Source organism: Osmerus mordax, chromosome 20 (assembly GCF_038355195.1).
Source record: "Osmerus mordax isolate fOsmMor3 chromosome 20, fOsmMor3.pri, whole genome shotgun sequence".
NCBI classification, from domain to species: Eukaryota; Metazoa; Chordata; class Actinopteri; order Osmeriformes; family Osmeridae; genus Osmerus; species Osmerus mordax.
The window spans coordinates 4,333,029-4,471,841 of record NC_090069.1 but is presented as its reverse complement, the minus strand read 5'-3'; the positions used below and the strand labels follow the sequence as shown (position 1 = coordinate 4,471,841).

The window sequence follows — 138,813 nt, the reverse complement described above, 5'->3', positions numbered from 1 at the left end:
CTACACGGGCCACATAACAATACACTCTACAGCAGCATCCAGGAACATGATCGGGCTGAATTCAAATGGAATTATGGTGGAATATGATGCAGGATGTGACCACTGAGAGATGATGCTATTTGTGGGTTTCATTTGAGCTGCTCTCCTATTGGTGTGTGTTGTGTTCCAGCCACTCAGCTGAAACCAGACGAGGGCACTCCTGATCTCCCAGCAGGCCGAGTGAGAGTCAGGCTGCAGACAGACGGAACGTTGCATGACGTCTCTGAGTATGATATCGAGAAGGTACTTCCTTCCCTGTACTTAATGACATTCTACACCAAACACTGGAGAGTGTTTTTTTTCACTTTCCGTCTTTCTCTGAGGATTTCGAACAGTCTCCCTCTCTCCATCTCTCTCACCCTCATCTCTCTCTCTCTCACCCTCGGCCCTGTCTCTCTCTCTTTCTCTGTGTCGCTCTCTCACCCTCATCCCTCTCTCTCTCTCTATCCTCTCTCTCTGTCTCTCTCTCTCTATCTCTCTCTCTCGCTCTCTCTCTCTGTGTCTCTCTGTCTCTCTCTCACCCCCAGTGTAACCCCGCTGAGCTGGATTTGTGTGAGGACCTCAGTGAGCTCCAGAGCGTGAACGAGTGCGGGCTGCTGCACGCCCTAACCAGCCGAGCCAAAGCCAGGCTGCCTCTCACCCACGCAGGGCCCAACCTGTTAAACCTGTGGCCGCCTCAGCACCCCAACAGCAAGGTCAACACACACACACACACACACACAGACTCGGACGTTGCTTGGGATAAGAGCGCTCGCCAAATGAACACACAAATACACACACCCAGGCACCCGTGTAAACAATACGGTTGTCAGCAAACCACGCCATAATGTACGCTTACTTGTAAACAGCTACCCCCTCACCCCCATCCCACCACCTACCCCCTCGTGCCACCCTCTGTCTCTCCCCCCCAGACCCCCAAGTCTCGGAGAGGGGAGTCGGTGTGGGAAGCCCCCCCGGCCCTCGCCGCTCTGGTCAAGCGTGTGTACGTCTCCATGGTGGGCAGGAGGAAGGACCAGAGTGTTTGCGCGGTGGGACGCAGCGGCACGGGCAAGACCACGGCGTGCCAGTCGTTCACACACGCCCTCCTCAAACAGGCTGGCACGGCCGGGACGAACATCAGCGGTCGGTATCAGTGTACCAGTAGGAGTGTGAGAAGGGAGGAGGATCTTATTTACATGACATGACGTTACGTTCTTATCTGTATTCTTAACCCTCCATGTGTGTGTGTGTGTGTGTCTGTGTGTGCGTGTGTCACAGTGGAGAGAGTGCAGGCCATGTTCACGGTGTTGAGGTCTTTCGGGTGCGTGAGCTCGCAGCACAGCGACGCGTCCTCTCGCTTCGCCATGGTGTTCTCCCTGGACTTCAACCACGCCGGGCTGGCTGCCGCGGGACACCTGCAGGTACACACACACACCAACACACACACTCACACGCATCCACCCGCACACGCACACTACTGCTGCACCTGCTACACGTGCTGTTCAAAAGAAGCATCTCTTTGTCCTCTTCCTCTGGGGGAGTCAGGTGGCTGAGCGGTGAGGGAATCGGGCTAGTAATCCGAAGGTTGCCAGTTCGATTCCCGGTCTTGCCAACTGACGTTGTGTCCTTGGGCAAGGCACTTCACCCTACTTGCCTCGGGGGAATGTCCCTGTACTGTGTCCTTGTAATGTAAGTCGCTCTGGATAAGAGCGTCTGCTAAATGACTAAATGACTAAAATGACTAAATGACTCTGCCTGCATCCTCTGCTCTCCTCCCCCTCTCTCTCCTCCAGACCATGATGTTGGAGAAATGGAGAGTGTGTCAGAAGCCAGAAGGAGAGAGCAACTTCCTGGTTTTCTCTCAGATGCTGGCTGGACTTAATACGGAGATGAGGTACTCTTCTGAACACGGGCAGCGCACGACACTAGAGCCGTGGAGAGACGGGCGGGAAGGCCGTGAACCGGAAGTGTGAGACTATCCTTGACATCATATCCTGTTTCCTCCTGACAGGACAGAGTTGCAGCTGCACCAGTTACCTGAGGTTAACTCCTTTGGGATCGTCACGCCAACCAAGGTAATCAGGACATGGAGACTATGCGGAGTTTCTCTGCTCTGATGTTCCATGTGTTGTTTTGGAGCTTTCCTATGAAAATAATATGTATTCTCTCCACCGCATTCCCCCCCTTCTCCCTTCTTTCCCCTCTCTTCTCTCCCTTCATCAGGTGGAGGAAAAACAGCGTGCCTCTGTGGCCTTCACCAAGCTGCTGGCTGCCATGGAAACGCTTGGCTTCACCGGGGACGAGCAGAGAGCGATTTGGCATGTTCTGGCTGGAATATATCACCTCGGGGTCGCGGGGGCGTGTAAAGGTGACACTTTGGTTCCTTCTTCTTCTGGTGCTTCTTGCTTTTTCCTCTCCCAACCGGTGGCTCCAAAGATTCTCCCTGCTCCCTCTATCTCTGTTGCTCTCTCTCTCTAGTTCTATCTTTCTCTGTTGCTCTGTCTTGCTCCCTCTCTCTCTCTCTCTCTCTCTCTCTGACGACTTACCCCCTCACCCTTTCCCCCCCCCCCGCCCTCCATCCCTTTCCCCAGTGGGCAGGAGGCAGTTTGTGAGCTTCGACAGCGCGCAGACAGCCAGCTGCGTGCTGGGCTGCGAGGGGGAGGAGCTCCAAACGGCTGTGTTCAAACACCACCTGAGGCAGCTGCTGCAGAGAGCCACGGGTGGGGGCCGCGAGAGGCACGCTCAGGCCGAGTCAGAGGACGGTGAGACGCACGCGCACACGCACCCACGCCTACACACAGACACACACACCAACACACATGTACACACACGTATATACATTTACATTTAGTGGCAACCTTCAGATTACTAGCCCGCTTCCCTAACCGCTCAGCCACCTGACCCACGTATATACCCACGTGAAGGTATAGGTTGAGGTTCACTCGAGTGAATGTTCCCCCTCGCAGGTCCTCGACTGAGTGCCTCTCAGTGTGTCGAGGGCATGGCCGCCGGGCTCTACGAGGAACTCTTCACTGCTGTCGTGTCGCTCCTCAACAGGTAAACGCCCCTGCTACGCACACACCCACACGCGCAGTCATTTCTACAGTCGAACAAAGACCTGAACCATTTCTGTGAACCGTCCCCAACTCACATACGCTCCCACAGACAGTACTTGCTCGATAACACACACAAACATACGCAGGCTCACACACACACAGTCTAACACGTGTGTGTGTGTGTGTGTTGCAGGGCTCTGAGTTCCCAGCACCTGACCCTGGCCTCCGTGATGGTGGTGGACACACCCGGCCTCCGCAACCCCCGCCACACCAGAGAGGAGCGGGCGGCCGGCTGGGCCGAACTCTGCCACAACTACCTTCAGGAGAGGCTGCTGGAGCACTACCACACACACACCTTCACACACACTCTGGAGCGATACACACAGGTAGGACACCACACACAGAGCACTATCACACACACCTTCACACACACTCTGGAGCGATACACACAGGTAGGACACCACACACAGAGCCCAGGCAGGGTCCGTAAATAAGATGAACTGAGTCACATTGAGGTTGAGGAGGCTATGTGATTGGTTGTCGGCTACTTGTGGTCTGACTAGTTGTGCGTGGTGTGTTGTGTGTGGTGGATGGTGTGTGTTGTGGTGTGTTGTGGTGTGTGATGTGATTCGTTCTTCAGGAGAGAGTACCTGTGGACTTTGAGTGTCCAGAAAGCAGCCCTGCCGAGGTGGTGTCCTCCATCGACCAACCTGCTCTACAGGTACACACACCTCTTCTCCCTCCCTCCCTCCCTCCCTCCCTCCCTCCCCACACCCCCTGGACTCCCCTTCTCTCCTCACACACCATTATCTGACATGCAAACAGACAGTTGGACACACTTTTCAATGTCATTATGTAGCTAACCAGAGTTTGAGACTGACGGGAGATACGTGTGCTATCTGTGTTGTTATCTGTGTGTGTGTATGTGTGGTGTGTATGTGTGTTTGTGGTGTGTACTTGTGTGCCCGTGTGTGTGTATACATATGTGTGTGTGTATGCATGTGCCTGTGTGTGTGTTAGGTGCGGGCAGCAGATGGAGACCCCAGAGGGTTGCTGTGGGTCCTGGATGAGGAGATGGTGACCCCAGGCTCCAGTGAGAACACCGTACTGGAGAGGGTCTGCCGGTACTACAGCGACACTGGTGAGAGAGTGGGTGACGGTAGTACGCGGGTGTGGATTACGGGATGTGTTTCACGCTTGATTTGTTAGTGTTTGTTTTGAAGTCTTTTTCAGTCGTGTGTTGTTAATGTTGAGTGTTATCTAGGTGAAGCTAGCTGAAGCGAATCCTAATTCTCCTCTTCTTCCTCCTCCTCCTCTCATTCACCTCCTATCCTGCTCCCCTCCTCCTCCTCCTCTCCCTACACTGGTTCTCTACCCCTCCTCCTTTTCTCTTCATCATCTCGTCCTCTCCTTCTCCTCCTCTCCTCTTCCTCCTTTCGTCTCCTCCTCCGCCCCTCCCCTCCTCCTCTCCTCCTCCTCAGTGCGGCAGTGTGAGCAGCCTCTCCAGTGCGAGGTGAGCCACTTGATGGGGTCTGACCCGGTCCGCTACGACCTCACAGGATGGTTCGGCCTGATCCAGAACAACCCGTCCGCCCTCAACGCCATCTCACTGCTGCAGAACTCCTCCGTGTACGTCCCGGCGCGTGTGTGTGCGGGCGCGTGTGTGTGAATGTCGCCAGTGCCTCTCTCTGACCCCGCGGCCCCTCTCTTTCCTGCCCCTCAGGACGGTGGTGAAGGCTCTGTTTGCCCCCAGGGCCTCTGTGCCCCCCCTGTGTCGGGGTCTGGGGGGCGTGGAGGGGGGGAGTCAGCGCTCCCTGCAGAGGAGCGGCACCATCAGGAAGACCTTCAGCGGAGGAATGGCCGCCATACGCAGACACTCCCACTGCATAGCAGTCAAGCTACAAGCCGTAAGTCTGTCCAAATACACACTCATGAATGTTTCCCTCTGAGACTGTGCGATAGGCAATAGGTAGTAAGTAAACACCCAAACACATTCGTGTATCTCTAAAACTCCACCAATTCCCTTACCCGCTCTCACACGCAACGTGCTGTGCGCACCTCTGTCGCCCGTGTACAGGACGCTCTGCTGAACCTGATCCGCAGAGCCAGCCCTGTCTTCCTGCAGTGTGTGCAAGCCAAGATGGAGGGCGGAGGTTTCGACGTCCCCGCTCTCAGGGTCCAGCTGCACTCCACGCAGATCCTGCCTGCCTTGCAGCTCTACCGCACAGGTGCTTTAGCGTTAGCCCTTAGCATTGGCATTAGCGCGCCGTCTCTGCACGGGCCACCACACGGGTTAGCGTTAGCTTAGCTTTTGACCTCGTCGGAAGAACTGTTTGTGACACAGGTTGGCTTTCTGCCACAGCCAGTCAAAGTGGTAGTGCAGTGGAAACATGTCCAGGGATATGAAAGAGAATTAGGCTACAGCTAGCGACTCTTCTCTCTTCCAGGCTACCCAGAACACATGACTCTGAGTGACTTCCGCTGCCGATTCCAGGCTCTGTCACCACCCGTCATGAAGCGTTACGGATCAGTGTTCATCACCCCGGACGAGAGGAAGGTAGGACACAGGAGAGCAGGTAGCTACCAGGTGGTCTGATTGTATTGTATTGTGTCTCTAATTGTTGTGTTCCTCCCAGGCTGTGGAGGAACTGCTGGTAGAGTTGGATGTAGACAAGAAGAGTCTAGTTCTGGGAGCCAGCAGGGTGAGGATTACTATATCCATACTATCTCTGCAATGTCTCCATACTATCTACGCACAATCTCCATACTATCTCTGCAATGTCTCCATACTATCTACGCACAATCTCCATACTATCTCTGCACGGTTACCATGGTACCTCCACCGCCCGCGGTCTTCACCCTCCCTCCCTCCGTCTCCCAGGTGTTTATGAAACGTGGCGTGCTTCGCTACCTGGAGCAGCTGAGGGACCAGCTGGTCAGCGGTTGGCTGATTCACCTGCAGGCTGCCTGCATGGGTCACCAGGCCAGACAGAGGTACCGCAAACTCAAGGTGAGCCACAGCCCCCTGACCTCCTGCCAGGGACTTGTGGATTTCCATAGGATATGTTATGCGGCGTGACTGTGTTTGCTTACAGGTGTGTGTGTCCCTGTCATCTCCAGGTGCAGCAGATGGCACTGCGTTGTGTGCAGAGGAACATCCGCGCCCTGAGAGGCGTGGCCAAGTGGAGCTGGTGGCGACTCTTCTGCAGAGTGCGCCCCCTACTGGATGTCAACATGGACGATGAGAGGCTCAGGGCCAAGGAGGTACACACACGCTCACACACATACACACTCACAGACACACACACACAAACACGCTCAAGCAAATGCACACAGGCGCACGCCTCCCATTAGCATCAGTAAAGGATATTAGATTAGGCATCGGTAGGAGATGATGTCACTGGGAGAAGGAGGATGGCAGGAGGAAGAGGATGTGTGGGGGAGGAGGATGACGTCAGAGGGAAGAGGAGGATGTCTGGGGGAGGAGGATGACCAGGGGAGGAGGATGATGTCAGGGTGAGGAGGATGACGTCAGAGGGAAGAGGAGGATGTCTGGGGGAGGAGGATGATGTCAGGGTGAGGAGGATGACGTCAGAGGGAAGAGGAGGATGTCCAGGGGAGGAGGAGGATGTCTGGGGGAGGAGGATGATGTCAGGGTAAGGAGGATGACGTCAGAGGGAGGAGGAGGATGTCCAGGGGAGGAGGAGGATGTCTGGGGGAGGAGGATGACGTCAGAGGGAAGAGGATGACGTCAGACGGATGATGTCACGACCCTGTCCTGTCTGTTTGTCCCCAGGATGAGATATCCGCTCTGAGACGGCGGCTGGAGAAGTCGGAGAAGGAGAGGAACGACCTGAGGCAGACGGCCGACGTCCTGGAGACCAAGGTGTGTGTGCGCCCCGCTAACCGCTATCACAGCTCCGACACGCAGCCAGCGACGGCCCCCCCGCTAAGCGTTTTCCGCGTGTGGCCGTTTAGGTGACGGCGGTGTCGTCGGAGCTGAGCGACGAGCGTTTCCGCGGCGAGGCCGCTTGCCAGGCGCTGGACGTGGAGAGGGCGGAGAGGCTGCGCCTCACCAGGGAGAACAAGGAGCTCCAGGTATCTGCCTCTGCCCTCTGCCTCGCCGAGCTCTCTCGGAGAGACCTGTCGGAAGGCCTCGCGACTCACGCGTTCTCCCGTCCCCTCCCCCTCCCCCACCCCCGCTCCTCAGGCTCGCCTGGACCAGTGTAAGGTCACCGTGGAGACGTTGGAGAAGCAGGTGGAGGAGGAGAAGCAGAAGGTCCAGAGCAGAGGGAGCCAGGCGGGGGCGGGGACAGGTGAAGCACCCCTCGTCCTTCCCCCGGACATAACAAGGGGCTCCGGCTCGTTTGTTTTTCTTCTTCTGGGCGTGTCGAAATCGCTTCCTTTTCATCTCTGTCCTCGTCCCCGTCCCCCTTGCCCCCTCTGTTCTCATCTCGGTCCCCTCCGTCCTCGTGGCCTCCGTCCTCCTCCCCGTCCCCCTCTGCAGGTGGCGAGATGGCCCTGCAGCTGGAGTGCTGCCAGACGGAGGTGGAGTTTGTGCGCCGGCGTCTGAAACAGACCGAGGAGAGGCTGGAGTCAGAGAGGCAGGCGCGCCAACAGCTCGACACCAAGGTCTCACGCGCACACACACACCAACGCACACACACACACACTCACTCAAAAAGACACACACACACACTCATTCACTCAAAAAGACATACACACATACACACAGACACATTTAAATGCACAGAAAGACACACAGACGCACAAAAGGACTATGACAGTGACTCATCTCTCTCCTTGTGTGTGTGTGTGTAGGTGGCCTCTCTGCAGGTCCAGCTGGAGCAGTCCAAGAAGAGCGTGACGGAGCTGAGGCGTCAGTGTCGGCGCGTGACCTCCGACCTCCAGGACGCCCGCGTTCTCACAGACAGCCTGCAGAGCCGCGCTCACGAGCTTGACCGCAAACAGAGGAGGTGTGTGTGTGTCGACGGCATGCACCTGACCCTGGAGAGAAATATGCTGATTGGCCAGAGGCGGTTGTCGGTTCATAATCATCTGTTCAAGGTTTCATTGGAAAAGCTTTTGTGTGTGTGTGTGTGTGTGTAGGTTTGACAGTGAACTGACGCAGGCTCTGGAAGAAGCAGACAATGAGAGAGGCCAGAAGGACAAAGCCATCCAGGAAAACACGGCTCTGGCAGCGCAGTTTTTCACCCTGCGCCGCGCTATCCAGGTACGGGCGTTGGTGCACGGGTGTGTGTCCAATTTCACTGGTGAACGTCCTACCTGTGTGTTTGTTTGCCATCGTGTGCGTGTTGTTTTTAACAAGTTAATTTCCCCCCTCTCTCTCTCTCTCTCTCTCTCTCTCTCTCTCTCTCTCTCTCTCTCTCTCTCTCTCTCTCTCTCTCTCTCTCTCTCTCTCTCTCTCTCTCTCTCTCTCTCTCTCTCTCTCTCTCTCTCTCTCTCTCTCTCTCTCTCTCTCCCCCTCTCTCTCTCTCTCTCTCTCTCCCCCTCTCTCTCTCTCTCTCTCTCTCTCTCTCCCTGTGTGTGTGTATGTGTGTGTGTGTGTGTGTGTGTGAGCAGGACAACCAGGCGGAGGTGGGCCGCCTCCAGCAGCAGAAGGAGGAGCTGTGCGCCCAGATCCGGGACCTCAGCCTGCCCGTCGACCTGGCCTCCGACTCGCTGCCCGACCTGAAGAAGCAGCTCCGCCTCCTGGAGGGCCAGACCACCCAGAGAGGGGAGGAGGTCGCCCAGCTCAACGCCAAGATCCAGCAGCAGCAGCAGGTCCACACACACACACACAGAGACCCACGGGGCTGTCGATATCTGCTCCCAGAACAGTCGTCGGACACGCGCACACACACCCTCCCTCTCTCTCCATCAACCCCTCCTTTCCTCTTCCTCCTAACTCTGCCCCTTCCCTCTCCGTCTATTCACCCCCTCCTCCCCCTCCTCCTCCTCCTCCCCCTCCTCCCCCCTCCTCCCCCTCCTCCCCCTCCTCCCCCTCCTCCTCCTCCCCCACACCCCCACCACACCTCCCCCCCCTCCCCCCCCCCCCCCACAGATGCACCTGCGCTTCGAGATGGAGATGGAGCGGATGAAGCAGATTCACCTGAAGGAGCTGGAGGACAAGGAGGAGGAGCTGGAGGACGTGCACAAGTCCTCCCAGAGAAGGGTGAGTGCCCCCCCGACCCCCTCCCCCTGACCACGCCCCCCCCCACCACCACCACCTCTCTCACCCGCCCCCTCCCTCCTCTCCCCCCCCCCCCCCCCCGCGCGTGCGACAGCTCAGGCAGCTGGAGATGCAGCTGGAGCAGGAGTACGAGGAGAAGCAGATGGTGGTCCACGAGAAGCACGACCTGGAGGGCCTCATCGCCACGCTCTGCGACCAAGTAGGCTGAGAGACACACACGCGCCCGCACGCACACACACGCAATCTGGACTGAGCCACGAGCAGACAGCTGGAACAAGCACACTCAATCTCATGGGGCTTAAAGTACTGTTGAAGCACAGTGGTGGAATTGACTTTCCCCTGGGCTGCCTGTGTGTGTGTGTGTGCGTGGGTGTGTGATTGCCTCCATCCAATGAGAAGGCCCGTATAGATTTTTTTCCGCTGTAATGCTCCAGGTGATGGAACGCGAGGCGTCGCTTCTACAAACAAGCGACAGAGCAGTCGTCCAATCGACTGCGGGGCTGTCACAGGCGCAACACAGCCTCGCTCCGCGCCCGCGCCAACAGATGTCCAATCTCTGTCGTGTCCCTTTTAACACGCAGCAAAACCGGCTGTGGCCGGACACAAGTATCCCGCCGTGACCCGCGACAAACACACGACAACCTAACGGGCCATGGAGATCAAAGCCACAGCTCATGTCAGAGCTATTTCATCTTGATCTGGATTCATGTCAAACAACAACAAATGAACATATTCCTAGACACCGGGAGGGGGGGGGGGGCGTGTTGTAAGTGTGGGTGAAGGGGTTTTTCCGGGTTTCTCCGTCACGGGGTGTTAATTCCTTTCGGTGTGTCCTGGAAGGTGGGTCACAGGGACTTTGACGTGGAGAAGAGGCTGAGGAGAGACCTGAAGAGGACCCACGCCCTGCTGGTGGACGCCCAGCTGCTGCTGTCCACCATGGACAGCCCCGGACACAGCCAGCCCGGAGGCAGCAAGGAGCAGGTCGAACGGCTGCACTGCCAGGTGCCCCGCGCGCGCAGACCTGCACACATGCAGACACACACACGCTCACACACAAACCTGCACACATGCAGACACACACACGCTCACACACAGACCTGCACACATGCAGACACACAGACCTGCACACATGCAGACACACGCACGCTCACACACAGACCTGCACACATGCAGACACACGCACGCTCACACACAGACCTGCACACATGCAGACACACGCACGCTCACACACAGACCTGCACACATGCAGACACACGCTCACACACAGACCTGCACACATGCAGACACACGCTCACACACAGACCTGCACACATGCAGACACACGCTCACACACAGACCTGCACACATGCAGACACACACACGCTCACACACAGACCTGCACACATGCAGACACACACACGCTCACAAAGACCTGCACACATGCAGACACACACACACACGCTCACACACAGACATGCACACATGCAGACACACACACACACGCTCACACACAGACATGCACACATGCAGACACACACACACACACAGACATATCCACACTCACGCACGCATGCAGACACACGCCAACCAGAACACACCAATCAAAACACCGGTGACTCTCTCACACATAGCAGTCATCTGGATGCTATGCGAGCGGAGCGACATGCAACCCACGCGGTGCTAACAGGGCGTGTGTCGTCTCTCTGTCTCCCGTCTGCTAGCTGGAGGAGAGCGAGGCGCGGCGAGCGGAGGCGGAGAGCCTCCAGAAGACCCTGTCCCAGGAACTGGAGAACGCTCAGATCGAACTCGAAAACATCTGCAAGCACAAGAGCCTGGTGAGTGTTCCACGCGTAGTCCCCTCCACTGGCCTTTCAACCCCTGTTCTGTCTCTTCCCTCTCTGCTTAACAACTGTCTGTGTGTGTGTGTGTGTGTGTGTGTGTTCAACCTCTCTCCTGGCTATGCAGGTGGACGAGCAGGTGGCCCAGCTCCTGCACGAGAAGACAGACCTGCTGAAGAGGCTGGAGGAGGACCAGGAAGACCTCAACGAGCTCATGAAGAAACACAAAGCTCTCATCGCGCAGGTGGGCTCGCTCGCACCTCCGCGCATCAACGCTGCGTTTCCTGGTTCCATGTGTGACCCATCATGCTCTCCCTCTCTCTCTCTCTCTCTCAGTCCTCCAGTGACATCTCTCAGATTCGGGAGTTGCAGGCCGAACTGGAAGACGTGAAGAAACAGAGACACACCATCCAGGAAGAGGTAAGAGGTTTCAGCTGACAGGAAGAGGTAAGAGCTGTCAGCTGACAGGAAGAGGTAAGAGCTGTCAGCTGAAAGGAGGGCAGCGCTGCCCCTCGGTGGTGGGAGTAGGAACAGCTCATCTGTCGGCAGTACACCTCTTCTCTTCTCTCTCCTCCCCTCTCCTCTCCCTCCATCCCTCCGACGTCCCTCCCCTCTCCAGCTGCAGCAGAACGTGGCGAGGCTGCAGTACCTGGAGTCGTCCACAGTGGGGCGCAGCATAGTCAGCAAACAGGAGGCGCGCGTCTGCGACCTGGAGAACAAGCTGGAGTTCCAGAGAGGACAGGTCAAGAGGTTTGAGGTGAGGACAGCGCGGACCGCGTGTCAGACTCGTTCCGCGTCAATCCTCCCGTCCGTTATCAAACACCGCAAAAAAATGTGTGTGTGTGTGTGTGTGTGTCCAGATGCTGGTGCTGCGTCTCAGGGACAGCGTGGTGCGTCTGGGGGAGGAGCTGGAGCAGAGCGCCACGACGGAGGCCAGGGAGAGGGACAACTCCCAGTATTACCAGCAGCGCCTGCAGGACATGAGGCTGGAGATGGAGGAGCTCTCTCTGAGGGAGCAGGACAGCAGCCGCAGGCGCATGGAGCTGGTAACACACACGCGTAGACACAGACACCCAGACACATGTACGCACACACACACCAAGTAGACATGGATCACCCAACCACATGTACACACACACACACGTATAGACACAAACACCTAGCCACATGTACACACACACACGTAGACACAGACACCCAGACACATGTACGCACACACACACCAAGTAGACATGGATCACCCAACCACATGTACACACACACACGTATAGACACAAACACCTAGCCACATGTACACACACACACACACGTGTAGACAGAGACCCCCAGCCACATGTACACACGTTGAGACGAGTCGCTAGCTCAGTCACCAAATACGTTCCCCGGGTGCAGGATAGCGAAAATGAGACGCTGAGACAGAAAATTGCCAGTAACGCTTCGGTTGTATTTTTGGTTCAGGGAAGATAGAAAACGAGTAGGCACACTGCCGTACCGGGATATCAAAAAGGTAAAATAAACACTGTTTACGTCAAAACTAAATTATAATGTCAATCGGAGAAACCGCAGGCGGGCCCTCAACCGCCGTCAGCACGAGTATTCTGGCTCCGCTCTCTGCTCTTCCCCCCCTCCTTCACTTAATCGGGACCTTTTAAAGAGAGCACAATCAAGTTCATGCATTTCAGCTGGGTACTCAATCATCTAATTGAGGTGTCCTTGGGCCTAGGTCCCAGGAGAGGGTGCCCACGGACCCAGTATTCCACCTGACCCCTCGCAACGTACATACATGGATCACCCAACCACATGTACACACACACACGTGTAGAAACAGACACCCAACCACATGTACACACACACACACGTATAGACACAGACAACCAACCACATGTACACACACACAAACGTATACACACAGACACCTAGCCACATGTACACACACCTATAGACACAGACAACCAACCACATGTACACACACACGAACGAACATACATACATGGATCACCCAACCACATGTACATACACCAGGGGCGTTGTTAGACATAAAGCTCTACTGGGGCACAGGCCCCTATTCATATCCCTTTTGTTTCTTCCAAGCGTGTTGCGCACAATGCACTACTCGGCTATAGAAACTCCCTTTGCTTAACCCACTATACAACAGTTCAGGGACGCAAGTCTGATATCAGCTTTGGCAGGGACATCAATAGTTAATGTGAGCGCGCACATTTATTTCGCATTCATTTGAGCGCAAATACTGTTTCTTGAGCTTCGTGTAATATTTTTGTAATGTTTTAGTCAAAATATGATGATCGGTAGGCCTATCATTTAGAAACTTTCTTTAGTTTTGTAATGTTTTCTGAGCCTACCTTAATTCTGACTTGTGTGCCGAGTCTGACACCTGGACTTCTGTGTGCGTGCTGCAGTGGCTATTTGGCAAGCTCAGAAGAGCGCGCTGACATGGAATTCTGCGTGCATCGGTTTGTTTTTCGGTTAAACTGCTTGAAGCGTTGATTGGGATACTGCGTTAATTCTTTCTGGGATTATCAATCTGAATTAATGCACTGACTAACAAAATAAATTGTTAAAACTCAAACTTTGGATTTTACTGGGGCACAGCAGATTTATAATAGGGCACGTGCCCCAGTAAAAAGGGTCTGACGACGCCCCTGACACACACACACACACATATAGACACGGATCACCCAAACACATGTACACACACACACACACACACACACGTACAGACACATACACATATACCCACCCACATGCTCATACACACTCTCACACACACATGGATACACACACAAACAGCTACAGGCACACACCTGCACATTTACACTCAGGAGGGAATCAGTCGTCGCTACGAGCATGACCTCTGAGATGAAGCGAAGAACACTCCGGAACATGAACATTAGACACAGTGTCACCGAATGCTCTCAGAATACACAAACAGGCCCAGCAGACAAAAACATGAAACACAGGAAACACGGACAGATGCCCTTTTCGCTGCAGCATAACAGCAAAGCTGATAAGCGGGGAAATCACAACCTTTCCATAAGCGACACGTGCACGCCCGCAGGCCCAACGTGCACGCCCGCAGGCCCAACGTGCACGCCCGCGCTCACACGTGGTCCCCTCTCCTCCGTTCATGCTTCTCTCGGTGTGACTTTGATTAATCCTCATTGTCTCTTCAAGGTTATAACACACACACACCATCCCACTTCCCTTGTCTCTATGACAACCACCCCTGCCCTCCCTTCTCCCCCTTTCCCCCCCCACTCCCTCCCTCCTCCCCCCTGCCCCCCCCCCCACCCCCCGACTCACAACCTCACAGCCAATAACTTGAGAAGCCCGGAAGGGTGTGCCAGCGTAGCTTGTCGGTGTGTTTGTTTGTGTGTGTATGATGGTGTTTGTATGATGGTGTGTGTGTGTGTGTGTGTGATTTCATGAAAGAGTCTGCTCATATGATAAAAGAGAGGAAGAGACAGAGAGGGAAAAGATGAATTAATAAATCTCTCCCCTGTCCGTGTCAGCGTAGATATAGAATCGTTTTCCTCCGGATCACCCTGGCCGACGCAAACAGTGCAGCAAGGCAAGGTCATGTGTATGCAGGGGTGTGACGGTGGCCGAGCGATACATGATTGATGAAGCAATATGGATCGGAATGAAGACGATTACTTGGAGGAAAAAGATACTCCTTTCGGTCGTTATGGATACGGGGGAATGATGGACTGTACATTTGGCCGCATGGTCGGGTTTCTCTTGCTGTCCTCCTCTCATTCTTTCGCTCTGTCTTTCCTTTTCCCTCCCTCTATGCCTGTGTCTCTCTTTCTTCCTCTCTCTTTCTTTCTTTCTCCCTATGTCTCTCTTTCTTTCTCATGTCTTGTTCCGTCTCTCTTGTTGTGCAGGAGATGCAGGTGGAGGAGTTGACTGCAGTCAGGCAGACATTACAAGCCGATCTGGAGACATCCATCCGTCGCATCGTGGATCTACAGGCCGCCCTGGAGGAGGTGGAGTCTAGTGACGAGAGCGACAGTGAGAGGTATGAGAGGGTTCAGGGTTCACGGAACTGCCTGGGGGGGTGGGGGGCAGCCTGACGTTGCAACTGACCTGACCTTTGACCTCTCCCCTTGAATCCAGTGTTCAAACCGCTGTGGAATCGCTGGGTAAAAAGAAAGATCTGTAAGGACTGCAACGTGTGTGTGTGTGTGTGTGTGTGGATGCGTCTCTGTGAGTGTGGACTGCTCCATTGCCTGTATTGGCTTGGTGTCTTTCACCTCAATCTGATGCAAAGACACAACAAAATACGAGCTCGTCGCTAGCTTAGCCAAGTCCTAGCGTATCTGAAAATGGATCCTGATTTGTTATGTTACTTCGACTGTCTTCAGGACACACTTTAGCCCCGATTGTTGCAGTGTGGTCTCAATGGATCTCGAGATCCTGTTTATGGTTCGGTGTTGGCTGTGTGCATGACTACTAACTCTGCATAGGCATCTAGGACAGGTTAGGCAGTTGGGTTAGAAACCAGGCTTCTGGGTTCCCTCCCCTATGTTTCATGGAGTCATCTAACACACACACACACACACACTCACATAGCCACTGATGCACGGATACACACACACACACACAGCCTCGCGTCAAAGACCAGAAGCTTTTCCCTGTTCCGGAGTCCTCTTTGAAAGTTCAGCGAGTGTGATATTCTAGCCCGCTGCATAATGCATGACATTTACAGCGCAGAAGTCATCCCTGTCTCTCCTCCGCTCGTCTCCCCCCCCGCCTCGCTCTCCCCCCCCCCCCCTCTTCTTAGTGTCAGCTCTTAATTTTTTAAACCTTTTATCTGTCATGTCCCATCCAGTTTCGGATCATTCATCTTCGTTTGGCACATTGTCATGTCATGAGCGAATGTACTGGATTCTTCAGCCGTGACCGATACTGTCGTGTGTGTGTTTGGCCCCCTCCCTGCAGTGACAGTGTGTCCAGCGTGGGCTCCCTGGGCACCGAGGATGTCGGGGAGGGCATCCGTCATTGGCTGGGCGTCCCGAGAGGGGCGGGAAGGGGGGGCTCCCCCTACGGCAGCAGTACCATTAGCAGCCAAGGGGGGCGCCAGTCTGTCACAGACACCATGAGCACCTACAGCTTCCGGTAAGGGGGTTTCCGTCATCGAAATCCCCCTCCGTGGTCCACGTCCGATCCACATTTTACGGTCGTCCCCATTCGTTCCGTTTAAAAAGCCATCTCTCGTGTCTCTCTCCTCCTCCTCCCATGTCTAGGTCCTGCGTGGACCCCGATGAGGACGGCTCCGATGCCGGGGAGGGTGGGGCCGGGGGCGCCTCGGGGCTGGGTCGTGCCTCGTCGTCCTCGGCTCTCTCCGAGCTGCTGGAGGGGCTCCGTAAGCGCCGGGCCGGGGCTGACGCGGGGGAGGGGGGCGGCAGCACCATCTCCCTGCCCATCTATCAGACCACCGGGGCCTCCACTCTCCGGCGCCGCGCCTCAGCTCTCTCTCTGGGTCCCGAGGACCTCCAGGAGCCCAGGCCAGGCCCCGGGATCCTCAAACCGCCCTCCCCGCTCCTGCCCCGCGCCGCCAGCATGCGCTCCCTAGGCGAGTCCCAGGCCTCTGCCGCGGCCTCCGGGGCCAAACCCTCCCGCTTCAGCTCCTCTGACTCCACCTCTTCCCTCCCCTGCCTCCCCCGCCTCTCCTCCCTCTCCTCCGCCCTGACCTCGCTCCAACGCCCCCCGAGCCTCGCCATCCCCGAGGAAGACATGGAAGACCCCGTCCGCTCCCTGACCACCGCGCCCGTCCAGCGCTCGCCCCAGCCGGCGAGACGTCGGATGCTGGGGAGCGCCGTCGGCGAGGGGGGCGACGAAGGCTCCTTGGGCTCCGAACCCTTGGTGTTCCAGAACCGCCGCCTGGCGGCCGATAGCAACCGCGACGACGCCGGGTTAGACATCCTGCCAGCTCTCCGGAGGGCCCAGTCCGCAAGCAGCCTGGCCGGCTCCCTCAGGGGGGGCAGAAGGGCTCTCAGCGTCCATTTCGGAGAGCTGCCCCCCTCCCGCAGCAGGAAAGGCTCCGACTCCAGCAGCTCGGGGGGGTCCGACGAGAGCTCCCAGGGAGGGGGGCCGAGGCGTGGGAACGGGAGGCCACAGGGGGAGAGGCTGGAGGCCGAGGGCAGCGAGGGGGACGTGGCCTCGGTCATGAAGAAATACCTGAGAAAGACCGAGACGGACTGAGGTCAGAGGTGAAGCGCGCCCGCATGCTCATACATACAAGTCGCTCTGGATAAGAGCATCTGCTAAATGACTAAATGTCATACGCGCAGCCTCACTCCGTTAACTTGACATGCTTTTCCTCTGATACAATCTCGCTTCCGTCGAATTTCCTCTAACGCCATTTCTCTCCCTCAGACTGTATTAACAGACCTGAGGATACAACTCAAGACCTAGGATCCACACGATGAGGAAATTCTTACGAGCCAACGAAGTGTACTAGCATCCACACACTGAGCCAAGCCACTGAAGATTGATCTGCTCGCGCACTAAATGCCTAATAGCTTAAGAGCACTGTTTGTATATGAATAAAACAATCATTTAAACCAGTGTGCGATTCGTACTTGGGATTCATTCATCCCCATTAACATTTTCCTGACAGTGCACGCAGCAGGACATAGAAGGGGGGGTCAAAGGTCAGGACAGAAACCCAGCCTGCAGCAAAGGCATCCTCCATGTCCTTTAGTCTCCCATCTGTTCACCGGCAGCACCCTGAACCAGAGCTCACCTGGCCCTGCAGCCCTCTACGGACAGCGGAGGACGAGCCAAAGTACACGAGACTAGGGAAGGAACACATCCTGTGTACCTTCCAGCATTATGTTTACCTGGTCTTGTGCCCAGTCTAGCCCATGTTTATTCTTTTTCCTTGAATAGAAAGGCGAATACGTTTAACAGGAGGCTATGGTACTGAGGCCGAACTTTGAGAACAGAGGGTTTAAGTCAAAGGGATATACATGAATTACAAATGTTTTTTATTTATTTATTGAAAGCACAAGTGGGATTAAGTCACAAAACCAGGTTAATAGCAGCTTGAACCGTCCCATGATTGAACAGACGGATCAGAGGGGCCTCGAGAAGGCAGGCGGGGAGCGATCGATGGCGGCTCAAGCCTTCTTCTTGCCTCGGCCCTTCCCCTGGAACAGAGCAGGACGTCAGAAAGAGGCAGCCATGACATGGTAGGCAAGAGTCACTTGAGAATTTAAAACTCGGGGAACTCATTTGAAAAAAAAAAAAGGTCAGTACCTTTTTGGGAGGGTTGTTCTCGCTATCTGACGCGGACCTAGGTGAGGGGGGAGAGGGGAGGGGTCACTGAGGCCATCAAGTTGATTCATGTCGACATACAACTCAAGGAGGTACGTTGTTAAACTCCCCAAGACTTCCAACAGGGAAGTAGAATGCATCGGGTTCAGCCCCTCTTCCCTCCTATACGTTTACTCACCCATCTGCTTCTTGCTTCTTTCTCTGGATGGGTGGGAGGGGGGAGGGGGCGGGACATCAATGTTAAATAACGATAAAGTAGGGTCCATCAATTCTCAGTCAAATCAAAACCCTACCCCCCCCCCCCCCCCCCCCTCCCCTGCTTCCAGGTGTAGTGAGGAAGGAGGCCTACCTTTCCAGCAGTGACGCCGTTCTTAGCCGCTGGTTTCTTAACTGGCTTCTCTGGTGATGACTCGATTTCTTCCTCCTCTTCCTCCAACTCTTCGGCCATGTCTTCATCGCTGTCTGAGATGTCCTCTTCCACTGCGTCAGAACACGGGCAACCGAGCAAGCGTTTTACTTTGGCTACAGAGTTGTTCTAAAAGCACGCACGAAACAACCATTTCATTGCAGCGTTCACAGGCTGTTTGACTCACGTGCCACGTGCTCTCCGCAAATGTAAACTGGTCCTGTGCCGCTTTTCAACCTGAACGTTACCGGTGGGTGCAGATCTAAACCGGACAGATTTACCTAGGACGGTAAAGTGGATCACATTTAAACTTCTGTAATAAATGCATCTTCATCTACTGGAATAGTTATACACATTTTTATCATTACCGTGGGCATGCCGTTGGCGTGTAAAGTTGCCATGGGAACACCTTTCCCGTTTTCTGGTTCACCCGTAATCACTTCAACGATGTTGAACTCCTCTTTAGCGCCTGCACCGAGGCACATCTAGGACAGAGGTTGGTTAATTGCTGCAAGTAGAAGCCGTGAGCCTCACTCAATGATGCACTATGCACTTCATACCTACTTACAGTTCTGAGTGCCAGTTGGTGTTGGTGGTTACTGTCATCCGTCTTGAACGTTCCAGCTTTATTTGAACTGCTTAGCTCGCAACCTACATCGTGTGATTAAAGCAAATGCAAATCATGGTGACACGCGGGAATTACGTTGAAGTGGGTTTTAGTGTAGCGAAACCTACCCCATAGTGTTGATACAGGTTTTTCTGTTTTATTCATGTCTTTATTTTTACAGCACCTGAAATAAAAGAATGAGCAGCCAGCCACCTATTTAGAATGATCCTAGTCCAGGTCGCTAAATGTTATATGAAAGTGAAGGAGGGAAAGTGCCTTCTAATGCAACACAAGTAGACAAGCAAGAACTATTAATTTAATTACATACCGAAGAGTGGGATTGTTCCAGTTAGCCCAGAACAGTCAAAGTGAAAAGGAATCATGCACAAGTGATTGACAGGTTTATGAGGCCGGTGCCCAGTTGGAAGCGGCTGTCTCCAATTAAACTGATTTAACTGACTCGGATTGGCTCACTCAAGTGGGCAGAGAAATCACTATCTTGAATGATTGTTGAAGTACATTTCTGACGGTGGTGTGCGTGGCGGATGGAAGACAAACATATTTTGTAGTGTGTAGCCTATCTGGGTGGTTGTGAGTGAAAGAGATAATCCGTCATATTATGAATATTTAGTAGTATATCAGTGATGGTAACACCCACAAGCTCTACCGGTGATGAATAGTGGGTATAATAAGAACTCAAGAAAAAAGGAAACACTGTTCCCTGAACCTTTCTTACCGGGAAAGGTAAGACATTTAAACTGCGCTAGTAATGATTGATAATCCCGCTGCCGCCCCCGCCCCCCTCCATTCCCTAACTCCATAGCAGCTGCACATTAGATATGCCAGAGGAGTACACAATTTACATCTCTGATTGCATTACTGGCACGTATTTTCACCTCAATATTCAGACAGTTATGAAATTACAAGTACGATTTTATGCAAGATTAAAATTTCCCAATAATTGAAAGATTATCAGATGATTGTGAATACGAAGGTTGTATATTTGACTACTGTAATTACACATGATAAGATGAGTGATATGACTGAATACAAATGATAGAAATGACGATTGAGATCGTGGATTCGTTTTCATGTTGGATGAATATTAATTATGTTCCAGTGAAATTATAAATCTCTATAATGATAGAGCGGAAGACAACAAATAAATTGTATAATTAATGGTCTAATATCCCAGGAAAGAGAGAGCTTGTACACGAAAAAGACATAACAGTAAGATGCAGCACGTGGACAAACACAGCCTGCAAGAAGTTAAACAACAATAGACGTGATATGGAGATCTACATCACATCCTGTTCTCAAGGCCTTAGGGTGACTCACTCTGCCTCCTCTCCAGAGTCAGGCACAGAGTGTGTGGGCTGGGACATTAGGTACAGAAATGGTAGAAGGCTGGGGAGCTACGAAAGGATGAAGAAAAACCAAGTGGAAGAAAGGGAAGCGCGGAGAAGAACATGAGGGGGGTAAATATGAGAGACTAAGGGTGTGTTTTGTGTTATTGTCCATATACAGTTTCCATTTCTCTCATTCTCCTAGCGCCCTGTAGACGAGGATAGTGCCAGGAGTTCAATGAATCAATAGGACTGCTGGAATGACCTACACAGTAAAACCCACTGTACATTAGTGTGTTTATGTATGTGTGTGTGTGTGTGTGTGTGTGTGTGTGTGTGTGTGTGTGTGTGTGTATGTGTGCACATGCAGCCAGTAGCTGATATGTAGTCATCTGCTGAGGGTGACCTCACCACCTATGAAACAATATAAGCGAGAGAAAGACAAGGAGGGAGGGGCTGTTGCTGAGCGGGCTCACTTATCCCTTCCACCTTGTGGCTCGTAAGCACATGCTCACATAAACACGGAGAGAGGGAAGAGGAGGAGATGAGATATAGATTGGTGGGAGAGACAGAACCAGACACAGAGAGACAGAAAGACAGACAGAGAGAGAGAGTGAGGGAGAGTGAGATAGAGAGAGAGCATGGGAAAGAGAGAGAGAGAGAGAAAGAGAGAGCATGGGAAAGAGAGAGAGAGCATGGGAAAGAGGGAGACAGACTGACAGAGGATGGGGCGGTGGAGGGGGAAAGCTGCGAATCTCAGATCCCCCAGAAAAGAATGATCCTTCCTGGTCTCCTCCAGCACTCTAATCTGTCTGTTCTCTGTTATCAGGGATGGAGGCAGAAGAGAGGCGGAGGGTGGAGCTCTCTGATCTCCCCTGCCGACTGCCCGAGGGGGGGCTCACAATAGTCGCTGATACCCAGCCTAAACCACGAGCACATACATCCCACACTAACCACCCATACTAGACAACCGGGTTCTGGGTAGAACTGAAGTGATCCTGGTCCCATTCTGCCTATCTGGGATGAAGAACATCCTCTTGTACCCGAAGCCATACTGGGCTTTGTGTGAGTCGGGGCGGGCTTGTAGGAACTCCGGGCTTGCTGCTGTTCTCCTTCCTGAGCCTGACTGAAAGGAGCCCAGCGGGACTTCCCGTTAGGAGTGATTCAGCACCACGGACAGCGCCCCCCTGCTGCGACGTGGCGGAAAAACCCTGTCCGTGCGCGTGGGCAAGCGTGCGCGAGCCACGGGCCGGCATTCATGAAAACCATGGAGCCAAACGGTCGTCACTAAAACGATCTTCTCGACTGTATCTCGTACGCACCCGGCGAATTCCTTTTTTTCTCTCTCTCTCTCTCTTCCTCTCCCCTCGATCTGCTTCTCTCCATCTCTGCAGGAGATGGTGGCAGTCTGCTGATTGAGGAGGACTGAGGCTGAGGGGAGCAGACAGCTGCCGGAGCTCCTAATGAGACGCCGTCTGTGTTGGTTTCCTCTGCAGTTGCATAAATCCGCCCTCAATCCCAAACACTGCCTGTCTGTCTTTCTGCCTGCCTGTCTGTCTGGCCGTGTGACTGCCTGTCTGTCCGTCTGATTGCCTGTGTTGGCCTGCTGGCGTCTGTTTGCCTGCCTGCCTGCCTGCTTTGTTTTTCCGTCTGTCCCTCTTTTCCAGGTTGTCCCTTTGTTTCCGTTCTAGAGGCAGACACTCAGTAACCATCACAACCTGGCACTGGTATGAGGTTGTGTGTGTGTGTCGGTGTGCGTGTGGGGGACATGCAGAAGACAAACTGCAATGCCATGGATTCAGGTAGTCTGTTTGCCAAGTGAATGCTATAGGTCATAATTGTGTTGAGTGTTGACACACACACACAGTGTCATCGTAGTCGGCTGGCTGCTGTTTTAATTACTGGCAAATGCTAGGACTGGAGTGTTTTGTTCTGACTAAAACGAGCTGAAAATTGATCGAATGAATTCAATGTTGATGGCGACCTGCTGTTACTGAGGAAAACATACCATAAAGTGTGTGCGCGTGTGTGTGTGTGTGTGCGTGTGTGTCTGCGTGCACACACTCTTGAGGGTTAGAAAGAGAGAAAAAACGTTTGTTGCTGAGGACTCCCATTTTGTCATCAAGGAAAGTGTTGAATGGAAAGCCCTGGATTAAGATTTAGATTGCATCAGTAGAATACTGCTACTTACATGGATTACCAAACTGTGATGAGATGGGTCTCAAAGTCTCCCCCATTCCTGGGCTCTTTCTCTTTGACTCCCTCACTTCCTCTTTCTTTCTCTCTGAAGACGTACTGGACCAAAGATATCGCATCATTGTGCAATAACTGCAGTTGGGTTTGCTGTGCGTCCAAATGTGCGTGTCTATGAGGAACGGTGTGTTGGTGTGTGAACTAGCGAGAGAGGGAGGGGGGCGCCGTGGCACAGATACACAGGATGTACAGAGAGAGAGAGGGAGACAGAGCAGCCTAGGAAGGGGTAGGAGACGCACATTGCGGAGTTCAACCGAGGGAAGGCATGACATGCGGGCCGTGGAGAGAATACACTGATCCTCGCCGCACGAGGAAAATTGGAAAAACAAGCACCACGCGTCATTTATCTTGACTGCAGCGTGAGCGAGTAGTCGCCCCCGTGCTGATTGTGGTAAAAAAAAAAAAACGTATCTTGGACCAACCTATTTTCCTTTACATTTTTCTTAAGAAGGTATTTGGACCGGTTGTGTCGCCATGCGACCGGCTGCTCGCTCGGGCGGGTACCCAATCCTGAACACTTTATCGGCAGTGCTCTTTGCCGGAGTGCTGTGGACATGCGTCTCGGTAGAAGGGAAAGGTAATGATGCGTAAACTTTTGATTGTGTTTATAAACGTTTGTCTGTATTCCGTATGAGGGTCTATTCAAACTGTTTTGTCTTTTTCCTGGATCTCATCCAGTCGGAACGATTGGAACTTCAATTAGATGTATTTTTGTGTTTCAGTGTAAATATGCCTATTGACTCTTTGTTAACGCGTGGGAGAGAGCTGCACAAAATTGACAGATAAAAGTCAGATTGGGATACAGAGAGCGGTCGTGTGCTTTCGAATGTCGGCTGTTTTTGAGAGCTTATCGGTATGCAGGGAGGTTGAACGATCGGATCGCATCAACAACATTCTACAAAGACGTGTGTGTGCGCGTGTAGGCCTAAACTAGAGGATAAATCAGAGGATATCACCCTACACAAAGCTGGGATTGAAATAACCGCCAGCGATGTCAGCCGAGGCCGTTTCTGTGTAGTTGATGGGTCCCATCTAATTAGTCCGTGTACGAAGAGTGCTGTGTTGGGGCAGTGATCTGTCACTCTTTCTTTTTATGTTTACCACCAAGTCACAGCGTCAGACTTAAATGTAAGAAAAATAATTTGTGTGAGAATTTATGTACACATTTTCTTTGTGAATTTGTACGTAGCTCGCATAGAATGTGGTCAAAGGGGTGTGTTTGTTCAATTATGGATGGATTTAAAAAAAATGTATTATGGTGATTTTACAGGCCTAAGCAAGTTTATGTCTCTGTAATTATATTTTTCTTTCTTTCTTTTCGAAACCATATTGGCTATATTTTTTTCCCAGATGCCCCCGCATCATTAGAACGGTGTGTTCCAGAGCCGATTCTTTGGATCAACACCACCCACTCACAAGACTATCGAACTGTCAAACAAGCAACAGTCTGCTATGCCTTTCTGTCATTCTCTTTCTCCACTCATTCACTCCCCCCTCTCTCTCTCTGACTCTCTCTCTCTCTGTCACACACACACATACACACTGTCAGCCCTCTTGTGCATGGAAATACAGACCCATTTTTTATTAGGAGACATGGTCTACACAAACACACATTCGCAAACAGTGCCAGGTAGTGAGGATATCGAAATACACTGTCGACTTGTATCTATTTCTTAGGGGGCTCCAGTGGTTAATGAGAACTCACAGCAGAGACCTGGTGTCATTATCATGGAGCCACGCTCTCTGACTGTGTGTGTGTGAGTGTTTGTGAGAGTGTGTGTGTGCGCGTGTGTACGTGCGTTTAGGCCACCGTGTCTTTGGACATAAGTTTGATAGATCTCATTACAGTCTGATTTCACAGTAACAGAGCGATACTCTGCGAGGACCCTCGCGTGTGTGTTTGTGCGTGTGTGTCTGTGTGCGTGTGTGTGTGGGTTTGTATATCCTTCATCTGATTTCTCTGGATGAGATAACCCTGTAGAAATGTAGCGTGACCATTTCAATTAGAGAGCTCCTTCTGTGATGACTATTTGCCGTCTCTCCAGTGGCTCAATGGCTTAGTGTTAACTATATACTGGGTTCATTTGAAATAGTCATAGCTGTTAAACAGTTTCTCCCCTCATCTCCATCCTCCTCTCTCCTCTCATGGCGGGTTGTCTGTTCCGTACTGTGTGAAACTCATTCAGCCGTCATTCAGCATTCCCCTCTCATCACATCACCTCTCCGCATTTCCTCAGATGTCATAGTGCTCTCTCTGTCTCTCTCTCTCTCTCTCTCAGACCTCCCCCTTTCTCTCTCTGTCTCTCTCTCTCTCTTTCTCTCATTTTGCCTGTGGCCATGCCTGGACATAGTAAACAGTGTTTGTGTGTGTGTGTGACAGAAAAAGAGAAAGTGAGGGCAAGAGAGAGAGAGAGCGGGTGCTTTATTTGACCAACAGTGGTTGATTTGACTGAATGTGAAGCACCTACAGGCACTTAAATCAAAAGGCAGAAAGATATGGAGAAACGGGAGGGGGGACACAAGAGGGGGGACTCAAAACATGACTTGAAATTGAAGTAGTTGAAGTGCTCACCTCAGACCGAGGCCTGGGCTTCGACGTCTCTCTTTATGAAAAGGCAAATCACGAAACGCAGAAGGCAGAGAGATATGAAAAGGTGGGAGAGTTTTAAGGTCATCGCAATCGGGGGGGGGGGCGGGGGTGTTAACTGGACTCCCAGCAGAACCGGTGGGCTTAAAGGGGGGATTTAACATTTCATTTCTGCTGCCTCTCGCCAACGTATGATATTCTGATTGGTCACAACTGACACGGGAGAGCAGGGTTAATGAAGTACACTCATCTGAGGAGGGTGCTGTTTGGGAAGGCTTCGGGTACACGCGCAGGCACACGAGCCGCGCTAAAGTCTGACGGTTTCCTTTGCTTTTGTTACCAGTCAGGAATGCCAGTCTGCTTTAGATGTATGTTACATGTATGTGCCATCAGACTTCTCTTTCTTTCACATACATACATACATACACACACACATATATGTGCAGCGAAGTGTGCGCAAAGGCTGTGAAATGATCTGCTCTCTGCCTCTTTCTGCCGAAAATCTCGTTGGAAACCCCCCGGCTGAAAGATATTTAAGGGAGACAGAAAGAGAGAGAGAGAGAGAGAGAGAGAGAGAACACAGACAGAGAGAGATTGTTTCTCTGCGTTTGCCCCCAGGGCTCTATGTTGGGTTTGCAGCCCTAGGGGGTGCTGGAAAAGAGGATGTCTGTCCGTCTGTCCGTCTGCCTGCCTGCCTGTCGACCTGCCTGTCTACCTGTCTGTCTACCTGTCTGTTTGTCTGTCTGTCTTTCCGTCTGTCTGCCTGCCCTCCGGTTGCCCAGCCTGCATGCGTGTCTACTGGTCATCCACTCAAACACATACTGTTTCAGCTTATCAGATCATAGAATTGTGTATACTTGTGTGTGTGTGTGTGTGTGTGTGTACATGTGTGTGTGTGTGCGTGTGTGTCTGTGTTTGCTGTTACTCCTTGCCCTCCGAGCACAGGATTATCTTCTGCGGATGAATGTGAGATTGAACGGTTGCGGCTGACACTTCTCTACAATAGAAGCAATTAACTGCAGCTTAACTTTGTGGCTGTCTGTTCTGAGCGCAGCCTAAATCTGTGGGTGTGTGTGTCTGTGTGTTTACGTGTGCTGTCAGGGTTTTAGTTGGTAGTCTCTTTTCTCGCTGGTGCAGAGCTTTTGAAGTGAGCCCGGCAGTTGGGTGTGTAGTGTTGGCATGGCGCAAGGTAGGCGAGCTACAATGGGACTTTGCATGGCCAACTGCACCCGGCTAGTCTGAAGGCCAGTGGACAGTGGACAGACCCGCTCGGTGGCTCTGGGGCCTGTGCTGGGACAGTGGACTTGTGTCACGGACCTGGTTAAGGAGTATGTGGAGGTGTTTCCTTCAGGGCGCAGGACGAACGCAGTCTTGAGCGTTGAAGGCTGGTGGGCCACTTGGTGGGCCACACACGCTCTTGCAGTCCTTCGCTAGCTGTAGTTGATGGGCAGGATCCGGACCGTTTCCAGTTCAATGTTAATATACACTGTTAATATTTCATTTCCCTTTTGCTTCAAAGTCTCAGCTAAGCCAAAGCTCCCACGTCCCTCATCAGGCTTTGATATGGCAATCCCATTGAAGTGTCTGTTGACTCTGGTACAAAAAACCCATGCCTGTAAGTGTGTGACGATGAGCACGTCTCTCAGAGCAGCGCCGATAGCGTTGTCTGCGGCGAAGTTGACTAAACGCATTTGTCTTCCTCACGCCTCGCGCGGGGTGTTTTTTTTCTTCATCCCGCGCGCTCGGGTAACGTCGTTCTCCGTCGGCGTAATCAAGGTAGCGTTCCCGTGTTTCAACCCCCTCAGCTTGAGCTGTTGTCTTCCACGTGTCGCGTGTCATCGTTTTAGGTCGGGAAGCGCCGTGATCATTGTATAACAGTCCAATCAATCATGATGGAATAATCCCTCTGGCTCTCTCAAGCTGGGCTCCATTTTTCAGCTATCGACTTCTCTGGCCTTTTGATGACTGAGTCAAACATGAACTGTCAGGGCTGTGAGGCGTTTAAAAAAAAGGAGAACAGCCCATTGATCTGTAGGGATGTAAGGTCTGTTTGATGTGGTAGACACAAACCTCTCTGTTTCCCGGACATTCATGCGCCACTGAGGACAAGCGGATGTTTTTAAACCCCATCAAAAGTGGCAGATCCATTGGGTCCTCTGCAAAGACCGGATTTGGGCCAAATATATTTCATTCTCAGATCCCTCAAGCCTAGACGCTTCTGCTATGCCATTTGGCATCTTCTTCATATACATTAATAAAGGTTCTCTCAACTGGGCTTCTGAACCAGAACAACTCGGGGAATATGGCTAAAAGCCTCCTCCCCTCTCACTCTTCTCTACATCCCTTCCTCAATTCACAATTGATGTGTCCAGTGAAGGGAAACGCATATCTGTTATTTTATTCATGGTATATCATCTTAAAAAGCCCATCTACCTGGGACAGGAAGAGGAAGAGAGGAGTGTGCATGAGAGAGATCCAAACTGTGGCCTTGGCTTGAAGAGCCGAAACCTTAAACCGTAAACCTGCCTCGAGGCATGGAGCAGTTCTTTACGTCAACAAACCGACACATGTTTGGCAAACAAACATAATCGATAAGATTGGAGGGCATCTGATTGAAATATCTCTGTTTTGTAGATGTAACGGAGAAACCGACAAGGATGTTTTGTCTCTGGGGAAGTAGAGCTGTTGGTTTCTCTTGCCAAACAGCCATCCATATCACCCCATGCTACCTCGATCACTCCCTCTGGTAACTGGAGGCATACTGGGGTGTGAGTTGAGTTTCAATGACCGTTGGCCTCACACACACACTCACGGATACACTCGCGCACACACACGCACACTTAATCGGCCCGGGGTTTTGTCTGCCAAGTACTCTATACACACACGTACGTACGTACACACACACACACACACACACACACACACTAGTCCCTCACACCCACTGGGATACTGTGCCAAAGAACTGGCTTCAGTGAATCCGAACTGTTTTTCTCTCGAGCACTCACTTTCCGCTCCTTCCTTCGTCAGCCTCGTCTCTTCCCGTGGTTCACTCCTCCGCTCTCACACCCCTCCTCTCCTCCCTCCCTCGCTCCCCCCCTCCCCCCCTCCCCCGCTCCCGGCCAAGACACAGGCCGAGGACGCAGCTCTATCGCCTCGTCTTCGACGTGCAAACATCGATGAGTCACGACGGGGATGAGTTTATTTAGAAAGGGCTCGTGCCGTCGTTTGATCTGCACTTCTTGTTATTGGCACTCAGTCATCCCCCGAGGGGCAATATCATCAACCTCTGTCATCCTTTATGAGTGTTTTCATCCCACGTCGTCCTCTCCTCAGCGGGCCCTTACAGCAGGCCAGAGCGGCCAGCCTATAAGCGATATCCAGTATCTTGACATACGTGTACGCGTATACATTTCAGTCTGCCTTAAGTAACAGTCACTGCTCAGGTACGCTTTGCATTTCAGTGTTTCTTTTGGATTTTCAACGGCCTTGCGTCCGACGCTCTAACGTTCTTGATTAAAGAGACGTTTCTATCCTAAAGCGAGATGCTTTCGCGTCTATGAATCATGTGTGGCCCTCAAGAGAGTCAGACATCTTAATAACGAATGACTAAGGGCCACCAAGGACCAGGGGTGAAAGGAGAATAGACGAAATGGAGAGACTACAGAGAAAGTAGAAATATAGGGACGGAGGGAGGGAAACGGCGAGAGAAAGAGAGAGAGAGAGAGAGGGGGTACATCTGCACCGACAGACTGCGCACACCTGTGTGAGTGAGAACTAGCAGGGGAAAGGCGGGAGCCGAGAGCGAGAGATGGAAGATGGAGGAAGGAGAGAGAGAGAGCACAGATGATGCCATCTGTTTCGACGGCGATGGTCATGCCTGGGTGGTACGGCACCTGCTTGACGCACGCATGCACACACACAAACACACACACACACTGTCCAGCTGGGACTCATTGCCTGGTACCCTGAGCAAGGGCTCATAGTTAGAGAGAAGATCTAGATTCATCTAGAATCTGACATAAGGCTGGAGCAGCACGTTATCGGAACATAGTCTAGTGGTCTAGTTGATGCACCAGAACCGTCCCCCTGAGACATGTAGGGGCATGTACGGTTGCCAGGGTTGTGAGAGTGTGTTAATGAGGTAGTGTGTGTCTGTGTGGAGCTTGCTCTGTCAGATGATCTGCTTTGAGGTCATTGCTGATTGGTGAATTCGATATTTCTGCTCCACTTTGAGCTTTGGATCATTCCACCAGCTGACCCACAGCTTGATTCAAGCGCTGATTCAAAGATAGCATCGACCAGCGTGTGCGTGTGCGTGCGTGTTTGTGTTGGCTCGCGCAGGAAATCGTTAAGTCAGCTGTGTGTTCTCCCTGAGGGTCTGAAACCTCTGCCAGAGACACCCCGACTATGAGCTCACAAATGCTTTAGCCTATCAGGTTTGAGCTAGCTCACCCTTTATCCAATCGGGTAGGAGCGCAGAGTATTTTCTGCCTCATGTAACAGAGGGACCCCCTGAACCTCACACCGTACAACCTCAATCTCCGATTTACTTTGTTAGATCAGAGTGTGTATTTGTGTGGTTTTGTCTGTTGTGTGTGTGAATAAATGTACATGTGTGTGTTTCTGTCTGTATTTTAAGAATAAATCCTCATCTCCAGTTCCAGTCTCAAGGCTGTGTATTGTGTGTGTGTGTGTGTGTGTGTGTGCATGTATGTACTGTGTGTGTGTTTGCATATGTCATTGCAGTGGTTGCAATGAAGGTGTCTCCATGGTGAGTCGTCATGGCAGCGTAGGAACGTTTTCATCGTTTCAGTCGGTGCCAGTCTGAGCTCTCCCAACAGAAGCAGCGAATCAGTGGTCTGCCCATGTATTCAACAGCCCAGCCAATCACATCCCACTCAAGCCCCAATTAAAATCCGACAAAGGTAGAAAAGCAGACGTCTTCCTCGTGCGTTCTGTCCTCGGCCCCATGCTGTTGTTTTCGCTGCTAACTCACACGTCACTCACAGTCACTGCCTGTTCAGGGTCTCCAGACATGCTGGATGACCTTGGACCGGATTGAGTTGCAATGGCAGTGAATGCCCTCGCTCTCCTGTCTCCCGTCTCCATTGAATTCTATTGAGTTCTCCCCCTCAACTTCCCCTCTGCTCCTTTTCACACACACACACGCACGCACACAAACTTGCGCGCACACGCGCACACGCGCACACACGCTCAGTTGCCCTTCCTCTTTTTTCCCCCGCCTGCAGTGAGATCTTTGGCGCCCTTAATGAGTCAGCACATCGTCACCCACAGCACAGTGCTAAACGCTGCTAATGGGGCAATGTGATGAACACTGCGTCAGAAACATGGTAATGGGGTGCTCAGCTCTGTAAGGGTGTGTGTGTGTGTGTTTCTGTTTTCCCTCCCTGATGCTTTTGCAGTTTCTCCTCCGAGAAATAGACGACAAAGAATTCAAAGTCGTTATTATGAGGCGCGCGCACACATGCCCCTGGGTGAAGTTGGCTCAGGGTTCAGTCGGGTCTTGTTGGTTTCATGCGACCCAATTGCCATAAATAAGTTCAACGGCACCAGTACAGGACTGAACAGATTCTGGTGCCGTGTGTGAGAACACACATTTTCTCTCTCTCTCACACACAGATACACACTTCTACAAGCTCTGAGCATGTAGCCTACAGCTTGTTTGATACACTTATGTTGGTGTTCTTTGCCTACGGTCTTTGCATTGTATTTGTTCATTCACCTCACGGGCCTGTGTGCTTGTATGCATATCACACAACAAAATATTTCCTGGAAACAGACTGCATACGTCTGTGTGTGTGTGTATGTGTGCGTGCGTCTCCGTTTGTGCGGGTGTGTGATTCATCTCCACCTGCGCGCTAACTTATTGTGAGGATATGAAAGCTCGAATGAGTTTTCTGGCTGATGACGGTTTGATAGATGGAGCAGACAGTCTCCGTTGACAGCTAGACGCTATTTCCTTTGCTCCTCTCCTCCTCCGCCGGTAGTTTGACTCTGAGGTGGTTGACGTGGATGTGTCTGGTCCCTCCCCTCTGCATGGTAAGATAAGAGCATTTACAGTCCGCGATGAGGCTACATTACGACATCCATTATTATTGTTATCGACATGTGGAGGATGGAGCAAAGTGGAGGGAATATTGGTTTCGTGCGTGTGTGTGTGCAGTCTATGTGAGTGTGTGTGTGTGTGTGTGTAGTCTGTGTGAGTGTGTGTGGTTGGCTTGCCGGTCGGTGCTTTTTAGTGCTGAGCTGTCGGAGATGGCATTTTAGCATGCGTGGGAGAGCATTTTGCCTGTCTGTACTTCTCCCCCCCCCCCCCCCCTTTCTCTCTCTATCTCTCTCACTCTCCCTCATGCGTGACTGCCCCTCTCTCTTCTCCCAGAGAGAGTCCGTGCTCAGCTTGTCTAAGTGTGTGTGTGTGCGTGTGTGTGTGTGTGTGATGTGGAGGGAGCAGGTGACCACCGCTGGCCTGAAGTCGGTCTTCCTAGTTCTCTGGCGTCTCTAAAAAGGTCCCCGTCGCACACTATCTGAAAGTACATTGTGGGCCTATCAGCCCTGTTCGGCCTTTTCCAAGAGAAGTCTCACTTTCTCCCTGTCCTTCCTGCCCCGCTAGGTGAAGTCGTCCCCACGCCTCCCACGTCCTCCGCCTCTCCCGCAGCGACAGAAGGGGACGGAGATGATGGCGGACCCCCGGGGAGAGGCGCCAACTGGGCGGCGGGAGGCCTGCTGGAGTCAGTGCTGGCTCAGAAGGATCGTCTCCTCTCCCAGACAGCGGGGGGGGCCCTCCCCTCCTCTCTGCCCCAGGACATGCTGCCTCTCCTGGGCAGAGGTCTAACGGTGGGCTCCCTCCCCGGAGGTCGTTCCCTGGAGGAACAAGGTGGGGGCCTGCTGAAGAAATTCAGAGCCCCGGCCCCAGTCCAAGCAAGCGATGCACCCCTGCTTCTCCCCACATACACCCTCTCTCCAACACCCAACCAGCCGGAGCCTCAGTCCGGCACGTACACGCAGCAGGCCTCAGACGAGGTCACCGCCGTGGCCAAGACGACCGTGGACCCAGATATAGAGGGGGAATTGGAGACAGAGACTCTGTCGCCGGGTGAGCAGCATGACAGTGCCTGGGTAGGGCACGTTGTCCTTGTCAGGAATCCGGCTTGTTTACCTCTTTCCCGTCAGCAGACACAGGCGTGCTGTTTTCCCCGCACCCTGGATTAAGCTATGCAGATAAACTGTACAATGGATCACGTCTCAGACAGATTTTCTCATTTTTTCTGCCCTCTCCTTTTCTCCTCTCCCTCTCTCCTCTTCTCCCTTCTCTTCTCTCCTCTCTTTTCCTACCTTCTCTCTTCTCTTCTCCCTCCCCTCCTCTCCTTTCCTACCTTCTCTCTTCTCTCTCCTCTCCTTTCCTACCTTCTCTCTTCTCCCTCCCCTCCTCTCCACAGCAGTGTCTGGGTGCATGGTAAACTTCTCGGATCCAGAGGGATACATAGACTCTTCGGATGACCCCCCACTTCCAGATGGAACCTTTCTGCATTGTACCTACACAGTCACTGTCTACACAGGCTATGGTGTGGAGCTGCAGGTATGCAGGCTCTCTCTCTCTCTCTCTCTCTCTCTCTCTCTCTCTCTCTCTCTCTCTCTCTCTCTCTCTCTCTCTTACGCTCTTGCTCCCTCACTCTCTCATCCACTGCAAACAAACACAGACAGAAACACACATACTGCAGCATTGCTGCCACTGTTAGCAACAGCATTGTATTACAGTAAATAAGTGTATTTTGGTTGGTACTGCGGGGTCTGTGGTGATCCCGGGGCCAGCTCTGACCCCTAGTGGCACACGGCAGTACAACATTCTCAACCTGCTGCACTTCTCTGACGCCTGAGGTGCTCTGTGTAATACACAGACACATACACTCTGTTTCTACCTCCACTTCTCTCTGACATGCACTCCCTGTCTCGCTCTCTCTCTCTCTGTCTCTCTCTCTCTCTCTCTCTCTCTCTGTCTCTCTCTCTCTCTCTCTCTCCTCTCTCTGCAGGTAAAGAGTGTCAACCTATCAGAGGGGGAGCAGCTGTCAATCAGAGGGGTGGATGAGAGCGGATCCTTGCTAGTCTTAGCCAATCAGACGCTGTTAGTTGAAGGTCAAGTGATCCGCAGTCCCACCAATACCATCTCGGTGTACTACCGTTCGTCGCCAGAGGGGGGCATGGGCATGTTCCAGCTGCACTATCAAAGTGAGTCCACACAAACACACACGCCACAAAGACATGTACTTCAGTTTTTTTTCAATCCAGGCCTTCATTAAGTCTTGAGGGGCTTTTGATTATCTGTGTATACCTGCTCTTGTTAATTGCATAATCACTTAATCTTGTCATTGAATCCATTAGCGCTGTGATTGAATCTGTCGTGTGAATTAGCTGATTAGAGCTCAGATTAATTGCTTCTCATCTTGTTACCATGCAGGATGTGTTTGGGAGTCGATGGGCGGTTGTTTGTATGTGTGTGTGTGTGTGTGCGTGTGTTTGTGTGTGAGAGTCACCCATAATGGTTTACTGTCTGTGCTAGCTTAGATGTGACAGGACTAGACAAGTTGAGGCATGGTGGCTGGAAGCCCACCTGGTCCATTGCTCCCACCTGTCCAGTCCTCTTACATCAGCCGGCTAAACAGAACAGAACGGGAAAGAACGGAACAGAACAGAAAACAACAGAACAGAATTGGATTGGATCCGACGAAATACCGTTTCCACTGTTGTTTTCCAGCGTTCACGTGATTGACGTGCGTTTGTTTTCCCGAGTAACCTTTCGTCACTTCTCCGCTGCTAGTTTTCCGGCTGAGCTGTGCCCTGCCCAGAAGGCCTCACTTTGGGGAAGTGTCCGTGCTGAACCTACTCCCTGGTGGCACGGCCCGCTTCCACTGCCACATGGGCCACCACCTACTAGGGGAGTCGGCCCTCACCTGCCTCAACGCCTCGCTGCCTGTGTGGAACGCCAAGGAGCCTAGCTGCAGGGGTGAGGAACCCCCCCCACACACACACACGCACGCACTCGAAAAAGAACACAAAAACAAGGTCCTTCCTGGATAAGGAGGGAATATCTGGCTGTGAGGGCCTGTGACGTCAGGTCTAGCTGGAGACTAGCTGTTGACCTCCTGCTCCTCGTGCGCCCCGTACAGCGCTGTGCGGAGGGTCCGTCAAGAACGTCACGGTGGGGAGGGTCCTGTCTCCTTCCCCCCACCCGGGCCCCAACGCCACCCAGGACCGCTCCTGTTCCTGGTCCCTGGAGGCTCCAAAAGACCAGAGGCTCCACCTGCACCTGGAGAGGCTGGCTCTGGGGCCCACAGACAGGTAGGGAGCGGGGGTTTGTGCGTTTTCTCTGTGTGGTTGTCGGGGGTGGGTCGACCAACCGTTCCTTCGTTTCCACCCCCAGGCTTGTGCTGTGGAGCGGTCTGGACGCGGGCTCCGTGGTGCTTTTTGATTCGGGGCGGGGCGGTCCAATTCCATTCGAGGGGGTGATCAGTGAGGGTCCAGCCGTCAGGGTGCAGTTCATCACTGACCAGCCCAACCACAATACAGGCTTCAACATCCGCTATGAGGGTGAAAGCTCACACGCTAACTGAAACCTCTTTTTGCACACGCGCACACACGCTCACACACACGTGCAGGAGTGTGTCGTCCCTTCCTTACAGTCATCCTTTACCATATCTCTCTCTCTTCTCACCCTGCAGCGTTTGAGCGAGGCCACTGTTATGAGCCGTACCTCCAGAACGGGAACTTCAGCACCACCGACCCGGCCTATGGCGTCGGCAGTGTGGTCCAGTTCAGCTGTGACGCGGGTCACTCCCTGGAACAGGGGCCGCCCGTCATCGAGTGCATCAACGCCCGGGACCCTTACTGGAACGACACAGAACCGCTCTGCAAGGGTAGGAACAGGGGCGGCGCCAGATACATTTTTTATGCAGGTGCTGGGGGGGTGCTAGATCATTGACAGGGGGAGCTGCACGACTATATATATTATATATAAATACTATTAATAAATGAGCAAAACTTGGCCAGTCGTGATGCTAATTTGAATGGAACAGCAGTTGGGCTAGCTACCGTCTCTGCATCCGCGGCAAACGCGTCAGCGGACTGCTCCGTGTCAAACTCTGTGCAATTAACATCCGATTCTCCGATCGGATTTTCCAGAAATTATATTTGGGGGTGCTATCAGGGTGCTTTGGTCTTTCTTGGGGGGGCTGAAGCACCTGCTAGCCCCTCCCTAGCGCCGCCCATGGGTAGCAACCCCATGTACTCCTTTAACAGAACAAGACATAGAACAAGACAGCAGAACGCCCCAGGCCATGCATGGAGGAGAACTTCTCATGTCTTCTTTATTAAACTGTGACTGCGTCTGGAGCTATTCATTCTCTCTCTCTCTCTCTCTCTCTCTCTCTCTCTCTCTCTCTCTCTCTCTCTCTCTCTCTCTCTCTCTCTCTCTCTCTCTCTCTCCCTCCCCCTCTCTCTCTCTCTCTCCCTCTCTCTCCCTCTCTCTCCCCCGCTCTCTCTCTCCCTCTCTCTCTCCCTCCCCTCCTCTCTCTCTCTCTCTCTCTCTCTCTCTCTCTCCCTCTCTCTTTCTCTCTCTCCCCCGCTCTCTCTCTCCCTCTCTCCCTCCCTCCCCCCCCCCTCTCTCTCTCTCCCTCTCTCTTTCTCTCTCTCCCCCGCTCTCTCTCTCCCTCCCTCTATCTCTCCCTCCAGCGCTGTGTGGTGGGGACCTGGCGGGCCCCGGGGGAGTGATCCTGTCCCCTAACTGGCCCGAGTGGTACGGCGAGGGGGAGGACTGCAGCTGGAGGATCCATGTGGGCGAGGACAAGCGCGTGCTGCTGGACGTGCAACTGTGAGAGAGAAACAGGGACCTCACACGACAGGCCTAGAAGATGCACCCAAGCAGAGATACTCCCACACACACACACACACGCACATACTTGACAGGCAGGCACATCCATAGATAAATACACACACATAAACAGGCGTACACAAAGACAGTATTTGTGCACTGAAATGTACACAGTGCTGTCTCACAGCGCTCTGTCAGACACACTGGGTCGCTGACTGCATTACTTAGAGCAGTGAGTCAGAGACCTTAAACATATCTCTGATATCATGGCACTAATGGATGCTGACTACATGTTTATCCTCCTCTCTCTCTCGCCCGCCCCCCCCCTCACTCACTCTCTGGCACTGTCTCTCTCTCTCTTCCTCTCTCCTTCTGTCTACCTCTCTCTCTCTCCCTTATTCCTCTCTCTTCTCCTCTCTCCTCAGGTTGAACATCAGTGACAGCGACATGCTGACCATTCTGGACGGCGACGAGGTCACCACTCGTATTCTGGGCCAGTATGTGGGAGGAGCCGGGCCCTTTAAGATGTCATCCACGACCCCTGACCTCACCGTGACCTTTCACTCGGACCCCGCAGGCCTGGTCTTTGGCAAGGGGGAAGGCTTCATCATCAACTACATGGGTAAAGATAGAGATGGAGGGAAGGAGGGCGTAAGTGAGTAAGAGGGATAGGAGGAGATGTAGAGACATGGAAAGAAAATGGAGATTCCTCTTTTTCGTTTGTACCCCCTCCCCTTTTTCACACTCCTGCGCCTTCTTTTTCCGACAACTTCATCTCCCCTTCCTCCCGCTCTCCTCGTCTTTTCCTCTGTCTCTCTCCGTCTCTCTCTCTATCTCTTTCTCATTTCTGTTACTTTGTTTCATTTGTCCTCTTCTCTGCCCCTGTTCCATCACATCTCATTTGGTTCACTATTCCGCAAAGGCCCTCACACACACACACACACACACACGCACATACACACACACGTGTGCACACAACCCCTAAGTAGTACATATCCTTCCTCTCGCCTTCTCATGCACGCAGACACACATGCCGTATGTTAATTGTGAATTCCCAGAGAGGGATTCAGACACCGGATGAACGACCTCACGCTGCAGCTTTCTCTTTCATCGTGTGTGTGTGTGTGTGTGTGTAGTGCGTGCGTGCGTGTGGAATAAATTACCTGCTTACATTCAAAACCTACTCGGCTTCTATGCAGGTAGAAAAGCCAATCAATAGAGGATGAATAATTGATAATTGATCCTAAAGCCTGACTTACAACCCCCTGTGGTCCTGTTACACTGCGGTGGCCTGGTGTACTGTGTGTGATCAATCACACACACGCACACGCACACCACACACACACTCCCGTCTCGATCCCAGTCTCCAAGTCCCAGCAGGAGGCAGAACATGGATTCATATATTGTCTTAGCTCGTGTAATTATCCTCGATATTGTATGATGGATTAGCTCCATTCATATGCAAGGCCGGTCTCCATCTGCCGCGCTGCAATCCCATTAATACAGAGAGTGGGCTTTAGAGGTCAGGCTGGGGGCGGTGTAGTAGCGTGTGTCGGGGGTGTATGTTTGGGGGGACGTGGGGGGGAGACGTGGGGGACAAGTTAGCACAGAAGGTTTTTTCCTTTTCTTTTAAAGGGGGTAAACTCAATGTAAAAAAAAACAACAAAAAAAACAACGAGAAGACGGGATCTAAAGATCCGATCCGCCCTCTCTCTCTCCATCGTCACGTGCAGAGGTGTCCCGCAACGACTCGTGCCCCGACCTGCCCGAGATCCAGAACGGCTGGAAGACCACGTCGCACGCTGCCCTGGTGCGCGGGGCTCGCATCACCTACCAGTGCGACCCCGGGTACGACCTGGTGGGCAGGGAGACGCTGGCGTGCCAGCTCGACCTCTCCTGGAGCACGCAGCCCCCGTTCTGCGAGAAAAGTGAGCTTATGCAATAGTGTACGGAGGTTAGGACTAAGGGGGGATTTGAGCTGAATCTGCGGTCGAAATACACGACCAGTGAGGCATAACCATACCATGACTATGTTTTGTGTGTGCATGCTTTTTCTGCTTCCTGTCTCTCTTCCTGTCTCTCTTCCTGTCTCTCTTCCTGTCTCTCTTCCTGTCTCTCTGCAGTAATGTACTGCTCGGACCCCGGCCACGTGGAGCACTCGACCCGCTCCCTGTCCGACCCCAAACTCCTGGTGGGAACCACCATTCAGTACAGCTGCGTTCCCGGCTACGTCCTGCAGGGCGGCGCCACCCTCACCTGCTACGGCAGGGAGCCGGGAACACCTGTGTGGACGTCCAAGCTGCCCCACTGTGCTTGTGAGTGTTCGCGTTCTGTCGTGTTTCTCTAACACCTGCGGGCGGGGGATCAAACCTGAGGCCGTCTTTGCTTGTACGACGGTTATATTGATCCTATTCCGGGGCGGCCTTGTTTTGATGGGAGGCTGTTGTTCAGAGGGGACTTGTTGTGGGACTGAATGGACTGTTGCGGCGCTCTCGTGGAGATGACAAGCAGGTTTTCTTCCTGTTTCACGCTGCTGTGTAGTCTGACTGAGATGAGAGGGCCAACTTGATGTATTTTGGCGAACAGGACTTAGCAGTGACTGACACTGTCTTTGTTCTTCTTACACCGCTCCCATTGTGTTTGTGTGTGTGTGTGAACGTGTGTGAATGTGTGTGTTCGTGAGTTTGCGAGGGTGCTCCTTCCTTTGCATCCTCATGGTTATGAATGTGTGTGTCTGTGCATCTGTATGCGCGTGCGAGCCCTCAAATGGTTATTAATGTCTCGGTGCAGCGTTTGACATGCTAATGATATGCAAATGCGGCATGCCAATCAGCCCTCGGCCACCTGGAAATGGGGGGCGGAGATTACCCATGAGTCACGGCACCTCAGCCTGAGCCTGTCAGGGCTGTCAGGGAGGCTCTGACTCAAACCTTATGATTCTCCTCCCTCCAGAAACACCGACAAACTCATCAACAACAGGCCCTCTCTGCAAATATCACACACACTGACACACGCATCAAAGTCACCTCTTCGTACTTCAAAGGAATCTCAGCCAATCAAAGACGCTTCACCCCCCCCCCCCCCCCCCCCATTCACACTTGCACAGAAACTACTTTTTTTTGGTTGAAGACAGATGCTTAATTCTGACTCTGTCTCTCTCTCTCTATCTCTCGGTCTCTCTCACCCCCCTCTCTCTCTCCCTCTCTCTGTTAATCTCTCCCTATGTCTCTCTCTCCAGCGGAGGACTCTGTCTCCTGTGAGAACCCCGGTCTCCCGGACAACGGGTACCAGATTCTGTCCAAGCGGCTGTACCTGCCCGGCGAGTCCCTCACCTTCGTCTGTTACAAAAGTTACGAGCTCATCGGCGAGGTCGCCATCAAATGCATCACGGGAAACCCCTCCTACTGGAGCGGCCCACTGCCTCTCTGCAGCGGTGAGGCCCGTGCTACAGTCTCCCCTCTCCCCTGCATGGAATGGAATAGTCCTTTTCTGGCCTCTTAAGTGATCCAGAATGTCCACACATGCATGCGACAAAATGGAGTCCTTTGTGACTGTTGTTAACTGTGACTCTGGTTTTATATTCTGCCTTTGAATGTGAGATGCACTGATTGACGTGGTGGTGTCTTGCAGCCACCCATGACTGCTTTGGCAACCATGCTCTGGAAGGTGAGTGTGCGTGAAAGCGCTGGCTGACAGCTAAACGGCCCAGTTCCCCCCCCCCCCCAGGCTAGGATGCATGATGCCTGCATGGTTGTCCGGGTGGCCTGTGGTCTGATCTGTGTTGTACTGTCGGTCCACCCTCTGGATTCTTGTGTGTCTGTGATCTGTCGTCGTATTCGCATGACTGTTGGTGTGGTCTCGATATCCTGTGTCGGTCGGATAGCGATTTGAGTGTCGGTGTCCTCGCTACCATGTTTGTGTGAGGTACTTCCATAGGACTGATGTCAGCATGACTAAGACTTTCATGTCCAACTGTTCCTCTTCTTCCCCCTGTCTACCATCTCTGCATCGCCCTCCGCCCTCCTCTCCCCTCTCCTCTCTCTCTCTCTCTCTCTCTCTCTCTCTCTCTCTCTCCTAGTTGCGGAGGTGGAGGCGGGCTCACGGCTGGATGGGGGAAACATGGCGCTGGCCATCTTCATCTTGGTGCTCCTGCTCTCCGTGCTTCTGGGAGGGGCCTACGTCTATGTCACAAGGTAGCCCAGATGAAACGGGAGACACTGACCCGCTCACCGATTCCCAGTCGCCTATGATTCGCTTCACGCTCAATTCAGTTTCTCCCGTACGAGATGCCTTATCCCCCCATCGCTTTCTTTCCTCCTTCCGTCCACTAGGTGTCGCTATCACTCCAACCTGAGGTTGCCGCTCATTTACCCCCACCCCTACAGTCAGATCACTGTGGAGACGGAGTTTGACAATCCTCTCTACGAGACAGGAGGGGTGAGCGGGAGAGATGCATGCACACACACGCATGCGCACTCACACATGCGCACACACACTGACACCCAGTGTACACACTCAAGGCACAGAATACTACCAGCCCGAGACAGATGCTACTAATGCCAAAATACACCATGGACTTACTATTACAAACGTTAGCTGCCAACGCTACCTCAAAGCTACACCACACTAGTGTACTCTGATTTGTAAAGTCGTGTAATACAATCTCCATCTCTGTCTGTCCCCTTCTCTGACCCCCCCCCCCTCCACACACACACACACACATCTCTCTGACACATACAGCAGGACACTCGGGAATACGAGGTGTCGATATGAGCGGCTCTCCCACGTCTACTGGCATCCTCAGACCCAGCCTGTCCCTGAACACGACTCCACTCTCCCCTCCTCGTCATCCCCTCCTCCATCCCGCCCGCACCAGGAGGAAGCGATGTAAATAGAGACTGACTGAAGCCCCGCCCCTTCGCCCGTGACACAGTGACCTTGTCCTGTCCTCTGACCGCCTGGAGAACGCCCCGGAACAGCTCGAGGAGGTGAAGAGACGGCGAGGACGTGGAGACGGAGGAGAAGAGAACATGGGTGGAGGAAAACTGTTGAATCGAAACGAGAGAGAAAGGGAAAGGGGATGTGATGAGTTGCTTTAGGATGTAGCTGCGGAGGAGGGAGAAAGGTCTAGAAAGGGTGGGTCAAGGAAATCCGGCCTGTGGGCTTTGGGAGAAAAAAAGACTTGTGACAGGTCGCGTCAAATTACCCATGTTTGTGCCATTTAGTGAACAAATACAGATGAATAAAGGTTAAGGTGAGGTCAGGAGAGGACAGGGATGGAGATGGGTGGATATAATCAAATGTAACTTCCACTGGGAGACGACTACTATCCGATTGTTGGTATGAATGGGCACTCCCAATGAGAAATTGCTCTAAGACACAGATCTGTCAAGTTCAAGTGTTTTTCCAGCCAAACGCAGCCCACGCTCTCCCAATCCCAAAACAGTAGAGATAGCAACTAACCTCGGAGCAAAAGCTATGCCTCAGTGACTTAATTCGACTCGGCGTACATCTGAAACGGAATGTGAGGAGTCTGGCTCGTCCTGTTTGTGCCCCTCATCCACCTGCCTGTAGGTTTTGTACTGGCCTTTTGTAGTGTTGGTTTTACTGTAGTTTTAAAGGGTACTCAAACCAATGGCTTGGCTTCTGCGCCCCTGGCCGCAGCACTTCCCGTTTCCCTGGATGGATTAGCGAATGAGGAATGTAAACAAGGTCGGAACCACACTCTGATTGGACGGGGGGAAATAGCTGCAGGGCTGCAGACCTTGCTATCCTGATTTGAATATGTAGCCGTAGTAACTGACCTTTCCAGTGCAAGCGTGACCAACCTACCATAAAAACAGAGGAGACCAGATGATGTATTTATTTTAATGTATACAGTATGTGATGTTTTATGCAGATTGATTAATGTACATTTTCATTTTGAGAAAATAAAAAAAATCTGTGTTACTGATTTCCCTAAATAAATGGTAAAAACTAAAATAAAAAAAAGTATAATAGACTTTTAAAAACAAAAAGGTTTGTGTCTGTCATGATTTGTCTTGCTGTAGAACACTAGCATAAGTAACTCAACAACTAACCCATAAAGGCACGGGTGAGGGACCTGTACGGTGACCCTGTTTAGAAACATGACGTGGTAGTCGGGGAGAACATTGTGCTGAAAATATGTTACATTGACATGCTAAACACCAGTACACATGTTTACACGGATCCCAACAACCATTTGTCTCGCGTTAGTCTCTTCTCCTTCAATAGAGACGAGTAGAAATAGAAATCTGGAGGCTCTTATCTTTGCTTCTTTGCTTGAGAAAGGAATGCCAGAGGTCAACAAGATGAGAAGGAAGGATACCGTTTAAGTAACTACGTTTTGGGTTTTGTAATAAGACCTTAATTGATGGGTCAGCAGGAACATGTGTCTGTGTTGTTGACTTGAGAGACAACATCACAGTATAAATTACCTGGAGATTTTCTTTTTAAACATCACATACAAGGAAGATTGTGGTGCGCTTGTGTGTGTCGTGTTCTTGTTTTCTAATTCTGTTCTGTACCCCAAAGCCTTTAGGATAATAGTATAATCCTCCACGCCCACTGCTCACCATGACTTCAAAACATAGTTCAGTACATTGTTCCAAAACAGAACTCCTTCTATGAGCGTCACGAGAGATCATGTGTGTCATTGTGTGTACACGTGTATGCCAAAAGACACACGGTAATAGACTTATCTGGACTTCACCCAACCTCTCGCCAACAGTGAAACAGGTGACTCATGTGAACTATTCTGATCAGGTGTGGTAGTCCCACATTGTCCTTTTACTAGAACATTCCATGTTTTTTTAGCTTCAGAGAACAGAGCAGGTTTGGGTGCATGCCCCAGGTCTGGGCTTATTTATTACACACACAACTGTTACAGGGTGTTTTGAAGGCTTAGGATCATTTGGCTAGAGCAGAAACACTTGTCTCCAAAATATTGGAACTGCCTGGGTTAATTCTATACATAACAAGGAAATATTTCATCCTACTGTCTGTATCACAAACATGATCTGATTCATATCATGACTCAGATTGTACTTCCCTTTTTGAACGCCCTCCTCTGTTTCCACACACTTCTCTTTGTACTGTTTCCCTGCCTCATTCAGTAGTTACCATTTCTACTTCCCCTTCCTGTTCTATAAGGTAGAGCAAACATATAACTCTTTGCGCATTAGAACTTATTTGTGTATATAATTGCATATATGTGTTAACTCATACATGTACTGATGTAGCAATGTTTCACTTTGTTCATTTCCATTAACCTTACGTCCTACCTCCTCTTTTCTCTGTCTATCTTCTTCCTCCACCTTGTCTTTTTGTCTTGCTGCAGGTTTTGCGTTCAGAAAACACTTTTTTTCTATTCCTGGCTGTATGTTCCGTCTTGTCTAAGCCTGATTAGAAGCTACAGTTCTGTTGTTAAAATGTTAAAATGTAAGGTAAATATTAGATTACAATAATAATGAAGAAGTAGTTCAATCGTATCAAGCGGCATAACAAGAGTACTGTCAGAAGGACATGGGATGTTCGAATCAAACATCTCACTGCAGTATGTTGTGATACAATTTGTCAATGAAAAAATACAATTAGGAATAAAGTTAAATAATCTGTCTACTGTACATAAACATGCAGTGACTGACATTACAATACAGGCCATTACATGGACAGACAGCTACAGTATAGGGTTGTAAGTGGTTGTAAATTCCAGTGCATTGACGGGGGAACAACAACTTGAGGAACCAGACAGACACGTTTACTCAAAGATCCTGCCAAGAAGTCTGGTGCTTTCACAATGTTTCAAGATCCAGTAAGTGTATTTCTCTGTGCGTTCAGGCAGCTGAATATGAAGAGGAAGTGATGCGGATGTCTCCACGGCAGTGGCTGCTGATCCTGCTCACGCTGTGTGGACTCTACACTCTGACCCAGTTCTTTCGCATGGTTCAACCCTGCAACTTGGAAAAGCCTGTCGTCTCGGTATAGTTATCTACAGTAGCAAAGATACTGGTTGTTCCCCTCTGTACAATTCCAAATACCTCAGTCAGAACACGTTTTACATTACAAGTACAACATGTTTCTACTTCACAACACACTGTATGACACCCTCCTACACACAGTGGAGTCCACATTTGCCGAGGGCAGCGTGTTGAAAAGACAAGGCAAAGAGAGCAAGTGGAAATGGATGATGTTTTATCTGCCAGGTGGTGGTCCATGGCCAGAGAGTAGGGGCTAACACCTCCCTTGTGTTTGTGGGCGGGGTGCCTCGCTCTGGGACCACCCTGATGAGGTAAGCGAGAAGAAGGGGAAGGAAGGCCAACATCCTGCTGCTCCCTCGACCCCTGTGTTCATTTCCATCCTTATTTATATTTGGGTCTTTTTTTTAGGGTGATGCTGGATGCCCACCCAGGGGTGCGATGCGGGGAAGAAACACGGGTGGTACCCAGAATGCTATCTCAGAGGAACACATGGGCTCGTGAAGCGATGGGGGTCAGCATGGAGGTCTTGGACCGAGCGGTCACTGCCTTCCTGCTGGGGGTCATAGCTGGACACGGAGAACCAGCTCCACTACTTTGCAATAAAGACCCATTCAGTCTAAAGAGTACACTGTACCTTGCCAAAATCTTCCCCAAGTAGGCTATCCCAGACCCTTTTTTTATTTATGTTTACCACTTTTAATTGTTGTAGACGCACGCACATCAGATCCAATACAAAAGACTATGGCATGTGAGGGGAAAATACAACGTTAAAGAGTTCCTCAGAAGGTTCCAGAAAGGTTCATGCCAAAGCTCAATATCCTGGTTGCTCAAGAGATAACTTATCAACTTCTCTTCACGAGTGTCCCTTTGCAAGGGTGAAACAGTTAAGCCGCGAGGCACCCTTTTGTTCACACTATGCTGTATTCCAGGGACGTGCACAGGGGGTGGCTAAGGTTGCCAGGGCAACTGCCCGTTTGCCCTCCTCGAGTCAAAGTGCCCCTCCGAGGGAAAATAAATACATAAAAATTAATAGTAAATTTAAACAGCTGCAGAATTTCATGTAGACCTAGATTTTAAAAATCGCCACCCGCCAACATTTCATAAAGTAGTCTTATTCAATTCTAATCGCTAAGATTTTTGTTCCTTATTTTCCCGGGGGGGCGGGGGTGCCCTTTTTTCAGGCCAGAGCAACTGCCCTTCAAAATTCCTGTGCACGTCCCTGCTGTATTCAGATGAAATACATGAGTGGGACTCTGAATTTATTGAGTCTCTCATACGCTGCCATACTCTCTCTCCGTCCCCCACCTCTCACACACACAGAGCGACATCCCTTCTCCCTTGTTCTCTTGTTTCTTTTCCCCATGCGTCATCGCGTCTTCTCTTTGACGTCCGCCCTCCTTTCTCTCCCACTTTGTCTCTGTTTCCCCGCAGCTCTAAATTTCTACTGATGCTGAGAGACGGAAGAGCCTCCGTGCACTCCATGATCTCACGTCACGTGACCATCGGTGGCTTTGACCTCTCCAGTTACAGGGACTGTCTGGAAAAGTGGAGCCGCACCACAAACACCATGCTGGCCCAGTGTACACAGGTTGTATGTCTGTGTGTGTGTGTGTGTCTATGCACCAAGAAAAGCCCCTGTATTCCTAACACATCTTTATTTTTGTTAACATGTTAACATGTTCGTGTATGTGTGTGTGTGTGTGTGTAGGTGGGTAGAGAGCGATGCATGGCTGTGAAGTATGAGCAGCTGGTACTACAGCCACGCACCACACTAAAGAAGGTTCTGGCTTTCCTGGGCCAACCGTGGCACGAGGCAGTGCTTCACCACGAAGACACGATTGGACAACCAGGCGGACCCTCGCTGTCTCGGTGTGTGTTCGCCCGCATCAGAACAGAATACAGAGGGAGGATAGGTGAAGATTGTGTCCAAATGCTGGATGCAATGTAAGAGCCGTGTGAAATGCTTTTCAGAATGGAACGCTCCACAGATCAGGTGATAAGGCCTGTCAACCTGGATGCCTTGTCCCGCTGGGTGGATTACATACCCCCTGATGTAAAGAGAGACATGGAGGCTATTGCACCAATGCTTCGAAAGCTAGGCTATGACCCGATGGCTAACCCCCCTAACTACGGACATCCAGATCCCCAAGTCTTTAATAATACACAAAGGGTATGTGTAGACCACATTCCATGCTATCTTTGTCATCTTAATCTCACTTTAGAATTAGATTTGGAGTTTCTCCCGTATAAACACAGTGCCTTATTGATGTCCACTTGAATTAGGTACACCTAGGGGACTATAGGACTCCTGTACATCTAAAAATAAAGTCCCTGGTGAGTATTACAGAAACATGCTTTTAGAGATTATGTTTTTTAGCCACAATTGCTCGAATATATTTTATAATCATATCTATAGTAAACTGGTTTTGTAGTTTAGTAAGCTCCCTACAGTAGCTGCACCTAAATGTGTATATCTAACCAATTTTATCTTACAACAATGCACAGGCATCTTTCGATAAAGATGGGCATTGAGGAACGGTGCATCAGTATGCCATGTCAGTTTTGACACAAGGAAGGATACAATGGAAGTATATCAGTTTCAAGAAGGTGCTAGATTTATAGTCGAATCGACAGCGCATTGTGCGCAATAAGAAATGACTTCATATGAATAAGCTTTATGTTGCTAAAGAACGCCGACTCACATTTTTTCCCAAATATGTCTTCCTCCGCCAACAGAGCAACTGTATGGCACCGTTCTTGAACAAAGATCTCAAAATAAGCAAAATAAAATGCTTAACCATATATTTGTATTATTTATTTATACCTTACTGCTGTCTTTGATGTTGAAATATGGGGGTCAAATTCTATTTCTATCGAAATCCGCAGTTTATAGTTCCACATGGGTGTAACAGCGGAGGGATATGAACCAGTGAGGTATATATACCACAGCCCTTTGTTTTCGAAAACAGACTCGTTCACTGAAGACAGAAGAAGCCTGTGACACCTTTGAAAGAGAAACCGGCGGAGAAAATTGACTTGTAAGTAGCTGAGGTAACATTGAATACCAACACAAGCCTGAAACAAATGTTGTGGAGGTTGGAGGTTGTAATTTCGATAACGTAAATCTATATACTTAGCCTAGGCACTTCGAATTTGTGCTGCTAGGCGCGTTGCTAGGGAGTCTTGACGGATAGAACTGAGCTACAATAAATACCCGAATGAATTTCTTCATCTCGAGCTAATAAGTATTTTATTTTCAGTAATTGTATTGGGACACATTGGTTAAACAGCAAACGAGCAGTTTAATTCGTCGAGTTGACTAAGGAAACAAATGGCTAACGTTAGCAGTAGTTATCGTAGCTAATTTAGCGACCTACGTTCGGTAATTTGCGAGCTTATTACAAACCAGCTCTACTGTACAGATTTCAAAGCTTAACGAAATGATTATTGGAAGTTACCCTTCCTTTTGTAACACCCCCATCTAAATTATCATTCAAAATCGAAAGAACATTTGCCACATCTGCCATCTAGTAAACGCCAGTACTAGAATAGACAAAATGGCGAAACCCAGCTGACGACGTCAGCTGGTTTGTTCAAATTGGGAGGAGTTTAAGATAATGCGGACATACCAGTCGTAGTTGGCGTTCACCTACAAATTACGTGTGCGTTTTGAGGTACATTTCCAAACTTTTTTTATTTTTGTTTTCTAGTCAAGATGCAGATCTTTGTGAAGACCCTGACTGGCAAGACCATCACCTTGGAGGTTGAGCCAAGTGACACCATTGAGAACGTCAAGGCCAAGATCCAGGATAAGGAGGGCATCCCCCCAGACCAGCAGCGTCTGATCTTCGCTGGAAAGCAGCTGGAAGATGGCCGCACCCTCTCCGACTACAACATCCAGAAGGAATCCACCCTCCATCTTGTGCTCCGTCTGAGGGGAGGCATGCAGATCTTTGTGAAGACCCTGACTGGCAAGACCATCACCCTGGAGGTTGAGCCCAGTGACACCATTGAGAACGTCAAGGCCAAGATCCAGGATAAGGAGGGCATCCCCCCAGACCAGCAGCGTCTGATCTTCGCCGGAAAGCAGCTGGAAGATGGCCGCACCCTCTCCGACTACAACATCCAGAAGGAGTCCACCCTTCACCTGGTGCTCCGTCTGAGGGGAGGCATGCAGATCTTTGTGAAGACCCTGACTGGCAAGACCATCACCCTGGAGGTTGAGCCCAGTGACACCATTGAGAACGTCAAGGCCAAGATCCAGGATAAGGAGGGCATCCCCCCAGACCAGCAGCGTCTGATCTTCGCTGGTAAGCAGCTGGAAGATGGCCGCACCCTCTCCGACTACAACATCCAGAAGGAGTCCACCCTTCACCTGGTGCTCCGTCTGAGGGGAGGCATGCAGATCTTTGTGAAGACCCTGACTGGCAAGACCATCACCCTGGAGGTTGAGCCCAGTGACACCATTGAGAACGTCAAGGCCAAGATCCAGGATAAGGAGGGCATCCCCCCAGACCAGCAGCGTCTGATCTTCGCTGGTAAGCAGCTGGAAGATGGCCGCACCCTCTCCGACTACAACATCCAGAAGGAGTCCACCCTCCATCTTGTGCTCCGTCTGAGGGGAGGCATGCAGATCTTTGTGAAGACCCTGACTGGCAAGACCATCACCCTGGAGGTTGAGCCAAGTGACACCATTGAGAACGTCAAGGCCAAGATCCAGGATAAGGAGGGCATCCCCCCAGACCAGCAGCGTCTGATCTTCGCCGGAAAGCAGCTGGAAGATGGCCGCACCCTCTCCGACTACAACATCCAGAAGGAGTCCACCCTTCACCTGGTGCTCCGTCTGAGGGGAGGCATGCAGATCTTTGTGAAGACCCTGACTGGCAAGACCATCACCCTGGAGGTTGAGCCAAGTGACACCATTGAGAACGTCAAGGCCAAGATCCAGGATAAGGAGGGCATCCCCCCAGACCAGCAGCGTCTGATCTTCGCTGGAAAGCAGCTGGAAGATGGCCGCACCCTCTCCGACTACAACATCCAGAAGGAATCCACCCTTCACCTGGTGCTGCGCCTCCGTGGTGGCAACTAAGAAGCTCTGCTTTTAACGATGTCTCACCTTCCCGTCCCCTATACCCTCTCCCCATATTATTCCATTCCCAATTCCTTCCAACTTCCCCGAGCTTTCATTCCTTTAATATCAATAAAGTTGAAGCATTCCTGATAACTGTCTTTTTTGTTGTTGCTAGTATAAAAAAAAATGGGTATGCTTGCCAAGATGCCAGCCTATTAATGGTTTGTTTGTGACACCTAGCCCTCTGTCTAGTCAGTATAACGGCCTGCTCTATTGTTGGCAATGTATGAAATTGGGGCTCTTTACATTTATTGAGCCAGCCCCTGTAATTTAATCTATGAATACATTTAGTCATTTAATGAATACTGAATTGTCTAGTATAAATGTTAATGTAAATCATGGCTGTTTAAATATTGATTCATAGACTACTCGTTGAATAACACCAAAATTAGTCCTACATCTAAATTCAGTGTAATTTTCATATCAAGCTCACAAACGTTGTTTCATGACATTTTAATTGCACAACACTGGTTTAGTCTAACTTACAAAATGTAATACACAAACCACCACCATGTTTAAATTAAACAATTCCAGCATAATAATGCATGTGCACAGGGGAGGAAATATGGGTACATGGTCAAATCCATCAGCAGGTTATGAATGATTTGTAGTGCTATAGTAGGATTTATTTCATGATACTCAACTTCATATTCAAAACAAGACATATTTGAGAAGTATAATCAGGTATCAGCAGACTAAACAGTATTAAGATCAACAGATTGTTAAAGTAACATTGAAGTGAAATATATTAAAATAAATAACATTGTGCTGACATCTCTGAGCTACCTTAATTAAACCTGTAATACAAAAAAATCTAACAATATATACACATCAGTGCATGATTGATGAAGACATGGAAACAAATCTGGAGAAGATGGAAAATACAAGTTTAGATGGAAAATTACAGTTTAGATCGTTTCAGATCATTCTTCACCGCTTTCAAAAAACGTGCATCGTGCCATCGACAGTTATGAATTTTAGACCTCGTTATACATCACATCCTCTAAAAGATCTTTCAAGTACAAAGTCTATCAGGTCCTCCATCTTGACTTACGACTCAGCTGTACTTCCTGGATAGCGAATCAGGTGACCTAATTTACCAAACCTGCCAGCAGGATCTTTCGACCAATGTAAATATTGTATGTAACACATTTCAAGGACACTTTTTCGAAGTAGAACATGCAAACAGAAATAAAGTTTACATTGGGTGAGACACACATTTGCCATTTTCGTTTAAGCAGTCAAAAATATATACAGTATGGCAGATAACGAAAATGGCACAAATGCAACCCAACAGTCAGATTTCAAATTTTCACCATAACACCATACATTCTCTGAAGCCTTGCCAGTGTGAAGCTGTCAGAAAAACAAACTGAAAGAAGCTTTTAAACAAGATGGCAGATGTACACAGAAGATGTAACATCAAAACCTTTTTTAGATTTTTTTTTTTACTTGACCTAATGAGTCACTACTGGCCTTTGAGACAATATAGATGATACAGTATATATCCCCCATTGATTGACTATTTTCAGAATTAGTTGTAAATCATTTCCGTATCCGAAATTGCTGCAGAGAACTTATCTGGCGTTGGGCGCAGGAAAACATGGGATCCAAATCGTTGACAACTCAAGTTTGTATTTGGCTACTGTCTAACTGTCCATATGAACCGCATTATCCAGGTCGAAATATAAAGTATTACTTGGTAGCAGCTTCATATACAGATCAAGGCAACTGTCCTTCCACATTTCAAATCTACAACTAGTCAATCAAAACAATACATGGGATCTAATACTAACAAACATTTATCTTTCCAACGTTTCTATATATTAATGTAAATGCAGAGTAGCTGATCATCTGGGAATAAAATGAGAAAAATCCTCTCTCTTTCTCTATACATCACAACTTTTGACTCCACCAGGATCCTTCATTAGACGTAACATCCTCGTCATTCCAGTCATGTCCAAAAAATCTGGGTTGACGACCACAGTGGTTAGGACATGTATGGGAGATGTGTGCCCTTCACGACACAGTGCTCTGGCACGAGATAAAACAGTAACATCGAAACTGGGAAGTGTATCTACTACCACAATGACCTACTGTAACTGGTTTCTGAAGAGGAACAAGAGGGGAGATTCACGTTAGGTGTCATGCCAACAATTAGAGAAACACAGATGGTGTCCTACATTCAGAGGGTTTGGGTGAGAAAATCGATTTCCTGCGGTATTTGCAAAATGGGTGCGTAAAGGATCAAAATGGATGTGCATTTCTGCTCCTGCGACATTGACCGTCTCTCCATCCTCAGACGTCGTCGAAGATCTTGCTCCGAGATGACGACATGGACAGGTACCTGCCCCCTGCATGTCTGACAGAGCAGAGCAGAACATTACTATTCAGTAAAACACAATCTCCTGTGTGTGTGTGTATATATATATATATATATATATTTCATAAAAATTTTATCCGAAGCAACGTATGAGATAGATTTGAACCTGCAATCTCTTTTTGTTGTATATATTTGGTCTTCTATGGCTTTATTGGACAAATGATAGTTACAGATAGACAGGAAATGTATGGGATAGAGAAGGGAAGACATGCAAAACTGCCCGAGCTGGAATCGAACCCGGGCCGCCGAGTAGGGCCTATGGTACGCACTCCACCCGGTGAGTCACCCCAACCTGCGATCTCTTGATTTGCAGTCAAGTGCTTGAACACGGCGCTATACTCATCCGATGTGATGTAAGCGTTCTACATTCCAAATTGCGTTCATTTGCCGGACAGTTTCATCCAAAGTGCCGTGCGAATGGCGCACGGCAGGAGATCGAGGATCCGAAGTGCACGGCTCGAACAGAGAAGAGGACGTCCTACCTGGTATCAGACTCCAGAGGGTCGTCTGTGAGCGTCTCCGCATTGAAGTCCAAGGGCTCGGCATCCTGGAGAAGCTCTATGCAGTCTCTCTCGGGCCGGCCACCCGTTCGAGTGTACTTCGCCTCTGCGAAACCAAACAGCGAGACGGCTCGAGTGACAATCAACAAACGCCTGAAGGTCACGCTTGGTGATCAGCGGGTAGGATTACAGGATCTCCACTCACGCCTGTTGGTGTTGGCGCTGACGGTGTCGGAGTACGTGCTGGTTTCCTTCATTTCAGCATGGCTGCTCCTATTCCGAGTTGCGTGGTCTTCCCTCTGGTTACCATAGCGTTCCTTCCACTCCTACGACAAACAGACACACCAAACGGTCACGCGCGATGTACTAGGGGATGGATTTGACCAGGCCATCACCTCGACCCTTAAGATTGTGAAGTCTAAAGACGAAATCGAAACAAGGAGCTCACTTTACGGCGATTCTCTCCATCTTCGATCCTTTGTCGCTTTCTTTTCTCTGTCGAGGACAAAGGACAGCCGTTACAAACATGGCTATAAACGGTCAACGTTGTATTTCACCATAGCGTTCATCAAAAGGGGCGGGGGTCAAACCTCTTCGGATCAGCTCCTTGCCCTCGTCGATGAGGTCGGAGGTCAGTTCGTTGTCCCCCATGAACTGTTGGAATCCCAGGAGGTTCAGACAGCGGGTTCCCAGGCTGGGTGGGACGCACCAACAACACATTCTTGTCAGGAAACCCCCCAATGCACGCCGACACCACATCCTACCAAACACGCTCGCACCTATTCCGTCCCTGCACAAGTGACACCGCCCCCCCACACACACACACACACACACACACAAAGAAGCAGCACTCACCTGAAGTAGGTCGCGATACAGAGGAGCAATATCAGCATGGGGTAGTAGATGTAGAAGCCGTTAGCGATGAAGGAGAGCACGCGCATGGAGCCCATGATCTGTGGACGATACAAACATGCCGTCATGCTGCGTGGACGAGCCTTCTGTCGGCAAAGACTTGATGGGATTGGCCGAGGTGTCTGTGTGGTTTGAACCGGCATGACGAGGCCAGGCGGCGACGAGCGAGGACGCTTACGGAGGTGTAGGCCGTCTGCTCCTTCTTCTGGTGGGAGATGGCAGAGTCCATGTGGATCAGACCCAGGAAGTTCAGGCACAGGGGAGGGGTCAGGCGGCAGAAAAGCCTGCGGAACGACAACACCGACGACAGCCCACAACTGTTCAGACCATACACTGACCACTAAACAATCCTCGTCTCTCTCCTCTACTGGACACTCCCCCGGCCTGGCCGGCACCTCCAACCTGGCTCCCAGCCGGCTACTCACATGCCACTGAACTGCAGGCTGTACGCGTCGGTCTGGTGGTGAGAGGCCAGGTAGTAGTAGTTGAACACTCGGATGCGGAACACGGTGGAATACACGCACGTGCACAAGAAGAAGATGGTGATGAAGCACGCCATCTAGTGGACAGAAACGACACAGCAAATCAACAGAGGGCACGTGGGCGTTGTAGTCCAACAATACGAGCGACGGACTCGTGGAAACGGGACACCCATGTGGATCCTTGTGACGGGCGCGACTCTCCTCGACGCGTCAGGGCCTCACCTCGATGTACAGGTAGTTGTATTCCCTCTCGGCCAGCTGGATGAAGACGGCGAACAGGGAGAGGACGGGCCGGGTGCTGAAGAAGGTGCACTCGGACCACACCACGGCCACCGAGAACAGAGAGAGCATGACGGACAGCAGGCGGTGGAACCACTGCTTCAGCAAGCACTCCCAGTACCATTCTGAGGACAGGGAGACACAAGCAGACTCAGAGACGGGAAAGGGAAAGTACACGAAAAGATATACAGACTTGTATATATGTGTGAGTCCTGAGCCGGGGGAGGGGGGGGGACGACACACACACACTGGAGGAAGAGACGGCACCACACAGGACTGACCTACGGTCGGGGTATACAGGTATCGGCCGAACCAGCCCGGCGGCTCGGAGGAGGGGAAGCTGTGGACGAACGCGTGGACCGAGCTGGCCTCGTTCTTGGCCACGTCCTCCAGGTGGACGGCCTGCTGCAGGAGGATCTGCCACTGGACGCGAGTCCGGTTGTGCCTCTGTACTGCGTAGATCACCTGACACCCCCCAACACACACGCATAAACACAAAGTTCCATCTTTCTTTCGTCAGGGCCCCGGTTTTTGCATTGGACATGGACCCAAGCGGCCATCGACATCCCACCTGTTTATGCAGCTTCACCAGGCTCTTCTCGCTGGGATAGGTGTTCTGTTTGTCGTCAAAGTCCTCGTAGTCGTCCATGTTCCTGCCCATCTTCTCCTGGTAGTCCACGGGACACTGGCGCAGAACACACTCCCAGTTAGGTTCCACCGAATTGAGATCATTGCGAGCAAACGGAGGGAGTCCGTCTTCGACTCGTGGGTTTTGTGTGTGGGACACTCGCTCACCTTCTTAAGGATGGTGTCGATGCACTCCCTCAGTGGGTGGTTGTACTTGATGGCTTCACTGAGCTTCCTCACCTCCTACGGTGGAAATACAGCCGAGAAAGGCGTTGAGTCGGGGGGATGTTTGTCTGGGCGTATCGACCAATCGATACCATTTACTGTCATCGAACGGAACTCAGGGCCTCTCAGTCACATCTCCTTAAAGAATAAAGCAAGCCCCTCGAAGCAGCGCTCCGAAGAGCCCGCTACGCGAGTCCAAAAACCCCATCTCACCTCCATGACGTCCTCCAGGTTCTCCTCCGCGTCGGCCTTCTCCGTCATCAGCTTGGCCGCCTTGAAGTAGGTCTTGATGAGCAGGTGGCCCCGCCGCGACGCGTTCCAATAGGAGCGCGGGATCTCCACCAGGCCGTAGCCCAGCAACAGCACCAGCAGGAAGAGGCCCCAGGTGTTGGCCGCCGTGATGCCGATCGTCTGCAGCTCATACCTGACGGCAGGACCAGGGGATAGACAGACAGGGCCGGGGGCAAAACACAGGTTCAGCTCTCGTCGAAGCTATTCGTGGCGGTTAGAAGGGGATTTAAAAGGAGCATGTAAAGTTCAAAATCTGCCTCTATACTCCTTCGTAACCCTCTGGGGTCGCACGTGTGATGCCAAAAGCAGGCCGTTAGGTCGGGCGTGCTGCGTGAAGCGGAGCGCTCACCAGGAGAGACGCCACTCGGGGTGGACGGCCACGTAGATGAGCAACGAGCCGAAGATGAGCAGGTAGGTTCCGTAGTAGATGGCGTTCTCTATCAGGGCCGTCTTGATCTTCCCGGCGATGGAGAAGCCTCCGGAACGGGCGTACGACTGCATGAAGGGCAGCAGCAGCCTGAACACACACACACGCACACACACAAGCACAGAGAATGAGCCGTGGGAAAATGATTTCCATGACGTTGTCATCGAAACGTTTCACGGGGGAGAAGGGCCTGGTGCATTGGATGGACTGACAGGATTGGAACAGCACCAAAGGTGGAGATGATGCAGTACTTACCAGGTAAGACACTGAGACGTCCAATACACCACCCTCCAAAACACTGGCATGATGCCATCAGGAATGTAGCTCCACGGTTTATAACACACCCTTGGAACACTGATCAAAAAAAAAGCAAACGATATTTTACATGTTGTTGCAAAAGGTTTCCTAAAGAACTTCCCAATGGAAACGAAAAGTCTCTACAAAAGTGGCACCCGGAAACGCCAACCTTTTTGTGGGTGTAACAGTCGAGTTCCCTGTCGTTTGATTGGACAGCACGGGGTTCACCGAAGCAGCAGGGGTGTGGTCTTCGTGATCTATCTTGCACTGCTTATAGATGGTCTGTAAGAGCAAAATGTGCGCACAATGCACGCACACCATAGACAAAGGCAGCCATTAGGGAATATACATTCCATTACGAAGAAGTGCGTGTGTGTGTGTGAGTGTGTGTGTGTGTGTACACTCACAGTGCTGACGTCCAAAGGAAGGATGAAGACGATGAGAAAGCACAGATACCAGGCCAGCAGAGTGCCAAACAGCACCATGCGCTGCTGCTTCCGGAAGTCACCATACCGATGCAGCAGGAACAAGGCCAGGAAAAACACCACCACGATCTCGATGCCTAGCGCTGCCCCACTCATCCTGCCCCGCCAGCCACACCGGTCACTGACGAGAGAGAGAAAAGCTGGGAATCAATTCCAATTGAACGTTGTAGATATATTCTTCAACTGCCACGCCCACTCTCCTCCCCCCTCTGCCAATTACTTAGTAATGAGGTTAGTTTCACACAGCTTCCAAAGATATGTCTGACCCTATTCAACAAAATGTCTGTTTATCTGTCTCTCTTTTGTTGCCTTCCTCTGGGGCGTGATGATTATCTGAACATTCTGCTCTACTTCAACTCAGCAAAACAACAGAACAAGGTGTAAATAGATGTTGAATATTACTTCACACCATCCTGTCTATATACTATATATCACTGTAATGTTTGCTTTACTTTTCAATTAATATAAGGTATATCAGTATTTGAATCTTAGCTAAGGGTTCGTTAAGAATGTATGGAAGCCTGTAAATTTGAAACAGGATTTGATCATAGCTCCAACTAGAGATATAGTATTTAAATCAACTAATCATTTGCTCTGCCAATCAAAATATAATCAAGTGGGAATTGGCTACTAGTAGATTGAATATTGATCTGTCATAGCCTTGACGATTGAGTCGCAGGTGGCCCTAGACAGCCCAGCACAAATAAAATGTATAGGCGTAACCATTGCTTACCAAAACATTCAGAGCATTACACATAGATAGCTGTCTCGATTACGTTAGCTGGATACCAAGTTAGCTTTGACGGTTAATTAACAATGTATCAACTACAGCACTTAGTAACAACAGTAATACATGTATATAACGCATCATATAGCTATCAAGCTAAATGCACTACAGAATCAATAGTATGTTCAATGTTTGATAATAGGACAGCAGTGCTAGTGCTAGTTAGCTAGGCTTCAACAACACGTCGCTACGTACCGTACTGCAATGTACAGCTAGCACTCTATAGCTACCTCGAGCTAACTTTAACATTTTTGACAGGTCGTTTATTGAGTTAGCCAACTAGCAAGGATCACACAACACTGTTGGCAGTGGAAGTATCACAGTCGTATAAGTTGTCTTACCTAAGTTCTTTTAAAACCGATAGAATCAAGCACTCTTCGACTAGCTAAATTGTATTTTTCGCTTGTATGTTTGTAAAATACACCCAAAGAAAGCTGTCGTGGAAGGACAGTCGTCACATCCTGTTCCTGAGTATTTCCCTGAACGTGTGCTGTTGACTGTGACCAATGCACAAGGTAAATGCTTATCAAATCAGGGATATTAATAAACAAAGACACACAGAACATGTATCGCCTGCCTCCTTCTACTTGTGATGTTTTTTGACTTCCAAATATAATTTTTCCTCCCTCTGTCATTATATCACATTAATAATACATCCAGGTTTTACAAAGTTGCCAGCAGGGAAATCAAGTCAGTAATGTGTATAATCAGTCAGTAAAAAACATAATAATACCAGTAGTACAGTTTCTATTTTGAGCTTGGAACCAATTCACAGTCCAGATACTGAACATTGGCTTGAACACAAACCTGACCCCACCTTTGAACTTCATCGGGTTGTAAATAACATGACATGAGTTCCATATGAAAAGGGCTTCTTCACAATAAGAGGGTCACATGGTAAGCCGGGACACCTCGGGAGTCAGTTGGCTGAGCGGTGAGGGAGTCGGGCTAGTAATCCGAAGGTTGCCAGTTCGATTCCCGGTCATGCCAACTGACGTTGTGTCCTTGGGCAAGGCACTTCACCCTACTTGCCTCGGGGGAATGTCCCTGTACTTACTGTAAGTCGCTCTGGATAAGAGCGTCTGCTAAATGACTAAATGTAAATGTAAATGTAAAATGTAAACCATGATGGAAAAAATGACATTGTTTATTTAATTGGATCCAGCAGCCCATTTAAAAAGATATATGACTGATTGGACATAAGCTAATAACTCCAATGTGACATTCACACAGAATGACACACAATGTTGTGATTATTGCTTTTATTTACAGTTGCCAAAAATAATCTTATAGGCCTACTTAATAAAAACACCCCTGTGTGCAGCCCATGCATGCATTAGATATACCTTGGAGACATTTGGGGGAGTCAGGTGGCTGAGCGGTTAGGGAATCGGGCTAGTAATCTGAAGGTTGCCAGTTCGATTCCTGGCAGTGTCAATTGACGTTGTGTCCTTGGGCAAGGCACTTCACCCCACTTGCCTCAGGGGGAATGTCCCTGTACTTACTGTAAGTCGCTCTGGATAAGAGCGTCTGCTAAATGACTAAATGTAAATGTAATGTAAATTTCCCTGAATGGACTTAAGAGGATGACTATCCAGACAATAGTTATTTCTTCTCATTCTCTATTTAACACATATTCTCTATGGTACCCTGTACTATGGAGCTTTGTCTTTGACAAAGAGACCTTTTTAGACTTGAATCAGCACTGACTGTAGATAAAGCTAAATAGTGCAAAGTCTTGCTCACCTGTAGGCCTCTATGTGGTTAACATACATGACAGTAATTACTAGGCCATTAAACTGTGACCACAACTTTAAATATGATGTTTTGTAGTTGAGTTGTGCTTGTCTTTTGCATTGTGAGTGAAAGCAATGTAAAATTACTATATAAATATATATATATTATATTGTACTTTTTTGTTGTTGTTGACAGTTTTGACAATGTTGTGCACGTTAAGTCATTACTCTGCAAGAACAAGTGGACTTCACATTCATAATGTTTTAGAAATGTAGTTTCCCACATTATTTGACAATATGTGTTGTGAAGACAATAGTGGAAATAACAACCAATTGGGTGGCGATTTGTTGATCATTCTCCCACAGCTTATTGTGATTGGCTACACGAATGTGTTCACGTGCTATCAGTGTGGTCCTTGAAACTGCGGCTTTTAGAACGCTTGATAGCGTATTTAGACTGAAGTCAGCTAATTTAACCTAACTGAAGAAACGATACATATGCTCAGTCCAAAGAAGAAGTTTACAAAAGGATAACATGATTACATCAGCAGCCTAAAGAAACGTGTCTACTAATTAGTCTAAATTTGAGTAATCGTACATGCTCCGAGCAAGCTATTCAAGGTAAGACTGCATTATTTTAGGTTGTTAATTGCAAATTGTTATATATTATAAACTACAATTAAATTTATAAACGAGGCGTAACTTATCGTGCCTTGTCAAACATTACTCATGGGGATCGATATCTTTTTCATTGATTCAACCTAAGTTTTATTTCAGTTTGCATCTTACAGATTTTAAGTGAGGTGTAACAAAACTTTATTGATGCAGTGTTATTCTATGTTTTCCGATTCTATATTCAGCCCTTATCCCCAAAAAGCCATAATGCCAGTGGAGTTGGCGATATCGCTCTACCAGTCAAACGATGACTTCTGCTACAGGACTCCAAAATCTCTAAACCCCTGTCTGACCAGTTTGAACATGTGCCAGATAGTTGAACAACGTACACATCCAAATGAAGGGGAAGCTCTTCATAAAAGACGTGGAAAATCCAAAAAGAATGTGTCTTTTGCAGACCATAAAGGACTTGCTCTCACCAAGGTGAAGGTATTTTCAGAGCTCCATGACCCCATTGACATCCCACTTAACATTCAGGAGCTGCTCAACTCTGCCCTAACATTAGCTGAGAAAGAAGACAAACTAGTATTAGACTTTACCCAGCCCTCTGCTGACTACTTATTTTTCCGCCAGCGTTTGGAAAGTGAGCGTGTCTGTCTAGAGCACTGCATGCTGAAGGAAAAAGCATTAGCAGGAACTGTGAAAGTCAAAAACCTGTCATTCGAAAAATCTGTGAAGGTAAGGGTGACCTTTGATACATGGAAAAGCTACACAGATGTGGAGTGCCTGTATGTGAAGGACACCTACACATGTTCAGATCGTGACACTTTTTGCTTTGACATCTTGTTGCCTGATCATGTCAGGCCACATGAGCACATCGAGTTTGCCATCTGCTATGAGGCCAACAGTCACATCTACTGGGACAGCAACCAAGACCAGAACTACAGGATTATCTGGTCTTCTATGAAGAGAGATGATCTAAGGTTCCTTAGCAGTAGCCCGCAGACAAGTTCCTCTCAGTTGGGAATTCACTTTGATCGCTACGGAAGTCCTAGGTGCTCCCATGGAATTGTCCCTGAGTGGCCAAGTTATGCAGGGTATGAAATTATCGGCCCATACTACTAAATATGTGGTTTCATGAAACCATGTTCCAAGGAGTGACAATATGTTCTCTTCAAATGAAAATGAACAACATCCTCAGGGTCCATGATAAAAACTAGATGTTTAAGACACAGTTTTACAAACCAGTGCAACATCATATTAATCTGTGGTGAATGATTCCCCTCAGTGCAATGACACATTTAGGAAAGCAATCAAGTACAGGTCTAGAGGAGTATAGATGACACATTTTCTAATGAAATTACAGGTTACCATAGAACAGTGTAATATATATTGCTAGACATTTTTATTAAACTGTGAATAGAAGAGGTTGCAAATTCAAATGCAAATTATTAATTGTTTTTGTGAATTAGTTAATTCACACATTTGTTACGTTTTAGATGTTTTGTCAGAAGTTTGAATTTGTAAACAGAATGCGTAATGTTTTAAGCCATGCTTGCACACTAGACAATCCACTTCAATGGGCAGTAATACTGTACACTTTGGACTTTGCCCGTATTTTCTTATCTGTCTGTCAAATGTTGGTTTTAAAGGGACTCCTTTTTTCACATGCAGTATTTTCATTGTATATATTATGAAGGATATGTTTGAAATACACTGAATTTAATATTTTAAGAGTCATTCTCTTTTTTATCAATGTTAAAGATGTTAAATAAAGAATCTTAAATCATTTGGTATTCTCTATGTATTGTTACTTTTTCACTCTGGAACTATTGTGATGTAAAAAGCAGAGGTTCTTGCTTATGCCCAGTGCATGTTAGACTGAGCAAAGTTCTTCCTGTGATGACCTAGATTCTGAGGCCATGTAAACTATCAAGCTGTACATTAACTCATAATATTGTTTGAAGAAGATATCACACACACTAAACGACCACATCAACCTTTCAACATTTACTTAGATGGTTTAGATTCCTTAGATGGCTTTATTTTGTTGATACCACAATTCAATTATTCACAAATACTCATACATGTTTCACTGACCATTTACAGTAACCTGTTCAAACATGAAATAAAGTTAACTGTGTGATATTGTAACATTGTATTCAAAACCCTCCAATGGAAAACTGAGCTGTAATAGAGGAGTGGACCTACTTTGTGTTATTGGTAACATTACAAATAAGGACAGACATTTCGTCAACATGTAGCCAGCTGGAGTTACAGAGAATATGGGATAAATGAAATAGGACATGAATGATCTTTGTTGACTTTCCCCATGGTTTATGTATGTATATCTGTAATGGAAATAAAAACTGTAGATGTCAGAGAAGGATAGGATTTCACTGAAATGTGTGGTTGGTGACACGGTTAAAGAGATTATTGGAAGAGCACCTCATAAACGTTGGTGGCAATCAGCCATAACATCAGAAGAGGAAAGAGTTTTATTTATTTATTAAGTCTTCCACGTCCATAGGTGTCGCTACTGCACATAACAGAACGAGTAAACGGAAATGACGACGGACTGTTTAGTAAACAGTTTCAGCAAAGCATTATCAGTAGTTAACAAACTAGTTTTATCAAACCTGTGAAGACGTCGGATTGAACAAAATTGCAATTAAACCAGCCTCAATTTATACGAAAAACAGTCCATTCAACCGACGAGAATGTCCTACTAGCCATAGTCTTGCAGAGGTGGAGCTCATTGAATACCACGCGGGAAGAACGCGCGCACAGACACTTCCCCATACGTCACCTAGCTAGCAAACTATTGTAACGTTATCTCAAATGTTAGCTAGTTAGTAAACGCTTCTAAAAAGAAACTACTACATACAGTTCAGTACAGAGTTTTCACATGTTAACAAGCTAGCTAGTTTACAGTACCCGCCTCTAAAATGGAAGAACACAAAGAGAATATCCATGATAAGGTTTGTAATGTAAAGTTGCCATCGAATCCTGACGAAGAGGAAGATAACAAGGTTAGCCTTAGTACTAGGCTTTCTACTGTCACACTCACAGAAAAGGTAGGTAACATGGGTTGATTTATGATTGCTAGCTACCAAATGCTCACAATTTGACTTGCTACTAATAGCTAGTTACTGCACTGTGTGTGTCTGGAGTGGACCATTCTTCTGCGAGCCCCAAAATAGCACATTTATTCTTGAGTTCTTCTCCTGGATGCATCGCCTCGAAGAGAATACAATGCAATTATATTATATTTACGTTGCCATCGCCACGTCATAGATTGTTTGACTTGGTCACTGATTGGCTATTTTATATTTCTTCCAGCAGGACAAATCTTGCGCTAAAGCATGCCTTTCAAGTGAATCTATCCCTAAAACAGCTTCCACCAGCGGCGAGTTCAGTGATCCAGTTTACAAAGAGATAGCTCTTGCAAATGGACAAATCAATCGCATGAACCAGGACGAGCTTCGATCCAAACTGGCAGCGTTGAAGCTTGACACAAGGTTGGTTTAGAAAATAACGATACGTAACGCCAAGCAAAGGAAGCGTGCCTGTAAAATCCTCTGACTTCTTTTTCTGCTCTACTTTAGAGGTGTAAAAGATGTGCTGAGGAAGCGTTTGAAGAGCCACTATAAGAAGTTGAAGCTGATGCAGTCTGTTGCAGAGGGCGGATCCACGGACACGTACTATGACTACATCTGCGTGGTTGACTTTGAGGCCACATGTGAAGAGAGCAACCCCTTTGAATTCACTCATGAGATCATCGAGTTCCCAATTGTTTTGATCGACACTCACACACTTCAGATTGTGAGTGGGGCCACAAAATGTGCTCCATTTCAACGAGCCACGGTTCTATACATAGTCAGGGACGGGGGTGGGCCTCCTGTGTGATTTATGTCCTTATTCTTACAGACGGACTCATTTCAGGAATATGTCAAGCCAGAAGTCAACACACAGCTTTCAGACTTCTGTGTGAAATTGACAGGTATAACACAGGTAAGATCTAGCGTAAAAAAAAAGTCCTTTAGAAGAACATGCTTTTACATGTTTAGGATGATGCAACATGATCCTTGTTTATTAAAATGTTACTTGTTAATCAGACAATGGTGGATGAAGCAGACAGAAGAACATGCTTTTGCATGTTTAGTATTATGCAACATGATCCTTGTTTATTAAAATTGTACTTGTTAATCAGACAATGGTGGATGAGGCCGACACGTTCCCCTCTGTCTTGAAGAGAGTGGTGCAATGGCTTCAGGAGAGAGAGCTTGGCACCAAGTACAAGTACGCCATGCTGACAGATGGGTAAGACACAAGCTTGGCTTGGTAAATCATTGGCTTTGGCAACGGTGATGAGGAATGGGCTACAGCTAGGTGCAGCTGCAAATGAACAAACTTGATGCCAACTTGGCTCATGAAGGTGGTATTGGAGAACTCAATAGATGTTCTAATGTCGTTCGGATCTTAGGTCTTGGGACATGAGCAAATTCCTCAACATCCAGTGTCGTTTGAGTGGGATAAGATATCCACAGTTTGCAAGGAAGTGGATAAACATCAGAAAGTCATATGGAAACTTCTATAAGGTTTGTTTCAGCTGATATACAAATATCTCTCCAGATTTAAACAGGCGATTTACAAAAGCTTTCCCTTTTTTGATATTTTCACCTACTGACAATCATCTAAAACACCTGTCTGCAAGGTTAAATGGAAAAAGACACTTCGACTGACAATTTCTCCCACAGGTCCCTCGTACCCACACCAAGCTGAGCATCATGCTGGACAAACTAGGCCTGAAGTACGAGGGACGCCCTCACTCTGGCCTGGACGATTCCCGCAACATCGCCCGGATAGCTTTGCGCATGCTGCAGGACGGCTGTCAGTTGCGCGTGAACGAGCGTATACACGGGGGCCAGCTGCTGAATGTACCTAGCTCCGCCCCGGTGGAAGGAGCTCCACCACCACACAACCCCCGCAGACGCGATTAGTCCCAACCTCCGAGTCCCCTGACCCGTCTCCCCCCTCCCAAGACGTCCACACAGAGGCCTTGAAAGGGACATCCTCTGCCTGTTTCACACCCCATGACTTGAAATCCCTTAACGCTGGCCCAACGTAAAGTAACTGTAGTCTTATTTTGTTTTGAAACCGGGATCTTGTAGTTTGCGCTATCTTTGCTTTAGCATGGAGCTCCATTACCGCAACAAAAACTTTGCTGCTGCAGTCGGGCGTGAACTTCTGTTACTCAACGACAACCCATAAACCTTAATCTTTTCCATCTTTGATTGTAAAACTTTTACTTCAATAGATTTTTCCATGTTCGTCACTTTGTCAATGTAGGATTTTATTTTCCCTCCCCATTTAAATTTGAAATGAAACAGACATTTTTGTAATTGTATCGGTCAGTGCAGCCGTCAGTGTATCTAATGGTGTGATAAACGAGGTAGTGTCTGCTGTGTCTTAACATTGTCTTGTTGGATTTATCCAGCTGTTTTATTTGCACAAGAGTACACACAATGAGCTGGCTTAAATGATATATTTTGTGTACCTAACATGAATAAAGTCTTAAAAATAAAATAAAAAAAATGCAATGTCTCCTGGTGCAATTGATAGATATATATTTTCAGCTTGCTACTTTGCTAATAGTGTCATATTCCATCACATGTGTAGTATGATACTCAGGTGGAAGTGGATTTGCAACAATTATTCTGAATCAAAACGGTCCTTTATTTTAGGAAACTAAATATGGTTTACTTTTTGTTTTGGTAAACCCAAGTTGATCAAACCTGCATTTACATGTCTGCCCAATAGATGGAGACAGTCCTTTGATTTCACTGTAGAACCAGTGCTGTTCATCTCCATCAGGTTTTGACAAGCTCTCTGGAGTTTACTGCTTACCCAGGGGCGGTGTGGGGAGGGGGGGGGGAGGCCCAGTACCCAGTGCCCCTGTGGGCCCAACTTTGAACTCCCTTGTGGCCCCCCTAAATGAAGAGTCTGAATAATTATTAACAACAAGACAAACTTTTGCCTGTTAATGCCTGCAATGCAGTGAAGAAAACTATGACAACAATAATATTTGAATGAAGCTGGCCCCTCTAACAGTAGAACTGGCCCCCACCCCTCCAGTTGAAATGGTAGAACCTACCAAGTCTGAGGGTTCATACCTTACATCACCCCCCCCCCCCCCCCCACCACCACCAAGCCCTCCCTCATCCACACGCATCTTCAAGGAAATATTTCTACACATCTGTGTGTGCTCTACATTTCCACCAGTCAATAACAATAATGCCTGGCGCTCTAATCGGTTTGCTTTGATGCAGCCATGCTTTTTGTCAACTCACGTAACATGGATTAGGTTTTAGATTTGGTTAAATTATGTAAAATAACCGGTATGCATAAAAATACAGTCGCCAATTTTCATTAAAGCTTGCAAGTATCTATCTTAAAGATTTAACAGTAAATACATGTCAGTCGAAAATAATACTTTTGCCTCCTGGTTAATTTCACAACAAGAAGGTAGGAAGGTGGGTTCAAAAATCTGACGCAGTGACTGGACGGGCGTTGCTGCTGTTCCACTCCCCCCTGCCATGAGCGCGCAACAGCAAGGACTGCAGATAGCATGAGAACACAAGTAGCTGAACAGCAGGCGGAGATAACGCATGCAGAATAGACCGAGAGGGCCATCCGTTGTTTAGAGGGTTGAATCTTTTTAACCGAATGGAAATTAACTGGATGTATCGATATAAGAAAACTCGACTGAACGGCACTTGGGTCGGAGTGACAATGGATTCGTGAACCGCGGTAGCTAGGTGTATTTCTATTCGATAGTCCGTGGCGTAGAGAAAGATGATGCGTGAATACCTATTGCTGAAGTCCAGTCGCCTTGATACGATTGAAAAAGATGACGTTCTCTCTGCTCGAAATGACTCATTTGTTTTTTGGGGAATGTTGATCTAACGAAGACTACATGAGCGCCTTTCTCGGTATTGAGGCACATTGAGCACCATGCTTCCAGTATAATTTATGAAAGCTCTCCATGAAAACAAGGAGGAGGGGGGGGCGGGCTGCAATACGATGGAGGACAAGGAGAACAACCTCAAAACGGCCAGGTTGTGGAGAGATGCAGCTCTCCGCTCAAGGAAGCTTCGAAGCAGCCTGCGTCAACTCACCCTTTGCTCCAAAAATAACCAAAAGATTATGCTACCTGAAAATATTAACGAGATCGAGGTACTCAACCTGGGAAACAACTCGCTGCAGGAGCTACCGGAGGGATTAGGGGCCACCCTTATCAACCTGCGTATCCTCATTCTCCGCAGGAACAAGTTTGCAGCAGTTCCCTGTGTCGTGTTTGAGCTTGGGCAGCTGGTGGAACTAGACATGAGCCACAACTGTCTTAAGAGCTTCTCCGAGGACATAGGCCTACTGAAGGGACTGAAGAAGCTCTGCATCAGTCACAATAAAATCCAGTACCTGCCATCCCAGATTGGAGCACTTCAGTGCTTAGAGGAGCTCGACATAAGCTTCAATGACCTACATGATTTCCCCCGGTCCTTCTCCCAGCTCCAAAAGCTGCGCACGTTAGATGCTGATCACAACAAGCTGAGCCAGTTCCCTCTAGAGATCCTTGCCCTCGGTGATCTGGAAGAGCTTGATTGTTCGGGGAATAAATTTGAGGATTTGCCCAGAGACATTCTAAAGCTCCAGCCCATCAAGATCTTGTGGCTCAGCAGCCTTCACATCTCCACATTACCTGACACCTTTTGTCACCTGCACAATCTTGAGAGTCTTATGCTGGATAGTAACAACCTCACAGTTCTGCCTTGTTCCTTCGGCACTCTGCAGAGACTAAAAATGGTCAACCTTTCCTCCAATGAGTTTGAGGAGTTTCCCCATGTTATTCTGAACATCGGGGGACTCGAAGAGCTCTATCTGAGCCGGAATAAACTGACTTTGATCCCAAAGGAGATAGGCCAACTGGTTAATCTGGTCAACCTGTGGCTGGACAACAACAAAATCACCTATCTGCCAGATTCTATTGTGGACTTGGAGAGAGTGGAAGAGCTTGTCTTACAGGGTAACCAAATAGCCATACTCCCCGACAACTTTGGGAAACTCTCCAAGGTGAACATTTGGAAGGTGAAGGATAACCCTCTCATCCAGCCCCCGTACGAGGTGTGTATGAAGGGAATCCCCTACATCGCTGCCTATCAAAAGGAGCTTGCACACTCCCAGCTGGCTGTGAAGCCTCGGTTAAAACTCGTCCTGATGGGGCTGCAAAACGCTGGCAAAACGCTGCTCAAGGAGAGCGTGGTCAGCCAGAGGCACCATCCTGCATGTGTCCAAGGCAACAAAGGGATTGAAGTGACGAACTGGGTGGCCGACGTCGATCGCAGTCTTACTTTTCTAGTGTACGACTTGTCAGGGAAGCAAAACTATGACCTCATCAAACCCTTTTTTCTCTCCCCCGGTGCCCTGTACGTGCTCGTGGTGAACTTGAAAACATACACGCCCAACAACTTCTATGCCCATGTTGGGTACTTTCTCCACCTCCTTAGTGCCAAAGTTCCCCACGCTGTGGTGTGTACGGTGGGCACGCACACAGACCTGTGCGGCGACACGGAAGTGGAGGAGAAGAGCTTGGACATCCACAGACAGATAGCCGTGCAGGAGAAACGAGACACCCAGTGTCTGAAGAGTCTCGTCCAGCAGGTGGACCAGGCCCTGGAGCAGGGCTTCAACGTCCGCACCTCCAGCCCCCACATCGTCTTCTACAGCGTCTCGGACAAGAACCTGCGACGGAAGAAGGCCCAACTGCAGTACATGCTCAACCACAGGCTGCAGATCCTGTCGCCCGTCCTGTGCGTCAGCTGCGCGGAGACCCAGAGGAACATCCAGAGGCTGAGGGAGAAGCTCATGTCTGTTGCCGACCAACGGGAGATCTTCCCCAACCTCCACCGCGTGCTGCCCAAGTCCTGGCAGATGTTGGAGGAGCTGCACTTTAAACCCCAGGAACTGTGGCTCTCGTGGTGGGACTCGGCCCGTCTGGGCCTCCAGGCGGGACTCACGGAGGACCGTCTCCAGTGTGCCCTGTCCTACCTGCACGAGAGTGGGAAACTACTCTACTTCGAGGACAGCCTGACGCTGAAAGAGTACGTGTTCCACAACCTTCCGCGCTTCATCGCCATCCTCAACGTGTTCTTTCAGAGGGACGAGGCCGTGCTGCTGGACAGGCTGCTCTCCGCCGGGGAACTGGGGGACAAGGGGAGGGTGGGTCACGTGATCGAGGAGGAGAAGGGCGAGAACCTCCGGGCCAGCCACCTGCAACACCACGTGGAGGGGTTCCTCAACCACGGCCTGCTGCCTTCCAACGTGATCCGGCTCCTCCTGAGGCCCCTCATCCAGACGCAGCAGGACCTCCACCTCATCATGGAGCTTCTGGAGAAGATGGGGGTCTGCTACTGTATCAACAAGCCCCGGAGCAAGCCTCTGAACGGAGCCACGGTGTGGTACAAGTTCCCCAGCTACGTCAGCAGCGAGGAGCCCCATGCGGAGGCCTGGGTGGGCGGGGGCTCCATGGTCGCCAGTCAGTTCTTCTCGGTGGAGCAGCTTCAGATCGAGTACAGCTTTCCTTTCCTCTTCCCTCCCGGACTATTTGCCCGCTACAGTGTGCAAATCAACCGCCACGTGGTCCAGAGGTCGGATGGTAGGCATCATATCTTTGCCTATCGTGGTAAAGTGCCTGTGGTGGTCAGCTACCGGCCGGCTCAGGGAAGTCTGCAGGCAGAGACCCTGTCCATAGCCAGCCACGCCTCCCTGCCAAATATCTGGACGGCCTGGCAAGCCATAACCCCCCTCGTGGAGGAACTGAATGTGCTTCTGCAGGAGTGGCCTGGCCTCCACTACTCGGTCCATGTGCTGTGTTCTAAGTGCCTCAAGAGAGGGTCGCCCAACCCACACACCTTTCCAGGTATATTCTCTTCTTACTCCCTCTCTCCCACTCCTCTCTCTCTCTCTCTCTCTCTCTCTCTCTCTCTCTCTCTCTCTCTCTCTCTCTCTCTCTCTCTCTCTCTCTCTCTCTCTCTCTCTCTCTCTCTCTCTCTCTCTCTCTCTCTCTCTCTCTCTCTCTCTCTCTCTCTCTCTCTCTCTCTCTCTCTCTCTCTCTCTCTCTCTCTCTCTCTCTCTCTCTCTCTCTCTCTCTCTCTCCTCTCTCTCTCTCTCTCGCATACCATTTACAGGACGCTTTGAATCACGGTGACGTCATTCAAAGTTATCAGGGGGATAGCTAAGATGGATTTTTCTCAATACTCCTTCGCTGCTGGTAATGTATAAAAGAGAATGATTTGTCCTAATATGTGACATGACATGTTCCATACAGGAACTACTATGCTGTATCAGACAGAATAGGTTTTTCTGTTCACAAGAAGACTGTTGTGGATGACTCATGAAATTCTGTCAGTGTGGAATGGAAGCTACACAAAGGCTACAGTGCCCTGGTGGTGTCATTAGCTGAGGAAAAGGGGGGTTACGGGGCGGTTGGCCCCACCTCAGACACAGAAATTGCCCTCAGAGCTGTCTCTCAGCCTCCTGCCGAGATCACAGGCAAGTTCTGACACGGGGATGGACAGGGATTACTATAGCAACGTACCATACCTTTATTTCTTGGAATGTGAACCACACTTCAAGAAGAGGTCGGCAGGTCTTTGTATTTTACCAGCAATGACACGTTATCTTTTGAAACGGCTGGGTGTACAATAGGCGAGATTGAGGTAGAGATGGCTAATGACATCATTCCTTTTGTCTACATTTACATTTATTTATTCATTTAGCAGACGCTTTTATCCAAAGCGACTTCCAAGAGAGAGCTTTACAAAGTGCATAGGTCTAATCAGTCTTCCTTTTGTTTCCGGAAACAATGGAACAGAAACAAAAACAGATTCAGTCATTTTAACAAAGATGGTTTTGAGTATTGCACCAGCATACAGAATTCAGTGTAGAGGTGGCCCTGGAGGCAAGTGAGAGAGTGACAGCTGGTGTGGTTGTGGCGTATTTACTCCATTCCACACTCCTTTATTTTCTTTTCTCCTCCTAATTTCTTCTCCCTGTGTCTGCTCCCACATTCTCTTTACTTCAACGTTCCACTCTGTTCCTCTCCCCCCGCCCGTCTCTGGCCTGGCCTGGCCTAGGAAGGGCTTTGGAAGTCTTTGTGGATTAGTTCATGTCTGCGACGTTGCTGGTTTGACTCATTAGACACGAGGCAGTGCTTTTTCAAAGCTCCTCTACAGCCGTGCCTGGGCTTCCGGAGCAACTGTCTGACTGGCCTAGGATACACACCAGTGGCTGCATTAATGCACTGGAGCTTAGACAGGCGTATAGACTCAGTGGATAATAGCAGCAGTCTCAGTAGTCGTCTCTGGCAGAGAACTAGGAGTAGGCCCAATTCTGGCTACAGCAATACACACACCCCTCCAATCTGAGTTGCCCATTTTTTTCAGTGATAGTAAAATAAATATTGACCCAATTTTGGTTTAGCATGCTGTCATATTTTGAACAGTTGGTTTGATAACATTGAGTTCTAATGTGTTTCTGTAAGATTTCGCACAAGCTAATCTTTGCGTGGACAGTAAAAACCTGGATGTGCTACCTACTACAAGACAACGACTGAAAACAAAATGGATCCTTTAGTAACTGGATCATTGAACACAATCCAGCCTCACTCCACTTTGGTCTCGGCATTTCCTCCTTTTTGTCGGGATACAATATCAGGACCTTTGGCCACACAGGAAGATGAATGTTTATTTAGAAACATTTTAACTGTGACTCCAAGGCCTAACTCACTGAGCCCATGACTGTTTAACTGATTCAGCGTTGGGGAATGTGACCCACAGAATGGACTTGTCGGAATAGGAAGAGGGGTTAAGGTTATGTTGATTGAGTTGCCGATGTAATGTGTTGCAGAGACTGGGATTCCGGGAATGGATACTTAAGTAGTTAACAGGTAACTATACTGCTGTTGGGTTGACTGGATCAACTTACATTTAGTCATTTAGCAGACGCTCTTATCCAGAGCGACTTACAGTAAGTACAGGGACATTCCCCCCGAGGCAAGTAGGGTGAAGTGCCTTGCCCAAGGACACAACGTCATTTGACACGGCCGGGAATCGAACCAGCGACCTTCTGATTACCCAGCACACAACTTGTCAAGCTACTCCACTGAAAGTTTACCCGAAGGACCTAATTTATATGTATTACAAATCGCAACACACTGCTAAACAACTTAGCAGCGTGATCATTTGTTATGTCTATAAAAGTTGATCGTGAATACCTTTCCAACAAGAGCAGGTATTATCCTACATTTAGCAACACTAACTTTGCATCTGGCCTAATATGGACATGATATTTTTGGCTGCTGCTGCTTGTTGATGCAGTGTTGGGGCTCCTTTCTCCGAGACAGACTAAACAGGCGGTCTTTTCTTCTGTTGGGATCGAGAGAGGAGAGTTCCGTCGATCTTTTCCTCATCTGTTTCCCGACATTTCTGAATCAAACAAAGACATTCTCCCCTTCTCATGATTCTGGTTTGCTATCGCTGCCGATCTGGATTATGTCATGCATGCTCTACCTCCTACATGAACCTCCTATCCTTAGCTTGCGAGGGAATGTGTATGTGGGGTCACGAGGGAATGTGTATGTGGGGTCAATAGTATGTGTGTGATCGTGTGCGTTTGAACGGAGTAAGAGTGTTGAGAAACAAATGTCCTCATTTTCCTTAACCCAGCACACATTCCTTTGGGTGTGCTATGACTCACCATATGATAATGGGGCAGATAGTGAAACCTAAACTACTCTAAAAGGATATGTGGCTTTTTCCAAGACCTCAAAGTTTAGTCAAACCAAGAGATTGTGACACCGCTAACCACTGCACTGTTTAGAAACAGATCCCATGAACCTTCCAACGCTCCCTCACTTGTGGATCTCAGGGATGACGGGTCCTGTTCAGAAGTCATTCAGTACCAGTTCTGCAGTCAGCACTAATCGGAGGAGACCCTGTGCCAGATGCAGAGCTTGTCACATAGTTGCTATTTATGTTGAGGGTTAATGGAACGGTGGATATTTTTGTCCCCGTACATACTTAAAGCTTGAGACTTTCGCTCGGTCTTAACCTGGATATCCTGCGCACACCGACCATTATGTTCAGACCCGCTGGTTAATGTCGTTCAATTTTGTCGAGTCACCAACCTGTTGGGTTCTTTTTAGTCCTTAGCAGGGTAATCCCTGTTGGACAGCATCTAAGGTGTTGATCTGAGGACATGCACCAGGCGTTGGTGTCAAGGCACATGTCTCTCTCCCACTAGTCGAACCCACCGGGCGGATCAAAGGGTGCGCAGACGTCCTATCTACCGTCAGTCGACCATGAAAGATGTGTGAGAAACCAGAGCCTGATGGCTGGCTGACAGCCTGGCTTCTGCCCTTCTCCTGCACCTCTAAATATCAGCCACTCAGCTGTTTGCCAGTTAGCCTGGTGCCTACTGTTATTGGACGTACTGTACAATAAATCTGGCCTAGTGGCCTATATTTCTCGATGACAACGTGTGAGCTTCTTAACATGCCCAATGTCATTGCAGTGCACTCGTATCATGCTAATGAGCATAGAGATTACCCTAGATGACTACCTTAATCTGATGTCTCTCTACTTACAGTACCCTGCACAAACATACAGTACATCAAATCTAAAAAGCGGACCCTGTGGAGCTACTTTTAGATTTGTGGTAAACGGGCGATGAACGTGATGAATACCTTGCCAAGAACCGCCCCTGATTTATTACAGACCCCGTGGAGAACTTTCTCTCCTTGTGAATACTCATGCCCTGTCTGAGAAACTAACACTGGGCGAACCCCTTTAATCCAGTTAGAAGATTTGCTAGGGTTAGGCCACCTCCAACTGTGGTCCTGCAGGTGACCTGCCAGGAAGTCAGCGAGCCTGTTGGGTAATAACCTCTGAAAGCACAAGACTTACATGTCACACGTACACAAATGCACATGCTAACACACGCGTGTCCATGAATGTCCCCTCTGAGAGGCAAAGAGAAACCAATGAATTCTAACCTTGTTTACATTTAGCTTACTACCTTCCCAAGCCACCCCAGGGCTTCAACAGAGGCAACGGTGACATTTAACTGTACCTGTCTAGGCGGCGAGTCTGCCTTTTCTGTGCCACAAAAGTATGAAGTTCACCGGGGACATCTGTTTGGACATGTTTTCTCTCTCCGTTCAAGTTCATTTCTGTCCCGAGAACTCCTTTTGTTGTTTGAGAAATGTTCTTTCACGGTATCGGGAGAGAGGTTGTTGAGTCATGTCCCCAGGCACCTGCTTGGTAGTTTGAAATGTATTACCCTTTCACGGTGCCATGCTGCCAAGCCAGGTTTATTGAGGAGGAGTTTCCGCCACACTGCAACTTTTTATGGGCATTCATCCAGGTTACTTCCATCCCCTAAAGGAGCTTCTGGGAAAGACTGCATTACTTACTGAAGGAAAGTGTATCGTTCTTACCTGGGAGCTAAAGGAACCGGTTTGTCTAATGTCATGGATATTCTGTTGCCAATGCAGAGGTAGGCTTCATACCTTCAAGGCTAACATGATGTCGAAGAGTAAAACAAGCGGTCTGAAACAAGCTCAAACATCAATCATGTCACATGAATGATGTCGGGGGATGTTAGTACTCATTTGTGTTGTGGCTTACCTTTAGAAATTCTTTATCTGTGTGGAGGGTAGAGTCTTTGCTCAGGGTACGCGTTTTAATGGATGTGGGTCTTTATCATGATCATTATCATATTTGTGTGGCAGGGAACCTTGGTGTGGTTTAGTCCTAGCATTTGGACTAGCCTGGAAGTTAAAAGCCCTTATTGCCCTTCTGATGGCCTTCTGAAATTCTACCTGCCTGGAAAGTACTGATCAGTTCTACGTGGTGGGTGTGTGGGTGTGTGTACATGCAGGCAGTAAGTTCAGCCGCCTTGAACCCTTAACTCCAGGCTCCATATAGTTAAGTACGTATAGACGTAGATAAGTACGTATAGAGAAGTCATCCTATTATTGTTTGTGCTGTGGGACCGCATGCGTGCTGTCTCTTCGGATGCTGCTGAAACTGAATGCTCTTATGTTGTCAGCAAATCACTTTCAGCTCTTGTACTGTGGCCTGGACTCAGATTGACATTTCACACACTACCAAAAGAGGCTCAAATGTGGCAAGACGAGCAACAGAACTGTGATCAGTAGCTGTTGTTTACCTCGTCTGCATTGTTATTTTTCTACATGAAATCTGTCACAACAACAGTCTGGTCATCTCTGAGGGGACAATCCTGTTATGTCATCGTGTTCAGTAAGCCCCGCTGCGTTATCTTAGACATGTGACATGGACAGTGGCTAGGGGAAGAGAAGGGGTGGGGCCTTTCTCCTGTGGGGTTCCCGGAGCAATGATGTCATTAATCACCTGGAACACAAGAGTTCATCGCTTGACCCCACTGCAGAGATTCGGACTTCTGATGCAAAGCTTGCTGCAAAGCTTGCTGTGGACAATGGAACTACATCACTTCAACAACCAAACGAATGCTTCACTTCTCACTCTTTTGGGTTGCGGCACGCAGATTTGGGGTTCGGCTCTGCTATAACAAACCAACTAAACGATAGTGACACTGTTATTCTAAAACGGTGTCTATTCCTATTCCAGACAGACGTTTCTGTCAGATGCACAACCCAGAAGCCTAACTACTGGAGTGTGGCTGTGGCACACCTTTCCACCCACTGATGGAATATCAATCTGCCGTGCTGAAAATGGGCTGTAACGATTTACTGTGTGATTTAAGAGCCACGAGGCTTGAAGGAGGTGGAAACCACTGCTGCTAAATGCTAGCCTTGCGACCACAGGAAGGCTGCTACTCGATACTTGGCTTGTTATAGCAGCTTCTGAATGCTTCTGAATGCTTCTTCGTACCACAGCCGCCCTGACACAGTTGTAGCAATTTGTCTGTAGGCCGTAGGGTACTTCAAGCAAGCCCTGTAAGAGGAGTATGCATCACCTAAAGCCCTGTACCTTTTTATTTGTGTGTACGTTTTGTCCGTCACTCCGTTCTCTGTGTTTATTGTAGCATGTCTAAATGATCAAAACTATTTAGGTATTTACATTTTTCTGTACCCTATCCCTTTAGTGCAGACGTTATTAGCGGTATCAGGGTTGGAAAAACAGGGGGGTTTGTCTACTAGCTATTTCAGTCTATTGTCTGCAATAAAAGGGAAGTGGCTCTGGAAATGAAATTAGGGCAGTCCCTTAATGCTCCTGGTTGGCGCTTGTAAAGCTTCCTTCCGGTCAAAGCACACTATCCTGACAGGCTCTCCAGCCTGGGAACCGAGGGTGGAGAATACGGACGCCTAGAAGGAATCAATCCTGATCACAGCACGCCACAGCTCCCGTGCCCTCTGGGGAAGACACTTGAACTGCTTCGCTTCGATTTAGACGTGGCAAGTCAGAACACTATCTGTGAAGCCAAGTATTGATGCATTGCTGCAGGAAAGACCCGATTGGTGCTCCCCGCACCTTTGGCTTGGACAGAGTAAACTGCGTAGCGCCAGAGATGGGTGTTCAGAGGATGTAGTGTCATGTCAGGGCGGTGGAGGAAGCACAGCTGTCGGGGGGGGGGGGGGGGGGGGAGAAGCGGTATTCGGCGCCTGGCGGACCGCCCATCGTGTTCCTCTCAGTCCTGCGTGTGCGAGGAGCCGTAATCAATCCAACCCCAAGATGCACGCTGTATGTGGTGTTGGCCCCGTGTTGTTGTGTTGGAGGACGGGGAGGGTGGAATTAGAACTGCCGCCTGTTTAATGGCCATAACGGTTCATTAAAGCCCCATCTTTTGCATTCCCTTCATAAGCCGTTGCACAATGTTGCTGTGAGTTCCAGCAGTTGGAGGCCTCTCTCTCTCCCCGTGTATTACTGACCTCTAAAGCTGGACAACTATTTTACGAGGCCGTCTCTACTGTGGGAAGATGATCTCATCCGGTTGTTGTTGATGTCTGAAACGCTGTTTTTGTAATTAACATTTTTCAACAGGTCTTATGATTCACACAGTGTCATTTTTTTGAACTGGCACATTACTCTGTAAATGTGAAAGCCACCAATGTCACCAGTGAAAGATTCAATCTTGTTGTGTTGCGAAGAGGAGCTCCATTGAGAGTTCTGATTATGTTACTACATTTTCGTGATATTGAAATGAAGACCTAACCTTCTGCTTTGGTGAGCATCAGGCTAAACTTCTCCCGTAAGAGGGGATTCCAGTTTCAGCACCCCACTCCCCCAAATGTGTCAGCTCCCTGCAGGCAGGTTGTGTTCAACAGGGGGTCACCCTGGGTCACTGAACAGAACATCAAATTCGTAGTTTGATGTCTGACCATGCTGCAAGCCAGATGAAGTGCAGTGTTATCCGAATGTGACCTACTGTAGATATGAGCGTTGATCCCTAAGGATTGTCTCGTTAAATAGACATCTTGATGATCTGTGTGGTTGCGTATAGGTCGGTGGGAATAGGAAAGCCTGATTGGACCGCTTCAGAATATCGTGGGCATTGGGCTTCCTGGCTGAGCCGCATGACAGCAATGATCTTTTTATGCACCAGATGTTCACATCTGGATGTGTAGCATGACAACCACTCACCCGCACTTAGTTTCGCTGACTGACAATGTTATTTCACCTTCCAACCTTTAGTCCAGACTGCAAATATGTTGTGTGTGCGAAAGTATTATAAACAGTCTGAAGCATTATCACTGACATCGTTTTGAGGGTCAACTTTCTTTTTTTTAGCTTGTGAGCACCAACATTTGATCTAGTGGTAAGAATTAAAGGGAAGTTCGGTGCGGTAACTTGGAGCCTAAAAAACACAGCCATCTTGAAAACTCAGGTGCTGTTGGCTTCCACCCCTTTGGTCTCTCCAGGTTTGAGGACCCTAGAGCGCCCTTTCTCCCTGCAGAACTCACTGTAGACCCACTTGGGCTGTTTGCAGGACCGCTCGGTCTCCACGGCTACCCCCTGTGGAATGACCAGAATGGGTTATTTTGGGTCCATCTTCTCACCATGGAAATAGGCCACACATTCCTAAGGCTCCAGACTCGTGTCAAGAGCTGCTGTTCAAACAGGATTATTTTCATGTATGATGTTTTAGAGCCAGGTCAGTCACATTTGGTCTGTTTGTGTCTTTTCCTGTACGTCTCTGCCACAGTTGTGTATGTTTTTCAACCTCTTTTGTCGATATTCAACTCTATCACGCCCTTTTCTCAAATACGTTTTTTTCTCTCCAGGGACTAATCTTTGTCTGTGCATTTTTTTACCCTCTAAATCAAACCCTTTTCTAGTTTTCTGACATCAAATGCTTTCTCCTATAATGTTAAATATTTTAGACGAGAGCTGCAAGTGTGCTCCCATGAAGATCTAATGATCGCCTCCTAGTCCAAAGGTGCAGCCATTTACAAACCCTCACTAATGTAGCTGAACTGCCGCATGTCATCTCAGAAGACTCTTCTGTTCCACACCTTGTGTTTGCAGAAGTAGCCAGTGTTTGTATAACCACACACTTTGCCAGATCCTTCTGGGAACGGAATTTATGATGCCGTTGATGTTTCGACATTTTCCAACAACTGAGGCGTAACCTAGCCTAACCCCTTGCTAGCATGCTAACTTGATCTAGGTGGCTATCATGCTGACTCATAGCGTGGTGTGGCTGTCCTTGTCTAGACTCGGTTCTTTTCTCCATCACATGGCAGCCCTGCAGGTCAGACTGCCGGGGGAGATCTCCTCAGCACACAGCTCCGACTCAACCGCATCTGATCACCCGACTGGCTGCTAAGCCGCGCGTGGTTCTGTCGCAAAGCCGAGCCAGAAGAAAAGACTGTACTAGAGTGCGTCTCTGTCAGTGAGGGAGACAGAGTGCGCTTATCTCTGCCGGAGTGTGTTGATGGTGTGACCTTGTGTGACGTCGTTTGGACTGACTGCTAAACGCAACGCGGTGATAATCCTGTGACTGAGCCGCCGGCCTCTGGATCTAAGGGCAGCTGACGGTGGCCTCTGCCCCCTCCCCCCCCCACACACACACACTGTTCACTCCCTGCCTGGGTGAACTCTACTGCTGCCTGTACACTTCTACCCAAAGGCCTGCTCCCTCTGGCTGCATCAAAGATGGCCGAGGTGGGCTGTCCTATCATAAACTTCACGTGCTTACACAACACAAACCTGGAGACTTAAATCTCCTCCCTCCTGTGTAACCATCAGCTTCTCTGTCTGGATTGAGCTCCCCAGTTCCCTTGTGCAGAGCTGCAGATTCTTTGTCTGTGTTTTTGACAACATTTGAGGGACATTCAGCTCGTGTGCACCTGAGGTTAATTTCCCAGACACAGTTAAACCACATTACAGGCACTCAACGTTGGAGAGAACCATGTTTATGCATGGCTACCCAGGAAAACCTCATGGAATGTGAGTGGATACCGGTTAGAGATCTTTATTCCAGACATATTTATTTGGAATCCCCATTTAGGTAACCTAATAAATAAGGGTGTGTTGCTATGCATGTTTTTTGTGTGTGTGTCTATTAAAAACATTTCCCTATCTGGAGCAGAGGAATCACATCTGCCTCTGGTGTGGAATGTGTGTGTGTGTGCATGCTAATGACCAAGAGCGGGCTTGGTGCAGGATCAGCCACAGGCCTTCCAGTTGTAGGGCTTTTGTCTGAGGTGTTGCCCCTCCCTGCCCTACCCCCAGTGGGACAGAGGAGGCCGTGCTGGAGGGCGGGGGGGGAACCACCACTATCCTTCTTTGTCCCCAGACTGCTAGAGAACGAGAGGGGGGGGGGGGGGTCTCCTCCTTTTACATCCACTTGATTATTCTGTTTGACCCAGCTGTGAGCCCCCCCCCCCCCCCCCTCTCTGTCTCTCTCACTCACACACACACACGTATATGTGAATCGGACTCCACAGCTAGACCTGAGGCTGCGTGGTGGTGCGGGAGGGGAGAGGGATGAGGCAGGGATGAGGCCGTGTAACACTTGGGATGATTCTCTTTTGTTTTAGTCTGCTGCACGAGCGCAGCGCGTTGACAAATCTTCTGTTTAATCTTTTGGAATAATGCTGCGGAGGGCTGGCTGTGAGAGGGGTGTTACTGGGAGCGTCGTCCGCAGGATTAGACTAAAAAATTGGTTTCCCCCCACCCCCCTCAAAATCCCCTTCCTGTGACGTAAGCTGATTTTGGTTTTGGCCAAATATCATCCTTTTGTTTCTTGCCCAGCCCCCTTATTGTGTTTGGGAGTTGAGGGAGAATATGATTTTGTTATACGGTGTGCTGTATGTTTGGTTCGTGCTGTGTACTTCCATGTAGGGTCGTCGTAGTGGCGCTGACAGGGGTCGTGTTGATAGCTGGGCTCAGGAACTGGAGAAAGTGGAGGGGGTATCCATTGTCTCCTGTCATTCCACCCTCATTAATATGGAGTGAGAAAGCGTTGGCAGAGGACATCTAGCTGGCAAGCCTATAGCTTCAACCCCGGTGTGGGCATTTTGCCAGGCGTTGTCATGCTTGTTAGTAAGAGAACAGAGAGTAAGTCACCGCCTCTGTCATTAGTCAGTTTCATTATCTTTGTTCATTGGGATAGCGCACAAAGCATTCACTTTGAGTTGCTTGTGAATGTAAAGAATGTGAACAACTGTATTACGAAAGCCACACGTCTATCCTGGAGATTTTGACTTCCAGTCGGGAGAAAGGTTGTGTAAGTAAGAAGGTCGTTTCTTTCAGTGGGAAGATGAGGTCACTCGTGGATGAAGATGAGTGACAGGAAAGAAAATTCAGCCATCTGCTTAGAAGTCAGTGCCCCTGATCTATGGTTGGAAATGGAGAGATAAAAACTAGGAACAAACTGACCTTGCAGTCAATGCTTTTCCAACACAAGGCAGGAGGTTGATTACATCAGGGATCCATTTATCGGTCTATGCAAACAGACAAACAAAGAGAGGGCGCCTTTGCATGCATTTTGTTTTCTATCTAAATGTGTGATATTCATCCATGACTGTCAGAAAGCCGACGTGGACTCTAAACTCCACCCCTCCCGAAGCCCAGTTGCCCCTCCTCTCCCATGTTGCCTGGAGACCCTTCTGTGAAACCTCCTTGGCAGAGTCTCACACCAGGGAGGAAGAGGAAGTGAAGGGCCGAGGCCTGCGGAGGCCGCTGTAAAGGGAGCAGACCTTGAAGGCGCAGCCGGTCTCCTCCCGTGTTTGTCTAAACACGTCCAGCTGGCCGCTTCCAACTTGGTTTGCTTTTTAGAGACGGGGGGGGGGGGGGGGGGGGGGGAAATGACCCGTTTTCTTCTGATGTCGTCTGGAGAAAAATAGACCTTTCTCTTTCGCGGCAAGTCTCTGAGGCGGAGCGGGGCGAGGGAAGGAGCGGCGGAAATGCGGGGGGGGGGGAGTGCGCTCAACCAAGCAGAGTAGGAATGCGTCTCCATCTCCACAACTAGTCCTTGTCACACAATGGGGAGGGGGGCCCCTTCCCCTCCAGGTTATTGACAGTCATCAGGGAAGGGGGCCAGCCGGCAGAGTGGGCCGAGGTGCTCCACTGTGCTCTCTCTGACCCAGTTCAGGGACAACCAGAGTAAACGGCCTGCATGATTCAGCATCTGCTTCCTGTAACGCACTCCTCCACACAAAGATGTCTGCGCCAAGCGGCTTACCGGAATGAAGTGCTTTCAAATGACTCCGGTGCACCCCCAGTAAACTGAGGCTGCATATTCAAACATCCCAAAGTCCAGCGTTTCCAAGCACGACTCCACTACTGCTGCGAGTCATCGGCGTGGTGACCGTTGTTGGACTGTAATCCCTGATGGTCTGTTCGTCGTGTGGTCAGCTGTCCGACTGATGTCAAACAGCTCTGCCTAGCAAGCCCTGCCTTGCCCTGATGATGAGAGAAAGGAAAATCAATGGGCCTAATGGTTTAAATGCTGCTGAGTACTGGATGGACCTCTTTAGACTGCCAGAAGGAAAAATACATCGCAGACATGCTAATGTGCTGAATGGTTTGGATTATATCAGGCTAGTAATGTCCTTTTTTTCCCTTCTTTTGTTAATATGTTTAGCACTGGACTGCAATTTCCATGTCGCTGTGTAGGAAAATAAATCACAAAGTGTCTTTAGTCCGCCGCACAGAGACCAAAGCAAATATCAACCATGGTAACGGATCCAGCCAGTCCTTAGTAACTAAGGGATTCCATTGCTTTCCAGATAGGGTTGCTAAGAGACTTCGGGTTTTACTGCTGGGGCCTCATAGCCAGAGAAGCAGACCTGGGCGCCTGTGTTATGTTAATACTAGCAGGTCAGTACATGAGGTACAGATACTGAAACGGGTCAATCGAGTCTCAAGCAGATAAGCCCAGATCAGACTCTCTGGTGATGATAGGTCAATACGATATTAGTGAGCTTCAGGCAGATGCCTAACAAAAGGCTATGGGTACAAAACAACAACAAGGGGCTACAAACACTTAGCCATGGACAAGGGTTTGACTGACGGACAATTGATGTCACTGCTGAATAAAATCAAACGAAATGGATGCTTTAGCTGTCGTTGTACGTCACAACTCCCCTTCTCTGCATGCGTCTGAGATTTCAGTTAATCTTTTCCGGAATGGAATAACCAGTGTCTATTTCAGATGAGAAATGGATGCATAGACGTCCACGGAGTGGATTTCACATGGTCTTTAGAGTCGCCAGTTAGTGGGTTTCGTGTGCACTCGGTACGGGTCCAGCACGACACTGTATTGCTGACAGGCCGAGACACAGGCTGGCAGTAATAATATCGAGTCAGGGGCGACTTAACCAATTGTTTCTGCCTCGGTTTGTACCTATAACCCCTATCGCCTAAGCATGCGACAAACATGAGCACACGCACTCGACACAAGCTGTAGACACGAAGCAGTTTGTGGACAACCAGGCAGGGTGAGAGACAGCCGGTGCAACACTGAACGCCATTTTTTTTTTTTCTTTACTTGCATTCTCCTTCTGCTGTGGCTTGACAGGCGGAGGATGGAGGGGATAAAGGAGGGAGGATATGTATCCTAGGAGAAAGGAAATGTGGCCGTGACTCTCTCTCCTATCCTGGTCCTGTTGAGCAGTGTAGCACCTGCTGTGCTTCCTGTATTTGTTCTCAAAACAGGTTTTCCTGAAGGTCTGCTGATTCGTCACAGGGTCAGAGTTCCAGGAAAGAACAGAAAACTGTCGAGAGTCAAATGACCTGTATTTGTCTCTTAATTCCTCTTCTTGCCTATGTATTTTCAGTATCTCAGTTTACAGACATTTACATAATTGAATGCCTTATTTGATTTATTTCTATGTGCATTCATTCCGGAAAATTGTGCATAAAGACCCAATAAACTACTACTACTACTACTACAGATAGGATTGAACACAAGCCAGACATGTTTTTATGGATGTCCACACAAGACATTGGTTGTTGAACGTAGAGATCGCTTGCCAGTGAAATGGGTGTTTTTGTTTTCCCCCCCATAATTGGAAGTCACAAGCATGTGACATACAGCTGGGTGCTGGCTGTCAGCCGACCCTCTGCCTTCAGTCAGGAACCATCCTTGAGTCCGGAAATGCGATGAATAAGACCCACACATTCTATCACTGGCATGCATACTGCTTCAGTCTTTGATAGACTGCCTTCTCACATATGCAGCAGTCTAACAAAGCCTGTTGAAATCCCCCACTTGGGATTCCAGGGAACACACTGTTATGGTGCTGGTGTTGTTGCGTGGCGATGATGTGGTCCAACTGCCCTCTTGTGGGCAAATTGGACACAGCGGTCCAATCAGCAAAATCATAAAAATTCACATTTCATCACATTTCTGGTTGTTGATATTTCATTGCAAATGTGTTATTTCGAAAAACAAACGTACATCACATTTTTATGTCACGAGGACAAGTAATCTTTTGATTGTTGAAGATTGTTGTAAAAGGATCACCTGTGTAAAAATTATAAGAATTTACTTTCCTCTCTCTCTCTCTCTCTCTCTCTCTCTCTCTCTCTCTCTCTCTCTCTCTCTCTCTCTCTCTCTCTCTCTCTCTCTCTCTCTCTCTCTCTCTCTCTCTCTCTCAGGTGAGCTTCTCAGCCAGCCACGCCCTGAGGGCCTGACTGAGATCATCTGCCCAAAGAACGGTTCCGAGAGGGTCAACGTGGCGCTGGTGTACCCGCCTACGCCCACTGTCGTTAGCCCCTGTCTCAAATGAGACCAGCGTTCGGTCCAGTGGCCCGCCCTGTCTGTCGCTCCACGTCCCCTTCTGTGTTTCACCCTCCATGTAAATCCCACCCTGGGCTCTCCTTCTCGCTCACTCCGCCTGGACCCTGTCAGCCACGCAAGTCACACCCACAAATGCATCGCCCGGCTGAATGCAACAGAGGAGATGGTGGTTAGACATGTAAGTATGTTTTAACCCAGGCAGAGGCAACGTACTACAAATAATAGTTAATAGTAGTCAATTAAACCTATTGTTATTGAGACATTGTTACAACTATGTCAAAATCTAATTTGAATGTTCTCTTTTTCTGGCTTTTGAAGGGTGTCCAGCTGTTCTTTCACTGCCTCACCATATTGAAAACGACAATATTGGAGGATGTTGGCTTCCACTGCTGGATTTCCCCTCACCTCATGGCAAACCTCTCGTACACCACTCACCTGACTCTTTCTATATCAATATATGCACCATATTAATTCACCACTTGAAAGCAACAAGGATGGAACACGCGATTCCTCGATGACTTCGTCTCTGTTTCCACTGTCATCAGAATGCTATTTAAAGACTAGTTAGTTTCCCTTAATGCTGCTTATCCTGCTCCTGCGATAGTGACCCCCTGCTCTTTGTTATTTATTAGGAACTGTACCGTTCCAGGGTCTGTCTACTTGTATATCTTTCTACAGTACTGTACACAAACCTCAAGATTATTGCCACAGGAGACAGGGGGAGCAGTGTTTTTTAATGAACACCCAAGTTATATTGTAGAGCTTCACACAAACCGCTGTTGAAAACACATCCTTACTTGTACGGAGACGATCTTTTGCATTAGCATGAAGAAGGTCGGGTGTATCATATGTAGTAAATGCTGTATTTATGTTGACTGCCTTTATGCCAAGGAAATTCCAGTTTGACTGGATTTGTAAAGATGTTTAACATATCCTGACCAAACCTTGGTGGGTGTGTCATATTTCAATCCTAGTATGAAAAGTATTCAGTTTCTTTCGAGACTTGTCCAAAAATGATCATGGTATGTAAATAAAAGTGAATCTTGTTATCTTATAGAAACAGATAAAGAGTACTTCTCTATTGGTAGAGTATACACTCTTCACTACACTTGTTGTGGTCATGTTGTTTCAAGATGTTTTTTCACTGGTATGGGATGATGCTGCAATATGTTTAAAAAAGCGTTAAAACACCTTTTGTACATATCTTTATTTTTGTATGTTGACACAGGTTGTTGCCACCCTCAACATTATTTACAGTACAATGTTGTGCATGACTCACTTGGCCAATGTGAGAGTGCACATCCTATTTTATATGTAGCTGGTCAAACCATCTCACGACACGACAGTCAACAATCACCAAATACAAATAAACCAACTGCTGGTTTTAATATGACCATATCGTTTTGTCTTTTTTTTATTCAAGCCTATATAACTGATCTTCACACTGACTGTCACAACATCAGATAAATGCAGCAGGTTTTCTTTTATTATACATCTACTGGAAACCAGGGCTGCTCAACCATTCTCCTAGAGATGAACAGCCCAGTGATGCCTCCTGCAAGTAACTAACCGGATTCATGTTATCAACAGCTAATAATTAGCATCAGGTGAGCTATATACCCTAGAGCAGTGGTTTTCAACCCTGGTCCTCAAGTACCCCCTGTCCTGCATGTTTTAGATATTTCCCTGTTCCAACACACCTGATTCAAATGAATGGTCGTTAACAGGCTTCTGCATAACTATATAACAACCCATTCATTTGAATCAGATGTGTTGGAGCAGGGAAACATCTAAAACGTGCAGGACAGGGGGTACCTGAGGACCAAGGTTGAGAACCACTGCCCTATCCTCTAGGCCCTAGAGTCTAGGCCCTAGAGGATAGTCGGTTTTGCTTCATAACGACCACTTAGCGGTCCTCCTGTGCCCAGACCTTCACACCTGCATACTTTATGATTTATTTGATTGCCAGCTAAATGCATACAAAAGTTTCCATGTCCTTTTAATAAAAGTATTGGTCTTTTGGTGCCACATGCATGAATGATTATGTATGTGCTTAAACTGTAAACTTAACCAGAACCCAAGGAGATTATGCCTGTTATTGAAGTGTAAAAAGATGACCTGACCTACTTGAACCTCATAATCTATAATCCACAGTGAGTACATTTAAAAGGATATTATCGTCAGTAAAGTGATTTAGGATCAAAAACACTACAGCCACAACAAAACAGGACAAGGTATTAAGATCTGTGATTAATCCAGCTACATATCTTCAAGTTAAAGTGATTAATGTGAAGAAGGACTGCAAGGCCAGGGGTCAACCTAAGCACCGGACAGCAGGCCTACTCTATGCCGGAATCGATCCCAGGACCATCTTGCTGTGAAGCAACAGTTTGCCACTGTAGTCTGATAAAAATACAAGAAGCATGTGAACACCCTGAGACACTGTACAGTAGCCTTGCTTATGTTGACATCACCAAACTAACCTGCATGCAACTCATGTTATGTCACAGCTGATAACTATGTAAAACTAATTTATCCACAGCTCATTTCTAATCCAACGTATACATCCAACATATACATTTCCAATCACATTTAATTGTGAGGACTGCAATAACATGGAAGATACTGATTTATTTACTCAGTCGGCAAGAAAAATAATTTCGCAGAGTATGTGCAAATGCAGCCTCCTTCATGTCTGTAGTCTCGTTGCAAACTGCTGCCTGGAGTTCTCACGAGACAAAGTAACAGGATTTGTACTCCCAGAATGCATCTCGCTTTCTCTTCCCTTCCGCGGCCTGAGAATGTAGGTGAACTTATGTTATATGGCGGACATCAATATCTTAAAAATCCTCCTTTATCTGATGCATCCCTAGTTATCCCTTATTTATAAAGAAATGTTATGGATAGTCCGAGGGTTATAGTTCCCTATATGTGTATATGGACTTGTTTTTGTTGACTGAAACTTAGGAACTCCCGACATTATCTTCTGTACTGTAGCATGTCGGTTTTCAGCCATTATTCCTTTTAGCCAGTTATAGTGGATTGCTAACAGTAGCGTTGTTGTACCCGAAAGTCATGTATATAGAACGTTCCCTATTCTTGATATGTGAATTCAATTTTTACTGAAATTATGCTGCAAGTTCGTAGTCAAGCTGGCTTTCTCATGCTGGCTAATAACAATGCATGGGTGTAGCTACAGCTTGTGCATTGCTAATCCATAGTTGATTTTATCGGCAAGGTTTTCTGCCGAAATATACGTTATTGATCTAAAATAATGTACGTTATCCACATGTATGCATATCCTATCATTACGGCTTTAGGATTGTCGTGTGCTTTGTAGATAAATTGTGCTATTTGGCTAACTAGCTAGCAAACGTCAGGAATGTCTGACGTCTTTAAGTTTTCATTGAATGGCTCATGTTAATTTTCAGATCTCTGAAAATGGTCCGCTACTCGCTCGACCCCGAGAACCCCACTAAGTGTGAGTATAGTTGATCTTTCAGTGTCATTGAGTTATATCGCCATTCTCGATGTATCCATCATCCATAATGACAATCGTCTTGACCCCATAGCATGCAAGTCCAGGGGTTCCAATCTCCGGGTGCACTTCAAGGTAGGATTCCACCAACTTTTTAATAGTTCTGACAGCTAAGATGAATCATGCTAATTAGACTGAACCCATGGGCAGATGGTCCTCCATAGACCGAATGCTTTGCAATGATGACAACATTGGAGACCTTTGGAATTCAACGTGACAATAACTACAATAATATCTGAGCAAAGAAGCATTCTTGCCTAGAAATGCAAAACCTTCCTCTTCTGTTGACATTGGATGTTGATGGATGTTGTCACCTGACCAACAGAACACCCGTGAGACAGCTCAGGCCATCAAAGGCATGCACATCCGCAAGGCCAACAAGTACCTGAGGGATGTGGTTGTAAAGCACCAGTGTGTCCCCTTCCGTCGCTACAACGGCGGTGTCGGCAGGTGTGCTCAGGTAAGCTGCTGGTTCCACATGTAGTCTGCTGCTAAGTTGCATTTTGACTGGGAGCGGTAGTAGTAGTGTTTCCTTGCTAGGGGAAGGCATAAGTAACAACTTGGGTCACTGGTTGCAATGATGACAATCTTAGGACACCTTTGGAAATAACCATGAAAACAAACCCATTTTTATCTGAGCACGACCAGTGACCTGCCTCGTGAATGACGAGGGTCCGTCGAGTTTTGAGTGCACGTCTGACGTCTGGTTTCCCCTACAGGCCAAGCAGTTTGACTGGACGCAGGGACGCTGGCCCAAGAAGAGCGCAGAGTTCCTCCTCCACATGCTGAAGAACGCAGAGAGCAACGCTGAGCTCAAGGTATCATGGCCGACCTATAGAAGACTGATCTGTCACCTCCCTTTATGTCTAGGCCGTCATAGACCAGGCTAAATGTTAAGTCTTGCATGGAAGTGTTTTGATTACTATGATGACCATTTAGGACACCTTTGTATTAACCATGAAACGACTTTTTAAAAATCTGAGCTATCTCGATGCTTCCACTCTGTCATGTAGCTGTCCTAGATGGATGTCGAGACTGTGATGATTGACCTGTGACCCCCGCCCCTTGTCTCTCTGCAGGGTCTGGATGTTGACTCCCTGGTGATCGAGCACATCCAGGTCAACAAAGCCCCCAAGATGCGCAGGCGCACGTACCGCGCCCACGGCCGCATCAACCCCTACATGAGCTCCCCGTGCCACATCGAGATGATCCTCACCGAGAAGGAGCAGATCGTCCCCAAGCCAGAGGAGGAGGTGGCCCAGAAGAAGAAGGTACACGTGCAATACTGGACGTTGATGACCTGTAGCACTGAACATTCAGGACATGGAACGTGTTCCCTGTGTGGTTCTACATGTTGGTCACCCCCCCCCCCCCCTCCCCTTTATTTTAATTGGGACATCAGTTTGTCTTTTGTATTCCTCATTTGGTGTGAATGAGCAATTCTTCTGTAGCTTGTCAAATCAAGTGTTCACCCAGAGGTTAGTTTGTCTGGGTTGCGATGATGACAGCTTAGGACACCTTTGGATTACCCATGAAAAGAAATTCTAATCAAAACTGAGCAACCAGACACTTCTCCAGTATAGTGAAGATGTTTGGTTGGTATAACTGTGATGTGTGATGGTTTGTTTTCCTCTTGCAGGTCTCTCAGAAGAAGCTGAAGAAGCAGAAGCTCATGGCGCGGGAGTAAATGTAAATAAAATGGGACACTTCTTAACAACAATTGGGATTCATGTCTTTTTTTTGTGTGTTTTCTGCTGTAAATGTGGAATTTGTGATCACTGGTTGAAAGGAGGCCATATTTCAAACTTTGCTGCATAAATTAGTGCTAACGAATTGTTTGCACTTTGGGGTTTTTAAATCATGAACATTTCTGGTTGAGAGGTGGTTGTAGACTGGTGGATGAAGCAATGACCTGCAAGGAAAGGAGTAGCTTGTTTGCATCCAACCACCCATTAACCTTAAAGTTTAGAGTTGACAATATTTAGATAGACGTTTACCAAGAGACATGAATGTTGTTCACTCAGACAGCATCAATTTAGACTACAGCTCAAGTCTTTGAGCAGCCTTGCAACAACTTGTATCCACAAGATGGTGCCAGTGTTCCAGATGGCACAATGCTGCTCTTCTGGTGAAATGGATTAGAAGACTAGACCACAGGAGGTCGCCGGAGTATTGAAATGGTTGAGTCGTCAGATTTGATCCATAGGGTCATCTTATCAGGTTGAATGCATTTTAAGTAGCAGCCATGTGTAATTTTATCTGCTTTTGGGTTTTTGTTTATATATTTTCATAATTTCTGGTTGTGGTTTTCAAAAAAATTGATATTAGTAATGAGTATGTTGCAAAACATTTGGCTAAAACATTTTTGGATAGGGTAAAAACACTATTTATTGTATGCTTCCGGTAGAAATATCAAGATGTGACTGAAGTCATTTATGCAAATCTGGTATGCTCCTCGCCACCAAATAGACAATACATATACATTTTATAGTGTATTTGAAGTACACTTGGCTGTGTTTAGGTTATGGTCTAGATGTGGCATATGGCCTTTGAATGTTCCAATTTTATTTGTCCATCCTTAAAAGGCCAAATGGGCCTTGATAGCTCAAGCCTTCTCTAGGCTTGTCATTATTTATTCACAACAGTTTCCGTTTCACTACATATTTTTGGTAATGTAAAGTCTTTAGAAAGAGAACCTCATGAAAATCCCCCAAAATTCACATCTGTTCCGTTATTATCCACGGTCTCGTGTCTCTATAAGGCTGCTCGAGGCCATTTATTAAACAATCGTCTTAGACCAAGAATACACACAACTGACTCTATTGATTCTGTGCTTTTGTGTTCGAGTTTGATGGCAACTCTTTAAATGTGCAAATTAAAGCTATGATGGAGAGCCAATGAGGACACACTTAAATCCAGTTGGCGTTCGCGCTTGGTACGCTTCCTACGTCATAGCAGGGTTACCCAATCGCGACAGAAACACCCCCTACTCTTTCAGTCTTTTACTCTCAAAGTTTTGACTTTTGCGGCAATAGACATAGGAAAGAGATGATAATGTTTTATTATCTCAAAGATCCTGTGTGTTGCAAAGAAATAGTAGACTGCTTTTTTGTCCATATATTTCAAACATTCAACAAACATCTTTGAAGCAATCATCTCAAACGACCTGGGGGACTATAGGAAATAGCCTACATTGCCTTCGAGTGACTTTTGTTACATATTTGACAATACGGAGTTTTATCTCAAACATGGACAGTGAGTTTTAGATGAAACAGTGGTTTTGAGAAGGATATATTTATGTGGGCCAAGCTCTGGTCGTTTCCAACCTGGACATTTTTATTATAAGCTAGGCACTTTTCAGGTGCATACTGGAACATTCAGAGTTGTGTTCATATAGGCTCGCCAGAAACTTGTAGACTGTTCTCCTGTTTGGTCTAAATTTTTCTCAAAAAGATCTGACTTTCTCGTAAACGTCGAGGATATTTTGGCTCAAACCTGCATTTAATTATAGTTATCGGTTATGTTAGCTGTGGGGCAGATGGACGGGTCCCGACAGAGCGCTTTTCTCCTGAGCACCCCTCCTTTAGCAGCGCTGCACAGCATGACCGAGATGAAGACCCAACTGTACCCAGCCTACCCACTCTCTTCAACGTCTTCTACCTCACCTACTGCCACCTCGCCAAATCCCGGTGGCATCCCGGTCTCCTCACCAGGGATCAAAACCTCCACAGGACTCTCATCTCTCGGATCACTCCACCATTTCTCTCTCGCCACCCCTCACGGAATAAATGACATCCTCAGTCGTCCCGCAGTTGTTTCCGCGGGAGCTGCAGCTGCAGTTGCGGCTTCCTCGTCTGCCGGAATTTTGTCAGGGCTGCCCCGATTTAGTAGCCTAAGTCCTCCGCCACCCCCTGGACTTTACTTCAGCCCAAGTGCTGCAGCAGTGGCAGTGGCCCGCTATCCGAAACCGTTAACTGATCTACCGGGAAGGACTCCGATTTTTTGGCCAGGCGTCATGCAAAGTCCACACTGGAGAGACGCCAGATTCGCGTGTTCCCCCCGTAAGTACAACCTTGGCAACAGGAAATTGTATTTTGAATGTAGCAAAATTTGAATTTTGTGTTTCTTCGTAGGCCTGATCAGTATAGGCTACTAATTAAAATATGACTGTGAATTTAATTGTGTTACCACGAGATGCAAGTTGTAATAAGGAAATCATGTGCAGGCCTACGTGTCAATTATGTTCAGTAAAACATTGGATAACGTTGATTTTTTAAATATTATTCCAGACCAGAATTCTGTTCTTCTTGACAAGGATGGAAAAAGAAAACATACACGTCCAACGTTCTCTGGACAGCAAATCTTTGCTCTGGAAAAGACGTTTGAACAAACGAAATATCTTGCTGGTCCAGAAAGAGCACGGCTTGCCTATTCGTTGGGAATGACAGAAAGCCAAGTAAAGGTAAGAATAAATATAGCCTATAGCCCTAATTTTGATATCCATGGCAAGTCTGTCGTATAAAAACTAAATCACATGCGTAATTACCTTAATTACATCTTGAATATTTATGGAATGTAAACAATCTATTCTTACCGTAGGCCTATATAAATATAGCTAGATTATTCAATGTGGTTGCTTAGTCTAGCCTACATTTATTTTTGTTTATTGCTACCAAAAACACTTTTGTGATGAACAGACCATAGCCCAACGGTAGATTAACCTTTTTCTCAAGTTAAGGTCAAATCAAACGATAACCCTCGGTAGTTTGATGTGTGGGCTGTTGTGTTGCACAGCCCCCCCAAAAACAGGCCCATAAATCTAGCAAATTATTGCATTACAGGCGAACCAGAACCGATCATTTTTGTATCAAAAATATATTTTACATTTAAAAGACACAAACCACTATTATTCAAAGGAGAAAGTATTTAATCAAAGCTTATTCACTTTTTAGGTATGGTTTCAAAACCGAAGAACTAAGTGGAGAAAAAGACATGCGGCCGAGATGGCATCAGCGAAGAAGAAGCAGGATTCAGAGACCGAGAGGCTGAAAGGGGCCTCGGAAAATGAAGACGACGATGATGATTATAACAAACCCCTGGACCCCAACTCAGATGACGAGAAAATCACACAGTTACTGAAAAAACACAAACCGAACTCCTCGCTCCTTATTCATACGTCAGAGAACGAAAGTTCTTAGGCAAGGGGAAAACAGACTACTGGTAGCCTACAAAAAGCAACGTGGAATTTGTGCAAGATGTGCCGTTTTTGGTCCAAATGTTGAAGTATGTTTGTACGAGGACGGAGGACTCTTGCCAGGAATAGATGCAGTTTTATAGCGTGGAACAGTGGCCAAAACAAAGACTGCGATTTATAGAAGTTTCAACATTGAGAAGATGGTACTTACATGTAAATAGAAACGTGAGTTGTATTCAATAGAAATTATATTACTGTGAATAATTTATGTGTAAAAAAAACTGTTTTGTATAGAAAGCACTGCTGAGTTTCTTAGTTTGTTTGACACCTGACCCAAAGCCCTGACATTCATTTGCAAATGCATAACCTGGTTTCGTTTTCGTTTTTTTATATCCTTAAATTGCATTTCACAGTAACTTCGATCCATTCATAGTTGTGTGTGATTGCCAACAATTAGACCTACATTGAAAACTTGCTCAACCAAGCAGCAAGCTAAACCAAATCAATGGATCAGTAAAAATGCCTAGGCCTTTTTAATGTTAATGTTTTACTTACATTTCTTAATTAGCCTAATAATTTACCTGTATATAGAAACTGGTTTTGACACTTATGTGATAGGCCTAATAATGCATAACATTTGTCTCTCATTGGACCCCTCACACACACACACACACACACACATACACACGTACACTCACACAAACACAACTTTACTTAATTTATATAATGTTTAAGTTCGTAATAGTGACCGAATCCTGCATAATTGTGTATGGCAGGGTCATGTATAATGCACTTTTATTTAATAAAAAGTGAAATGCGTGAATGTGACTTAATTCCCTAAATTAATACAAATTATTTTGTGCTGATATTTATAAACCCATAGTACAGGCCTATCTTTACACGAACTATTTGGGCTGCAACTATAAATGTAAATCTTCTTCTTCGGTTAAATAGATTTCTCCACAGCCTTATATTTTGATACCCCAGAAAAAGTAAGATATCTTGTTCTTTAAGCTTGCTTAGTTGTCCGCTAGCAGTGTATTCATGAGTCTGATCTTGCTATCTTACTTAGATGGGCTACAGCTGTCAACAAAAAACAATAACTGTAATATTATCAACAAAAAACTAACACTAGTAATAACAATAATAATTATTTATAATAAAAAGTATTAGAATTATTTCATTATTTGAAATAAATAATACATATTTCCCTTATTATGGTAGGTATAACATTTAATATACTAAAAGCCTAATCCTTTAATATTATTGCTATTTGAAGACTGTGGTTAATGGAAACTATGAGACTCCATATATATTTAAGCGTTCTCAAATGTTACAAGCCTACAGCCTGCTGCATTTACTGCTTGCAAGACCAGTAAATGTAACCAGAATGTTAAATGGAATACTGAACAGAACTGACAGAGAAAATATGAATGCACTCAACATTCAGTTTGTCACTTGACTTAATCTGATCATTATTATAATCTCAGAGATAACTTATTCCTCCGCAATAAATTCTGGAATAAAATTGGCCAAATATTTCTGATTTTAAAACGTTAGGCTATCTAAAAACGTAATTAACCTATCTGACGGGGAATCCAGAAATTCAGTTCGCAGTGTGTCTAGACAGGTTCGTATGAGAGTCTACATCAGCATGTTCTTTTGAAATTGGAAATCGCTCAACCGATCTGCTTCCAGCTCTAGTAAATATTTAATTTATCAGATGTGAAGATGCGACCTTCTACAGTACTTCACAACCCAGCTGTTGCTAAATGGCGGATTTAGATTTATTGGCTTGAAGGCTTCAACTGCGTTAGTGATTTTTTTTTAAGCATAGGCCTAATAATAGGCCATAGGTTGTAAGTAAAATTTAAAAAAACGTTTAGGTTTACTGTGCATTTATAATGGAAAAAAGAATGACTATAAAAAGTACAGGGCCAGAGGATAAGAAGCTTACAAGAGCAAAATAAGAACTTGCCTAACATTGACACAGCCGAGCGAGAAATAAGAAACTATAAATTATTTATAAATTAATTATTTTTCATATTAACGTTTTGCTCCATGTGATCAGACATTGCCAATATGAATTTTCAAATAGTTTTGCTTATTTGTGTATACTATTTATTATCTTACAGGATCAAGGCTATCATTATTAGCCTATGTGAAACCAGCATACGACCTGTAGCCCGCAGGAATGCACTTGTCTTGACGCAGACTTAATAGGCTATGCTATGACATAAGACGAGAAAAAGGCGTAGGCCAATAATAATTTTTATTATTCATGTTAGTATACATTATATTGTTCATTCTTTAAGACGTTTAAGACTGATATACCTGACGGGGATATGTTGACATCTGGAAGATGTGTCTGATAGTTTATAACCAGCCTAGCCTTTAAGTATCGCGCGATTCGTCCTGTGGAAACAGCCGCAGTCTAGGGGATTTCGAATATCTTACCACAAGGGATGAATAAAACATTAAAACAAGACGGAAATGGAAGGATTTCAATTAGAGATTGATTTTAGGCTTGATAAAGGGCTATTTAAAATGATTATTTAAAAAATTGCCTCCGGCCTGCTGTATGCAGGTTCAGTTGAAAGCATTGCTGGTATAGCTGAATATAATAACACATATTTCAGCTCTTGGGTATCCAAATCCTAAAGCCCTTTATGTCTAGTCATGTCAGTTTTTTCTAACAAAATTTCTCTTAAAATGGTTTCAAAGAGTGATATTATTTACATATTTTTATACTGTATAATAAGGACAGAGTAAATGTCGCTTAAGCCTTTGCTGTTGTTTGTTCACACTGCCAATGAGAATGAATTTATCAAGCTCCAAACTGACATTCGTTTCTTCAAGCTATCACATTATAGTGAATCGCATTCAAGGCAATGCGTAAGGCACGAGGATCGACCCGAGAGCTCAGAGAAGACCTAAACTGGTGACCACCGTGAATAAAGTGGTTAAGATGTGACTAGCCACTTTATCATTACACATAGACCTATTGCTTCGGCCGCTCTTGATGTGAGTGTTTGAGATGGGGGGGCGGTGTGAGTTGATGTCATGTTAGCGGTGTTGAGGAGACGGGCTGCTCTATGTATCTGGCATCAAACATTGCCACTGGGGTCAGTGCAGTGTATGCTTCTTGTCATTCTGCCTGCTGCAGCTATTCGATTTCTTTTTAATACCTGTTCTATAATATCAGTCAGTCAAAAGCTCCCAGCATGGGCTTTGTTCCTTCTACCTTCTCAAATGGGTTTTAAACGAGAAAATTTAATACAGATGCGGCCAAATTGTTTTATAGCTAAAATGAGTTTTCATGAAAAGAAAACCAAGAGATGTGTGCAACATTGTGCGTTACATTTTCACCACGATTAGACTGCTGCATCGTTACTTTATACTACACAATACATTATTATTGGTTGCATGTTTCAGTAACTTTTCAGATATTGTTGTTCTGAATGATTTAGTTATGAGGTGACGACCTCCAATGCGTGTCCTGTTCTCTCCAGGTGGGCAAAACCTGCTTCCGTGTGTTCCAGCTATGATGAACAATGCTTCTGTGCCATGCAGGTGTGGTGAACATGGGTACTTTTCCTCAGGGAGTGGCAAGGGCATCTGCCAACTGACTGCTCAGCCAGCCTGCCTACTCTCTGACAACAAGGAGCCATGCCAGCCTCTGCCACTCTGCCAGCCTCTGCCATCCTGCTGCATCTGCCCAGATGCTGCTGTCTCTCCACATCCACCTTATACAGTATAAATGTTTTGGAGAAGAGGTTAATTAGTGGATAAATAAATGCCCCGTGTCTATGATGACTCTCCTCCACATCCGCCTCGTCTTAAAACACCACTCAATTCCAAACAGACTTTTCACCATCGTACAATGTTTCGCTCAATAATTAGTTTAGTTCATTTCTCACTCTGCACGAAAGGCATGGTTGTCCCGGATCCTCGAATTCAGGTTGAAATATAAACAGATCCCATAAAAGAACTGACGCAGCACGGGTTTACCCCTCTTTATTTTCACGTGCACGCCTGTTGATTTTCCATATGTCATTTGCCATTAACTGGCGTGACTAATGTATTGGCCTCACCCTATCTTTGCACAGAACCTATTGACAGGCTCTCGGTTGACCATGTACTACTAGAGATTACACACAAGAACATGTGTCACTGGGGGCTGTGGATCCCACAGCATGAATTGTGTCCCTCGTTTCGACTGCGGCTCTTATCTCCGGCTCCCCCTGTTTGGAGGCTACTGATAAGGAGCGCCTTGGGATCCCCTATTATGAAAACCAAGCAGGCCACACAGCCAGAGACACCCGTCAAGACAGCAACACCAGCCTGGTCTCTCCTGGGCGCTGGGGCGCGTTTGTTTTCTCTCCCCTTTACGTCTCGTTTTCTGCTCGACTGGAAACATTGTGTGACCTCACAGCTCTGAATCCATCCCGGTTCGAAAAAGAATGTCATTCATTCTCGCGGCGGCGCTTACACTGTTCACTGCCTGCTGTAATCACCGGCCCATTGGGTATGGAAATAAAGTTTACGTTAATTGCTCTGTCTGCGTGAGCAAATTAATGACAGTCTAAGTCGATTATTAACAAAATCCTGAGGCTTGTGAGCTTTAGTGCAGGTGTTTCTGAGAGCTCACCTGTTGGGGTAGGGAGAGAGTGACTGCACAGAGACTGCAGTGTTTGTCCGTGTGCAGTATGTGATTGATCAGATAAGATCAGAAGGGTTATCTCCTAGGTTCTCTTCTGACTCTGTTTGGAGGCCGCCTGGGTGGGAGGCAGACGTAGCCTATTTATTCCGAGATAATCTCCTCTAATGATGTCTCACCTCTTTCCTTCTGACAGTAGGATTCTAATGGTCTTGGCTCATCAGAAAATACACCTGCAGGAACAGAGTTGTTAGTAAACACGCTCATCGGGAATTCACTCCTCGGAGACGAGTAAACTATGTAGGCCATGTTTATCTACTGAATAATCTGGACACAGATTTTCTGTTTGTTTCCCAGTGCTGTTATCAATGTTGTCTCCTGTTAAAAAAAAGGGAAAAAAAGAAGAAAAAAGCGCCAGCCACTGTGATTGATGAGGAGGCTGAAGTTTGTTATGGCCTTGTTGAAAGGGCTTTGCACAGACAGTCGCTGCTTGGGCAAAGACTTTGTGTCATTTCTTCCGCTCTGGAGGGGGTGGGGGGCAGGGGTATGGCTAGGCTAAGTAATGACAAAATGAGCACCTTCAGTAGACTCGGCTGTGAAAAAACCTGCCCACGTCGCCCAAGTCTTTTGTTCCGAATTTTATTAGCACTAGCGGTGCTAAAATAACCTGTTAACACCTATCATAGTGCAGCAATAATAACCTCCTCAATCATATTTTAAAAGTCACGTCAAGGCGGACCAGCGTAATTCATCTCTATGCAAATACCTCAGTGTCAGCCCATTAGTGTATTGCTAAGGGGTTTTATTAAAATGCATTCTTCCCCTTTCTTTTTATACTCAAGACCAATAAAACACGAGGTGCATTGCTCAAGAATTATAGCAACTATTAGAGTAACATATGGACAGCATGCACTCTGAAAATAAAAACCAACAGATAAAGTGTCAGGGTCAGGCTGGGGTGCAAACACTTAAGAAGATGGCAGTGAAGTAATAGATGGTGCCCTGGCTGTCTGAGGAGCCCTGGCCTGCCACGGAAATCAAAGCCTGATTATACATTCATTTGGGTCTGGATCGCATGGCAGGATGCGAGGCCCTCGCTCACAAGGTGGAGTTATTGCCCCCACAGAGTGTTGCAGTGTCATGAATTAAGGAGGCAGTAAAAAGGTGATAAAGTGCATTCAGAATGGGTTATGCCTTTAATTGAATTAAAGCAGAGCTATACTGCATTCCCTTCATTCACTGATGGGGATATGAAGTGCGTGGGGCCGAGAGGAGGAGCGCACTGTCCAGGTGTGGGTTGCAGTCGTAGGCGGATGGATTGAGGGTTTAATCTGGGGATTGTTTTTGGTGTGCAGGGGAAGATGACGGGGGTTGCGTGATGATCGAGATCGAGCCATTTCCTGTCGAAGCTATCATTGTTATGAATACCTCGTGCGACTTGCTGTGTTTCTTCCTGTCAGGACAGCGGGGGTAACCATCGGTTACTGGGGCTTCGCAGAGCGTATGCCCTCGGTAGCAGCAAGTGTCATTCAGACTGTCGACTGTAAAAGTGAATATTTCTTGGTGGGTGGGGTGGGGGTGGGGGTGGGGAGTGCGTGTCCTGATGAAACACCCCTGATTATGATGATCTGTCATTTGACGGTTTATCAAAGTCACAGGATCTTGTCATGGTTGTGCGAGCCGTTGATTCCTCTTTTTTATGGAGTCATTAATTTAATGCGGATCATTAGCCTCCACATAGATCCCTGTTTTGACAAATGCAGCCTGTGAATGATACACATAATGTCCCTCCCTCAGTCGCCGGCCGCCCCCCACCCCGAATGTATCACATGATAAACAGGAAATGACCCGCTGTATTTACCCAAATGTGCTTCAGGGGTGTCTCTGCTGGGGCCTGTCCCCCCATTACACCCAGCCCCCCCCCCCCCCCCCCCAGTCTCCCCAGTCTCCTGGTGTCACATGGCCACTGACAAGCCACCCTGTGACTTTCAGTGTGTTTGGAGGAACAGCATTAATATTAGGCAGGGATTCAGAATGAAGACAAGGTTTATTGTGTGCCTCAGTCCAAGATGGATCCATCTAGATCCAGTCGGTTGGTTTGGGTTTTTGCCAACTTGTTTAGTAATGTCATTTGTCTGTGGCCCAAGATGCCTGGTTCAGTATGGATAACAAGTCCGATGACATCGTCAAGCTAGTTTGTGAAATCATAGGTACACATCTTGTAACACATCAACAAATTTGAAAAACCTGCAACTGAAAAATGCTCTCATTATTCTCTTCTTGTTTTACTTAGAGGCAAATTAAACCATTGCTACGGCACCAGTATGTTATATAATACTGGATGTTAACATTTTCATGCATGTTACCGTTTAAGGAATGAATTGAAAATATGGATGATTCAGGCATATTTTCCCTGAGGTTTATAGCTCGGCTGAGAGCTTAAGTGAGGGGCAGGAGTGTGAACTCCAGGCAGCCTCACTTTGTCACGCACTAATATCTCAAATGCTTCTTATGACCTACTTATGGAGTCCAACTCGGAGAATCTATCGATCCGAATGCCTGATCAGTGGATGTGTCCGTGCCATATCACGGAGAACAGAGGAGGGAGAAGGGACTTAAGTGCACGGTCCTGACCCCTCAGCTCTGCTCCCTCCGACTCCCTCCATGACCACTGCTCCAGACAGCCCCCAGGGGTCACAGGTCAAAGGCCACATGACCCACCCAAGGTCATTCCACGATTAACATTGCTTGGCACTTGATTTGATTTCCGGACAACAGAGTAAATACACAAAAATGAAATCCCTTTAAACAGTGGTGATATCGAAGGCCATGGCCAGGGAGCTAATCGAATCAAACTCTGATTCAACTGCTAAAGTATTTTCTCTGTGTATTTAATCAATACTTAAGACTCATAATAACCCAGGTCACTGGGAGAGCAATCTCCATAATCAATAATGAGAGGTTCTCAAGTTCATCAGGTTATTGTGCTCTCCCTCCCTCCTCATTTTTCATGGAGTTATTTATTGTCAGGCTTGCTGTCAGACACTGGAAATACTGCCTGGCCCAGGAGGTATCACAGAGGACACTCTGCTGTGCCAGTTGCCTGGGTAACTGCTCTCTCTCTCTCTCTCTCTCTCTCTCTCTCTCTCTCTCTCTCTCTCTCTCTCTCTCTCTCTCTCTCTCTCTCTCTCTCTGTGTGGCCCTGTCTCTCTTAGGGGTCATGGTGAGATCACCACTGCTGTGGACTCTGGTTCTGGCCTGACCTGACGTGCTCGCTCTTCTTGGTGGACTTGTGGTGACCTCGTCTGACACGGTTCGCCTGTGACCTCTCTGGTAGAACCTCACATTATAGTAGGTTAAATGACTGTGGGCCGGACGTTGGCGATGCTGCAGGTAAAGCTTGGTGTTTGGTTTGTACCTGAGGTACTTCAGTGGTATCCGTATGATAATGGTTTGCAAAGGCATAAATGTCTATCAGCTTCTAGTTATACCACAGTATAAATGGCCAGACCATGTATTTTGTGTCATGCACTTGAAATGTTTGTTCTCAATGGACATGGCTTGTTGCACTCAGTCTTTTGATTTTATTTTCATTTTGTTTGATTTTACTAGGGCCAATAAAACACACATTGATGCCCCGAGCTGTAAAACTCTAAAGAGCTTCAACAAAACACCTCAGTCATTGGCCTGCCAATAAAAAATGAAAACCCATTTAACCCAGAGGAGGAGCAGTGGTGTGTCTGTGCTCAGTCAATAAACCAAACAATGCGCAGCGCAGGCCGGCCCAGCCTGCACATGCCTCCGATGGACACAACAAGGTCACAGGAACAAAATCCCAACGAAAGCTTCAACACACACAAAGAACAATCCAATTTGAATACCTATATGCTTCTTCTTTGTAGGCTTTTTTTCCACAGGATTTTGTTATGTTTGTGGAATGACTAGTGTCATGTGAGAAATACACACACACACACACACACACACACACACACACACACACACATATACATACATACTTAATTCATCCCTGAGGGGAAGTTGTATAAAATTAACAGAATTGTAGTTTGGTTGATTATATGTGTGTGTATGTTTAGACACACATCTGGGCCTACAAGAGGTATGGAAGTGACTAGCAAGGTATATCGAGCCTGTGTATTTTCTGAAAATCAACTGCCGCCCCAAATGACTTCATTACTAAAGACCAATAGTGATTGTTCTTCCTTATAGACAGATAAACAACAGACTGTGGACTTGGCTGTGGTCCTTAGCATAGTCTCAGAGGAATCTAGGCTAATGGGGCCTGGGCTATTTACCTCATAGTATGTGAGAGGAATCAGGATAGCCTGCTAGCTCACACTAGCTAGCCTGATTCAACATAGCCAGCCTTCATTGATCAGGTGATAAGATCACCCTTGTTCTTGCATTCAAGGCAGGATTGTTAAGTTTTCATTTCACTCCCTGAATAACAGTCAAGAAAGACTTTAGTTACTGAAGGAATATCCCAGTGGATGACAGTGAGCAGAGACACCTTTGCACCTCTTCAGCAGTTTGGGGTGACATAACTAAAGAGGCATTAACACCCAGTTGGGACATGGCTAAACAAACGGCAAGGTCTTGGCGAGCATGGGAAAATAGCATTATAGTCTGGGAGTGAATTGACCTGAAAAACAAGGCACAATTTGAGCCTTGTGTTGTGCAGCCCATCCCCAGGCTATCTCAGAGGACTTGGCAACTTTCTATCATGTATACCAACTTTCCCAGGGAGGATCAGGTCCATAAAAGGGCCCTTTCCTGTGTGTGAGGTCATAAATCACGCTGGCAGGGTCTTGCCTGTCTCTCACCTCTCTCCCAGCAGACACAACTGCAGACACAGCTCCTGTCTGTTCTCAAACACAGCCCAAGTCTCTCAGCCTTGTGGCAGAAACCCAAGGACTCCATATCAAACACGGACACAATGATCCTCTGCTTGTTTATTCTAATTTCAGACTTCTTTATTCAGGTGTGTCTATAAAAAGAATTCAGCCCACAATTATTATAATTTTTTTGCAATTAAAGTTTTTATTTATGAACATACAGGGTACATATCTCATAAGGTAAAGTGTGTAGAAAAAGCAAGGTCAGAATACAAAATAACATATTGGTTGGGTGTTCCTGGTTAAAAGAAAGCAACATACAGAAAAGAAAAACTACAAAGGTATACGAGCACCGATCATACACCACAGCATTCTCAGCCCACAATTTTTTATTTTTTACCAGTCACAAAAGCAGTAGGAATAGTAGTAATAATGAATTAATAAATAAAACGAACGAATAAAGCCTTAGTAAAAACGAATGAATCGTTAAAATAACATTATAGGCATATTGTATCAATAACAACGAAAACATTGAATCCCTGCAAATTTGTGTACGTGGATGACCATTGTAACTACAACAGACGTCCTCCTCCAGTCTAAATCGCCGTGTCATGAATGCTGGTGAAGCAGCATTACTGAGAGGTTAGACCCGGTGTCCGGGCCTCGGAGTTCCGCTGGCCCTGGCTGCTCCTCCTCCAGCCTGTCGGTGAGGAACTGACCCTGACAGTGGCTGGCAGCTAATTCCCTGAGCCTCTTTGTTCATTAAAGCGCTGTGTCCTTCCCTCCTTCTGCTGCTGTCTCTGGCCCAGGGAGACGCCCCACAGGGGCCCCTTTGTAATCCCATAAAGTGGAAAAATACCAATTTGTAGCAATTTGTTTCACAGCAGTGTAGGACGTTAAAAAGAAGCTTGTTCTCCCCCGGACCCCCGTCCGTCCGTCCGGCTTCTGTCACACAGATTCAACAGGAGGAGCTCCCTGTCGCTAAGTATGAGGACACGTGAACATGCCCCGGGCCCACGACGGCAACAACTGTACAGTCAAATGTAATCGTGTGTAATAATGAAACGAAAGCATATTAAAGACAAACATGAACGACACTGTTCCTGTAGGGTTGTTTTTTTGTCGATGAGAAAGTGGTCCATGTCGTGTATATGTCATGGAACCTCTTTTGTCTTTTAAAATGGACAGATCGTTTCGTATCAGTTCTCATTATATGAAAGGCAGCTGTATGGCTTTCTACTTAATTCCTGAATCCTCTAGATATCAGTCACAAAGAATAAAGAGTAAAATACAAGTATATGGGGCAAGGACTGCATTTCTAGAATTGGAAATTGGATTACTATATCAACTTAAGGACAGATGAGGAATTTATAATACAATCATAAACAAATTGTAAGGATAATGGCCCAGGGAGAAGCAAGCCAGACATTCTTATAGCAAACCATTATAGAATTAGATGCGTACGGATCAATCCATTTTTGTTGCAGTATCTTCTAGACTCAGAGTAAACACACACACACACACACACACAGACTCTCTCTCTCTCTCTCTCTCTCTCTCTCTCTCTCTCTCTCTCTCTCTCTCTCTCTCTCTCTCTCTCACACACACACACACACACACACACACACACACACACACACACACACACACACACACACACACACACACACACACACACACACACACACACACACACAGGGACACCAGCACACATGCCTTTTGGACACAGTAACCTCTATCACAAATCCGAGGGTCCATATTGAAGACACAGGGGGGGGACAGGGGTAATTAGCGCCACAAAATCCGATGCCGAATGAGCTTTCCAGAAGTGTTGGAGTGCTGCTTTTGACTTATCGATCAATAGGGAGATCAGAACTCGGAGCGGTGTTACAAACGACACGGCTCTGCTGGATAAGACTGCTGCCTGCTGACTCATGAGAATACGAGAGGTTTCATTGGTTTTTGGACCACAGAAATACTGCAAACTGCCAATCAGCAGCATGTAGAACATGGCGGATCATCAGCATAGTAAAGAGCTGTATAGATGGAGCCATCAATCCATCAATTGGTCACTCAAAGGTTCCTGGAGGAGCTGTTATGGCCGGCTCAATATGTCCTATCTACACAGTGATAATTAATGTGACAACGACCTTAAATAATTCAGTTTGCTGAGCATGTTTGCGGAGGCCGACCACAGGAGTGTTCCGGCCGAGTGGTCTGCCATCCTAACAAAGCAATACCTCACACGTTTCTAGCAATTTCTGGAGCAGGTCACTCCCAGGCAGATTATAATGGGTCTATAAAGTCAGGTGACCTCACAGTCTCTCTCATTTACAGCCAATGACTCTAAGTGTGTCCAATCCAATCCTTAGGTATTTATTGAGAGAGAAGCACGGGGCTGCTCTCTAAGTAAATTGAAAATGTTCATCTCCCTCGGGATGTATTTTCAGCAGAATTAGTTGACGTGGAAACAAGCTACAGTTGTCAGTGGAAGGGAATAGTTTTTTAATTGGAAACATTAGCATATTTAAATCTCTTTTTTTCAAAAGCAAGTTTAAGAGTTGAATTTTGCAGGAAATAGTAGTCTCGTCTTTGGGTTACAAAGTGGGTATAAGATCTTTGTATTCATAGAAAGTGCAGAAAATGTGGCCCATGTCTCACATGACTGATACAGTGTGTATAGAAGCTATTTCATACTGTACACAGACACACAGTTAATGGGAACACACAGTCTCATGGCTCTCCAAGGCTCTCCAGCTGTATAAATGGGTTATGTGTGAAGAGTAAGCTATGCAGGTCAATGTGGGCAAGAGTCCCGCTAAGCAAATAAATAGTGTGATGTAATATCCCAGAGGCACTTTCTCAATCGCTCCAAATTGAACACATACTTCATGATCATGGAGACATTTTGAACCCTTCTACACAACCTTAATGACCCCATGCCCTCTCCCAATGACGTGGCGTAAATCAAATCATTCGAAATACACTTGCCGATTCTCTGGTCAAAATGTGCACTATAGTGTGTTCTAATGCGGAAAGATGAATTCTTATGTAAAAATCAATACAGGATATTCTCTAGAAAGGTGTCAGCATTTAGTCTTATGGATCATTTTGACAGGTAAGTGGCAGCTATTTTAAAATGGAGACGTTATAGTTTTGTCAATCGATGAGGGGGGGCACCTCTTTTACCGTGTTGCTTTTTCGCACAAAATTAATCTTTTTAATTACACTTCAATAGGTCTCACCGGATTCGTGGGATATTTTCCTGGTAATTCACAATCAAATTGTCCATTTGTGGCTAATTGTGGCTAATCTCACTTAATATGCTTTCGTAACACTCCATTTCGAATTGTGTCCCCCCTCTCTCCCCCCCCCCCCCCCAGAAAGGAGAGAAAGCACACATCTAGATGAAATCCAATCTTTTGTTGAGGAATTACCCCAGAGAGAGGGCTGGTAACAGGTCATGTGGTCCATATCCCCTTCTCTGGTTCATCCCAGTTTATCGATCGCCCATCCTCATAAAACACCTTTTCTTGTCAGATTCCCTGAGAATCAGTGATTGCTGTGTCTATTTGACAGCCTATTTCACACCGCCAAGTAGAAAAACATCCACTAAGCCGTGGGTTTCAGCACCTGCAAATTTGATTTTGAGCTCTTGTTTGGCTGCTCTTGATGGGGTGTGGCATTTTCGCGTGTTGACAGAATTCTCTTACGCATGACGTTTGAGAGATTCAGACATTTAGATGAAGACATTAATGGTCCATCGGGCTCTTTCCTCCACCTTATTGTTTTATAAACCAAGCGTACAGACAGACAAGCCAATCTCAGATTGATTATCCTGCTACTCTCCATTGATCGTGCCGTGTGCTCTCCTTTGAAGTGTGCGAAAGAAAATTGAACGTATTCATGAAAACAAACGACAAAAACACTTTCATTCCTATTTGTATTTATTCTTTTCTCAGCGGAGAGAGGCGAGCAGTTGAAGAATTGTTTTTATTAATTTCATGGATTATTTGCTCATTACGCATTAATCATGGTGCCCCATCTGGAGAGTGCAGGCGTGACTATGTGAGAAACAGCCATTCTGATCTCAATTAGATTATGCCTCTCCTCTCCGTCTACCCATAAATCACTTCTCCAAAGTGAAATTAACAGTTACTGGAGCGCATTAATAACCCGAGTCAGGCATGAGGGAAGTGCACCCACTGGAACCAGCCATCTCTCACAATGTTGAAAACATAATTTTGTTTGTGAAATATCAACATGCCACGCTGAGGTTGCTCCGCACATTTCCTCAACCCCTCGCCTTCGTTCTCTCTGTCTCTCGCACTGTGACAGGGAAAAATGATCCTGCGCGGAACAGCAGACAGCCAGTCACCCGGTCACCAGACACGGGGTGTGTGGTGTGGCTCGATGGCAGCCCTGCCTAACCGCCATCCATATGGGCTCATTGCTGCACATAGCACCCCCCACCAAGAGACGTCTCCATCCCAACGTGAAGCCATTTCAAACTAAGGGATAAAAAAATACCATAACATCTGATGACCAATACATGAGTACATAGTGGAATGCAAATAGAATTATTGGACGACTAGAAAAAACGACTCATGTTTGCTAGCTATCATCGCCGGAGAGACGAGCTATGACACCAACGCAAATTACCAGTCCGAGGAGAAGAACGTTGGCAGTCGGGTCTTGTATCTGTTATTTCAGGGGGGTGTTTAACTGGTCTGTGAACTGGGATGAAGCCCTCTCTCCCATTCTTCCTGGCAGGCTGTCATCTCCGCCTCAGCTGGACAGCAGAGAGTGAGATATGTGGGGTAACGCCGCCGATTACCCAGGTGAGAGCACATAGGGCCCGTGATTTATGAAGAGCACTTAAACCCTTTGTGTCGTGTACATCACATCTTTGATAGATTAGAAGTGTGACATTAAAATGGAAATTGCTTCGGGGAGACATGACAAGGGACTCTGGGTGACCTCTGACCTCCCAGTGAGACCACTGAGTGACCGTGCAATCCCTCAGAGAGAGAGAGAGAGAGAGAGAGAGAGGGGAAGTAATAGGATGTTGAGCCAGATTAGAATTAAGAATATTTACTGTAGTCGGACGACACCTGTGCACCTCATATGCAGATTATCTCCATGAATAGATCAACAGGTATAGGCATATTTCCCTCATGAGCGATCTCAACAGTTCTGGTTCACCAGCTGTGCCCTACTCGCACTGAGTAGAACTATTTTTCACATGCGATTCCTTCCACCGTTTAACAAGAAGTGAGCGACATGTCTCCGGCAGATTAACAAGGCCCTGCAATCACACAGGATGAATGAGGAGCAAAGACTAGGGACCAGGGACCAGGCATTGTACATCACTCAGAGTGAGGGAGAGAGAGAGAGAGAGAGATGGGGGGAGAGAGAATAAAAGGGAGATAAAGAAGAGAAGATGGAGAGAGAGATGGATTCTGCTAGTGAAGAATTCCCCCAACCAAAGTAAATCCTCCTGTTACATCTGTCAAGCGGAGGAGGTGAAGAAGGAAAGGAGGAGGAGGGGGAGTTCTTGTTCCCTCTGTGGCGTCCCAACACCCCCATCCATAATTAATGACATCATTTCCATTAGACTATTGACTAAACAAATACATAAATCACACAGGGCCGAGTCAATAGACGTAGACATCTTTAATCATGTTCTAAATAATGATTACTGTTCCCATAATGCAATAATTATTTTCAGCAGCTGACTGGAATTAATCATCTGTCTCTGAGCCACCAGAGAGGGGAAACACACAGGCGCGCACGCGCAGAGGGAGCCGAACAAGGAGGGATGTTTCAGCTCGTGAGTGACGGCGATGGAGGAAAGGCCGTGCGGAGAGGAGGGGTGGAGATGGCGGCGGCGTGGGTTGGCTCCTTTATGTGGAGTGGCAGGCGAAAAGTGGCTGTCAAAAATGCAGTGGATATTTGCTGTTTTGTTTATCAGCTGGCTGGCGCTGAATAAAAGGGGAGGAACATGTCTTGCCTGTCCGTCCGCCTTTTCATCTGCCCCCTAAATGGGTCTGGGGATTGGAGAGTGCAGTTTATCCCCTCCATTCCCCCTGACAGGGAAACCATTTAAAGCTCACTGCCAAGGAGACAGCAGTCTGTCACCAGAGACGCCGCTCAAATCAACTCCTCAAATGCCAGCCCGTTCTCGGCGACGGGCCCCGCAACACAACCGCGCGCCGCCGACACCTTCATCCGGCGGCCGCCTCGTCCTCGTGCGAGCCGTGCGTTACCGCGGCTGCCGTCCACCGTCCGTCTAATCTCAACCGGGCAGTGGTGATCTGTCATTATGATGAACCAAATATGTTCCCTTCTCCTAATGATTTTAATTTCCATCCACTTTTTCCCCCTCTGGATGTGGCTCATACGATGTATTTGCTCTGGGCGCCGTCTCTCCGGAGCACATTACAAACATGAATGGAGATTTATACAGGTTAACAACTGTCAGTATTGCTCTGAAGGTAAAGCCAATTTGATGAGCCCATCTTCCCCTGACACCTCCCAAAGCTCTTGGGAATCTCCTTTCCAAACAGTCAGATGGCCACCCCCCAGCCCGTGATCGAGCGGGGTCGGAGGTTAATGACTTTGTGTTTACCATCCAAACGTCTCTTTGATAACAGGACACCGGGACCCCTGTTCCACTTTTCCACCGCCGTGATAAAGAACCCCCAGTGTAGCAACAGGAAGCCTGGAATGCGACACCACACGTCTTTGTGAGAGAACAAGCCAAGCTGGAGACTGAGAACCACTAATATTTATTCATGATCGAGAGAAAGTAGCGGCTTGTTGGCACAGGCTACTTCATTTACATGCGGTTATAGACTGTTTTCCCCAGCCTGGGAGCTCTGGCTATCTCCAAATAGATGAACCTGTCTTGCTTGCTTCCATTCCTTGTCATCCGGTTGTTTTCACTGTAGAAGGAGCTCCTCAGAGTTCTTTGTCTGTCCATCATCTCTTATTACTCAAGGCTGTTGGGCTCCAGGCTTCTGGCATTATGGTGCAGAAATTACCATACCTGATATGAGGTCATTGAAGACGAACTGAACTTCATTAAAACAAGATATGCGGATATTATCGGAAAAGAACTGTGGAACCGAGTGAAAATGAAATCACTTTTGCGTGGGAACTGAGCATTGTTGAAAGAGTTGCTCATGATAAGTTTGCAATGATTGTCCCCCAGGTTCAGAGTCACACACTTAATCAACAGGTCGTGAAGGGGAAAGAAGGTGAGTAGATAAGGACAACAGACCAATGGCTCTGAATGGACACACTGACTATCAGTCTCTTAACCAACCACAGCCTCTTTTTAGTAGTTATGAAAGACTTATTTGAGTCTGAGGTGAAGTGCTGGGTATAATAGCATTCATCAAACTGTGCATCAGGTGAAAAATAGCTGAATGACTCAGCCTTTTATTGTCACTAATTGTGAGTTCAGCGCGCTTGCCTTGTAGCTGAACGTTTGAACAGATTCACGTACAGCACCTCCCCTCGCTGTGCGTCAGCGCAATTTTAACCTGAGCATCCTTAATGAGGCACATTTTATTTACACCTCAAACAGATAGGTTCCCTCCTAGGCCTCAGGTTGTTAAATTGACCTCCTCCTGGTTAAATTTATTACCATTTAAACATGACAAAGAGGCCGTTGAGGTGGTCATTACAATAATCCATCATGTCCACCAGTGGTGGTACCCAGCCTTGCGGTAAATCCAATCTGAGCAGGGTCAACACCAAGCTTTTTTTCCCCCAACATGGCTGAATGCTGTCTCTTGGACTGTGTTCAGTTCGCTTTTGTCAACAGAAGGGCAGCCGTGGCAAATTAATGCAGAGTACATACCCAACAGGAGTCCTACAGGAAGCACCCATGAATATTAGCTAATAGCAAATCTGTAGCTGATTTGATCACGTCGCAGTGTTGTAACACAGCTGTAATTAGGCACCAGCAATATTGACATTCATGTGTAGTTACATTGTCATTGATTTGTTTTTTGTTGCTAATGATTTTTTTACATATTTGGAAATTGAACAATTGCCTATTTATCTTACTATTTGCTTTTGCATGAAATAAAGGTAATATCTCTTCGGAAAACTGCATCAGGTCAATTAGATTAGGAGAAGATACTTTGAGTTTCTATGATTGTGTTTTGATTTCGATCAAACATGTCTTACGGGGTGTGCTAGATCAGAGAAAGTTGGCCCCTGACTGATATGTGTGGTTTAGATCCTTTGTCTTACTTTAGCATCATCATTTCTCCAGTCATCCTCAGGGCAGCATAAGGAACCCCATACAGAGTTAATCAGTACATCCCAAGCCCTACCCTCATTGATTACACACATACTAAAGCCTCTGGACCAGTCAATCCTGCCTCGGATGCAGATCTCAGTGGCAGAGCATTCGCCTCAGCCCTTAAACGTGCCTTTCTTTCTGTGTGTTTGTGCTAAAGAAGTATCGACCCGCTCGAGGGCTTGACTTGTGACGTTTGGGCCCAGTCGATCTTCGCAGTAACCATGCAGTATCAAAATACTGTCGTAGCACCCGGATTGACTCCTCTAACACACACACGGGCACTTGCACACAGGTGTGCACGCACACAATCACACTTTGTCTTGAGTGGATCGAGTTTCTTGTTTAACTGGGTTTCATCAAAGTAGAATTGACTTTTTTTTTCTTATTGCTTGTCAGTTAGCGGTCTGCAGGAATCTATTTGTGATAGGACACAGGAGAACAGACAAATGGCAAGGCACATTCTTAAGTCAGTAATAAACTAAATTCCCATATTAATATACATTGCAGAGAAACTGAATACTTTTTCAGAAAAAAGTTAATCCAAGAGTTTAGAATGACCCTCAGTATATTGCTCAGGGCATCATTCAGTCATAAACCCTGTATCCATTTTGTTCCATTTTCAATACTGTAAGTAAGTCAGTTGAATCAGTGGGACATTGGGTAGATCATTCTTACTGCAGTTCAAGAGGTCATAGGTTTAACTCCCCCTTATGTCACTTTGGATAAAAGTGTCCACTAAATGAATACATTATTACATGACATGGGCATCAGCTCCAGACATATGTTATGGCATTGTACCAGACTGAACAGGCTTTCCATGCCATAGAGCAACATTACTCTCTCAGGATGTAAACCTACAAGGGTTCTCTAGGAATGATGTTATTCAACCCTAAGCCCACATATATAGATGAAGATGTTCAGAAAACACCTTGGACAAAACGGTCATTGCCTTTCTTTTTTTTTTTGTAGTCAAGAGAAACTGTAGGGTGTTCAGGGGATGGTTAAACAGTGCAGAGGACATTGCTTATTCCTCAGAGCTTAGTCTTTGTTGACCCACAGCTGTTTAAATAGGGCCACATCACCTCGCCTGCATGAGTGTTACAATGACTCTTTGCTTAGTTCAAGAGAGAATGCCCCGCGCCGTCCCATAGTGCTGTCCACAGTCCAAAACTGTCGAGTTACAACTCAATAAACTTTACAGTGACCACAGCTGGGCTCGGGTGCAAACGCCGAGATAGAGGAAGCTCTTTTGTTCACTTTTGAGAAGAAAATTGTTCTCTGAGACTCCAAGACACGTCAACGTTTTTGAGCATATAGACAAATCCAAACCGATGACTTTTTAATCTTTGGTTCTTCTTTTCAACTATGATGAAGCGTCTTCCTTTCCACTGTAACGCCCCTGTCTGTTTCGATAAGTAAGTACTCGGAATACTGTTGGATGCTAGGAGTGAGCTTTTGGGTGGCAACGTCTCCTTGTGACTAAAGCCCAAGTATTCAACTTGTAAAAGCTTTCCGTTAGATGTGATAACTTGAAATATGTTCCTCCCCCATCCCCAAGAGACATTAAGCAAATGTGCAAAATGTTTAATCTGTCTTGATTAATATTTCCTCCTAGGGGATGAGTTACGGGGTTTTAAAATCCTGGCTATTTCATCACCGCACTTACACGAAACAGCTCGGGGGATTTATTTAAATCTTTGCAATTTATAGCCCTCAATTTCTGGTTTCCCATCACATCAGCCAACTAAAAGCATTACAATCGGATGAAACGGATGTTTTCTAGTATCTATATCTAATCGAGGTTTTATTAAGGTAATTGTCTGATGTGAAATCGTTTCAAATCCCTTCTATACAGGTGGTGGGGCTGTCTCCGACGAGTTCGGCCTGCCTAGCCAGCCGGGAGCAGCTGGAGGGTTCACCTTGTCCCCAGCGGATCTGCTGTTTACAGCAGCGATGTTAAAATGCCTGAGTAAACTCCATTTAATGTGGCCCGCAGTATCTGGAATACATAAATATGTCAAGTGAAGGAGCCTTAATAGACCTGCTTAGGCTGGTAATTGCAGCAGTATTGTTTCCCCCTGATTAGGACAAAACCGTTCCCTGAGGACCACCCATCCTTCAGCCATTTCATCTGCATTAGCCCGCTCTTCCCCCTGCTTTAATCTGCTCTCCCTCCAGGTATTTAGAATAAATCAATGGGAATACATGATTGTTTAATGATTTTCGGAGGAGCTCCCGTTCGACCAGCGCCGCCTGATTTAGAATGACTAAATTCCACTTTTTTTTTTACCATTGATCCATGACTGTAGAAGCCATGCATCCCTGCCAAGAAACATCCGCATGTAGAGACTGTGTGTGTGCGTGCGCGTGTGTGTAAGAGGGGGAACGCTTAATTGAAGGTTATAGAAGGAGGAGGCATGCAGGTGATGTTGTAAAAGCTAAGTCTTAATTTAAGTTTAATCTTCAAACAAAAATATTCGTTTACCAGATTCGTGTAGTCCTCTATCTACCAAACCCGTGGTTATCTGTGGCTGGTGATGGCAGTGTTTTTCCCCCCCCTACCATGCCAGTTCCAGGTTAATTGATTCCTCTCATCCCGTGCTCTACCATGGCTCTGGGGCAGACAGCATGGCCTTGCTTGTTGATGGACACCTTAATTACAGAGGAAGCTGATTAATTATGGGGCTGCCAGTTGCCACTTGGAGCCCGTCCTCTCCCTGCCGCCCCCTCAAAGTAGCTGCTCTGAGGGGGCCGACACCTGCAGCTGACTTCACCCCCAGAGCAGCACAGGTCGGCCCTGAATGGCAGCTCCACGACTGGTATTTAGCATTGAGACCCCCCCCAAAATAATTACGTTCTTTAGACTTTAATATCTCTTGTTTAAACTTAACTTCAAATCCTCTTTTTGTTTAACGCCTCTAGTTGGTGCTCATGCATGGCTAAATATCATATCAATTCTGGTTTTGATATCGAGGAAGCTTAGCAAAATATTATTCTTTTTATTTTTATTTGGAGGTAAATCCCCGCTTTTTGCCTCTAGTGGTCCAAAACCTTTGAAGAAAGTTGTGACGAATGACTTTGAGGTACTCTGACGTAGTATAGGCAAGGATTGTATATTATAACTGGGTATTCTCACGTATCACTTCAAGCATTTGAAGAAGCCCTCAAAAATCCTTAAAACTTTCTCCAGAAACCTTTTTTGGGGGAACATGATAACGTTGAATACTTGACATGCTAATTACACTTAAAATACCACTGAAGAACACAATAATCGAATGACCTAATGTGACTGTTTTCCTACTTGATAGTTAATAAAAAAAAGTATGACATTTTATATATTCTTGGGAGTTTGGTGCGGGGTATCACATGCAGATGCCACCTCTCCTACACAAGCCCTCCGCATCCCAATCAGTGCTTTTCCAAAGCAGGGGGGAGCAAAGTGTTAAAAAGTCACTTCCTCTGTCCGACCCGTGATCTCACCCCCCCTCCCTGTCGGCTCCGCCCCCCCTGTCCCCCCTCTCCCTTCAGAAGCAGCCTCAAGCTGCCTCTCTCCCCCAAGAGTCAACATATTAAGTCAGTGATGTCAGATTACTGGACGACTGGAGGCTGAATCAAAGCTCTGGGTCGGCGTGACAGTTCCAGATCAGCAGGAACCAGTCTGTTTCCCCCCTGCGGCATATGTGTCCTCTAGACTGGAGGGCAGAACGCAGGAGGTCAGGCAGAGAGGAGGACCGCGTAACACAGGGCAGTCCTCTCATCTCTCACTCACAATACAGCCCTGCATGCTATGTAACGGTGAGACCAATGCTCAGTCTTGTGGCACGGTCACTCATGCACTCATTGGGCTTTAATCAAAAGGGCCTTTTAATTGATGCGTTGGATTACGTTAGTTAGAATAAATACAACCTGCTCCCTACCCTTGAAAGGATTAAGATGGATACAAACATAAAGCTGAAAAAAGTGTTCATTCTTAACCGTAAAGATGGGAGGGATGGAAACACAATCGGAAAAAAAAGAACAAAAAAAAAAGGCAACCGAAAAAGAAACAAGAAAGCGATGGAAGAAAAAAGTGGACTTGTTGGGAATGCAAATCATCCCAATCCCATTTTATGCTAATAAAGGACCAGCAAAACATTTCAATGTATTCTTGTCTTGTTACAGCCCGACTAAGAGCTTCTAAATCCCTACCATTTACCAAATTAAACTAATTTAAAGTGCCTCCAAAAGCCACATCGGTAGGCTGACGTTTGTCCCCGGCCCCAAAGTGGGCTTCGCGAAAGCATTCTACATCCCATTGATCCTTGAATAGTCATGCCTGTCAGGCAGCCATATCAGCCATTATCATTCTAATTTTACTGCCTTTCTTGGTCCCTAATCTAATTTGCAATGATGCTGGAGCATTTCGCGAGGCCACTGCACTTTCTTCAGAATTTCAACAAGGGCATTAAAGCCCCCCAATTTACATTAATGAAGTGCACATTTAATTAAGGAGGGAGCGAAGGAGAAGTGTAGAAGATGTTGGAGGAGAGGAGAAGAAGAGATGGAGGACTCGGAAACGATGACACTGTTTCGTGTCAGGAAGAGCGTATGCTTCCGATCCAGAAATGACCTCCTTCTTGGTCTGCCGCATCTTCGAATGAACTCCAACTACCAGGATCCTCTTAGAGCCCCTTGGTTTCCCTGACCCCCATTCCTCCTACGGAGTAGTCTGTCCAGACCACCTCTGGAACTATTCAACAGTTGCACTCTGTGGACTTTACTGTATATATGATGACCGTTGCAAACATGCACAATGGCTGTTGGTGTGTTAAGGCCTCTTCAGGATGGAATAATTAGATCATTTTCTAGACATGACTTCCTGGTCATTGTTGAAGTGGCTTTACCAAGACTATTGAATATCCGGGGGCCAACAGGGATTAGGAGCACTCCTTGGCCGGGGCTGTCTGCCAATCACCAAGGGCCTGGACCTCCTTGGAAACCCCGACCCCCCTCCAACCCCCCCTTGGCCGCCTCCCTCAGTGTGTCGCGCTCTTTCTCCCCAGGACGGGGGGAATAGGGGAGGAGGGTCTGGACCAGTGTCCTGGGCTGCTCACAGACAGGGGAAGAGGGGTACTGTTTGGGTGGCATGCAGGGGAAAAAAGGGCCTGTCCAGGGAGTGAGTGGTGGTCTCTGGGGCGGAACAGTAGGAGGGGCGTGGAGCAGATGGGGGGGTGGGGGGGAGGAGAGACTATATCCCCGTTCCTATGTGAAAAGGCAATGTTATAAATTCATCTATTTGCTCTCTGCTGACCCCAGCTTTCAGAAGGCTCCATGCAGGGAGAGAGGGCTCAGACACAATGCATCAGCCTGTCACAATATTGAGAAAAATAGAAAGGAGAGAGAAAGACCACCAGATGCTTTATTGTCTTTGCCATTTCCACATAATTAGCTGGGAAGAAAAGTCCCTGCTCTAGTTTAATCGCGCTGAACGAACTTGAGGATTGCTATTCTGCCCCCGACACCAGGAACAGCAACCACAATTCGGCTCCTCCCCTCCCTCCCTCCCTCCCTCCCTCCCTCCCTCCCTCCCTCCCTCCCTCCCTCCCTCCCTCCCTCCCTCCCTCCCTCCCTCCCTCCCTCCCTCCCTCCCTCCCTCCCTCCCTCCCTCCCTCCCTCCCTCCCTCCCTTCCCTCCCTCCCTCCCTCCCTTCCCTCTCTCTCTCTCTCTCTCTCTCTTTTCTCTCTCTTTATCTCTCTCTCTCTCTCCGCCCCCCACCTCCTTCTCACGTTTCTCTACCCAGTATCATGGGGGTGTCTTTGCCCAAAACATGGTGGCGCAAAGTTTAACTGTGCGTGACAGATGGCCGTGAAATTGGTTAACACACACACACACACACACACACAGAAGGCTGTCTTAAGACAGCTGACCTGCCCCATGCTGACTGTTGGTGTAGTTGAACAGATTAGCTGAATCAATCTGTTAACACCTCCCAACATTAACTTGGGCAGGCTGATTTAATGTGGCTACTCAGTCCAATCACTTGGCTCTGTCATTAGTTAAGACTCCACAGCCCGCACCATCAAAAGGACATTAGTGTGTTGATGATGTATAATTTGCTTTTGATAAGCCACCTGAAAGTTGGCCATAGTTGATGATCTTAATAGTCACTAATTACAAAGATATTATTAATGAATTAAAAAGACATTACGCCAATGAGTAAAACCGATCTTTGACGGTTCGGCGCAATAATCATAGCTTGATCTCTGGGATGAAGTGAACGGCTCCTCGACGGGTCGAAAGGCGACAGCGGCAGGTTTTCCCGCGCGGGCCGCTCGACCGGGCAAGGCACCTCCCGAAAGCGTCGATCCCCCAAAGCAAACATGACTCGACGTGAACATCTGACGTGAGCCGCCCGCTGAAGTGAGGATCAGCGGGCCCTCTCCGCTCCTCTCCAAAAAGCAGCCACTCATCTCATCCTCCTCATAATCTCACATCACAGCTCTCTGACAAAAGGCCTTCAGGATCCAGGAAACGGGGGGGACAGACCCAGAAAAGCCACCTTAAGATGTGTGTGCATGAATCCCCCCCAAAAGATCCATTAAAGCGAATGCAGCTGGCTCCTCCTGAGCACTCCATACACAAGCACCCTAGCTGAAACAGGCCCCCTCGGTGAGCCGGTGAAAGGCAGCGCCGGATGAATGGGAACACTTTATTACGGCGTGCCACAGGAGCGGTCAAACAGGAGCACCAGAGCCTTTCTCTCCCCCTTCCAGCCTATTATTGGCCAGACTTTAGCAAGGGGCGGGGTGGGGTGGGCTTGTAAAAGTGTTCTCTCCGCAGGGGGGGGGGGGGGGGGGGGGGGGGGGGGGTGCGGAGGCGGGGAGGGGGTGGCGGGGGGGGGTGGCTGCATAACAAAAAATCGGACTCAAATTAAAACCCTGCTGAGCGACAGACTGTGGGTGGGCCCTGCCTGCTTTCACCCGCTCGCTGCCTGGACATTCCCACCGTCTTCGCCACGACCCGGGTTGAAATTCCTCTGTCGGGTTGACAGCTCCATGGACGGGAAAAGAGGGAGTCGAGCTCCTCTCTCCCCGACGCCGTGGTTAACATCCATGGGCCATCCATGGGCCTTTTGCTAGGAAGGGAGGTGGTCATCTCTCCCTTGCTGGAGGGAATATGTCCCAGCGTGCCAGGAATTGTCACCAAGTGTTAGGTGACAATATTGTGGTCTTTAGGGGCCTGAGGGTTCCACTCGGTTTTGGAACACAAGGGGCTTAACACCAGAGGTGAACACGGCATGAAATCAGCCACAAAGGAGGGAAACCGTGCCTGAGTGGTCTCCCAGACGTCTGTGCTCAGGGACACAGAGGGGTGGCTACACACACACACTCACGCGTGTACGCACACACTCACACACACCCTCCGCAATGAAGACCTGAGAGGAGATTCACCTGGTCAGACCGAGGGGAGAGAGAGGACGCGAGGGCGAGAGGGAGGAGGAGAGGAAAAGGCTAGATAAAAGAGGAGCTTGTGCGACAATGACGAGCGTTCCGAGTGGGGCAGCACACAGGAGGACAGAGAGACAGATCCTGGGACGTCTGACTGAGCAGCAAGGGACGGGCGGAAAGGTGGAGTTGGGGCGTGTGGGAGGGGTTTGGGTTAAAAGTTAGGAATGGAGGGTTGGCCCAAGCTGGAGGGGGGGGGGGGTAGCTGGGGCGGTGGGCTGTGTAAAGCCAATGAATAAATCAGGGCCTGGTAACAGTACTGGAAGAATAGGGGAGGTGGGAGGGAGTAGGGGTTGGATATGCTAAGGGTTTTTTTCTTCTGTGGTGAAAGCGGGGCTGGTCTTTTGCAGCTGCAACACTTAACAAACAATAGCCACTCAACAGATGGGAGAAACTTGAGTAAAAGGAAGCCAGTGCCTTAGTTAAGGACAGGGCAGGCCCTACACCCTCTCCAGCCAACTCCACTGACGTGTGTGTGTGTGTTCATTGACAGGTGTCCCCTTAGACCATAGCTCTTCTCTGACTTGTGCCTTTCTCCCAGAAGGTGTAACACTTTGTCTCTGATTTCACGGGGGCGTGTCCGAGTGGTTTTTCAGCCCCAGGCCCTGGCGAGTCAGAGGGGCTCCAGAAGCCTGAGAGAAGATGATCGTCGCTCCGCCGGTAATCCTCCTCCCTTCGAAAGACATCCTGGGAAACATCTGTTGCGTCGCGAACGTCCCATTTGAAGAACCTCCCGCCGATACCTACTTTGTATCTCCGGCCCTCAGATCTGCGGTGTGCTGCCTATCTGCGTGTACAGATTAGGAATGTTCTGGAACAGATTTGCGGAACGGAGATGACGCGTTCGCTTCGTGCAGGACGTGTTGATTGCATCCGATTTGATTTCACTTTTCGGGAAGTCAATGTTGATGAAAGAGCGAGCCACAAATGAGCTCTACGCAAGTCTACGAAAACGAACACATCAGCATTCATTCCCCATCCTCCACCACTCTGTCAAGAAACAATTATTGAGGTCGACTATTGATATTTCTTCTCTTATCTTATTGGCACCTCAGAACCGTGCGGTTGCTAGCTTTATCCCGAGCTAAAGTATGCTACATTATTTCATTAGCACAGCATGGTAGGCCTTATCCCCCAAAGCATCCACCAAATCTACATCTGAGCCTGGGGACATTGAGGACATTTGAGTTAATCACTCTCTCTCTGTTCGACTGCACCCCCCCCCCCCCCCACCCCCTTCCCCAACCCATATTGCTCAGAGGGATAATGATATTTCCCCTCATTGGGATAAGGACCTCCTCCCCTCCCTGTGAAGGTTGAAATTGCAGCGTTGCCGCAAGAAGGACAAACCAGGCAGGGTGATCCCTGTCTCTCTGTGGGTGATTGTCTTTGGAAATGAATTATTTTTGTTTAACTCAATTAGCTGCGATGCGCGGAGGCAGGGTTTTTATTTGGGGCTTTGCAGAATCCCATTAAGAACTGCTTCGTTATGGCAGCCCCTCGCTAATGACATGCAGAAGGCCCTCATGCGGCCATAGGTCTCCTTTTAATGCAGCTGATTCATGGAACTTTGATTGCGCTCCGGAATTGGCTTAAAGGATCATCTTGGATTCTAAACACTGCATAAAACTAAACGGCTTATGCACGTGCCAAACTACGGACAGTTGCATGGGCGGCCCTCCTGTTTTGCATACACCTTGCCTTGGACAAGGAGAGGTGAAAGGCAATTAAAAGCAAACGCCGTGCGCTGTTGGAGGGCTGTGTTGTGGGGATCACATATACATCACTGGGCCCCTTCATCCAGCCTCCTCCACGAGATACTTCCTAGATGACTCAAACAGACATCCAACAACAAAATGTACATCAGTAATCATCTTTTGTAGTTGAAACAGCTGTCAGAAAGTGATTGATTGATTAATTCAAGAAAACATCGCCGCGCGGGGCAACGGCTATCGCTTTCGGAAGGTAAGCGATCCTTCACGTGTGGTAGAACGGTTCGAGGACAGAGGAGAGCTACAGTTGACGGTCATCCGAGGCAGAGGCACGGTTCGGACGTGTGCTCCGAGCCCCGGAAGCCCTGACCCTCTTCACCTCACCTACAGGGCTTCCGATGATTAGGATCACGCTCGCCGAATTAATGACACGTGCTGTGTGCTCACGTGTCGGGCAGCAGGCGAAGAGACGTGTGCAGCGCCGTGGTCGAGGAGGACTATCTCCCCCCCCCCCCCCCCCCCCCCGGGGGGTCAGGCCTGGGGCGCAGATGGGTCATCAGCCCCGCCCCCCACACTACACCCCACAGGCCGCAGCCGCACGCCCTCCAATTTGTGAGCGATATATTCATTACACAGCATCTGCCCCCGGCAGCACTTGATTAAAGATCAGGCTTCCATGACTGTCACCCCTGCTCGCCGTGACATCATCTCCCCTCCAGGCCTCACGCTCGGGGCTAGTCCCCCCCCCCCCCCAACCCCACCCCGCCTGGTCCTCCCTAAACCATCTCCACCACCTAACCCCCCCCCCCCTCTTCCTGATGGCCTGCGTGTGACGGTGTGCGGACCATGTGACGGCGGGTGTTATTAATGGCCGTAGTCTCTCCACCACTTGACACGCTGCTCCAGCTGTCACTCTGCCGGCGGGCCCGCATGAGTCTGGGGCTGGGGTAGTGCCAGTGGCGGGCTGACCCATCCGTCACTGTCAGCGCCGGCCTGGTGATGAATGAGCCAGGCATTCGCACGGTGGACGGAGGGGAAGAGAGGTGTGTACGGGGGTGGAGGGGGGTGTAAGGGTGGGGGGGGGGCGTATGTTTGGGGGGGGACATGTGCATTTGTGTGTGTGCACGCGTGTGGGGGGGGTGGGGGGGGGAATGGGGGGGTGCTATCTGAAGCTAGGGACGATCCAATGATGAATTGGCCAGTCGTCCGGGTTGTGTCCGTGGTGGAGAGAAGCGCCTCGGTCGAGTCTCTGACATTCGGATCCTCTTTGCCGTACAGACGCCACATACCTGGGGGCCCCCGGGGTCCTCCGGGCTCCAGCTGTGTCGTCCGCACAAACACACCTGTTTCTGCCACCTTTGCCTTCCACCGAATAAGCGCCCTCTCTCTCTTTGCCTAGAACATTCCCACTTACTCACCAAAATCCACACTCGTCCGCGCGCCGGCGGTCACCTGACCCTCGCTTCCTGAAGCTGCGTTGTCGGATCTCCCTCTGCTCCTTATCCAGGCCCGTGTGAAGTGTCTCACATCTCCCAGCCTTCCCTCCTGGTGGATCCTCCCTCCCTCCCTCCCCCCCCCCTTCTCCCTCTCAGTCACATGCAAACACAAAGGAGGCCCCTGCTAATGTAATTGTACCACTAATTATACATTTAATTCAGTTATAAGGAGCTAACAGCTCCCTTAGTGGCAGCTTTCACTGCTAAAAGGCAATTCATCCCAGAGATTGAGAAATCTAATTAGGAGGAAATGCTTAGCGGAGAAATCCTTTCCGAGGATAATCCTGTTTGCTGGCATTAACATCCCAGCTGTGGCTGCTGTTTGCTTATCATGTGTGTGTGTGTGTGTATGGTGTATGTGTGGCGTGTGTGTGTGTGTGTGTGTACATGAATGTTCGGGTGTAGAAATGTTTATGTTGGAATAAGAGAGCAGGGTTGAGTGTGTGTGTGTGTGCCTTGGGCACATTGGGAAATGCACACACACACACACACACGAATGATCCCATGGGAGAAGCACACAGAGGTGTGTGGGGTCACCCGCCGTGGAAAAAACATCTGTTCTGTTTCAGAGCCAGGCTGAGACTGGCACTGGCCTGTTTAGGGTGATCCCGTTTTCTTCCGTCATGGGTACAGCTCGGTGGTAGAACATTTGACGACACATCAAGATATCCCAGGTTCATATCCACCACAGGCTAAATATAGGCATTATAGGTCATGTTTTCTTTGCATAGAATGCTCACTCTGGTCAGTGGACAGTTTCCCTCCCTCTTTCCTTCAATTGGACTTTTCAGATGACGGTGATGTCATCTCTAGGAATATCGGAACTGGGTCCTATTAAGTGACACATTTGGATGTATGGGTAGAATACCAGACACATCCTCGTTTCAACATCCAAATATCGATGACGTCTAAGTGAACGTGAGGCTTGGGTTTGTCCCCGACCCAGACTGAGAGAGAAGGACAAAGTTCTGTGGTACTTTGTGTGCACGCTGCACCTTACTGACACCGACTCTCTCTCCAGACCCATTTCTCGTCAGTGTGTAATGGCCCTCCACAAGGACACCAGGGAAGGTGGGATAGGGAGAGAGAGAGGTCTCGCATTCATCCAAACGTGTGCTGGAACAGAAGTGTGCTGATTGGAAAGTTGCGGTGTTTGAGCGAGTGCCCATATACATTTTGCATGCGTGTTCATGTGTAGCTGTGTGTGTGTGTTTAAGGCTGTTTGGAGCCACAATTCCCCAGCTGAGTTCCTGGGACCCCCACCCTGCCCTACCCTCTCCATCTCTGTCAATGGAGAACATGGAGGGACCCTTACATCATTTAATTTACTATGTGAATGATTACATACCTCATTGCCTGGCCATTGTCTCGCTGATGGATTTAATTAAGTTGGGATTAATCACGGCAGGTGATATTTAATGTTTGGGATGAGAGAGCAGAGGAGTGTCTGTAGATGAAGAAATCCATGACAGGACCATCCAACATGAGAGGGCCTTCTTCTAGATTAATGCATCTTGTAGACAGGGGTTGAAAAATAAATTTCACCCCTGGTCTGTCTCTTGGCCTTTCTTCTTTTGGGTCTCTCGATTCTCTCCACGTCACGGACCAACGGTGGCCCCTCCCCCTGTTATTCCTTACTGCGCGTTGATGAGTGATTTTTAGGTTATGAGGAGGTCACTTCTGTTGGTCTCTGATGAAAAAGGATGGGACCGTTTGGAAGACGCCCTCGTAAACATCTCAACCCACACACACGCACACACTCCCCCCCCCCCCCCACACACACACACACAGATGATTAACAGGGTCTGTGATAGACCCCCTTGTGAGTCCACAAGGCACGTGCTGCTGGGACACTCGGAGCCGAGCCGTTCCTATCAGACCTCCATCGGACCCGCCGGGCTTCAGGCCTGGCTGGGTCCCCGTGGCTGGAGAGGAAAGCGTTTAGACGGGGGGAACATAATGGCAGTGAGGGACTGGAGCTCGGGGACTCTCTCGGCTTGTGCCACATATGTTCCACGCAGCGTCGCGGGAAGCCCTCTCTGGCGTCGGAGCTTGTGATTGTTATCTAGCCGCGAAAGCTTTGAATATGATTATCTGACCCGGGGCTCTGGTATGATTAACATTGTAATAGGGCATCTGTCAGTGTTGCGACCTGCTGTTTGGGGTTTGACGGAGGCCCCCCTCCTGCGTTCCTCTCCAAGCCTGGATCACTTCATTAATTAACCTGGACCTCAGGTCGCAGCCCAAACTCCCCGCACAACACGCCACATGCAACACGCCACACGTCACACGTGAGCTCAACTCATTACCACCCTGTTTCTAGCCCCCCCCCCCCCCCCTCCCCCCCTCCCCCCCAACATGGTCACCTAACCAGTGCTCCGTGTTGGGCCCCCTCCCCAGGCTCTACACAGGTCTGAACACCGTCAGTGGGTGACCCTCTTCGTGTCGGCCTCTCGAACGAAATTAGTCAAACATGGAAATCCGAAGGGTGCAATTCGTGCCGACAACCAAACACCTGTCAGCGCCTGCATTCATTAAGCGCTCGCTTAATTGAAAAAGCTGTGTCATAAAATCCGGTTATAATCAGCATAATGATTCACATTAGGGAAGTCATGAATATGGTGCGCGCTAAAGTCGGATAAGTGGCAGAGGAGAGAATGACAATGGGCCCTACACAAACCAGACTCTCTCAACTCTGTTCTTTCCTGTTTTATCTGTTCCCTCCTCTTGCTCTTTCTCTCTCTCTTGCTCTCTCTCTCTCTCTCTCTCTCACTTATTCTCCTTCTCTCCACCACCTCCTCAGAGCCCGCGACCGTGGAATTACACCGTAAATGTGGCCTTCTGTTGACACAAGAGCTTTTCCACAAATGAAATATTGTGTGTCAGTTGATTATATGCCCATATAAATAATGGGCAAGTGAGAAATGATCATTAAATCATTCCCAGCTCTTTGTTGGTGTCCAAATGAGCTGTTTTCCATGGGCCATCTGTTACTGCTATCGCCTCTGTGACTTGTTTCTGAATCACACAGATGAGACAGTGTTGGGACTGTTGGCAATGCATCAAATCCCTCATTTCCACATCATATCACACACCGGCATATGAATACATACAGGTGCGACACACCGCTGAAAAGGTTGACACGCTCTGTAAGGAAAGCTGAAGATTTCGTGTTTTCGCGCAAACAGGATATACATTCTAGAGTATCAACTCCTCAATGATGAACGATAAATAGTTCATAAATAGTTCCACACACGGGGAGTCAGGTGGCTGAGCGGTTAGGGGATTGGGATAGTAATCCAAAGGTTGCTGGTTCAATTCCCGGCCGGGTTTCCTTGGGCAAGGAACTTCACCCTACTTGCCTCGGGGGGAATATCCCTGTACTTACTGTAAGTCTCTCTGGATAAGAGCGTCTGCTAAATGACTAAATGTAAACATAAACCACATACTGTAAATCCATGATTCATCTGTCGATTAATGACTCGGGCTCGTTTTTTCGTCTTGCGAGGGGTTCTGGGATTGCGTCTCTTCTTGTCTCTGGAACGCTGCAGGCCTGCCTGCAGGGAGGACACCGAGAGGACAGACCTCATGTGTGGGTGAACCGTGGCCGGGCCTGTCAGCGGTGCAGGCTGCAGGAAGGAGCTCAGGAGACGAGTCACACCGAATCAGGGCCTCAGCCGAGACACGGGACTGCAGCGAGGTACAGGTCAGCAGGGGAGGAGAGAAAAAAGTTTCAGATTGGTGGATACCAATTGCTGTTGGGGATTAATCTTGGAATAATTATTATGCATCTGTATGTGAATAATTTTCAATGTAGAACGGAGGGAAAGGATACATTTTGGGGATTAATTCATCCCCCGAGCGACCGTGCTGGGGTTCCACGCCGGGGAGATGGAGGAACCGGAAAACAGAGCGTCTACAGAACCGTGGCTGAAAGATTAGAATATATACGTGTGCATTTATATTGCCTCCTTTAGTGTCACCTAAATTATTCATGTCATCCAAATCAATTCAGTCTTAAAGTGTTTTCTGGCGGAGGTCATACATCTAACAGGCTTTTTCCTCTGCATTCATTTCATTTTAATATAGATCTCTTCCCCTGCCAGCCACCGAGATAACCGGAGCTGTATTTAAACCATGTGCTGATGGGCTGACATTAATGTGTTAGTGTACTGTATGTGTCATTGTTTTGCGGATTCACAAGGTGATGTGTTGTTGAGTGGATGTAGACCTTAAGGGTTTTCAATTACCTGGGCGAGACATGATAATGTCAGGTGTCAGCGAGGGGCTTGATTTACAAGGTGGGGGGGTGGGGGTGGGGGGGTATTTGTGGTTAGGTATAGGGATGATCTGTAGAAGCCTCCCTCGGGAGAGATGGCTGTTTAGTCTGGGAGGTGTGAGGTCTGTAATGAGACCTGGGGCGAGGTATTGGAGAGAGGGAAAGATGGACTGTGTCTGCGGGTACTATAAATGCATCATTGTTACTTCGAACCCAAATCCTTGCTTTGACTAAGCACTGCTAATGCGTTTTATCCATGTAGGGCGATGGGACTCGATTGTCATGCCCTTTGGCATGTTTATTAGCACTAAAAGATTGGGGCTTGATATTTTGGATTACTTGCATTCCCAATCCAAGTATGTCACATCCCTGACTCCCTGGATGGATATATTAGACTCAACTGTTATTCTTGAACCGAGCCTGCATCCAGCTTTCAGCTTCCCTGTCTCCCGGCCAAGCCTATCCATCCCTGTGGACAGCCCGGGGGGCCCCAGCCCTCCCCAGACTCCTCTGTGCCCCAGGCTGGACGTGTGTCCTCCGGAAGGTGTCAGCCGACTGTTCTCTTCATTACTCCTGACCCCTGGTTGGTCATCACTCACTTAGTAAAACAAGCCAGGGATTGGACCTGACCCAGCCACAACACATGCAGGGCTGACAAGCCTCAGGGCCCATCGACCCGCCACTGAGAACCCCGCAGACACCTGATGGGAAAACCTCCACACATCACTCTCATCTGTCCTCTAGACTTTCCACCTGCTCTGACTGCTAGGGAGTCAGGTGGCTGAGCGGTGAGGGAATCGGGCTAGTAATCAGAAGGTTTCTAGTTCGATTCCCGGCTATGCCAACCAAATGACTTTGTGTCCTTGGGCAAGGCACTTCACCATACTTGCCTCGGGGGAATGTCCCTGTACTTACTGTAAGTCGCTCTGGATAAGAGCGTCTGCTAAATGACTAAATGTAAATGTAATGCTCTGTCCCTGGAACCCCCCCCCCCCCTACTCCCCCTCCTGACTCGCCCCTCCGGTTCCTGGAGCCTTCACATGTCCCTTCTGTTGTGTACATCTCCTGTCTGCATCCTGCTATCCACAGCTGGGTGTAGGGTCTGTCATACTAAACAATTCGCTTTTTTTCCAATAACGGGAATTTAAAAGGTAATTTTAGTTTAGTTGCTTTTTGTCGTGAAGCAGGGTGATGAAAACATGGGCGATGGTGATTCAAATAGCTACTGTGAAGAGCATGGTAGCATTCAATGTAGTCTTTGTATTGTATTTAGTTGGTCTAGTAATTCACACAACCATATTCTGGCGCTTTTAAATCCTCATTTATTTTCAGATGAACTCAAGATACACAATATCACACACACACAATGACGTTCAACTACAGATCATGAAAGAACATCGAAAGCCTCACTCAGAAGGGAACAATTTAAGGACAAGTTTCTGTATCTTTTTAAATGTCCTTCACATTTTTTATGCACAGTTCATTAAGGGGGTTAGTCAACCTAGAACGTTTGCCCTTTCACAGAATTTCAGTTCTTGGAAAAGATTTCTTTTTTTTCTTTTTTTTTTTTCTCTCATCCACATATTCAGGCCACCCTGTGATGAATTCACAATTATTGATGGCTTCATATAAGCAGTGAACTTCTCCAATCGGCCAGCATGGTAATTGTAACGGAAGTCATATGCATAAAATTAATTATACTGTGCAATAAGCCCCATAAATCAGGTCACTATCAATTCGGTAGAAAATGTTTCAAGCAAATGCTCCTCCACAGGGTTCAAGGTAAAAGAAGATGGATTTTTTCCATTTTACGAAATCAAGAAACTAATCTGTAGCAGGACAAAAAGCTGTATTTTTTATATATATGTAAGAAATGGGAATAAAAGTTTTATTAGATCAATGTATGTTATTTTGCTATGAGAAAAATAATTGCATGGTTCATTACTCATATAGTGAGTGTTTTATATTTCAAAAAAGCGTAGTTTTTTATTTAAATTCATTTTATTCCTGAAACAAAACTGGTGGACAGACAAGTGGTGCATTGATGCTGTTGCAAATTTCCCAGTAACACAAATTTGACAGCATGTCATTTTGCACTTGTAATTATTAGACACTCAATACCAATTCCAAGTATATATGGATGTTCAAGACAGTATAATCAAACACTCAAAGCGGTTCCCCTCACAGCTCTGTGTGTCTGCGGGCTCTCGAGTTCAGAGGGCTTAGGATAGGTGAGAGTTATGCAGCGGGGAGGGGAGAGCGGCTGATCCAAGATAACAAATACTCTCAGTCCATTTCTGTTTCATTGGATTATCATGTGATGTATTTATTTTAATGACACTATGTAATTCAGTTCATCTCTGGCTGTAGATGACTGCTAACTTCAATTACGGGCCACTCATTTAGAACTCTGGGAGACTAAAAGGAAGGTAATTGGCCGGATGGAATGCTTAATGAGTGCTTAGGCAATTATTTCGCAAGCTATTGAGATTTGTATTTTGTTACTTAATTAAACAGCTTCTATTTCAACAGGTCTGTCCTCTCAATCAAAAGGCAGAACGTGAGAGAGAACAGGCCCATTAGAAATCCATCCATGCACGACCATTTGAAGTGAACAATTTGGACGATTTTCATCTGTGTGACTTTGACATATGGCTTTCTAAACGTATTGTAATTGACAGTGTTGTTCTTATAAAGGAAATGTTTGTTTTAAAAAAATGTATCAAATAATAATATTAATTTGGACACAAATAGTCGTACACACATTTATTGCCGTTGTGGCAACTATTTGGGAAGAAGAAAAAAAAATGGTCCCTGACATGACCAACTCGTCACATAACAATATCATGTCTTAGCATAATATTAGTTCAACAAGGTAAATGAGCCCATTAAAGTCTATTGGGACATATCAGCTAACACAAACTCCACAGTTTATGATTCAGACTGCAGCTGGTATGTTAATGAGGTGTTGGCCTATGGAATGTCCAGTTCAGCAAGATAGTTCCTAAACCAACCAGATATACTCATCCCTCTGTTATCATAAGGGAGAGAGAGAGAGTGTGTGTGTACGCATGTGTGTAAAAGCGTGTGTGTGTGTTCGTATAATATGAGAATATGGGTGGCATTTCTGCTTGGAGAGAGAATCCTGTGTGGTTGGCTTTCCAAGGCTACACAGGCAGCAAAAGTTCCTGCCAATCAGTCAACATATTCCTCAAGGAGTAATTGAGTCTATTAATTGTCCAGATGCTGGTTCTTAAGAGAACTTCAAAAGATCATTTAAAAAATATCATGGTTAGCTGTCTACAGTCAGAACATACACTCAAAGACTGTAAAAGGGCATGCTGTGACATTCATAACATAATTTCCCTATGTCCATTAATATGTACATTTATGGGCCACTTTAGAAGAAATGCATTGCCATCTTTGCTCAGTATCCTGACATGACTGCATCTCCCCCTGAGATTTTAACGCTGGCTAAAGACTTATAAACTCTTCCATTATCGTAATGCAACAGTTTTACAGATGATTTCAAACCCTGCCATTCACCCTGGCAACAATTTAATGAATGTCAAAGGAACTATTAAAGGAGAAACTGAAGTTTCTTTCGGGATGATGTCTTCAGTGTGACAGCTCCTCGCTTGGCCATGTTGATACAGGGAGGACTCTGGCCCCAAGTGAGAAAAGTAAATTATGGCAACTCCAAAAAAATCCCGTAGAATGATTTATGTGTCCCTTGACTTAATGAGGCTACCGGATGAAAAGCGAACGATGTGCTATTTTATTATTGCGTTTTTAAATGTTTAGTGTTTAACATCTGTGTCGTGGCGGCTATTAATCAAACACTGCATGCGTGTCATTTCTCTTTGAATTCAGACGCATGCGGGGTTGCAGTGTCAACTCAACAGGCTCCTGTTTAAAACCACGAACACTTCGCAATTAAAAGAAACTGTGATTTCTCAGGGCCATTGTCACATGTGTTTGGCGGTACAATGCCTGTCAGAGCCTCAAAACCTGAAAAATCTCCAATAACCTAGGAGACAGCTATGGAGGAAATGTAGGACATATCTGTGTTCTCCTTTAGTCCTTCAACACAGAAGTTGTACGGCTTTCTTGGCGATGACAATGCGAGGCAAACTGACATTTTTCATCGGGTTGTCATACAATTGTCACACCAGTTTGTTTGGAAAGCACACAGCTACAGTGAGACAGACTGCCTGTAATAACTGTGCTGAACAAACAACGGTGAATTAACAGCGACGTGATTACAGGGATGTGATAAACTGGGCTTCATTTCGCTAAGTATGGCTTGTACTGTTGTCTGCAAATCTGCAGACAGACCCATTTGTATTTGCTGCAGCTATGTGTTATATTGTTTTGGACCATAATGGCAACACTTGTTCCCATAAAACAGCCCGTTTTACGCCATGTTTCCACAGTAAGCTTTTATTTGACTGCTGTTACGGTGTTGTGAATTCATCAAACTATTTACAACTCACGGTAACTCATGAATGTCTTTCCCGGCAGCTGCAGAGATACCTGTAAAAGAAAGGGTGCTGGCTGGCTAGCCCAGCACACTCTCTCGTGGGATACTTCACTCTGACACGATCCTCTCCAAACTTTTCTCCCCCTTCGAGAGTGGGAGAGATACTGGACAGCACCGAATGCACAGCTTAGAGACAATGCCAACAAAGAACAACAACAGGAAATGATAGTCATACGATTGGTTAATAAACAACTCAAGATCAATAGGAGGCTTAACCGAAACGTTAACAATTAGAGATTGGAGGAATGTCAAAGAGAGAGAGAGAGAGACATGGGGGGTGGACACACAGACCTCTTTACTGTATGGCTAATTTGCTTAATTAATTCTCCCTCCCCCTTTTGTTGTCTCTGTGAAGCGGCCTTGCCCTGCTCTCTTCTTGGTCCACCCTCCCACCCTGTGCCTGTGAATGGAAGAGACCACCCAGGAAAACATGGGGGGGGGGGGGGAGGGGGTTACAGGGCTGCAGAGGCAGGTACAGTAGTCCTACCAGGAGTTCACAAGTTCACCCGCTGGACAACAGGTTCGGCATGTTGAACCAGCTGGAGGTACCATGTGATCTGCTGACTGTTCCCTGTATCAGGGGCTGATGGGACAGAGACCATAAACTGTATCTCCAAGGTAATGTAAAAAGGCATCCCTCTCATTCTCGGTGTTTGGGGTCAAATTATAAACCGGCAAAACAGGGGGTTTCTACCAAGCAAATTGTGCTTATAATGTCAGACAGAATTACATTAAAGATAACATATGAACATTGAAAATCACTTGAATGTAATTCAATTCATTTAGATGGTTACGGCGTCTAGTGTCTATCTTCTAAGATGGCGTTCAGTAATCAAATACAACCCATTTTAGATCTTAAGATGAATGTGTTTGGTTTTATTGAATAGTTCTGTGTTGACCTGGCTAAAAAAAGAGGCACATTCAGGCCATTGAAGTGTAATTGCAGTTTCTTTTGCAAGCGGTACAGGCTATCAGATATTGTTATAAAATCATTTGTTATTGTTTGTCCACCACAGAAAAGAAATCATTCAAAAACGAAAGAGATCATTTTAGGATATGCAGAGCCATGTTACATGTGGCCCTTAACGTGGCACAGAGATTTTAATAGAGCATAAACGATGAATCAAAATTATTCAGACCTCCCAATACTCTCAAATTGCCCAGAGCGGGGGAAATGATTGCCCTGCTGTTGGTACACAATGGCTTTTGCTCTCAAAAGGGAGGAAACGAAACAAATATGTCTGAAGCCAAGCCATTTATGGAACAACTCCAGAGGGCCATTAAAAACTTTTCAGTCAAATGCTGATTTGCCTGAGTGGATCACTACACACTGCAGAAAGACAGAGAGAGAGACAGAGAGAGACAGAGAGAGAGAGAGAGAGAGAGAGAGAGAGAGAGAGAGAGAGAGAGAGGGATGGATGGATGGAAGGCGGGGTGTGAGGTAGAGGCCTGGGCACTTTTTTTTTTTTCGCTCTCTGTTTGGCCTCTCTTATCTCATGACTGGTTAACATTCATTACCGAGTGAATTCCCTTTCACTGGGTGGATGGGTGGGGGTCGGGTGGGGGGTAATGGGGAGAGGGAGGGGCCTGGGGGCCAAAGGGGAGACGCTTTTTAATGTGGCCCTATTCATTACACAGTCTTAATTCAGCCAAAGAAATAACATACAATGTCTGTGAGCTCCAGAGACCAAGACTTCATTTAAAAGGCTACATCGATGGACCTTGCTCATTTTGGTGACTGTGTGGGTCTGTGTGTGTGTGTGTGTGCGTGTGTGTGCGTGCGTTTGCAGCTCACGCTTTGTGCCTTTAATTTCATTATATAACCCCTAGACACAGTTTAGATGCTGGAGAGTGTGTGCGTGAGTGGAGGGTTGACTTGAGTGTGTGTGTGTGTGTGTGTATTTGTCCCTGTGAGGGTGTGTCCCGGTTAGAGGGGTATCAGGGGGGTACGGGGACATCTGCCTCTCTTTTGGATGAGCGGGAGACACAAAGGCCATCAAAGTGACAGAGGTTAAGTCAATCCATGACAGACCAGCTGCTCCCCCCACACACACACACACCATTTTTACCCATTCATACCCCGCCCACACACACACCCTCCTTACCCATTCATAGCCCGCAGCAGAACGCCCTCCAACCTGCTTGATGGATCCAGCCTAATATCATTAGCTTAAACATTCAACAAATTGTACGAAAGCTCATTCCGTCCAGACACTTAAAATCATATAAGTCTCCTTGGCTATAATCAATTCATCAAATTTCCTCCAATAGGATTTACATATACAGTTCCATCTCACAAAATAGCATGGGGGGAGGAAATCAATTAGGCTTTAAATTGTTAGCCTTTTAGTTAACCAGGGGGATGAGCCAGACATGCATGTGTGTTAAATTAACTGCAATGGGCCTTTTCAGATGTTTGGATGGGGAGAATAGAGGAGGTGAGCTGGCACCCACAGAGTCTGGTACCCAAACAATTCCCGACACCTGCCAACAGCAGGTACTTCTACACGGCTTGTTTCACGTATCAATACTAATAATTTTCAACGAAGTTTGACTTGAACGTTTATTGAAACAATACGCCGACCTACACACCGTAGTTGTTAAAGTGGAAGGTAAGCAGGAAGTCCCTGTTCGTAATAAGATAGCCTACCACTACATGGTAAATCACGTCAAAGCAACATGTGATCGCTTTTGCATGAAAAGATGTCGTTGCTTTTGCATGAACAGCTATCACACGGCGATGTTCAGACATACAGCTCACCCTATCCTTCCACGGTGAAAACGAATGGATTGGTTTTAGTGACCAATTATCAATTTGCTGTGGCTGTTGACCTTTTCAGCTCATTAGGCCTTGCCTGGGTTTCCCACAGAATGCATATTAAAATGTGCATTTTCAGTGACCCAACATTAATCAATTGCACCATAAAAAGTAGTATTTGAATTGATTGAATACATCGAATTCTGTTCAAAGGTTGCATAAAAAGGTAGGCTAGCTAAATTCTTATGGAAATGGCCTGTCATATGCTATTTCGAATTTTTGTGTCCAAAAATATTCAGAGATCATAACCTTTATATTGTGTCGAAATATAGATATAGGCCTATATTTTGACACAATAATAATAGGCTACACAATTAAAAGTGCTGCAAAACTTTTAACACTACTTTGATATAGCCTACGTATGTAATACTGTTTGTAATTGTTCCACACTTCTCCTGTATTTCGCCACCAGCTATTTTTCGTTAAAAGGTAGAGCCTAATTAGCCTATACATTTCCCCCCAAAACAATTATTAGACTAATCTTTGAGAAATCAGTGGACGATTAGGCTATTAGAATAGGCCGATGTAGCTTTAAATACTGAATCATTTTCTTGATTATCATTGGGTGTAAGTCGCAGCTTTCGTTTGATGGTGCTGTTATTGCTTTAAAATCTTTGATCCTTTAATTGTGTCTTAATTTTCTCTAGAGGACTAGGTCGTTTTATATGCTACGTTTTTTTTTTTTACTAACGTATAGGAGTAGATTCGTGGTTGTCCTGCTGATGCGCAATGAGGTAGTACAGCCCTCCGTTGATTCAATTCGGAATTGCAGCTTCGATGTCTGGAGAAGAAGGCTCGCATAACAGATGTGCACAAAGTGAATTCTAGGATAACGATGAGGATTATGGTGGCTTTAGTTTCCAAAAATATTTTATTGATCTAACTATGACAATAGGCAATAACAACTTTGAGGTTAACCTGCTGAAGCTGATGTGACACGGGCATTTAATAATTTAAATAATTTTAATATTTAGGCCTATAGAATTTTTTTTTAACAACACTGACTTAAACACAGTAAGAATCATACAATAACTGGAAGGCTACCCATGATAAACTAGCACTGTACAAACAATAGGCCCATGATATCATCAATGTGGAAGCATCAGGCCTTTATTACTCAAGGCCAAATCCAGTCAGACCCTTTGAACCTCTGTCAAACATGATATATAAGTTCCTTTAAATGTTTTGTCAAGCTCATAGATCACGAGTGTTGCTGTGTAACAAAGCGGCTCCTTGATTTGCAAGCATTTAGCCTGCTCATCGCTAATCGACAGGAAAGCACAGCAAGCCCTCAGATCAGTTTCCACAACATCCTTAAAACGTACAGGTCAACGTACAGACCATACGTCTCCATTGGCAATAGTCGTGGCAGACGAAAAAGTCATGAGATTACCTCACATGACTAGCAACAGAACTGCACGATTTAAAGGCTCGTTGATGCAAATCAATATACAGCTGACTGCCCAGTGTTACTATCCTCAACTGTGTGTTGCTAAATTAATTTGAGAGGGTTTCCCAGGTCCAATTGTGACACTTCCGGTCATAGCTCATGACCTGCCACTGTATCTAAGACTACTCAAGGTCTGCCTGTGTTCCGAGAGGTGAAAGGTCGCGCCCTGTGACTGTTGTTGTATATGTTCCCAGGTCTTTCCTGATGACACGGCTAGTCCAGCATTAGACATTCCTGTTAGAGTATGACCTGTTTAGGTTTTTTCCTGGGATGGAGGAGATGTCCATTAAATTGATATCACATGATAGTGTGGGTGTTTTTAATCAGTAGAATGATGTGATTCTCGGTGACCTATGTTGACAGTGGTAGACTAGCTGTAATCAATAGCGTTTCTGCCTGTTGTACATTGCTCTTACAAATTGGGTGACTTATCAAAATAGTTTTCTTCTTCATCCCTGCAGGACATTCCAAACATACAATGACCATGACTAACTATGCAGGAACGATAGACCAGCTATTCATCAATGTTGACCGTTCATCTTCTCCTTCCTCCTGGTCAAGAGAACAAGAGTGAAGTCACACTGGGTCTTCAAATATACTTCCCAAGAATTTCCTTTAGCAGACACACTTTGATGTGAATTTGTGATGGGATGGTTATCACCAGAGCGTGCACTAATGTAAACACCACAATAACTTTTTTTTCAGTCCTTTAAAAAAACACACCCTGTTCTCACATCTCCTCCAAACCCTCCCAGAGTCCTAACAAACATATGCAAGCCTCCCTGTACTTCCACCACTGGCTGAATGAAACCGATTTTAGAGTTGGAAAAGCACAAATAACTTCCAAATCCAAATGTCCTATAGTTCACTCACAGTCGTGGTCAAGCACACTGAAACTGCTATGCTCACATCTGAGACAAAAAGCAGTCAGGTTGAGCTAATCGGAAAACTCGGTTCATTAACCGTCCCTCTGCATCTAAGATCCAGTACACGGCCCCTCTGAGACCATGTGTGTTAGTGCAGGACGGTGCATCCAGGAACTTGTTGTCTTGTCTTTGATGAGCTTGATAATGTCTCAGGGGGTCCGGGGCTGCAGAACTCACAAAAAAGCATTCACTGGGAGCACTTTCAAACAAAGGTCAGCCCTGCAATAATATTTTCCTCTTGTGACATTAGCCCATTCCTTTCCCCGAGCGTTGCGGCTCTCTGTAAGATGTAATTCCCCAAGCTGAGTAAACTTCTCATAGCAGAGTGGGAGACTGCGAAACCGGCTCTTGCGGTTTCTGGTTTCTTGGCGATAGAAATAGCCGCGGGTTGTATTATTGCGACGTCATGGTACGCTTGTCTGCGTGCACAATGCGGTATGTTCGTGTGGGACAGTGTCAACGTTTTGCGTGGCACATCGGGTCTGGAGAGTGGAGGCTCATCCGGAGTTACGCGTTCGTAGTCCGTCTCGAATTCAGAAGCTTTCCTCGTTGGCACAGTCTGTCCTGTCTGTACCATGAAAAACACAATGCCTGCGTCCCTGTGTAGTCCTCTAGAGGGAGTTGGACCTCAACATGGGGGTCTCCTCACACACACACGCACACACACGCATAAGGGCACAGACACCAGTTGACAGAGTCATTCACATCCATTCTGGTACAGCATGCTGTATGCACCGTTGCACAGGAACACATTCATCGCATTCGTTTCTGCCGGGATCTCATTGTAGGTGACACGTACTACCCGTTGCGCTAAACTGCGGCAGTGTTGGACTGTGGTCAGGCCTAGAACCCTCCCTGCAGAGCGCTGCACTGGGAGAGGCAGAGAGAAGGGGCTTCGGGGAGGGCGAGGAGGAAGGGGGGAGACTTTTCCACGGGAGGGAGGGGGGAGGGGGCCGTGAGGGGGGGACGGGGGTCTGGCTGAGAAGTGTTTGATGTGGGAGGTCTCCCCCTTAGCCCGCTGCGCTGCACCCTAAGACCTCTCATTAAGCGTGTCATCAAAGGCCCTCTACCCAACCAATCATAACATTAGCACTGACATTACCACACAGACACAAGTTTCCTCTGGGTCGTCCACAAACATGCCTGCGCTGAACGGACCAAGTCGTTCCTTCCTGCTGCAGGCACGGGGGGGGGGGGCTGCGATTCCTCAGAACAGCAAAGCTCACTTTTTCAGGGGCCGCGCTCCTATAAACACACCGACAGACATGCATAATCACACGTACAAACACTCACACACGTCCAGAACACTTGCCCACAAGGTCGCTCTCTAACTCACAGAACATAAGCACATGCACATGTGGAAACCAAAAAAAGACATGGTCGACACAAAACTGCACGGCTGCTTTGTACGTCTGTCATACGTCCACACCTTGACAGACAGACACACACACAGACACGCACACAGACACACACACAGACATACACAGTACTTGGAAGCTGCATGTACAAAGTGGCGCAAGGCACCGTGTCCTTGATTAAAGCAACAGTGACTGCAGAGAGATCAAGCGACGGGCGCAGCGAGGACCGTCCTCTCTCCCTCCCATACATTAACCCCCCCCCCCCTCCCCCCTCCATCAAACGCGCCACCCCCCCTCCCCCCATCCCGTGTCCTCGGGTCAATGGGTCTCCAGCGGCCACCTTGCTTTTAAGCCATCAGACTCTCCCCCCCCATGGGGCACATGAGGGAGATCTATCTGCCCCCCCACCCCTCCCCATCCCCAGGTGATCTCTGGGAAACGCACTGGGGGGACACGAGTGCACCCATCAGCGTGGACCTACACTGGGCCTCCACACCCCCCCGGACGCACTCTCCAGCTCCTTTTGGTGGGGGCAATTACAGGGAGGGCCTCCTCTCTCCATGGCAGGAGGCAAACCAATTAGAGAGTGTGTTCGCAGTTAAAGGACACTTCTCCGACAAACCCGGACCACGGGGTCACGTGTTTATTGTGTCATCTCTCCCCGGGGCTGCTGTCAGTACACGGGCGTGCTTCAGTCTGGAGGTCATTGGTGGAGATGGGCCCCGTGCGTTGCCCTCAGGTTTTACATGCCCCGATTATGCCGATGGGCCTCCTGAGTGGTCGGCGATGATCATTTGTCTCAGATTCATATTTGATTCCGGCCCATCACTTATGTCCCTTTTAAAAGGGTGTCCACTAATATCTTAGGAGTCAGGTGGCTGAGCGAGGGAGGGAATCGGGCTAGTAACCCGAAGGTTGCCAGTTCGATTCCCGGTCGTGCCAACTGACGTTGTGTCCTTGGGCAAGGCACTTCACCCTACTTGCCTCGGGGGAATGTCCCTGTACTTACTGTAAGTCGCTCTGGATAAGAGTGTCTGCTAAATGACTAAATGTAAATGTAAATCTTGCAGGGGTCACGGAGGACAGGGAGAGGTTAGGGCAGAGCTCCACTCTCACTGCGCTTGCTCCTCTGGTCTCCTCAAGGTGCGGGCTGGGCCAGACGTCTGTTTCAGACAAGCGGCCTGTGTCCGTCCGGGCGGTGGGTCGTCCCCGTACGGGGCTGCCCGTCTCCCTGCGTGGAGCTCGGCTGCGGCCCTTTAAAAGGTGATTAAACAGCAGGGCTTCACCACCAGGGGAGTCTTGGGTCTCAGACCATTACCATGCCTGTCATGACATTAACTCTTTACAGCTCAAAGTCAAAGGATTATATGAACTGCAGTGAGCAGCCCTGCGGCATTCTTTAAGTCTCTGGGGGGAAATAATACGAACAAAAATAGGTTTGTGTTCCGAAAAAAAAAAAATGCCTGGTCTCAATATGCGGTGCTGTGCTCTCGTTTGCAGGGATGGAAAGGGGTGCTGACGTTGCATTTCTAGTTGAGTGAAAGAGTATACAATAAAAGCATGTCTGAAATCATGGAGTTGGCTGGTCGGTTTAAGTGTAACGACCTTCGAAACGACGTCTTTGGACCCTGTGTTTGGTCTCACACACCGTTTCCTGAATTCCCCATCTCTGGAGGTGTGAAATGAACGCGCGGTTCATTCGGTTCCATGTTATTAACGAGGCTCAAGGTACTTATCTGGGGAGAAACGGGCAAAGTATGGCCACTGCTTTTTACTATTGATCTTGAGAGACTCGAGATAGAGTGCGGTCAGCACAAATGAGCACAGGATTAGACTTTCAATCCTCGATCGCATCCGGAACTCCAGGAGAGTTTGCCCTTATTTAACTACGTCTCAAGGTGTCACGTTTAAAATAATATCTTAACCCACCGACGACAACCTACAATCATCATGTCCCACAATCCAGGTTTGTCCTTTGAGGAGCTGTTTTAGGAAAGAAAAGTTCTCCTGAATGTCTGGAGGTTGTGGAGAGTGCAGAGGCTGGGGCTGGGGCCTGGCCAGCTATATTAGTATGTGTCTGGGGTAGAACAGAGTGTGAAGGCCGACTGACCCCTGGCTGATCTGCATAAGGCAGGGACAACACGGAGGCTCTCTCCATCAGCATGCTCTGACACCTCCACCGTTTAATGCACTCCTCCAGTTTATAAATGCCCAGCGCGCGAT

At 47.8% G+C, this 138,813-nt stretch overlaps 11 protein-coding genes and 3 non-coding genes across 15 annotated transcripts in view; 12 read left to right on the top strand and 2 right to left on the bottom strand.

The window, feature by feature from the left end:
- Window positions 1-17,671, top strand: part of LOC136964552 (unconventional myosin-XVIIIb-like) — a 23,501-nt gene extending 5,830 nt beyond the window's left edge. Inside the window, exons 7-45 of the mRNA XM_067258710.1 lie at window positions 170-282; window positions 567-734; window positions 951-1,161; window positions 1,297-1,439; window positions 1,812-1,912; window positions 2,030-2,093; window positions 2,242-2,386; window positions 2,610-2,780; window positions 2,985-3,075; window positions 3,268-3,460; window positions 3,715-3,795; window positions 4,095-4,215; window positions 4,556-4,703; window positions 4,798-4,981; window positions 5,152-5,302; window positions 5,522-5,631; window positions 5,711-5,776; window positions 5,956-6,084; window positions 6,195-6,338; window positions 6,871-6,960; window positions 7,053-7,172; window positions 7,285-7,390; window positions 7,582-7,706; window positions 7,896-8,050; window positions 8,184-8,307; window positions 8,658-8,858; window positions 9,139-9,249; window positions 9,362-9,466; window positions 10,108-10,269; window positions 10,968-11,081; window positions 11,212-11,328; window positions 11,421-11,504; window positions 11,704-11,841; window positions 11,945-12,130; window positions 14,990-15,123; window positions 15,222-15,263; window positions 16,047-16,223; window positions 16,352-17,317; window positions 17,484-17,671. Coding sequence (XP_067114811.1) covers window positions 170-282; window positions 567-734; window positions 951-1,161; window positions 1,297-1,439; window positions 1,812-1,912; window positions 2,030-2,093; window positions 2,242-2,386; window positions 2,610-2,780; window positions 2,985-3,075; window positions 3,268-3,460; window positions 3,715-3,795; window positions 4,095-4,215; window positions 4,556-4,703; window positions 4,798-4,981; window positions 5,152-5,302; window positions 5,522-5,631; window positions 5,711-5,776; window positions 5,956-6,084; window positions 6,195-6,338; window positions 6,871-6,960; window positions 7,053-7,172; window positions 7,285-7,390; window positions 7,582-7,706; window positions 7,896-8,050; window positions 8,184-8,307; window positions 8,658-8,858; window positions 9,139-9,249; window positions 9,362-9,466; window positions 10,108-10,269; window positions 10,968-11,081; window positions 11,212-11,328; window positions 11,421-11,504; window positions 11,704-11,841; window positions 11,945-12,130; window positions 14,990-15,123; window positions 15,222-15,263; window positions 16,047-16,223; window positions 16,352-17,309 — 5,783 coding nt within the window. The 3' untranslated portion in view covers window positions 17,310-17,317; window positions 17,484-17,671. The remainder of the gene's footprint in view (window positions 1-169; window positions 283-566; window positions 735-950; window positions 1,162-1,296; window positions 1,440-1,811; window positions 1,913-2,029; window positions 2,094-2,241; window positions 2,387-2,609; window positions 2,781-2,984; window positions 3,076-3,267; window positions 3,461-3,714; window positions 3,796-4,094; window positions 4,216-4,555; window positions 4,704-4,797; window positions 4,982-5,151; window positions 5,303-5,521; window positions 5,632-5,710; window positions 5,777-5,955; window positions 6,085-6,194; window positions 6,339-6,870; window positions 6,961-7,052; window positions 7,173-7,284; window positions 7,391-7,581; window positions 7,707-7,895; window positions 8,051-8,183; window positions 8,308-8,657; window positions 8,859-9,138; window positions 9,250-9,361; window positions 9,467-10,107; window positions 10,270-10,967; window positions 11,082-11,211; window positions 11,329-11,420; window positions 11,505-11,703; window positions 11,842-11,944; window positions 12,131-14,989; window positions 15,124-15,221; window positions 15,264-16,046; window positions 16,224-16,351; window positions 17,318-17,483) is intronic.
- Window positions 17,672-18,080: 409 nt separating this feature from the next.
- npm2b (nucleophosmin/nucleoplasmin, 2b) lies at window positions 18,081-19,757 on the bottom strand. Its single transcript, XM_067257916.1, has 9 exons — window positions 19,728-19,757; window positions 19,528-19,583; window positions 19,361-19,443; window positions 19,161-19,277; window positions 18,980-19,073; window positions 18,736-18,866; window positions 18,565-18,587; window positions 18,369-18,405; window positions 18,081-18,259 (listed from the first exon to the last, which is right to left on the bottom strand). Exons 2-9 carry the CDS (start codon window positions 19,562-19,564, stop codon window positions 18,230-18,232), a joined length of 552 nt encoding a protein of 183 aa, XP_067114017.1. The 5' UTR covers window positions 19,565-19,583; window positions 19,728-19,757; the 3' UTR covers window positions 18,081-18,229.
- Window positions 19,758-23,472: 3,715 nt separating this feature from the next.
- Window positions 23,473-42,314, top strand: LOC136964141 (seizure 6-like protein). Its single transcript, XM_067258116.1, has 17 exons — window positions 23,473-23,575; window positions 32,217-32,699; window positions 33,043-33,182; window positions 33,634-33,829; window positions 34,419-34,604; window positions 34,768-34,939; window positions 35,022-35,188; window positions 35,320-35,514; window positions 36,329-36,467; window positions 36,893-37,089; window positions 38,201-38,395; window positions 38,591-38,782; window positions 39,706-39,900; window positions 40,098-40,133; window positions 40,546-40,660; window positions 40,799-40,904; window positions 41,211-42,314. The coding sequence occupies exons 1-17, from the start codon at window positions 23,473-23,475 to the stop codon at window positions 41,238-41,240; spliced, it is 2,847 nt and encodes a 948-aa protein (XP_067114217.1). The 3' UTR covers window positions 41,241-42,314.
- Window positions 42,315-43,611: 1,297 nt separating this feature from the next.
- On the top strand, window positions 43,612-47,269 carry tpst2 (tyrosylprotein sulfotransferase 2). Its single transcript, XM_067258141.1, has 9 exons — window positions 43,612-43,640; window positions 44,328-44,468; window positions 44,693-44,778; window positions 44,876-45,121; window positions 45,899-46,055; window positions 46,176-46,336; window positions 46,439-46,637; window positions 46,751-46,801; window positions 46,973-47,269. Exons 2-9 carry the CDS (start codon window positions 44,352-44,354, stop codon window positions 46,997-46,999), a joined length of 1,044 nt encoding a protein of 347 aa, XP_067114242.1. The 5' UTR covers window positions 43,612-43,640; window positions 44,328-44,351; the 3' UTR covers window positions 47,000-47,269.
- Window positions 47,270-47,371: 102 nt separating this feature from the next.
- On the top strand, window positions 47,372-49,691 carry ubc (ubiquitin C). Its single transcript, XM_067258140.1, has 2 exons — window positions 47,372-47,505; window positions 48,178-49,691. Exon 2 carries the CDS (start codon window positions 48,183-48,185, stop codon window positions 49,554-49,556), a length of 1,374 nt encoding a protein of 457 aa, XP_067114241.1. The 5' UTR covers window positions 47,372-47,505; window positions 48,178-48,182; the 3' UTR covers window positions 49,557-49,691.
- Window positions 49,692-50,042: 351 nt separating this feature from the next.
- On the bottom strand, window positions 50,043-57,747 carry lmbrd2b (LMBR1 domain containing 2b). The gene is made up of 18 exons (XM_067258138.1): window positions 57,635-57,747; window positions 56,429-56,627; window positions 56,191-56,303; window positions 55,980-56,078; window positions 55,647-55,814; window positions 55,220-55,430; window positions 54,950-55,024; window positions 54,726-54,839; window positions 54,436-54,619; window positions 54,098-54,279; window positions 53,819-53,952; window positions 53,572-53,677; window positions 53,337-53,434; window positions 53,072-53,175; window positions 52,930-52,976; window positions 52,687-52,807; window positions 52,464-52,587; window positions 50,043-51,960 (listed from the first exon to the last, which is right to left on the bottom strand). The coding sequence occupies exons 2-18, from the start codon at window positions 56,600-56,602 to the stop codon at window positions 51,897-51,899; spliced, it is 2,118 nt and encodes a 705-aa protein (XP_067114239.1). The 5' UTR covers window positions 56,603-56,627; window positions 57,635-57,747; the 3' UTR covers window positions 50,043-51,896.
- A 1,729-nt stretch (window positions 57,748-59,476) lies between these two features.
- ppp1r3b (protein phosphatase 1, regulatory subunit 3B) lies at window positions 59,477-61,433 on the top strand. Its single transcript, XM_067258450.1, has 2 exons — window positions 59,477-59,650; window positions 59,890-61,433. The coding sequence occupies exons 1-2, from the start codon at window positions 59,628-59,630 to the stop codon at window positions 60,767-60,769; spliced, it is 903 nt and encodes a 300-aa protein (XP_067114551.1). The 5' UTR covers window positions 59,477-59,627; the 3' UTR covers window positions 60,770-61,433.
- Window positions 61,434-62,243: 810 nt separating this feature from the next.
- Window positions 62,244-65,233, top strand: eri1 (exoribonuclease 1). Of its 2 annotated transcripts, none has more exons than XM_067258314.1 (7): window positions 62,244-62,721; window positions 62,990-63,165; window positions 63,253-63,469; window positions 63,575-63,658; window positions 63,858-63,967; window positions 64,131-64,245; window positions 64,405-65,233. In XM_067258314.1, the coding sequence occupies exons 1-7, from the start codon at window positions 62,593-62,595 to the stop codon at window positions 64,645-64,647; spliced, it is 1,074 nt and encodes a 357-aa protein (XP_067114415.1). In that variant the 5' UTR covers window positions 62,244-62,592; the 3' UTR covers window positions 64,648-65,233. The 2 variants fall into 2 exon arrangements, with proteins under 2 accessions (XP_067114415.1, XP_067114414.1); XM_067258313.1 differs by having other exon boundaries at window positions 62,987-63,165.
- Window positions 65,234-66,343: 1,110 nt separating this feature from the next.
- On the top strand, window positions 66,344-85,352 carry mfhas1 (multifunctional ROCO family signaling regulator 1). Its single transcript, XM_067258632.1, has 3 exons — window positions 66,344-69,623; window positions 83,818-84,137; window positions 84,278-85,352. The coding sequence occupies exons 1-2, from the start codon at window positions 66,680-66,682 to the stop codon at window positions 83,946-83,948; spliced, it is 3,075 nt and encodes a 1,024-aa protein (XP_067114733.1). The 5' UTR covers window positions 66,344-66,679; the 3' UTR covers window positions 83,949-84,137; window positions 84,278-85,352.
- Window positions 85,353-86,743: 1,391 nt separating this feature from the next.
- rpl17 (ribosomal protein L17) lies at window positions 86,744-89,217 on the top strand. The gene is made up of 7 exons (XM_067258634.1): window positions 86,744-86,762; window positions 87,391-87,440; window positions 87,532-87,572; window positions 87,823-87,957; window positions 88,217-88,315; window positions 88,577-88,768; window positions 89,137-89,217. The coding sequence occupies exons 2-7, from the start codon at window positions 87,401-87,403 to the stop codon at window positions 89,182-89,184; spliced, it is 555 nt and encodes a 184-aa protein (XP_067114735.1). The 5' UTR covers window positions 86,744-86,762; window positions 87,391-87,400; the 3' UTR covers window positions 89,185-89,217.
- LOC136964776 (small nucleolar RNA SNORD58) lies at window positions 88,070-88,140 on the top strand. Its single transcript, XR_010879226.1, has one exon. It is a non-coding gene; the product is annotated as a small nucleolar RNA SNORD58 (small nucleolar RNA).
- Window positions 88,417-88,484, top strand: LOC136964779 (small nucleolar RNA SNORD58). Its single transcript, XR_010879228.1, has one exon. It is a non-coding gene; the product is annotated as a small nucleolar RNA SNORD58 (small nucleolar RNA).
- On the top strand, window positions 88,991-89,060 carry LOC136964777 (small nucleolar RNA SNORD58). Its single transcript, XR_010879227.1, has one exon. It is a non-coding gene; the product is annotated as a small nucleolar RNA SNORD58 (small nucleolar RNA).
- Window positions 89,218-91,017: 1,800 nt separating the features above from the next.
- On the top strand, window positions 91,018-92,695 carry nkx6.1 (NK6 homeobox 1). Its single transcript, XM_067258530.1, has 3 exons — window positions 91,018-91,558; window positions 91,787-91,959; window positions 92,450-92,695. The coding sequence occupies exons 1-3, from the start codon at window positions 91,018-91,020 to the stop codon at window positions 92,693-92,695; spliced, it is 960 nt and encodes a 319-aa protein (XP_067114631.1).
- The last annotated feature ends 46,118 nt before the right edge of the window (window positions 92,696-138,813 follow it).

Bases quoted from the DNA above. Each gene is read 5' to 3' on its own strand.
- npm2b (XM_067257916.1), bottom strand. From the start codon at position 19,564: ATGAATAAAACAGAAAAACCTGTATCAACACTATGGG. The intron at 19,444-19,527 runs GTAGGTTTCGCT...CACACGATGTAG, and splicing joins ACCTGTATCAACACTATGGG to GTTGCGAGCTAAGCAGTTCA. The intron at 19,278-19,360 runs GTAAGTAGGTAT...CCTCTGTCCTAG, and splicing joins ACCAACTGGCACTCAGAACT to ATGTGCCTCGGTGCAGGCGC.
- LOC136964141 (XM_067258116.1), top strand. From the start codon at position 23,473: ATGCGACCGGCTGCTCGCTCGGGCGGGTACCCAATCCTGAACACTTTA. The intron at 34,605-34,767 runs GTGAGGAACCCC...CGCCCCGTACAG, and splicing joins CAAGGAGCCTAGCTGCAGGG to CGCTGTGCGGAGGGTCCGTC. The intron at 38,783-39,705 runs GTGAGTGTTCGC...CTCTCTCTCCAG, and splicing joins CAAGCTGCCCCACTGTGCTT to CGGAGGACTCTGTCTCCTGT.
- tpst2 (XM_067258141.1), top strand. From the start codon at position 44,352: ATGCGGATGTCTCCACGGCAGTGGCTGCTGATCCTGCTCACGCTGTGT. The intron at 44,469-44,692 runs GTATAGTTATCT...TTTATCTGCCAG, and splicing joins TGGAAAAGCCTGTCGTCTCG to GTGGTGGTCCATGGCCAGAG. The intron at 44,779-44,875 runs GTAAGCGAGAAG...TCTTTTTTTTAG, and splicing joins TCTGGGACCACCCTGATGAG to GGTGATGCTGGATGCCCACC.
- ubc (XM_067258140.1), top strand. From the start codon at position 48,183: ATGCAGATCTTTGTGAAGACCCTGACTGGCAAGACCATCACCTTGGAG.
- lmbrd2b (XM_067258138.1), bottom strand. From the start codon at position 56,602: ATGAGTGGGGCAGCGCTAGGCATCGAGATCGTGGTGGTGTTTTTCCTG. The intron at 56,304-56,428 runs GTGAGTGTACAC...TTGCTCTTACAG, and splicing joins TTCCTTTGGACGTCAGCACT to ACCATCTATAAGCAGTGCAA. The intron at 55,815-55,979 runs GTAAGTACTGCA...GTGTGTGTTCAG, and splicing joins ACGTCTCAGTGTCTTACCTG to GCTGCTGCTGCCCTTCATGC.
- ppp1r3b (XM_067258450.1), top strand. From the start codon at position 59,628: ATGCTCCGAGCAAGCTATTCAAG. The intron at 59,651-59,889 runs GTAAGACTGCAT...TTCTATATTCAG, and splicing joins CTCCGAGCAAGCTATTCAAG to CCCTTATCCCCAAAAAGCCA.
- eri1 (XM_067258313.1), top strand. From the start codon at position 62,593: ATGGAAGAACACAAAGAGAATATCCATGATAAGGTTTGTAATGTAAAG. The intron at 63,166-63,252 runs GTTGGTTTAGAA...GCTCTACTTTAG, and splicing joins GCGTTGAAGCTTGACACAAG to AGGTGTAAAAGATGTGCTGA. The intron at 63,968-64,130 runs GTAAGACACAAG...TTCGGATCTTAG, and splicing joins TACGCCATGCTGACAGATGG to GTCTTGGGACATGAGCAAAT.
- mfhas1 (XM_067258632.1), top strand. From the start codon at position 66,680: ATGAAAGCTCTCCATGAAAACAAGGAGGAGGGGGGGGCGGGCTGCAAT. The intron at 69,624-83,817 runs GTATATTCTCTT...TCTCTCTCTCAG, and splicing joins CAACCCACACACCTTTCCAG to GTGAGCTTCTCAGCCAGCCA.
- rpl17 (XM_067258634.1), top strand. From the start codon at position 87,401: ATGGTCCGCTACTCGCTCGACCCCGAGAACCCCACTAAGT. The intron at 87,573-87,822 runs GTAGGATTCCAC...CCTGACCAACAG, and splicing joins ATCTCCGGGTGCACTTCAAG to AACACCCGTGAGACAGCTCA. The intron at 88,316-88,576 runs GTATCATGGCCG...GTCTCTCTGCAG, and splicing joins AGAGCAACGCTGAGCTCAAG to GGTCTGGATGTTGACTCCCT.
- nkx6.1 (XM_067258530.1), top strand. From the start codon at position 91,018: ATGTTAGCTGTGGGGCAGATGGACGGGTCCCGACAGAGCGCTTTTCTC. The intron at 91,559-91,786 runs GTAAGTACAACC...ATATTATTCCAG, and splicing joins CAGATTCGCGTGTTCCCCCC to ACCAGAATTCTGTTCTTCTT. The intron at 91,960-92,449 runs GTAAGAATAAAT...TTCACTTTTTAG, and splicing joins TGACAGAAAGCCAAGTAAAG to GTATGGTTTCAAAACCGAAG.